The 144,179-nt window shown below is 42.6% G+C and overlaps 1 protein-coding gene across 1 annotated transcript; it reads left to right on the forward strand.

Annotated features, from left to right (window-relative positions):
• The first annotated feature begins 3,116 nt into the window (after positions 1 to 3,116).
• On the forward strand, positions 3,117 to 53,811 carry LOC126094967 (odorant receptor Or2-like). Its single transcript, XM_049909621.1, has 5 exons — positions 3,117 to 3,919; positions 19,595 to 19,694; positions 19,866 to 19,970; positions 46,257 to 46,412; positions 53,709 to 53,811. Exons 1-5 carry the CDS (start codon positions 3,117 to 3,119, stop codon positions 53,760 to 53,762), a joined length of 1,218 nt encoding a protein of 405 aa, XP_049765578.1. The 3' UTR covers positions 53,763 to 53,811.
• Positions 53,812 to 144,179: the final 90,368 nt, after the last annotated feature.

Raw genomic sequence — 144,179 nt, forward strand, 5'->3', positions numbered from 1 at the left:
ACTATGGCACTTAACATCTGAGGTCATCAGTCCCCTAGAAATTAGAACTACTCAAACCTAACTGACCTAACGACATCACACACATCCATGCCCGAGGCAAAATTCTAACCTGCGAACGTAGCGGTCGCGCGCTTCCAGGCTGAAGCGCCTAGAACAGTTCGGCCACTGCGCACGGCTTTTCATAACTGTGCAAGCGAATAGACGAACATCTACGCCGTTTCCGAGATTCCCGTTCCCAAGTGCCAGGCATAACATTCTGCCCTCTGCCAATGTTACTAACGCAGTGTATTTTCCAACCGCAGCACGTATCATCGCTAAAAGGACTCATCATTCGTTGTTGTTATTGTGGTCTTCAGTCCTCCGACGGATTTGATGAGCTCTCCAAGCTACTCTATCCTGTGCTAGCTTCTTCATCTCCCAGCACTTACTGCAACCTACATCCTCCTGAATCTGCTTTGTGTATTCATCTCTTGGTCTCCCTCTACGATTTTTACCCTCCACGCTGCCCTCCAATGCTAAATTTCTGATCCCTTGATGCTTCAGAACATGTCCTACCAACCGGTCCCTTCTTCTTGTGAAGTTATGCCACAAACTCCTCTTCTCCCCAATTCAATTCAGTACTTCCTCATTAGTTATGTAATCTACCCACCTAATCATTAGCATTCTTCTGTAGCACCACATTTGAAAAGCTTCTATTCTCTTCTTGTCCAAACTATTTATCGCCCATGTTTCACTTCCATACGTGGCTACCATCCATACAAATACTTTCAGAAAAGACTTCTTGATGCTTAAATCTATACTCGATGTTAACAAATTCTCTTCTTCAGAAACGCTTTCCTTGCCATTGCCAGTCTACATTTTATATACTCTCTACTTCGACCATCATCAGTTATTTTGCTCCCCAAACAGCAAAACTCCTTGACTGCTTTAAGTGCCTCATTTCCTAATCTAATTCCCTCAGCATCACCCGACTTAATTCGACTACATTCCATTAAACTCGTTTTGTTTTTTTTATGTTCATCTTATATCCTCCTTTCAAGACACTGTCCATTCCGTTCAACCGCTCTTCCAAGTCCTTTGCTGTCTCTGACAGAATTACAATGTCATCGGCGAACCTCAAAGTTTTTATTTCATCTCCATGGATTTTAATACCTACTCCGAATTTTTCTTTTGTTTCCTTTACTGCCTTTTCCATGGATTTTAATACCTACTCCGAATTTTTCTTTTGTTTCCTTTACTGCTTTCCTCCAAAAGTCTCTTTAATTTTCCTGTAGGCAGAATCTATCTTACGCTTAGTGAGATAAGCCTCTACATACTTACATTTGTCCTCTAGCCCTGCTTAGCCATTTTGCACTTCTTGTCGATCTCATTTTTGAGACGTTTGTATTCCTTTTTGCCTGCTTCATTTACTGCATTTTTATATTTTCTCCTTTCATCAATTAAATTCATTATTTCTTCTGTTACTCAAGGATTTCTACTAGCCCTCATCTTTTTACCTACTTGATCCTCTGCTGCCTTCACTACTTCATCCCTCAGAGCTACCCATTCTTCTTCTACTGTATTTCTTTCCCCAATTCCTGTCAATTGTTCCCTTATGCTCTTCCTGAAACTCTCTACAACCTCTGGTATAGTCAGTTTATCCAGGTCCCATCTCCTTAAATTCCCACCTTTTTGCAGTTTCCTCAGTTTTAATCTACAGTTCATAACCAATAGATTGTGGTCAGAGTGCACATCTGCCCCTGGAAATGTCTTACAATTTAAAACCTGGTTCCTAAATCTCTGTCTTACCATTATATAATCTATCTGATACCTTCTAGTATCTCCAGGATTCTTCCATGTATACAATCTTCTTTTATGATTCTTCAACCAAGTGTTAGCTACGATTAAGTTATGCTCTGTGCAAAATTCTACCAGACTGCTTCCTCATTCATTTCTTACCCCCAATCCATATTTACCTACTATGTTTCCTTGTCTCCCTTTTCCCACTGTCAAGTCTCAGTCACCCAATGACTATTAAATTTTCGTCTCCCTTCACTACCTGAATCATTTCTTTTATCTGATCATACATTTCATCAATTTCTTCATCATCTGCAGAGCTAGTTGGCATATAAACTTGTACTACTGTAGTAGGAATGGGCTTCGAGCCTATCTTGCCCACAATAATCCGTTCACAATGCTGTTTGTAGTAGTTTACCTGCACCCCTATTTTTTTATTCATTATTAAACCTACTCCTGCATTACCCCTATTTGATTTTGTATTTATAACCCCGTATTCACCTGATCAAACGTCTTGTTGCTCCTGCCACCGAACTTCACTAATTGCCACTATATCTAACTTTAACCTATCCATTTCCCTTTTTAAATTTTCTAACCTACATGCCCGATTAAGTGATCTGACATTCCACGCTCCGACCCGTAGAACGCCAGTTTTCTTTCTCCTGATAACGACATCCTCTTGAGTAGTCCCCGGCCGGAGATCCGAATGGGGGACTATTTTACCTCCGGAATATTTTACCCAAGAGGAAGCCATCATCATTCAACCATACAGTAAAGCTGCCTGCCCTCGGTAAAAATTACGGCTGTAGTTTCCCCTTGCTTACAGCCCTTCGCTGTACCAGCACAGCAAGGCCGTTTTGGTTAGTGTTACAAGACCAGGTGAGTCAATCATCCAGACTGTTGCCCCTGCAACTACTGAAAAGGCTGCTGCCCCTCTTCACGAACCACACGTTTGTCTGGCCTCTCAACAGATACCCCTCTGTTGTGGTTGCACCTATGGTACGGCAATCTGTATCGCTGAGGCACGCAAGCCTCCCCACCAACGGCAAGGTCCATGGTTCATGGGGGTACCATTCGTTGCTGCTCCACTTAGGTATTTTTCTTGCCGCTTCAGCTGTCATGCCACGAGGCACCAGCTAGTCTCGTGATGGCCAGTGGTTACAATGGCTGGGCTGAACAGCATTTACCTATAAATCCCGCCTGCCAGTTTTTGAGACAGAGTTGTGTTTAGTTCAGTTAACTTTGTAAGTGAGTAAAAAGAGGATTAGTACAATAGTTTTTTATAATCATTCGTGTAACCAAATATGAATGTCTTCTTTCCGCAGTTCGGGGTAACGAAAATGAAGGACGGGCGCATCCCCTGGTCAGAGACGGCTCTGTGGATGAACGCCCGCGTTCTGGCGCTCGGCGGCTCCTGGCGCCCTCCTGGAGTGCGCGGCTTCGCACTGTACCGGATCTGGGTGCTCTTCACGCAGTTCAGCTTCCTCATCGGGCAGCTGCAGGGGCTGTACTACTTCTGGGGAGACGCCAACAGGATCATCCAGGACGTGTGCCTCCTGGTCACCACTATACTGGGCCTCTTCAAGTTCTTCGTCTTCGTCATAAAGCAGGAGGACGTCTTCAAGATCGTGCAGACCATCGACGACCGCAGGCGGGAGCAGGGTAAACTGGAGAACCCGCGCATAACGTCGATCCTGGACGCGTCGTACAGCTCAGCCAAGACTATCACGGTGTGCATGGCCGGTGTGGGCGGCACCGCCCCCGCCGTCTGGGCCATCATGCCGCTGGTCATGCGGAGCTTGGGCGTCGGCCCGCCGGAGCGCGAGCTGCCCGCCATGGCGTGGTACACCAGCCGCGACACCGTCTCCCCGGTCTACGAGCTGCTGTACATACTGCAGTACTTCAGCATGCAGTACTCCTACTTCGCCGCCATGTGCCTCGACCTGTTTTTCGCGTGTCTCATCATCCACGTAGCTGCCCAGCTGGAGGTTCTCAACGTCAGGCTCAGCCAAATTCGAGAAGACCTGTACTGTAAAGACCGTACGAGTGAGCCGCTGGGAGATAATAAGGACGAGGATGTAGAGGAAGATTCAGCATGGAGGGACCTCTCTGAATGCGTGGAGCACCACAAAGACGCCATAAAGTGAGTCCATACCCAAATCATTGGGCATATCTTGGCCAACGTCTAACACGATAACTGTCCTACACTTACTGCCTGCTGCTATAAATTCATGTCACTCCCACCACTACTGCATGTCGGAGAAAAGCTAAATGATAATGCCACTGCAGGGTCCCGGCCAGAGTGGCCGTGAGGTTCTAGGCGCTACAGTCTGGCGCCGACCGCTACGGTCGCAGGTTCGAATCCTGCCTCGGGCATGGATGTGTGTGATGTCCTTAGGTTAGTTGGGTTTAATTAGTTCTAAGCTCTAGGCGACTGATGATCTCAGAAGTTGTTGCATAGTGCTCAGAGCCATTTGGACCACTGCAGGGCAGAGGATGTCGAACCAAGTAACATGTTTCCAAATAATTGTTATTGTTGTCGTTTTTGTTATTGCTGTTACGGGCTTCAGTCAGAACACTGGTTTGATATAGCCTCTTCAGCTTCATATCTACATCCATTTGTCCCTACTTACCGTAACCTTCGCTTCGTTTCACTCAAAAAATTTTAAAATAGTAGGAAATCCACGATTGCTTCAGTCGTTTATTAGATGACCGGTTTCAGCAGTCTGAAGGTGCCATCATCAGATCTGAAACGTGGAATAACATTTATAAAACCATATGGACATCATGGCATATGAGGCAGACCACCTGATAAAATCATTGTCACAATCAATGAAAAATAATAAAAAACTGCTCTCATGGTCGTTCTTTAAATAATATATAAAACTGAAGTCACCAGATGTTAATCCACGTTTCAGATCTGATGATGCCACCTTCAGCGTCCTGAAACCGGTCATCTAATAAACGATAGAAGCGATCGTGGATTTCAATTATTTTAAAAACAGAGTGATCACACTACGACATACCATGTGTTCACTCCAAAAATTTTACGCACCACGCTTCCTTTCATTATCAAGTTGACGATTTCATCATGCCCAGGGATAAACACTATCAGCCGGTCTGGTTAGCCGTGCGTTCTAACCCACTGTTTTCCGGGTGGGAAGGCGTGCCGGTACCCGGCACGAATCCGCCCTGTGGAGGCCAGTCTGTGGGTGGTTTTGAATGCGGTTTTCCACCTGCCTCGGCGAATGCAGGCTGGTTCCCCTTATTCTGCCTCAGTTACAGTATGTCAGCGATTGGTACGCAATAACTTTCTCTACGTTTGCTTACACCATAATTACTCGTCACACAAACATTGGGGTTGCAATCGTCTGGTGTGAGACGCTCCCAGGGGGGGGGGGGGTGTCCAATGGGGGTCGGACTGCACAATAACCCTGGGTCCGGTGAGAGGCGGCGGTGGGGTGAGTGGACTGCTGCTGTAGCCTGTTGTGGGGTTGTGAACCACTGAGGGCTACGGCGGAGACGAAGCCAAACAATACAATACAATACAAGCATTATCAACCAATCCTTTCGTTCAAGCAATTTCAAAAATAAATTTCGTTTTCCCCAACCCGATTTGTCAGTTATTCAATCTACCACTTTAATCCAGCATTATTCTGTTGCATTACATTTCACATGCTTCCAATCTCTTCTTGTCTGAACTGCTTATCGTCCGCGTTTCACATCCGTTCAAGCTTACATTCCAGACCTTTAGAAAAGACTTAAATATTAACAATTCCTCTTTTTTAAAAAGCTTTTTCTTTCCACAGCCACACTGCATTTACATCCTATCTGTTTCGACCAACTTCAGCTACTTTGCTGGCCAGGTGTAAAAGTATCTACTACATACAGTACCTCATTTTCTAATCTAACTCTCTCAGTACCACTTGATTCAATTCAGCTATATTTACATCATCTTTTCAAGACAGTTTCTATTCAGACTACCTGCTTTTCTCAACCACTGCTTGCCCTTCATACGCTTTGACTCTTACAACTGCTATCTCGTTTGTATATGAACTGTAGATAGACGTCAGTTCTTCGTATTTTATTTTTGCTACCTATGCATTTTACTCCAGTCAGCACTGTGAAACGTTATGTCTAAATTTTTGAATGCTGTGGACGTAGGCTTATCCTTCTTCAACGTGTCTTCTACGATAATTCGTAGGTTCAGTACTGCGTCGCTGGCTCCTTTATTCCTCTAGAATCCAAACCGAGGTCGGCTTCTACCAGATATTTCTATTCCTATCTAATTAACTCGTGTCATTATTTTGCAGCCATGTCTTACTAAACTAGTAGTTAGATAACATTACATCTGTAAGCAGACGTCTCCTGTGCTACTGAAATTATTATTTACTTCCTGAAGTCTGAGGATCTTTCCAAACAAATCTTTGTGCTGCTACGGACATAAAACGCCGGCCAATCAGCGACAGTCTTGCAGCGATGTGTACATTTCAGCTGTTTTACCCCAGGTAAATACCGGTTATGCCGAACAGCGACGTTATGAAGTAAACTTACAGCAGGTAAAAATCTCAGCTGAATTTGTGAAAGCGAGGCAAAGTTTAAATACCAAGCCGAGAGTGGTTTTCAAAGAGAATAATTTTCTATGAAGTGTACTGGGTAAAACTTTGCTATTAAATCAACTACGCTAAAAGTACCGTATTGACATTATTTGCGAAGATAATACCCTGTACTCCATAAATAGCACTGTTTTAAGGCAGTCGACAAGTTGTATTGCATGGTGCAGTATTATTAATAATGAGAGCAAAGGATATACGTTTTAATTTTTGGTAGTGTAGAGAACCCATGAGTGAATTTTCATTCCAAAACGTACAAAACAAACTTTTTGTATAAACTAGGACAATGGTGAAAAATAAAACAAGAATTAACTTTTAAACAATCTTTTCTTCTTAACTAATATTTCTAAAGCAAGTGCTCTAAATTATTTCCCTTAAAATGGATGTAGAGCAGACTTCGTCGAAGAAAAACAATGGAACTGTATGATTCAGCAGCACCTTAGTAGGACAAAACCGCACTGCCCAGTGAACACACCCACACATATTTGCTTGCGAACGAACCTACGCGTGTTCGTCGCTGGTTGGCTTTCTTTCTTTCTCCGCAACTGCGCTGTGGTGCGTTTGTGGCCAACAGTTACCTCGTGAATTTGGCTAGATTCCCCTATCCTGCTTTGACACTATCGGATTGCTTTTCTCTCCATATTTCCAACAAATTATCACAATGTACATGAGAAAGTTTTCAGATAACGACAGTAGGATAGTAAGATGATCGCAGATATCCCTTGATTAATTGTATGGTAACTTCCTCAAATGTACAAAATATAGGATAACCCCAGTAACAAAGAGAAACGACTCAATAGCGCCTGATTACAATGTTGACGGTTAACATCCAGAGTCTGTGATATTACTGATACTAAATACGATAATACCCTGAACGAAGTAGTTTTACTGGAAGGGTTGCAGGTAACCGTAATTGAGCCGTAAAGGAAATTCCTTAAAGAAGTTACTGAGACCTATTTTCGAAGACTGTTTCATAATTTGGAGTCGTTGTGTCTTAGGATTTGGGGGCGATATGGGATGAATTCTAATAGATGTTCGTATGGCCGCACCAAGTTGGTACAGCTCAGTGGAAATAGAAAAGAATCATTCTAAAATTTAGGACCTTGGCGTCGCGGAACCATTTTCTTCAGATTTAGTAAAGCAGTATTTGCTGATGGATCGGAACAGCTATAATGCCTCCGTAATTTGGTTGTTATAGGCATTAACGGAGAGCTTGCGGAGCATACTAAGGTGTATAAGTGCTCATTTTTTTCTTCGGCGGGTACTCGAAGGGTGTGTAGAGTCGTTAATACCAGTACGGCCTACGATTAACACTTGCGCAAAAGTGCCAGTTCTTTGTAACCTACCTAGAAACATTCGTTCTATTTGTATATACATACACCGATCTGACTTTAAAGAGGAAGTTACAACATCGCTCAAGTGTGCGATGTGCTAGTAGCTGTACATCGTTGCCGGGACTTGATTGTGTTCCATACTGCTTCCCTCCTTTTGCAGCGTTAATAATGTTTTCCAGCAGTCTGTTATTCACTGCTCGACTACAGTTGGGCTTCAGTCGCATAGATGGCCGGCACAAAGTCCTGGTACACATTTCTTTCACATTCTGAGAACAACGTATAGCATTCTGACTTCAATGATCGTAATTTAAGAACCTTCTCTTTGCTAACGATACACACTAATGTGATTGAACTGTTCGTAGTTTAGAAACGTTTATTCACAAATGTCCGATATTGCGAGATTGCCTAACAGTTTCTCCGTAATCACTTTGTTCCTCAACTTTTCTGTTATTCCCACGAGTAGAATGTTAGTACACCGATTAGAATAATGACTTTCCTAATCTTATAACATACGTTACAGTTTCATTAATGATGTCAATTAGCGTTTCTCTCGTAACCACTCACTACGCAGATGATGCTTAATACTTAGCTATAATACTTAGCTATAATACTTAGCTATAAAATGAGCAGCCATATTGTTTCTGATTTAATCCACGCTCATAGGTCTTAACTATTGCATAATTTTATTCCATTCCCAAAACCCCAATTTCGCGTCCTCCCAGTCTGCCGGTGTAAATCACTCTCTCCAAACAAATGCGGTTTCTCCAGGGGCTGTACTACCGATATAACAACGATTTCACAATAGATACACAGCAACCTCTGGTATGAACTGTAAATTGGTTTTCGGATTGTGTATTTGGATTTAGGTCACTCGTATCTATCCTTGTTCTTTATAGAACAAACACTCTCTCCAAACAAATGCGGTTTCTCCAGGGGCTGTACTACCGATATAACAACGATTTCACAATAGATACACAGCAACCTCTGGTATGAACTGTAAATTGGTTTTCGGATTGTGTATTTGGATTTAGGTCACTCGTATCTATCCTTGTTCTTTATAGAACAAACAAACCAACCTCGTCAACGATATCAAGTAGGACATGCTTTTGATATAGTACAGTCTTTGACTGAATGGTAAAACATTCCACTGAATTCTGATAGGTACAAGATGAATTTGAATTTAAGTTTTTTTAGAAAACATGGAAAATGTGTTTGTCGGTTTGTGCGCATGTGTGAGTACAGCGCAACAAGTAGACATCTACCTAAAAAGCAATATTCCTTTCTTTCTGTAGATGAGTGTTATCTTTATGACACGGACTCTGTAGGATTTCGTACAATAACCTAAAATTGTTTTCATAAGTGTTCGTATTCCTTTTACCATCGACGAGTCTTCGTTTCCATAACTCAAAACAGGGACAAAAGCCAAATACGCACTATTGTCTGCATAAAGTGAAACACTTAGAAACAATAGCATGTAACACGCCACGATAAGAGTAACTGTATAACTTCAGAAAAAGTTTTGCATCACCCCTGTTCCCAGAACTCCTGAAGATATACGTTGACTGCGGATGTTATCACAGGCACAGTCCCTTTGACTGTTCAGAGATGTCACTAAACCCACCCAAAGATGTAAACAACCATGCATAAGCAGCGCCTATTACACGGAGGGGGGCCGACAGCCGATCAGTTCCAGTCATTCCACGAGGAAGGAGGTCTGTAGTTCAACCATGCCTAGACGGACAATACCGCGGTTCGATCGCATCCGCATTGTTACTTTGAGCCAGGAAGGGCTCTGAACAAGGGAAGTGTCCAGGCGTCTCGGAGTGAACCAAAGCGATGTTGTTCGGACATGGAGGAGATACAGAGAGAGACAGGAACTGCCGATGACATGCCTCGCTTAGGCCGACCAAGGGCTACTATTGCAGTGGATGACCGCTACCTACGTAGGGACCCTGACAGCAAGGTCACCATGTTGAATAATGCTTTTGGTGCAGCCACAGGTCGTCGAATTACGACTCAAACTGTGAGCGATAGGCTGCATGATGTGTAACGTCAATCCCGACGTCCAATGCGAGTCCAACTTCGCAACCACGACCAGCGCGGTACAAATGAGGCTAACATGTCGAATGGACCGCTCAGGATTGGCATCACGTTCTCTTTACCGATGAGTGTCGCCTATGCCTTCAACCAGACAATCGTCAGAGACTGGTTTGGAGGCAACCCGGTCAGGCTGATTGCCTTAGACACACTGTCCAGCTAGTGCAGCAAGGTGGAGGTTCCCTGCTATTTTGGGGTGGCATTATGTGGGGCCGACGTACGCCGCTGGTGGTCATGCAAGGCGTCGTAACTGTTGTACGATATGTGAATACCATCCTCCGACCGACAGAGCAACCATATCGGCAGCATGTTGACGAGGCCTTCGTTTCCATGGACGACATTTCGTGCCACCATCGTGGACATCTTGTGAATGACTTCCTTCAGGATAACGACATCGCTCGACTAGAGTGCCAGCGTGTTCTCCAGACATGAACCATATCGAACATGTTCGGGACGCACTGAAATGGCAGTGACCAACCAACCGCTCTGAGGGATCTACGCCGAATCACCGTTGAGGACTGGGACAATCTGGACCAACAGTATATTGATGAACTTGTGGTTAGTATGCCACGACGAATACAGGCATCCATCAGTGCAAGAGGACGTGCTACTGGGTATTAGAGGTACCGGTGTGTACAGAAATCTGGACCACCACCTCTGAACGTCTCGCTGTATGGTGGTGCAACATGCAATGTGTGGTTCTCAAGAGCAATAAAAAGGGCAGAAATGATGTTTATCGTGATCTGTACTCCAATACGTATTCTGTACAGGTTCCGGAACTCTCGGAACCGAGGTGATACAAACCTTTTTTTGATGTATATATAATAATTGATTTAAATAGCAGAGATGTGGCGGGTACGGAGGCCCAAGAGTGCCCACTTTTGTGTGACCATACAGGTCAGTGTTCACGGTACACTAAATACGTGTGGAGCTGTCATAACAAATTTCACTGTGACTCGCACACATCACAGGGTGGAATACTGGAATGTGCTTTCAAAGAGAGCAGAATAACTGGTCTCCGGGAGGTGAATCTATCGTTCCATGACACTTCAGTTCGTAGAGGGCCAGCGGCTTCAACAGTGAGGCGTATATGGGACCAGTGGAGAGAAGAGGGACGTACGCAGCATCGGTAGGGTATTGGAAGACAAAATATGACGACAGCACGAGATGACCACCATCTTGTCGTAACGGACAGAACAACTTGTTCCACAGTGTTGGTGCGACTTTGAAGCACTTAAACGGGTGAAACGGGGGCGGATATGCCTGCGTCGACGGTTCGACGCCGCCTACTGTGTGCTGGAATGGCGGCACGTATGTCATTGCGTTGGCTGTCATCGGCCAAAAGGGTCTACGCCGCAGACTGCAATTGCTGTGTAAACGCGGGCAGTGGCGTGCTGAATGCCAAATGCAGTGTTTTCAGACGAGTCCCGCTTCAGTTTGTCCTGCAGTGATACGCGTTAGATGCCGAAGTGGCGAACGCAGTCTGGCAGATTGTTGAGTAGCATAACGCACAAATCCGAAGTGTGATGGTTTGGGTCGCCATTGGCTATTACACATGGTCTCGCCTCCTAAGTCTTGAGGGTAATCTGAACAGCTATCGCTACGTAACAGTGGTTTTACAGCCCAAGGAACTGCCCCTCCTGCGGCCGTTCCACTTGCCGTATTTCAGCAGGACAACGTCTGGCCGCAAGTGACGAGAAATGAGCAAGCTTCCTTGAGGGCCATTGCTGCCCTGTCACCCTCGATAGCTGAGTGGCAGGCGCGGCAGAATGCCATGCGAGGGGTCCGAGTTCGATTTCCGGCTGGGTCGGAGATTTCCACCCTTAGGGACTGGATGTTGTGTTGTGTACAGTCATGTCATTCTCATCATAGACACGAAAGTCGCCGAAGTGGCGTTAAATAAATAGACTTGCACCATTCGGCCGGTCTATCCGACGGAAGACCCTAGCCAATCAACATTTCATTTTGTCTCACTGCTTCCCTTGCCTGCCTATTCGCGTTTACATGTCGCCGATCGAACTTGTGCGGTATATGGTCGGTCGGCAGCTTATTCGTTCAGGTACTCCTGCAGCCTCAGGCGACGCTTTATGGACACGCCTGCAAAACGCGCCGTATAATATTCCCCAGCAACATGTTATCGTCTTTTAACTGTTTATGTATCGTAATTTCCGATGTGGAGATTCAGGAGCTGGCCAGTATTTGCGTAATAAAGTTAGAAAATTGCCTAATAGTCACTCACTGAATGGTCAGTTTACCAACCAAATGCTCGTTAAACGACTACTCACGTTCGATCTGAGCGTCGTTCACCTCCGAGTCTCGCAAGCTAGTGCACTGCACATTAAGCTATGCGAGCGGATACTCCGCATACCTCAAAACCTCTGTCGACGTTCACTCCCTCCGCAACGTACGAAGGGAAATCTGCTAGAATCTACAGACTACGTTTCAGGTGCATTTTTCTCGCACGTACAACAGCGTGTGTGATGTGCTATTCTTACACATAACCCTTCGTAATTTCGAAAAATATTTCAAGTTTTTATTTTAATTTTTATGTTTCATCGAGATATCACCTGTGATGCGGATGCTTTTGCTGTCGGTGTGAACAAGTCTCTCATTTCTGCGTCTTGTGTCGTGTTTTTAACTCCTACGTGCTATGTAGATTTACGTAATGCTACACACTCATTTTCTTTTTGATAAGGGCAGGTTAACTTTAAGACAACTAGACACTGTCGTGATTCATTAACTCTAAAGGATTTAATAACTTAAGATTTAAGGAAAGTTTAACTCAGCGCGCTTTGTAATTTTAATAAACACAGCACATACACATAAAAGAGATTTTACTCAAAAGTAATATGTTGTCTGTCGCCAACGCTGGGGTAATTTTCGATTCCGCGACTGTAGAAATGACGTGTTTTTGAGATGAAGAACTCGTCGAGCCATGTTTGAAACACATTTTTCCCCGAGATGGAAGTTCCTTGAAGGTTCTTCGATAGAGTTCGGTAAAGGTGAAAATCTGAGGGAGCAAGATCAAGCGAATTAGGTGGGTGCGGAATGACTTCCCAATCCCACTCCTAAATTATGTTTTTGTAAGGCTGGCAGAATGCGGGCGTGCATGATCTTTGAGTAGCGTCACTTTATGGAGTTTCCCGTTCCTTTTTCTTCGCTTACGTCTGAAAGATGTCTCAATTGCTGTCAGTAAATGTGAGCAGTGATGGTTACACGTTTGTGAAGCAATTCATAGTACACCACATCGTTGCTATTCTGTGAGCTGCATAACATTATCTTTTGTGGCGCCGCGCAGTTATTGTACGGGCAGTTTCTGCTTTATCTGGGCTCAGCCATTCGTCTCTTTTCTAAGGTTAGCATGAAGACTCGGTTTATCGTCACCAGTCACGGTACATGATAGGACTGCTCGGTGTTGTCCACGAACCAACTGATGACGAGCAGGCACAATTAGGAACATGGCCACCAGATGATTTTTTTGAATTTGGCTAAGAGAATACACTCGATTTTTGAACCTTTCCCATTGCTTGCAAATGTCGCACGATGGTGAAATGTTCAGAGTTCATCACATTTGCAAGTTTTGTAGAACAATGACGTGGAGCGTTACCGATTAATGCATGTAAATGATCTTCATCAAACTCCAAAGGTCTTCCTGAACGTGGAGAGTCACTAATGTCAAAATCATTGTCCTTAAAATCAGAAAACCATTTTATTTGCGTGCTATGTCAATGGCATTATCCCCACATATGCCTCAAATACTTCTGGCTGCCTCCGGTGCTGTCAACCCTCTACTGAACTCAAACAGAAGAATATGTCGGAAATGTGCGGCCTTCTCAACTTGGCACTCCATTTTCTGGTGTCCATAGCTCCACTCTCTACCTCCAAATGTCAAAATGACAATACGCAATGCAAATAGCAACAGTGAACTACAAATAGAAAGTGATAATCAATAACTACAAGTACACACATAGCAACCGGATTAGCAACATGAAAAATGAAAGCGCAACGAACTTGTGTCCCAAACTAATATTAGATTTCTTCAGTCCTTATCGTCTTAGGTGATAAACTTGCGTTTTTCTAATCATTTCTCACATAGGCTGCACTTCTTACCTTGGTCTGTAGTTTGAGTTTGTAACGTCCATGATAGTAAGAGTGCTTGTATTCTATATTGGGACGAAAGAGAACAGAGCTCTCCAATTTTTCCACCTCACAGTTTGTTGAGAAACATAGTCATCGCCCTGGAGTTGTGTCTCCATATTCGCTCAAACTCATAAACTGGAATTTTTCTTGAAATTTAACTTCTGCTCTTAACTTTAATGAAAAAATAAACCAAGCAAGTACAATCTTTATTTTCGTTAACTTTGCAAGATGCTGAAAGTCAAATTAACCAGGAACTATGGCAAATCGGCCATTCCAATAAATGAGTAAAAAGTTAGGTAATCACTTTTCTGTTTCTGCAACCATTTCATTCACATTTCTATTACGTCGCGTTATCAGAAATACATAATTATTTAATTTTCCTGTATATGTACTTCACGTAGTATTATGATTTTATAGTATGAGATGGAGGGAGGAAACGATAACTTTTCAAGCAATGGTAACACACATTACTATAAGTCATCTTAATACATTATCTAGAACTAATAAACATCAACTTAACGTAACTGGTCCTACGTTCCGTTATCTAAGTAGACAAATAAGTTTTTTTTTCTTTATATGTCGAGCATAGACGTCTAAGTTGAGAGTAGTTAACACAGGATGGAAACTCCACGCCTCTTATTGAGTATGTAACTCCTGATTTTGATACGTCATTCCTCGACCACCATGCTTGCAGAATTTGGTGTGCGACCAATTACGACCAATATTTTCCCTCGAAAAAGTCTTGCATCTGAGTCAATTACATAAATATAATATGACGACTTACCACTGTAAGTGCACGAAATTCATGTCTCCATTCACAACTGCGCTGTAAATTATACTCAAAATAAATCTGTTGTTGTACACGCTAGCGGACCGGTTTCATTAGGAAAGGTTGATGTTTTTTTAAAAAATGCTTCAAATGGCTCTGAGCACTATGGGACTTAACTTCGGAGGTAATCAGTGCCCTAGAACTTAAAACTACTTCAACCTAACTAACCTAAGGACATCACACACATCCATGCCCGAGGCAGGATTCGAACCTGCGACCGCAGCGCTCGTGCGGTTCCAGACTGTAGCGCCTAGAACCGCTCGGCCACCAGGGCCGGTGATGTTTTTTAGTTCAGGACAATATCTTAATATGGTTTGTAGTACTGTGTGTTATCATTACTTGAAAGCTTATTGATCGCTTCACCTATCTCATATTCTACAATCATATTGCTAACTGAGATGTATACTACGTAGACAATACACACACACACACGCACACACACACACATACACACACACACACACACACACACACACACACACACACACATATATATATATATATATATATATATATATATATATATATATATATATATATATATATATATATCAGACAATGAATAGTTAAATGCTGGGTTTATAGTCAGAGTGTACAAAATATAATCGACACCAAATTTTGAGGACACAAATCACGAGATAATGAACAACATGTAATGTTGTTACGATTCAAGGAATTACAGTATAGTGTCGAAGCATACGGTTTAGATCATTGCGGTAGTGACTGTCCAATGGAAAAAAATAAATACTATAATGTCTCGTCGACGTCGAGGTCATCAGCAACCCCACTTACGCTCGGATTGTGGAAGTCTGTTAGCTGTGGCGTCCTCAAGCGAACAGTCTAGAATTTTTCGGTAAAATATCTGAGGAAACTTCATGGAAACTGTATGACGATAGAGGACGATAATTTGAACCGCTGTCCTCCCGTTCCTTACCACCGCTCAACCTCACTCGGTACTACCAATCGCCCGAACTAGAAACTTCTAGCGCTCTGTGTCTATGCATATTCTATTCTTACACGTTCCATTGGGGCGCTCCTGTAAATTCTACGTTGTCACCCCTTGAAGAAAGGATCTATTCCAGAGGCAATGTTTCGTTGCAGAAATAAAAGACTGCAGTTTACTGCGTAACTAGAGAAGCCTTTATTATGGGCACTGATTTGAACGCGTCCTTTGCCTTTGTATGGAGATGGTCTACCAACGGAGGCTTCCGAATACGATTAGTAGCCAGAATTAGGACCTCAGTCGTGCAGTGTCACCAAAAGGGTTATGGCAACTGTTAAAGGACTGGCTATTAAATCATGGACGAGTGGTGTTGAAACCCTCGTCAGGTCACGAAGATTTACGTTTTACTTGGTTTCTCTAAACGGCTCAAAACAAGTTCCAAAGTGGTTCTTTTGCGAAGCAAAGGGTCTATTTCCATTCTTATTCAACTCTCATCTGCGCTTGTGCTCCGTGTCAAATTCCTTCGTCGCCAGCGGGGTCATAAACCATAATTTTACTTCCTTCCTTCCGTCTGGCAGTGGTGCTACCTCAGTTCGTGAAACTACACAGAGGTTCATCTGTGCGCAGTGACTGTTTGGTATGTAGGGTGATACAGATCCAGAAATCCACCGACAATCTATCACAGGTTGTTCAAGGATACCTTCTGAGTATCTCAATAAATAAATACATTGAACTTGTCTTTCGGAGTCCTTCTGCATCTGCTGGCTAATAGAGGAAGTGCTGTACCGATTTTGATCTGGTTTCCATTAATAGGTACACTGTTTCACGAGTAAGGCTTTTTGTATATAATTTATAAATATTTCGAACAAATTGTCTGAACTAACACTAATTGAAATTAAATTGTGAAAACGACGGCAGTGGCACCTAGGTAACAGCCACCATAACCACAGAAAGAAGAAGTGATTGAAACCGCGACGGAGAAGTTATGGAATTGAATCCCACCTGCGACAGAGTATTTTCTTTGCACTTTTTAACTTTGCGTTCACCTCTCAATGATGTGGAGATTCGTCAGAAACAAAACGTGGCTCGGTTTCACGTTACACAGTAGCTTGCCTTTCCCCTGGCGAGTAACTGGTTAGTCATGTGCAACTAGCGTAAGTCATATCCATCTATTTGCAGTCGTTTGAGAACAACTAAAGACCGAGATAACATGCGAATTCACAACCTGTGGTTTTCAATTCTTTAGGAATAAAATGAAACGTTTACCACAAGCTACTTCAACAAGGGATGCAGTTTTGCTTCGTTTAGATTAAGGAAGCAGCACTTCAGATGACTCAACTTTCAATTTTTGCTTTCCTTGACTGAAACGTAGATGCGAACTCAATTCTTTGCGCGGTGCGGCGATGTATATTGTTTGCATACTTGCAAGTTATGCAGAAGACTAGTAAACAAATCTCCACTGGCGAGAAAGAGATTTAGGCTTTTTAAATATCTTAGAGACATGGGCTAGATTTTATAGAATGGGATGCAGATATTTCTTGCGGATGCATTCACAATGTTTGGAAATGCTTCGATAGATTATTGAGGGGCGCATTTGGACAATTTCAACTGCCAATTTCTGGTTCCGTCAGATTAGTAACCGCAATTCGCAGTCTTAATTCACTGTAAATTCTTCGAACAACGGCAGTGAGCTACTCAAATTTGAAGTATCGTAATAAATATGACCAATAACGAAAATATAAACACTTTGTAATGTGAGATAATTTGAAATAATCAAATTTTTTAACCAATAGTTTTCCTGTAATCGTTTGAGAACAACTGTAAACAGAAATAACATGCAAATCCAAACTACATGGTGCTTCATATTTTATGCTAAAAGTAAAACGTTTTCCCAAAAACTGCTTCACGACTTTGTATCGTTTACATGCAGTATGTACTTTAAGTAGCAGGTCAGGTGGCTCAGATAACACTGCTTTTGTTGAATCAACCCGGATGTGAAAGTGATTCATTACGTAGCACGGCGAAGAAGTCTACCGTAACAAGACCATGACGAATTAGTCTCAACAACATATCACAGTGTATACTAAGCATTACAAGAAGAGTGCTTTAGCACCATATAAAAATATACCTCATTCAAGTTTTCTTCTTCTTTTTGCTTTACTTGTGTCCACTCAGCCAGGATCCCATACATATTGAATCATTAACACAAAAACACCCATGATTCCCAATCAGTACTTACTTTAGTTTTGGACTTTTTTTTAGACAACACAGTTGTGTGGAGATAACAGCGATTAATTTACTTATAATCAATTATTTAAAATGACAGTCACAATCGCATTATTTATTATGCCGCCAACCGGTTTCAACCCGCGATGGGGTCATCTTCAGGGCAATTTACACCATTTAGTCGCTCGCTGGAGTCGTCACCCTGCCTGCGCCTTGGCATAGTTACCAGCCGTGTGCAGTGACGACTCCAGCGAGCGACCAAATGGTGTAAACTGCCCTGAAGATGACCCCATCGTGGGTTGAAACCGGCTGGCGGCAAAATAAATAATGTTATTGTGACTGTCATTTTGAATAATTTTGGACATATTGCTTACGTCACAGTGTGTCACCATCATTGCCATGAAAAGCCACTCCAGACTCCAATTCAGTATGGGAGACATAACATTCACACCTCACGGCAAGTTTTTTGGCCTTTTCTGCTCACATCGTGTAAGCTGTATGAAAATAATGATGTTCATTTACTTTACATTGTTCTCTGAATTTTGTTCATAAGTCTATACGCTGGCCGGTAAACAAGTCGCCTGGAATAGACACGTGCGGAGTGGGGACGGATAGCTGCTTCTTGTATAAGGCATCCACGGTTTCCGGCGGTTCGTTACAGAGTTGTACAGAGTTACTGCATTACACCAAAATACTCAGAGGCTATCCCTGAGGGACTTCCGAAAGTTTGCCAGTGGAGTTGCTGCTGACTCTGTATACTGGTTGATTGAATTTCTTAGTTTAACGATCTTTTGCATGTCCTTACCGACCTGGTCATAAATTTTAATAGCTCTTACTTCTGTCTTCGTATGGTAATATTTATTTTTCTGTCAGCATATTTCCTACTTTATTTATATTACTCTTATTGATATGGAAACGATTTGGATGAGTATGTTCCACAAAGCCTGAAACTTAACTGTAGAGGATGATAGCCGTGGAAAATAAATGCAACTGTGTATTCTAATTAGGAGCTAAAGCATAATAACAGTACTGTAAAATTCGGAGGATAGCTGGAAAGAAAAAAAACCTTTGTGAACAGGTAGGCAAATTCAGACAGCACATGCATTTCACCAACATTGTTAGTAATTCTGCCCGAATAGAAACCTACTTCCAGGCCACAAAACGGTGCTGAGACACAGAAGAAACTGATGCGCTGGAGTTCATGTAGAAGCCTGATGCACCTTTTTTCCTCTTTTCTGAATTTTAATTTTATTGATTTACATTTATGTTTGTCTCATCTATGCATAGGAAACCGTACATTAATATTTAAAGATGATGATGAGGCCTATACTCTGAGGAGCGTAGGGAACGATGCGGGAGACCCGCACCGCCGACTAGGCGAGGTCCTAGCGGAGGTGGTTTGCCATTGACTTCCTCCGACCGTGATGGGGATGAATGATGATGATGAAGACAACACAACAAGATACATGAATTAATACGATACATACAGATATTTCTCAAATTTAATCATCTGTCGTCCTTATTGAAACTATAACACTTGGTTCATCCACACACTTCGTCAGGATACTGTTTCAAGTAGCTACTTCCAGTTTTGTGTGCTGTGGATTCTTTCCTTACTGTTTTTATTCTCTTTCAGGTTGGTAGACGACTTGGAGACTTTAGTGAATCCAATTATTCTTTCCCAATTCATGGGAGCCACAATTATAATATGCGTGACGTTATTCCTAATTACAACGGTAAGTCACTTCAATCTTTTTGCTAAAAAAATACATTAACTTACAGGAAAAATTCGTGTATGGATAAAGATATAACATTTCCCAACGTTCTTGATGCTCCTATTATAATGAAACATATAAGTTTAATCTGAGTGGCCGTAATTTATGGTGTGTAAATATATCTGTTTACAGAACAAACAACACTTCGTAGCACTCGTGAGACTACAGGCATATCTTGCAGTGGTCGTGTACGAAATATTTATGTACTGTTGGTTCGGTGACGACATTATGTACCAGGTACAGCTGCTTATTTTATTTCTCACGCACTTAAGTGCCTGTAGCTTAGGACGAGCGGTGACGACAGTAACGTAAGTAAGTGTCTAATAATGATTGCTCAAGTTATCTCAATTTTAATAGCTTCAAACACTTCTCGTACCATAAATCAGTCGAAACTCCAACTGCACGTTGCAAATTACATCAATAGCCTACTGTGACGTAACTGTTTTACTGATGGAATTGATTAGTTACTCTCTCATTCTGAATTCATTCCACTTCAGATCTTCAGGCTTTGTATCAAGCGATTATAGCCGAGAGCATATAACAAAATTTAGGAATTAGCGTACGATTACACTAAGCTTTATGAAATGGACGCTGAGGTGTACAGTACTCCATGTAGAAGTGCATCATCTTTCCTTTCTCTTAGAGAGGCCAAAAAAATGTTTCTTAAAATTTAATTCTGACAATAACTGGTGTTATCAGGTTTGTTTCCATGTGGAAGCAGATGGCCCAGTAAAGGATACAGCAATCAGGCGGAAATAATGTTTATTGCATATCCAGATTGCGGCCACTGTATATCCGTTTTCATTACTGAAAGACGTATAAAAACCAGTGACATGCATACCTTATTCTATATACAGTTGTATAAGCCTTAACTGTGAGTCAACAATAAAAAAAAACATAGGAGTAAATGGAAATCCTTAAAAGCACTTAGTCCCAACTGGTCTACTCATTTCAATGTCTGCGAGCACACTGAGGTCACCGCATTCGGGAGGACGGCGGTTCAATCCCGTCTCCGGCCATCCTGATTTAGATTTTCCGTGATTTCCCTAAATCGCTTCAGGCAAATGCCGGGATGGTTCCTTTGAAAGGGCACGGCCGATTTCCTTTCCCATCCTTCCCTCAACCGAGCTTACGCTCCGTCTCTAATGACCTCGTTGTCGACGGGAGGTTAAACACTAATCTCCTCCTCCTCCTCCTCCTGAGGTCACACTGAGACCATTGTTTATATATAATAAGTTAAAACATTTAAACACTTGTTTAAGTTTAAACACTTATATAGGTTAAGTTTACCGGTATTTGGTTTATCATTGACCCCCTTTAAAGATTATACAGTTGTACATATAATGAAGCACGTATGATACTTATTGTAACTCGTTCTTTGTATGAGTTTTAGCACTGAAGATGGCCACACAGTGACCTAAATCTCTATTTGCAATAAAAATTATTTCGAACTGATTACTGTACCCTTTACTACTTGAGACCCTATACTACTTCAAATAATTGGTCTAGTATGGATAGTAGGCACTCTACGATTGTAATGTGGCCTTATCATACAGCTTCCTTTGTATGATTATATAAGACATATGGTGACAATTTTCTGTTTACTGTAAGTGGGTAGTAATATGACCACACAATTCTTTTATATGCAAAACACATGAATATAATATATGGTTACATGTAACCTCTTCATAAATGAAATTAATGCATCACAGATTTATTGCAATACAGAAAGTATGTGGTGAAAAGAAATGGTGGGTATCGTGCAACGGAAAATGGTGGGATATTTTTCACTCAGTAACTTAAGAAATCACAGAATGTGGTATACATGCTCCATTTGTCACACAAGACAAACTGTTTGGCACAAAAGTTTATTCTCGAAAGTAACCATAAGTGCTAACATTGTTCGGCTTATTACTTTGACTGCCCGCAGCTCGTGGTCGTGCGGTAGCGTTCTCGCTTCCCACGCCCGGGTTCCCGGGTTCGATTCCCGGCGGGGTCAGGGATTCTCTCTGCCTCGTGATGGCTGGGTATTGTGTGCTGTCCTTAGGTTAGTTAGGTTTAAGTAGTTCTAAGTTCTAGAGGACTGATGACCATAGATGTTAAGTCCCATAGTGCTCAGAGCCATTTTATTACTTTGACTGTATCATATTTACATAACTTGGCTCGATTTAATCGAAAAACAGTTTGTACCTAGGTATGTGAATGGGTCATTTATGATTAAGTTGGTTTACGATTGCTTTAACCTAATAGTGGTCGTGCTCTAAAAAGTGGCCGCATGGATTAAGTAGATATGCTATTTTCTGAAATCAAGAAGCCGAAGAATATGAAGTTTGAAAATTTTTGATGCAGTGTTTAAAATGCTATCCGTAATAATGTTAATTAAAAATGCGAACACTATTTCCCCATATTTGCGGGAAACAGCAAAATTTAAGTAGTACATCACAATTTTAACTAAATAACGTCACTGGGTTTGAGTTAAAAAATACATTTCTGATAAATACTAATAGATTAATGTTTTTGGAAGAGAGCATACTGTCGATCTTGGAATGATCAGGGCAAATGAGTTTAATACAGACTTATCGAATATTTCTATTTCAGTTCTCCTGCAGTTTTAGCAGCAACCAACAGAACCCCTCTGTGCCGTTCACAAAGCTGATGGCTAACGTATCACTAGGAGAATATTAAGAAAGTATTTTATTTGAAAAACACGATTCGTGGCAACATTTTTGTAACCTTTTGTCGTCCAGAGGCTACAACCAAGCCACAGACAAGTGAAGAAAAAAAAATCCTAACTACTAACAGCAACGTAGTTTTGCTTCGCTATACAAAAGCAGCTAAGACTCAACAGATCGTAAGGTACAGCAAGGGCCATCTTCTTGAATTTCTAGACACGTCGTAAACCGGTCACGTCTTATCAACAGGATCCCCTCCACTCTTCGCACGGTTGTAAATGTTATTACCTCAGGTGTTTCATGGTCTTCTACTATGGTATGAATTTTAGCGTCATTGTCGACTTCTTAATAACCATTTTGTCAGGCTGAATGTTTCACATCTCTGTCTCTAGGGTATTTATTATTGACATGGTTATTTTTTACGTCTTTTATGTTTAGCTTTGAGATGAATGATTCTATCTTTCAAAAAAGAAACATGCTGTCTGCAAAAGCAGTTTTCATTCAGGCAGTTCATTTAGGCTGAGAAAACACGTATACAGTGTTATGGCTTCAAATTCTTGCTACCATCAGAGGAGAAGTCTTATCAGATAGTATCTATAGCAGTCTAGAAATCAACCTTCCTGCTTCTCCATGATAGTTCATAATACCCACATTCTGGACTGTTTACAACTGCCTCACCTCTTGTTCAAACTCAGGCTGATGGTCCCGCTCTTCCAGAACATTAGCTTCAGCACTTGAATTCGACTCACAAACAAGAATTCAGTCGCCTCCAGCTGCACCAGAACTCGAGCTTCTCGTCTCTCATCCACATTGTTTCTAAAATTAAAAAAGGTAGATGATTATTTCACATGTTTATATGTTTAAAAACAAAAGTTAATTAAGAATAATCGTTTCCTTATAATAAAAGTGGAAAGGAACATTAAATAAAAATAAATTACTTTTCGAAAGCACGTGTAAGCAGTTTGTCGCGCGGACTACAGTGGTAGATCGCTGAATTCGCGGAACGCCTGTGGCAAAACCAAACGTTAACGGCGCTCGTCAGTTATGCATTTCAAAATGCCCAAAGGCTCCAAACATTGTCGTTTCCCCTATTTCAAACTATTTTTAAAATTTTTGCAGGTGGGTTACGTATGTAAACCACGCGACCACTGTAGGGTTAATTTTTAAATGGGGTGGCCTAGCGGTTCTAGGCGCTACTCTGGAACCGCGCGACTGCTACGGTCGCAGGTTCGAATCCTGCCTCGGGAATGGATGTGTGTGATGTCCTGCGGTTAGTTAGGCTTAAGTAGTTTTAATTTCTAGGGGACTGATGACCTCAGAAGTTAAGTCCCATAGTGCTCAGAGCCATTTGAACTATTTTTTCACTTTCTTTGCACGGAAAATTGCATCTGTCCTATTAATTAGTAGTCATTAAAATTGTCATCATAGACCGACATTTGCAACCTGTTTCAAAATATTGTGGTCCATAACTCGGATCTTTAGCTTACGGCAAATAATGGAGAAGTGTTATGAGTGGAACAGGGAATTGTATCTATGCTTTATAGATCTAGAAAAGGCATATGAGCGGGTTCCTAGGAGGAAATTATTGTCTATTCTACAAGATTATGGAATAGGAGGCAAACTTTTGCAAGCAATTAAAGGTCTTTACCTGGATAGTCAGGCAGCAGTTAGAGTTGACGGTAAATTGAGTTCATGGTTCAGAGTAGTTTCAGGGGTAAGACAAGGCTGCAACCTGTCTCCACTGTTGTTCATATTATTTATGGATCATATGTTGAAAACAATAGACTGGCTGGGTGAGATTAAGATATGTGAACACAAAATAAGCAGTCTTGCATATGCGGATGACTTACTTCTGATGGCAGATTCGATTGAAAGTTTGCAAAGTAATATTTCAGAGCTAGATCAGAAATGTAAGGACTATGGTATGAAGATTAGCTTCTCCAAAACGAAAGTAATGTCAGTGGGAAAGAAATATAAACGGATTGAGTGCCAAATAGGAAGAACAAAGTTAGAACAGGTGTACGGTTTCAAGTACTTAGGATGCATATTCTCACAGGATGGCAACATAGTGAAAGAACTGGAAGCGAGGTGTAGCAAAGCTAATGCGCTCAACTACGATCTACTCTCTTCTGCAAGAAGGAAGTCAGTACCAACTCTAAGTTATCTGTGCACCGTTCAATCTTTCGACCAACTTTGTTGTATGGGAGTGAAAGCTGGGTGGATTCAGGTTACCTTATCAACAAGGTTGAGGTTACAGATATGAAAGTAGCTAGGATGATTGCAGGTACTAGTAGATGGGAACAATGGCAGGAGGGTGTCCACAATGAGGAAATCAAAGAAAAACTGGGAAAGAACTCTATAGATGTAGCAGTCAGGGCAAACAGGCTTAGATGGTGGGGTCATGTTACACACATGGGAGAAGCAAGGTTACTTAAGAGACTCATGGATTCAGCAGTAGAGGGTAGGAGGAGTCGGGGCAGACCGAGGAGAAGGTACCTGGATTCGGTTAAGAATGGTTTTGAAGTAATAGGTTTAACATCAGAAGAGGCACCAATGTTAGCACTGAATAGGGGATCATGGAGGAACTGTATAAGGGGGGCTATGCTCCAGACTGAACGCTGAAAGGCATAATCAGTCTTAAATGATGATTATGATGATGATGATGATGATGATGATGATGATAACTCGGATGAATACAAAAAAGATCAAAGCCCCAAAGGAAAGGATGGTTTAACTGACGGCCTTCATGTCACCCACTGAGACGTATCAGCGTCGATACTCAGTGTGTGTGAAATGTTTTATCGGCCACCTTAAGATAACAGCGTGATATCAAAGCTGGGAGTCGCAGTTTTGAACTCCATCGCAAAAGCGTCAAAAGAAGGGGTGAAAATGTATATACACTCCTGGAAATTGAAATAAGAACACCGTGAATTCATTGTCCCAGGAAGGGGAAACTTTATTGACACATACCTGGGGTCAGATACATCACATGATCACACTGACAGAACCACAGGCACACAGACACAGGCAACAGAGCATGCACAATGTCGGCACTAGTACAGTGTATATCCACCTTTCGCAGCAATGCAGGCTGCTATTCTCCCATGGAGACGATCGTAGTGATGCTGGATGTAGTCCTGTGGAACGGCTTGCCATGCCATTTCCACCTGGCGCCTCAGTTGGACCAGCGTTCGTGCTGGACGTGCAGACCGCGTGAGACGACGCTTCATCCAGTCCCAAACATGCTCCATGGGGGACAGATCCGGAGATCTTGCTGGCCAGGGTAGTTGACTTACACCTTCTAGAGCACGTTGGGTGGCACGGGATACATGCGGACGTGCATTGTCCTGTTGGAACAGCAAGTTCCCTTGCCGGTCTAGGAATGGTAGAACGATGGGTTCGATGACGGTTTGGATGTACCGTGCACTATTCAGTGTCCCCTCGACGATCACCAGTGGTGTACGGCCAGTGTAGGAGATCGCTCCCCACACCATGATACCGGGTGTTGGTCCTGTGTGCCTCGGTTGTATGCAGTCCTGATTGTGGAGCTCACCTGCACGGCGCCAAACACGCATACGACCATCATTGGCACCAAGGCAGAAGCGACTCTCATCGCTGAAGACGACACGTCTCCATTCGTCCCTCCATTCACGCCTGTCGCGACACCACTGGAGGCGGGCTGCACGATGTTGGGGCGTGAGCGGAAGACGGCCTAACGGTGTGCGGGACCGTAGCCCAGCTTCATGGAGACGGTTTCGAATGGTCCTCGCCGATACCCCAGGAGCAACAGTGTCCCTAATTTGCTGGGAAGTGGCGGTGCGGTCCCCTACGGCACTGCGTAGGATCCTACGGTCTTGGCGTGCATCCGTGCGTCGCTGCGGTCCGGTCCCAGGTCGACGGGCACGTGCACCTTCCGCCGACCACTGGCGACAACATCGATGTACTGTGGAGACCTCACGCCCCACGTGTTGAGCAATTCGGCGGTACGTCCACCCGGCCTCCCGCATGCCCACTATACGCCCTCGCTCAAAGTCCGTTAACTGCACATACGGTTCACGTCCACGCTGTCGCGGCATGCTACCAGTGTTAAAGACTGCGATGGAGCTCCGTATGCCACGGCAAACTGGCTGATACTGACGGCGGCGGTGCACAAATGCTGCGCAGCTAACGCCATTCGACGGCCAACACCGCGGTTCCTGGTGTGTCCGCTGTGCCGTGCGTGTGATCATTGCTTGTACAGCCCTCTCGCAGTGTCCGGAGCAAGTATGGTGGGTCTGACACACCGGTGTCAATGTGTTCTTTTTTCCATTTCCAGGTGTGTAGGAGAGGGTGTGACGACCTTTCCGTAAAGCGTCCACAACGACTTTGGCAGAACTGAGGTGAAATTTGATGCCAAAGCTGAGCTGTGGCCTTTCTTTCGCACGTGGCGACACCTTTCTGTTTGAAGCGTCGTCGACCTCGCGGGTGACGTCACAGGGTGACACCCTTTCGCACCGTGGCAGAAAATGTTTGTAGGCACATTTGAGCCAAATTTCAAACTTACGCATTCTAACGATAGAAAATTACGGGATTTAGAAAAAGTGATTCTTATTTTTTGTGGCGCACTGTAGTAACTTAGTCGGTCGCTCGTGTCTGATGTGCTGTTGTTTTTGGTAACACACTCGTACATTTGACGGTGGAACGGGCAGATTTCTGTCAGCGCGCCGCCTTCCTAGGTGGAGACTACGGTGCCGCTTGGTTTCGCTACCCGAGTCTTATGTTGTGGCTGAACTACTCTAAGGTCTCGCGTACCAAATCTAGTGGGTTCGCATATACCATAGCAACAAGTGGATTCGGATATACCTTACCATTAAGTGAGCCTGGTTTCCTGGAAACACTAATTGTCTCAGCACGACACGCAGTACAGACACAAATAGCGTCCTTTGTTTTTTTTATGCTACAGAATATTATCAACGATTTTGTTGAGCAGAATTGTAAAAGATGTTAAAAATTTCTTGCAAGACTAAGAGGTAAACATTTTGAAAGACAGTCTATTGCTGACAACACATATTTTTGATACAGTTACTGATTAAAGATAAAGAGCATAATATGAGTATTTACACAATGTTCCTTTACATAAAAAGGACCATATGACAGTTTTCGCTGCTGAACATATAAAATGTAGAGGCTGGCTTAATGTAGCCTAAAAGTAAAGCAATCCAATAGGTATGTCCGTTAAAATGTTGGCAGTGTCAATGGTGTGCTTCTGAGAAGTGGTTGGGATATTGTAAATGAAGTGCAGGCTTCGGAAGGATGATGCAGTATCCCCATTTCCATTCAATCAATTGCTGGAAGCGATCTAGAGACACGAAAATATCGACAGTGGAATTCAGTAGTAATGAAAGGTTGCCATAAGTGGTAATGCTATGGAAATGAAATGGTGCTGATACACACCAACGAAAAGAAGGTGAAAACTTCAGAAGTCAGCATCATTCAATAGGCTGCGAAAATGTGGTAGTAGAACAGTTAAGGGAAGATGATGTGCATGCTGATGTTTTCAATGCAACCAACTGTACGCAGGTTAAGTAAGATTCAAGTCAGTGTAAGAAAAAGGCTAAATGGGAGTATGATTCACAACAAGCAATGAGTGACGCCTCGACTAAAATGAGAAAATACATGGAGGAGTAGCAGGAAACGACAGCTTGCCTAGCACTGATCTAAGATCTTGGTTGCCCTACTAAGTGAGTTCGCATGTACCCTAGTAAAATAGTTAACTGAGCCAGTTATTCTGCAGACATTAATTCTACTCCCATCTCCCCATACAAACTACATCCAGAGCCCTCTTAAGCCAAAAAAAAAATTGTCCATTACCACAATTCTTCCAGAAGTAAGAAGTAACTTATATTCTCAAGAAGAAAGCATCTAGCAGTGTGAGTGAAGGTATCTACTCTGGAACGTGGGTGATTATGAGTAACTTTTTACCTCTTAATGATGTGGACATAATGAAAACAATAACTCATTATGTGGTTAATTCACGGACATAAGAATATTCACTAATTTGAAACGAAAATTATTCAAGTACACTGAAAAAAGTCAAATTTGTAGTGGTATGTCTTCATATAATGATTATCCTAAAATGTGAACAAATTGAAATTATGAATTCTTCCAAGTCTGTTCATATTAAGAAAAAAAAGAAACTGAAATAAATTGGTTAATGTTAGGTATACATGAGGCGTGTAAAAAGAAAGTACTTATTCCCAAAATTTGGAGCTATAAGCTTGAAACTGTGCAAATTAGTAAGGCATGGAAATTCGTTGAAGGCGCTATAGAACGGAAACGAAATGTAATCGCTTCAAAATACGAGACAAATTTTGAAATGTCGCCAAAGGAATGAAATACAAACGAGATTCTGCTATAGAAATTGTCCAAACGTTCCCTGAAGGTATTGCGAATTTGATATACCTTCAATTACGTAATGTATAAAATCTTCTGAAGAACGGACTAAAATATAATTTAAAAAGTCATCAGAATTTACTGATGAAAGAACGACAGGAGAATCGAAGGTAGAAAATGATGTTAATAGCAAGACACATGAAAAGATTTTAAGATCTCTAAAAAGTAAGCAAATATTATGAAAAATGCAAAAATCTTGGGTTCACAAACGTCATGAGGATGAAGGGATCAGTAACGTAATAAGAAATAGGACCACGAAGATATTGTTAAAAAAGCAGATAGAGCTAATACAGCCATTCAAAACTAAGGTAGCAAATATATACGCTAAAGAGAATTTTTTACATTCAATAACAGAAAAGGAGGATCCAATTAAGAATTTTCATAATCTTCTAACAAGAACATAGATTACCTGAACTTTCTCTTTTCACAAAAACACAAGGTACACAAAGCGGAGAAAGATATTGACCCACTGTAAACAGTAAATGTAGCCCTACACATTTGTTAATTGAGGGTTGAATAAGAACTGGAAGGATCATTTCGCTTTCGCAAAATCATGGGATATAAAAAATAGGTCAAGCTTTGCTCATGACATTAATGTTGTGAGTATACCATAAGATGCCATCTTGACATCCCTGGATACTCTAAGGCTATATATAAACATTCTAAAAGACCTAATCATAGCTGTTATACAGTAAAATCCACTGACTCATTAGATTACGCCATTCATTGAAATCATAGAACTGATGAAATGTTGCAGTTCATATTGTCATATAATTATTTTATGTTTAGTAGTAAATGTTATTAAAATGATGGTCTCGCATGGAGAACCCCTCAGCGAAGAGAAGTCTGAAATTTATGTGAAACATCTCGAAAAAAAAAAATTCTTCAGGGAAAATAGAGATCCAGATAGCAAGAGGTGCACCAGTGACTCCAATACGCTACGGAAAGGCGACACGTCACATGTATGAGAAATAAGATACACGTTAAGTGGAGTGCACATTTAAGTACAATTTACAATAGATCTCAATGTGGAATGGAAGATAGATTATGCAGGGCTATTTGTAGAGTTACCAGTAAATTTTACCTATGATCGAAAAACAACATGCACAGACATTATAAATCCACTTTCACATCATCTGTCTTCACATAGTTGTGCCTTTCTCTACATGATTATACCGAAAATTTGATTACTCGCTTCGAATGGTGCCTAAATCAGCAGATAGCACTTGCTAATAGTTAAGACACACCGGTTGTAATAACATGCACAGTGAAATCAGAAGTGGATTCACCAGTACTTTTGAACAATATAAAATAAATGTAAATAAATACAGATTATTTTCAATGACATACATCCGTTCTGTGTCATGTAAAATGGAACACCATACACAGAAAAATAATATAAGAATGACCTTCGAAATGACTTGTAGTCAGACATTAAAAGCACAACATAATGTTATAACACAAAGAGAAAAGTTCTCAGAAACTAAGGTGTGTAAAAGCGTATGTGAAGACTGAAAGACAAAATACGTATGGAAGACTGGTAGATCAGGCTTTCGTTTTTAGTGTAGAGGGTGTGATTGTGCTGTGGTGAATGATGGTGGGCAAGGTTAAGTCAAAAGCTTCTCAATTAGAGTAGAATCCCTTAATTTCTTACGATGAGTTCATATCAGTAGCTCAAGCCCACATTTTGTGTGCTTTGGATGGCAGGCATTGAGCCACAGACATCGACAGAGAGGTTTCGTCCTGAAAACGCCTGTAGCTGCGATGCCTAACACAACCCAGACGTTGTGCGATCTTGGATGGCAGACATACCCCGCCGGTGGCCACGCTACTGCAAAAACTGACGTGCCACGCTCGTACGGCTAGGCCAGGTGTGGGAGACGCTGGCAGCCAGTACCTACAGTGGCGGGTGACTGGAGTGTAGATGTACCAGAAGTGAACGACATTCTTATATCTAATAGTCAAACTCTGTCATTGACGGACGATCAGTGGCTCGCTTGCTGGGAGGGCTTCAGCCTATCATAGTTGGATCCGCATGGTGGGGAGACGTGTCGGAACGACTATGGGGTGGTAGCATTCCCACGGTTGAATCAGTCTCACTGTGACAGATGCCAGCTGGGTGACTCGCCAATTCGATAACCTGCCCTGCCGGACAGCAAAATACTTGTATCAGCCAAAGCAGGTGTTTCGTAGTGTCGCTGTGATAAATACCACGGACGCCACGCTGTGAAGTGTTCATGCTTACTGTAACTGGCTGGGCACTGATTGGCAAGTGGGCGGCACTACCTAGCGGGTTCTATGGCGTAATGCGGTGCCGGCGTATTGCAGCAAGCGTCCTTTACATGGGCATAGGCTCGCGTCGATAAGCAAGCAACATACGGACAACAGCAACAAATCGGTATTGAAGCTTTACCTTAGTCAAGGAAAACATAGTATGATGCAGTTTCGTCAGAGAAAGACAGGGCTGTGCACCGTGGCTGTTGTATGAAATAGACTGTTCATAGGTTACAGCAAACAGCCAAAAATTCACTTTAGGTTATTTCATTTAACAAGTACTGTAACCGGTTTCGATTTTCATTCAATTCATCATCAGACAGTTTTTTCATGCTTTCATCAGAACAAATTATACATCGGTTTCCTACGAGTTGCTCCAGGATGAGCATTAATTCACAATTATAAACGTGTAATCAAACACGTGCGCGAGATATTTGTGTTGGGATGCAACTCACATGAAATGTAAATTTACTAGGTACGTGAGTGTCAAAGATGTTCTAATGCAGTGATACAAAGTCGTGGTATTTTTTGCCATATCCTTGTATCATTGTTCTGCAGCATCTTTGATACTCATGTACAGCATCGCGGAGTGGCCGCGTGGTTTAAGGCGCCGTGTCACGGACTACGTGGCCTCTCCCTCCGGAGGTCAGAGTCCTTTCTCGGGCATGGTTGTGTGTATTGTCCTTAGCATAAGTTAGTTTAAGTTAGTTTAAGTATGTGTAAGTCTAGGGACCGATGACCTCAGCAGTTGGGTCCCTTAGGAATATACACACATTTGAACACTCATTTACCTTGCGCAGTGTGTATTTGTTTTCGTATATTGTGAATTAGAATATGTGATGCACACTGAAAATTTGTTTCGTGTCTGAACGAAAGTGGTTTACAATCCAGTGCAACGTGTGTGACTGTGAATATAAAAACGTCCTTGATAGCGCATTTCATTTGGTTACACGTTAATAATTTTGAATGGTTGTTTATCCAACTCACGTGAGATCAACGTATAATTTATTTTGAAGAAAGCATTAAAAAAACCGTCTGATGATGAAGTGTGAAAAATTCGAACCTGCTTACGAAACTTTTTAAATAATGTAACCTAAAACAAATTTGTGGGTGGTTGCTGTACGGCATCAGCAATTTGAAACAAAGTATTACTAGCAGGAACGAAAATTTAAAAATCCTGTTCACAGTACGTAAACTGGGCACATGATGCCATCAATAAACTATACACTTCCGTTTCCTAAAGGAAAAGACTCGCATATAGTGTTAAATGAACACGGTGGTTCGCACAAGTAGCTTATTTTTAATATTTTTGACGACATTTTATAAAACGTACTATCCCACCTGTCATCTACTGCTGCATGTAAACGCCATGTGTGCATGACCGGTCGAGTTCGCCTGGTGCCTGTGCATGCTATCTACACGAGATCGAAACAGAGTTGTACGCCAGGATCTCTATGACCCCTGATAATCAAAAGCAAATCATATACATCATAGAACTCCCTGAAAGTGTTCAATATTTCCTTTTATCAGTAATATTTCTGTGTAACGTACTTCTCTTTAAATACGTAAATTGTAAAACATGTTTAAAATTTGAATTTAAAATGTGTTGTCTTATGAGTGGACTGTGATATCATTTTACGTAATGTACCTGCTTGTGACAGATGCACCTCATCTGTGTCAGAACATAGGTTAATGTAGACTTTTTAATGCAGTTTTACATATACCAACTGAAATACGTATATAAAATATATATGCGATTTTAAACATTTATTGAAAAATGTTTCAGTTATGTATGTCGACAGAATGTGAATGGATAGTCAATAGCATAGTAAGAGTTTAACTTTTATGTACTTGACCCTCTTCATGTATATTAATTGAGAACATGGCTTCCGCATTGATTGGACGGAACCACAGCACTTATTTTACGGTGTAGCATCACTTTATTTTATGGTAACTTGATTTTAATGCAACCTCCGTAACTTCTCGGTTAATGTTTCAGCTTACATTCTAATGTTAATTGGAAAGGCATTTTCCAGTCTTCTGTAGAAGTGGAAGCACTGTAAACGAGCACCATTGGAAAGCCAACTCTGGGTTGCTATAGTGAACTGGGGAATCGATTATCGTCATTTGGGTGTTTCAATAGTGCTGGCCGGAGAGCAACATTAGGGCAGCAAGTGTGACCTATGAATTCTGCTTGATGAACAAGTAGATGCATTGTTGTCTCACATTGCCACAACATATCTCCCTCATCACTCCAAGTGTTCCGTATCAAATGTGACGAGATCTACAATTCTAGCAATGACTTACTCATTGACGAAATGTAGCAGTAAAGTAAAAATCCACACATCCATTTTCAGAGCGTCTTTTCGTATTTACTGTTTCAAAGTCACGTGTTTCGCTTAATCTACTTGCCATACCGGCAGGATCACTTCAACATCTGAATTAAATGTGACAAAAGTCCAGAAGTCAACAGTTTTATCTTAAAACTATTTGTTGCATAAAATTACATGCATTGATTTCGAAGGCAATTATGTTTCGATTTTTTTATTTCCAGGCTAAGAAATAACCTGAAGTTTTTAAAAATTTGTTGTTGGAGTTTCTTTTCTCAGGGTCCTTTCAGGTACTGCTGGAAGATTCTCTGGTCGATGTTCTGAATGTTGGCGTTCTGGAGAATTGGATTGGTGTAACAGCACTAGTATACATGGAGAAAGAACTCTATACCCATAAAATTAGCTATATCAGATTTCAAGTGACAAATTGAAGTTCTCCGTTATATTGTAAGATGCAACCAGAAGTAGCGCCTGTAACGTATCATCCGTTGGAAAGTTGACATAGGTTGAAGTGACGCATATTGTGCTGCGGAAGTCACGGTATGTAACCTGTTGTGGAAGTCACGGAATGAAACGTTCAGTTAAAGTAACTGCAAATCTATTCCTCATAAACCATGAACCTTTGTGGTGTGGCTTGCGTGCTTCGGCGATACAGATCGATTTATCGTAGGTGCAACCATAAACTGTTGAGAGGCCAGACAGACGTCTGGTTCCTGAAGAGGGGCCAGAGCCTTTTGATTAGTTGCAGTGAAACAAAGACTGATTGATTTGGTCTTGTAACATCAACCAAACATGCTTTGCTGTGCTGGTATTATAAACAGCTGAAAGCACGGGAAACTACAGCCGAATTTTTCCTTAGTGCATGCAGCTCTACTTTCTGGTTAAATAATGATGACATCCTATTGGATAAAATATTATGGAGGTAAAATAGTCTCTCATTCGGATCATCAGGAGGGAACCACTTAGGATGATGTCGTCATCAAGAGAAACAAAACTGGAGTTCTACAGGTAGGAGCGTGGAACGTTAGGTCGCTTATTCAGGCGGGTAGATTAGAAAATTTAAAAAAAAAGGAAACGGATGGATTTAAGTTTGATGTAGTGGGAATTAATGAAGTTATGTGGCAGGACTTTTAATCAGGTGAATACACAGTTTTAAATACAAAATACAATAGGACTAATACAGGAGTAGGTTCAATAAGGAATAACAAAATAGAAATGTGGGTAAGATACTATGAACAGCAAAGCGAACGCATTTTCAAAGCCAAGTTGGATACTAAGCCCGTAACCACCACTACAGTACAATTTTATATGCCATCTTATTTTGAAGGTGATGAAGAGATTAAAGAAATGTGTAATAAGACAAAGTAAATTATTCAGACAGTTAAGGGAGACGAAAACTTTATTATGAGTAGTGACTTGAACTAGACAGTAGGGAAAGGAAGGGTAGGAAAAATAGTAGGTGAACATGGTCTGGGAGATAAAAATGAAAGAGGAAGGCACCTGGTAGAATTCTGCACAGAGCATAATTTAATCATTGCTAACACTTAGTTTAAGAATCATGAAATACGATTGCATATGTAGAAAAGATCTGGAGACACCGGAAGTTTCAGACTGATTGTACAACGAAAACAGATAGATTTCGGAACCAGTTTTTAAATTTTAAAACATTTCCAAATGGAGATTTGGATCCTAACAACAATTTATTGCATGTAAGCATCCTACCTGATCACCTGCATCCATTCATATCCACTGTGCATTCCGATGGACTTGGGCAATTCCAGAAGGACAATGCGAAACCCCACACGTCCAGAATTGCTACAGAGTGGCTGCAGGGACACTATTCTACTTTAAACACTTCCGTTGGCATCAAACTCCCCAGGCATGAACATTATTAAGCGTATCTGGGATGCGACGTGCTGTTCAAAAGAGATCTCCGCCCTCGCATAGTCTTACGGATGTATGGACAGATCTGCAGGATTCGTGATGTCGGTGCCCTTCAGCACTACGTCAGACATTAGTCGAGGCCATGCCACGTCGTGTTGCAGCACTTCCGCGTGCTCTCGGGGGCCCTACACCAAGTTATGCAGGTGTAACAGTTTCTTTGGCTCTTCAGTGTATGTTCCTAAGTGGCCACCACGAGTTGAATTATGAATATGTTTAAACACTGGCGAAATTAACTCTACAGGTAAACGAATCTTGTCCTGGCATGTGCTGCAGCGCAAGAGTCCATTCCGGAGAGAATATCCTGTTACTTTGGCTCCTTCCTTAATCTGTTGTTTAATTTGAACTAACCTACAATCACTCTTCTGTTGCCTTGCTAAGCAACTTCCCCAAGGTCATCGACATCAATCCTTTGTGGTATTCGAACTTCCGAGTTTCTCTTGCAACATTCGACGAAGCAAATAGGCAATTCGGTTATAGGTGACCTTGATGTGTTTTACCTGGAATCTGAAGACCGAAATTCAAGTGGCCCATTGGGCTACCCTCTGGTTTTTCCACGACATACCAGCAATCATGTAAGTGCCTGCTTACCAGTTCCAAATTCGAACACTATATGCTCCAAATCGAAAAGGATCTTTATCCAGTCAAACAATATGACAAGAGCCTTCAACTCATACATGGAGTATTTCTTTCCAGGTATTGAGAAGGACCTCGGGCATAAGCTACAGTCCTCCTTTCTCTCTCAATTTCCTACAATAATATGGCGCCGACACTGAACTGGAAGTGGCTACTTCTAATACAAATTCCCGTTCAGTTTCAGGAACGACCAAGACTGTCACTTTAGTTAAAGCGTCTTTTAACCCGTCGAATGCGGCCTATTGCATGTCCGTACACTTAGGCGGTTCTCGCTTATGTCCTAATTGGTTTAAAGATTCAGCCAAGTGCGCAAAACTGTACACGTACTTTCGGAAAAAGTGCTTTTCCCTTTTTAAGAACTTGACGTAAGGACTGGTGAATCACTTGATATGTTTGGGGTCTATTCCCATTCCAATAGGGGAAACAATGTGCCAAGAAAAATATCTGTCTGCAGGCTAAAACTATTTTAACCGTCTTCACTGTTAGGGCTGCTAGCGACAATGACTTCTGAGTCACCCGATACGGAATCCAACGGTCTGGATAACACTGCGGCACCAGTTGCCAGACTGAATGGAGACCTATTTTGTGCAGACAAGTTCGAGCCGGTGTTAAATGCTGTCAGTGTTTCAGAGTACTCACCCAAAGGTACATGATGGTAGCCGTGGTTTAAATCAAAGAAGGTAAGAACTGCTATGCAGGTCTTGTAGGGGAACTGACCCATGACAACTTTTAGGTTTAACAGGTGATAATCAACAATAGGTCGATACCCCTTCCAATAAAGTTTAGAATGAATAAAACTGGGAAATCATGTGGGACATTCACGGCCTCGAAACCCTTTTGGCCAGTTTCTGATCAATTACTTTTCAGTTCCGCTTCTCATGGGTAGATAATGTGCAGCGTGATACCAGTAGAGAAACCTGATAGGATAACTGAGTTTCATACTTCTTTTATTCAGTACCTCAGGCTTAGCTGTTGGAACTTCCGGGAATTCAGTCAATAACTTTAGCAGCTAATACGCTTGCTCCTTTTCTAAATGACCTCCATTAAATTGTGATTTTTTGGCCTTAACGTTATACAGAGTGAGTCACTAACTATTCACCAAGAATAACTCCGAAAATATGATAGGAGCTGAAACATTTGTGGGACAAAAGTTGCGTGGAACAACGGGGGCCATATTTTGACGTTAGTTTTTTGTTGCTAGATAAGGTTGCTTCAGAGATATGAAGGTCAATTTTTTTTAATGGGATGCTATAATTTGGTACTTATTTTCTGACAGCGGCTATCGAGACAAATCCAATGAGGTGTAGCAGTAAGCTCTTTGAAGGTCAACGAAGACCACAAAGTTGGCATGAACGCCCATTTACAGAGGGTGTTCCAAGTGACGACCATTGGTATGAATGCAGTGCTGCAATCTTCTTATCATGGATTGAGTGGTATTGCTTATCACATCGGCACTTATCGAAGCACATGCTCTGACCACTCTCTCTCGCATGTCTTGCGGTACAGTTGGAACGTCTTTGTAACCAATGTCTTTTACGAATCCCCACAAGAAAAATTCCAGAGGCGTCAAGTCTGGCGAACGAGCCGGCCACGACACAACTCTCTGCGGCCAATGCAGCGATTTGGGAATTGTCTCTGCAACTCATTTCTGCCGCGCCGGATTAGCCGAGCGGTCTCGGGCGCTGCAGTCATGGACTGCGCGGCTGGTACCGGCGGAGGTTCGAGTCCTCCCTCGGGCATGGGTATATGTGTTTGCCCTTAGGATAATTTAGGTTAAGTAGTGTGTATGCTTAGGGACTGATGACCTTAGCAGTTAAGTACCATTAGATTTCACACACATTTGAACATTTTTATAACTCATTTCTAGCCATCATCGAAAAATGTGCCGGACACCCATCGTCTTGATACCACATTCTGTCGTTGTTACTAAAGGTATTTCTTCCAATAACAGTCCTAATGTTTCTTGTAGGAATGTGGCGTGGTTCCTACCATTAAGAATTTCTTCTATGAAATAGGTGCCTATAATTCTGTCCTCCAGAATCCCACACCCTACATTCACCGATCACGGTTTTTGGAGTGCAACTTTGCCGCAGCGTATACGGATTTTCACTTGCCGAAGAATGCACGTTATGCAGACTGACATTTCCATGGTTCGTGATAGTAGCCTCGTCACTAAATAAAATGAAATTAATAAATGTGTCATCCTTTTGAATCTGAAGTTGATCCCATCGGCAGAATTGCATGTGACGCATACAATCAATACTAGTCAATTCTTGGTGGAGACAACACTACTCTGGCTCATGTCAGATTCCCTTGCGATTTGACCACAGTGGCAAGAGTACCAATTTCAGTTTCCTCGTTGGTAGCTTTCCTTTGCCGGATATGTTTCCGACGCGTTAAAGATCCAGTTGTTCTCAATTTATCATACACATATTTATATATACTACGTGTAGGGTGAGTACGTGGAGGATATCTTTTAGCGTATAAGTCTCTAGATCTCACTGAATGTTGTTGGAATTCTCCGCAAATGAGAAGGGATACATCATTCACATTAGCTTGATTCAAGGATACTAGTCATACTAGTCTTAGCGTTCCTATTAGTGTTGTATTGCGAAAGCGTCAGTGGTGTTTACATGTCAATGGCACGTTAGATGGATACGCTGTATCGGCGAATATTTACTGTTTGCACGATATACGAGAGAGAATTGTCAGAGCATGTGCTTCGATAAGAGCCGCAGTGATAAGGAATACCACTCAGTCCATGGTAAGAAGATTGCAGCACTGTATTGATACCAATAGTCATCACTTCGAACACCTTCTGTAAATGGACGTTCATGTCATCTTTTTGCCCGTTTGCCTTCAAAGAACTTACTGTTACACATCATTGGATTCGTCTCGATAGCCGCTGTCAGAAAATAAGTTTCAAACTGTAGCATCCTATTAAAAACAAACAAAGTTGACCTTCATATCTCTGACGCGACCCCACCTAATAACAAAAAGCCAACATCATAATATGGCCTCTGTTTTTCCATGCAACAGTTATCTCACAAACTTTTCAGCTAGTATCATACTTTCAGAGTTATTCTAGGTGGCAATAGTTAGTGACTCACCGTGTATAGAATGTTATGGGTGTAGATGCAGATATTGTGACCTTTGGTACCTTAACGCGTACCCACTTAAGTGGTTTTTCTCTGCTTCTAACAGTCTTCCCGCAGACACGTCACATAGTTTACTACATGGTGTTCTCTGCACACCACTAAGTGCTCTATGCCTGACAGTATTGACTCCCCGTTTTGCGTCCATGAGTCCACAGTTCAACGCTTGACCTGCTGCTCAGGGTGAAGTCAGCAGTAATGGCTTGCTCTTGGTGTTTAGTACTCTTTCCTCAGCACCAATAAAGATACCTTCACTTATACCCCTAAATCCCTGTATGCATATCTCGGCGGGCCATGCTTCAGAATCTGAACATTCTTTCTGGCTGAAATCGAAGCACGGAAGTCTTATCTCGGTCGAGAACGCACTCTGTTATCTGTAAGAAATCACAACCTAACAGTCCCCCTGTTGACAATCCTAGTATGACAATGAAATCATTGGCCACGTGACATGATGAATGCCTAGTGTAATTGTCGCTGTTTTTAGAAGTATTGAATAACACACGGCTACTATGACAGCTGACGTGAGGTAATGCGGTGTGCCAGAGCTTCTAAAAAGGCACTTAATCAGAATATCGGCGAACTAAAAACGGAAGTAGAACTCGTAGATAGGGAAGTAGTAATGACAAAATGGTTGCAATCCGTAGATGATAGTGGTTGGGAAGCACGAGGGAAAGTAACAGAACTATAGGAGGCCATGCGGCAGGCTGTAAAGTGTCAGCTAGGGGTAAACTTGTCGGCGGTATTTAGAGGGTCTAAGGAAAGTACAGAAGAAATTTACGCTGGAGCTGGGCTTGGTTTTAGAACCCGAGCAAAAGAATTACCTTTTTAGCCACAGTATTAGTGAGAACTGATGGTGCGAAACTTTACATTTTCGTTTCTATGCCAGTAGCAGGGAAACAAGCACGTTACGAGTGCTACATAGTTCGTGGATATCCTGTCCAGTGGGTGACAGTGAAGACTTTTGTAAAAATAAAACGCAGCGACTATTATTAATTGCAGAAGACAAGGGAATATATGTAGAAATGGAGGAGTCAAAGTTTCAAAAATGCCGCCGGGGGGATATCACAGTCAATGGGGAAAAAGGAGGTACGAGAATACTATAAGAGACGGCAAGGCCGGAATAGTACTTTCAGTAGGTCGAATCGCATTGGTTATACTCTACTTTTGACAAATGGTAGTAGTGCCTAGTTGTTTCGATAAGGGGAAGCTTATGTCAGCAAAGGGGCTAGAATTGAAAGGGAGTGGTTTGTTATTAAATGGAACAGCGTGCGAGATAATAGGGCATACTTTCCATCTGCCCATCGTGATTTCAAGGATAACTCACCTGAATACTTCGCAGCCTCATTTGTATTGGCCAGAGGAGCCCATGGAAGTGCTACCTGCCACAGATCAGTTTCAGTCAAACTCTTGGGCCCGAATGAATGCAGTGTAGAAAAACTTTTCTGAACCAGAAGAAGGGACGAGTCAACCTGGGAAGCTTATTGCAGTATGTACATTTATATTGGGAAAATCAGCACCGGAAAGAGACAACACAGCACAGACTCAGTCAACATCTGATCTGCCCGATTTACGATCCTTTCTTAACTGCAGTAATTTATGAACAGGGAAGAACCGCTGATACAATTTAATATCTAACAAACAAACATTACTACCTGAATCCACCAACATGCACACTGGTTTATTATTCCGACCCGCACACACAAATGGGAAGAAAACTCATGACACTTCTGCAGCCTTATTCCAACCTATCAATAGGCGATGGAAATATTTTGTCTGAGCTGTCGTCCTCTGCCGTCATCTCCGTCTGGGGGACCTGAAATCTCATACTGGATGACTGACACGATTGCCCTTCCCACCCCTGAGGTTGAACTTCTATGTTCAATGATTCGGCTTTATTTTGCCCAACTACACGCTTCTCATCACAAAACCGAATATTCTCGATTAGGAATGCTATTTTATCGAGATCCTCTAAACTCTCTTCTTTAGTAACACAATTGAGGTGAGAGCAATTTTCTGGTCGCATTCCTTACAAGATGTGGCTAATCACTCCGTCCAATCTAGACACACCGCCATAACTACTCTCCTAACATTATTCTTGTAGTGCACATGGGTCTTATTCGTACCTTATACTCAGTAGCAATGTCTGATAGTCAAATCATTCCTCAATCTACTCGAAAGCTCTGCAACAAGTTTTTGCAGAATTCACCGAAAGAATCATATATGTCAAAATCTCACTAATTACCAATGTTAACCTTCCTTTGGCTGAAGGACAGACAAGTTGAGTGACTGTACGGTGATCAACATGCAATGCCCTACCTTAAACATCCAACCACACAGACAACCACAACACCTGCAGTATTTGTTCATTAGTATCTGTGGCCAGTCACGCAGTCTTAGACAAACAGGAAACAGATGTCTTGGCAATTCTCCAAACTTCTTTTCGTCTTTCACCATCACCTACCCCGAAGTGTTTCAAGGGTACCTCTTGACCGACTATTTCAAAAAGCAAACCAATACCTGGTCTAAAGTTACTTAAAAAAATGGCTCTTAGCACTATGAGACTCAACATCTGAGGTCATCAGTCCCCTAGAATTTAGAACTACTTAAACGTAACTAACCTAAGGACATCACACACATCCATGCCCGAGGCAGGATTCGAACCTGCGACTGTAGCGGTCGGGCGGTTCCAGACTGAAGCGCCTAGAACCGCTCGGCCACATCGGCCGGCAAAGTTACTTCCGCAACGAAGAACTGAATATTCTTCTCACTCAAATCATCAATATCTGGATTCAGTTAGGACTCCATATTCACCTTATACATATCCTGAGTTCTATTAACAAAATCAGACTGAATTCTAAAAATCTGAGTACGATTTGTGATCCTAACTTCTAACAGTTCTATATTCGCAAGCACGCTGAAGAACCAGCAATCACACGCGGAGATAAAAGCTGTTATTACGAGAAGGTGATGCACTATACCGCGTAAAAATCGGCCCAGATCAGCCACGCTGCTCTACATTGGCATGATTCGAATTGCTGACTCATACCGCAATTCTACTCAATACTCGTCTCTGATCCAGGACCCCATCTATTAAAAGTCTCGAAAATACAAACAGAGCAGTATCCACAAATATATACAATCCTGTGACTTTTCAGGCTTACCCGACAGATATGTTGCAAATACATTTCTCGGGTTTGCGCAGGATCGTATTGTGTAAATCGCACAATGTTTCATCGATGCAGCTGCTCGACATCTTCAGGTGGTGGTGCTAGTTACAGCTAACACTGCTGCAAGACGCGGCTAATTATAATCGCGCGGCGGAGTCGAAATTTATCAGCCCCAGAGCGTGCGCGGGAAGACGCTAGTAGTTGGAGGAAAGTGGCGATCCTACTCGAGTGCCCCCTGCTAGGAGCCGCAGAAACGCCATCCGTGCGTTCGCTATAGACGATGACTGTGCTCCCTGACGCTCCTGTGGTTGAAAGCTGAAGTCAATCTCAGAAGTGCGTTGCGTTGCGTCATGAATCGGAAGTTCTTGTTACATACAGTCCTCCCCACCTATACTGTTGTGGATTGGCAAGACAGCCAACCCACTATGAGGAAGCCGAAAGGCACGCGTTTAAGCTCACGCAGGCTGGCGTGAGGTCTGGAACAGGACAAGGCAATTATACTAGCAAAAAACGTACGTAGCTGCTGGAATACTTAACTTTAATCCATAATTGGTGAACATCGCTCTTGACGGTACATGTTTTACAGCATCAATAGTAACTGGTAATGGCGCCTTGCAAGGTCGTAGCAAATGACGTAGATGAAGGCTATGCTAACTATCGTCTCGGCAAATGAGAGCGTAATTTGTCAGTGAACCATCGCTAGCAAAGTCGGCTGTACAACTGGGACGAGTGCTAGGAAGACACTCTAGACCTGCCGTGTGGCGGCGCTTGGTCTGCAATCACTGATAGTGGCGACACGCTGGTCCGACGTATACTAACGGACCGTGGCCGATTTAAAGACTACCACCTAGCAAGTGTGGTGTCTGGCGGTGACACCACATATACACTCCATCAGAACCCGAACACTCGCACACTCAGAAATCACGCTCACTCCTTGGATGGTAGAGAGCTAGGTGTCACAGTGGTAACCCGATGAACTCTAATAAAACCCATAACACTTTATACAGCCGCATTAAAATATTCAATAAATCCTGGTTGTGGAAACAGCTTTAATCCCTTCTTTTACAGTACAAAATGTATAGAGTAGACGATAGGAAGTAATTTTGATCAAAATTAATTTAATTAGAAACAACTCCATATTAAAACGAATCATGAAACTCCGTTTAAAAACCTTAAAGTGTTTAAATCCTTCTTCAGCCAATGAAACTTGTAATATTCAATGTGATGCATGAATCTTACAACAATAACTTTCAAAGTTCAACAACGTTTACAATTGTAATTTCCTGAACCTATGACCATGCAAACTCTGCTATACAAAGTAAAGGCCCCAGCTGCTACAAAGTTGCCAGGAACCACCTCCGTTTAATAGAACATACGCCACGGCCTCCACATAACTGCTTCTAGTTTCAAGGCTTCCGCAAAACAATTAATAAGCCACCAGTAACGAAATACATACATTTAAGCACAAAAAATGAACAAAAAAGTACGATAAAAATATCAGTCCAAGCGTCAACAGCCGAACTCATTTAAAACTTGAAGACATTCTTCAAATCATGACACAACTCCCACAGCTAAATGTGCTACCGAACTTTAAAGTATTTTGCTTGACAAAGGTTTCTAACGTATCGGGAAACTTACAAGCGAGGAACAATGAAGTACCGATTAATTGTACTGTAACATAATCGCTACGTCAGTCACCCATCACTCGGGTAGGAATTACACAGCCATAGTTGGTAAAAGGCAACAGTTCCTTTCGCGCAGTGCAACGGAATGTATGTTTATTCTAAACACTGGTTAGATTGTGCAACGCTCTAAGTAACCTCTTAGTAAACTATAATACGACCGATTGCAAACCAGGATGAGATGCACTGATAGGCTACCTAGAACGAAATGGTTAACTTCTTAAAGAAATTTAGTAAAGGCGGATGCTTACACAGACGTAGTCTAATATAGAAGTAACCACATTATGAAGGAATGCAATTCTGAATATACAGCCAAAGTGTCGTGTCGTTCTCATCCTGCCAAGGCTCACAACTATACAGGTAAATTCGTCCACTATGCTGCTGGCTAGTGATCCCTCTCGAAGAATTCGCGCCCCGTGACGGGAGACTGAGCCCTGTTGTTTACTGCGAGCTATCAGCTGCACTCCACGCTACAATGGATTGTCGTGCACTAGACCAAACCAAGAAATGCAGTCGAGCGTTCTTCCCAAGAATACGACGCTCGCGTTGTTTGCACGCCCTAGGCGCTACCACCTGCTACCGCTCTCACAGCACTGTCCCTAGAGACAACTAGCCGAGCACGAGCGCCTTTGTATCCACACACTATCCGCCTGCCCATGGTGCCAATCACCAAAGATCCTACTTATCGACAGAGAGCAAAGATCGTAAGCGTGATGGATAAACCGCTCACCATGGCTTTTACAGATGTCTACAGCTAGTTTGAAACAACTGGTACCGAGATACAATGGCAACGTTATACATTAGTCTCTGCCGACTTATTTCGTCAACTGCACTCATATTTTGGAACCATATCGAAAATATACAGATATGAACCTATCGGTTACGATAGTAACAAGTTCAACTAACAGCAAATTTACATAGTATGACACATAATAAAAATTATTTTTTCATTGTGCGACATATCCCGTAAATTTGCTGATAGTAGGACGTGTTACTCTCGTAACCGATTGATTCATATGACACAACTGTTAATATCGAACCAAATCTGTTATTTAAAAAATTAATGCACTCAAGAAGTAAAATAAAACTATTTTATTTGATGATAAGCATGTAATATATTTATGGTATCGACTGCGTGAACGTCCTACATTTAGTAGGTTGTAAAATCTTTGTCTGGAACCGCAAGACCGCTACGGTCGCAGGTTCGAATCCTGCCTCGGGCATGGATGTTTGTGATGTCCTTAGGTTAGTTAAGTTTAACTAGTTCTAAGTTCTAGGGGACTAATGACCTCAGAAGTTGAGTCCCATAGTGCTCAGAGCCATTTGAACCATTTTTTTGTAAAATCTTTTCATTACTTTTTTGGGCTGTAAACGAAAGTTTAGAAAGCGTTGGAAATTTGTTGAAAGTAACTAAGTCCACTCTTTATCAGACACTGGATGAATAGTGCGTGGCTAATTTGCAATCCATTGTACGAAGAGCTGGCTTCTCAAGCTCTTTAACCTCATGACGTCATATCTTAGTATGTGTCGTATATCGACAAAATTTAGAACGTAGAATCAGACTTGATTTTTTGTTCATAATTTATTGTGACTAGAGTCAGTAGTAAAGAAACGATAAATGCTTGATGCTGACGTTCTATTACGTGAAAAGCAGAAATGTTGTAGACAACAAACTTACTTCCATTCGTTATTTTGTGAGGGATCTCAGTGAGAAGCAGCTATGTGTCCTCCCTTAGAAAAACTGAATGAGTATACTTTGGGCAAGTCTCACGTTACGCGTTTCACAGTGTCAAGATGTATACATATAGTCCCTAAATTTAATACTTGGTTTATAGTGTTAAACCCTTACTGTACGATTGTGTATCTCAATGTATAGATTATGAAAAGATTTCAAATTTTTTAAATTCAGTCAGTGGTTGTATCAAATACTGAAAATCAGATTTCTGTTGCCGCTGGAAGCTATCAAGTAGGCAACCTTCAACTGCTGCCTGCTTCAGCCGTTTAGTAATATACTGCAGATCAGTCGTGGTGAGACAACAGGCTTTGTCTATTCCTTCTGGCGTTTTATCTCAGTAGTGTGGCACACTGTGTATTCGCTTGTTATGAAACAGTAAGCATGAAGTTACAGGGAGCACTGTTATGGTCTGCTGCCGACGTACTTGTTTGTGAGCCAGTGGGAGTGTCTGCACTATTCCGCGGCGGAGCGCTTTCATCAGCAGACTTTCTGTTTGCAGAATTCCCGGCTGGTGAATTCTGTGTACACGTGCGGCTGGCCGGGCGCGCCGCAGAAGCTGCAGAAGGCTCTCATAATTATTCTACTGCGAGCCCAGAGGCCCCTCGGAGTCACGGCTGGCAAGTTCTATCGCGTTTCCCGAGAGACGTTTGTGAGCGTGAGTACCATTTCGTTGTTGTCATAAAAATAATGTTTCAAGGAATTCAGGAATTCTCGTCGAATTTCTGTGATGGAACCCTCTGCGATTATCAGCCGGGTCGTGGCGTCACGTTGTTGCAACGTTTCAACGAGTTTCTCATTCGTCATCTTCAATAAAAGAGGCAGATACATCTGCGGGCGATGTTGCAGAGCGGTTGTAGGCGCTTCAGTCTGGAACCCGCGACCGCTACGGTCGCAAGTTCTAATCCTTCCTCGGGCATGAATGTGTGTGATGTCCTTAGGTTACGTTTAAATACTTTTCAGTTCTAGGGGACTGATGACCTTAGACGTTAAGTCCCATAGTGCTAGGAGCCATTTGAGGAGGTACATTTCCGTGTTTGAGCAGAAAGAGGTGCTATTTTGCGCTAACTGTCTCTATGATTCTGTCATCACAGACGCGGTGGATGGTTCAATCGGCTCTAAGCACTATGGGACTTAACATCTGAGGTCATCAGTCCCCTACGCTTAGAACTACTTAAACGTAACTAACCTAAGGACATCACACACTTCCATGCCCGAGGCTGAATTTGAACCTAGTGGTCGCGTGGTTCCGGACTGAAGCGCCTAGAACCGCTCGGTCACAGTGGCCGGCAGACGCGGTGGAAATACGAGTACGTGATTGTGTTGTCAAGCGGGAGAGCGGTTTCCAGCTGAGCTCCGTTTGATATGTAACGTTAGCAAAAATACGTCGGGAACCCTTAGAAGTGGAAGCGGCGGAGGAATTGGGCGGAATAGACGGGCAGCAGCACGACTTGACGCTCGAGTCCCTCACCTCCAAAGCTGGGACCGACGTGTTTTCTAAAGCCATGCGACGGGCCTACCCGGGGTTCGAACGCGGGATCTCCTGCTTACTAGCCAGACCTTTCTTTTTTACGCCGCATGGTAGCTCAACGTGTTCGGTCAGAGAGCTGGCTGTTGTCTCTAATACAAAAGTGAGTGAAGGGATCAATAACGAACTTCCATGGGTGTCATGTGACGTCCGCTACGTCCAAATACAACGAACAATAGCGAACAAAATGCTAAAAAAGGAAGAAAAAGACCCTATGACACCGAAGACAAAGGGAATTAGCGTGGTTGCTCGGACTTTTCCCAAGCACGCCCCCCCCCCCCCCCCGCCCCCAGCAAAGACGCATTCTCAACTTACTCCACACACTACGAAAGTATTGCTTCCTCTCCATTTTGGTTCAAATGGCTCTGAGCACTATTGGACTTCATTTCTGAGATCATCAGTCCCCTAGAACTTAGAACTACTTAAACCTAACTAACCTAAGGACATCACACACATCCATGCCCGAGATAAGATTCGAACCTGCTACCGTAGCGGTCGCACGGCTCCACACTGCAGCGCCTAGAACCGCTCGGCCACCCGGCCCCTGCCCATTAACCTCAATGCTCGTGGTAAGGCATATTCCTGCATGAGTTCGAGCGTACGTGTGCATCTGCACAGAAATGATTCTAGGCTTCTGAAAAACGTAATTATATGTGTGTGGTGTCCGTTCTTTCGGACCTGTCCGACATAACAGGCACCATACACTTCAAATAACTGTGTTAACCAAGGTTCGCGATTCTAGTTCTTTTATGTCAAGTACCAGCTAAACAGAACGCCTAGTGTTAATAACGGAAACACTGTAAAAGTACTTCACTCGTGCGCTCTCAAGATTGAAACATCACACGAATTTAGAAAAAAGTTTGGAAAATTACAACACTGCCACCGTTCACTTGACTAAAGTTGCTGATACACAATCACCTGACAGTATAACCAAAAAATAGCGCGTAAAGAAGCAGTGTCGAAAGCTTCACTTCACGTACAAGAGTTAAAGTCCTGGAGTGAGTGTAGTGTTGATGCTCTGGTACGGCTGATGGCACGTCGAGAGCGTGCTTCGGTGTAAGAACTACTAATGTACTGGGCACCTGGGGCGCCGGCCGATGGTGGCCGAGCGGTTCTAGGCGCTTCAGTCTGGAACCGCGCGACCGCTACGGTCGCAGGTTCGATTCCTGCCTCGGGTATGGATGTGTGTGATGTCCTTAGGTTAGTTAGGTTTAAGTAGTTCGACGGGACTGATGACCTGAGATGTTAAGTCCTATAGTGCTCAGAGCCATTTGAACCATTTTTGGCACCTGGGCCAATCCGCTCTCTCCGACGAAACTATCGCACTGCGGGTACAGCGGATAGTGCGTCGGCCTAAACAGACCTTGGTTGGCAGGGTATATGCCGAATTATTTGTAGCACGTGATCTGGTTGGAAGGAAATAGTCCCGCGCTGTCGGTGGTGGCACGACCGCCGCCTGGTGACCTGGTGGTGGAGCACATCAGTCGTCGGACCTCTCTGTCAAAGTTCTGCCGGCAAAAGACGAACAGTAACTCGTGCTGTACGGCGACAGGGCTGGCACTTGACGGTGATGCAGTTTCTCAGCACCACAGCACTTGATAAATGTATGGTATAGGAGAAAGGAATCTTGTCTGTCCCTTCATGATCTGCCACTGCCGATTTATTCACGTAAACATTCTGGCATGCTGAGCTCATCTAAGTTTCTAATTGATAACTTAGTGTTTATAGCCTCTAATGATGTCTTTAGAATTTTGAGACGGAACTTTAGGTACAGACATATACCTTCAACCACGGCGTAGCGTCTGTAAAACCGAAATCAACAAGAATGTAAATACAGGTGTGATAGCATGCATTGTGTGAATAATGTCTCTTAATCCACGATTGTTGGAATAGAGTTCCCGCCGCGCGGCATTAGCTGAGCGGTCTGAGTTGCCGCAGTCCTGGACTGTGCGGCTGGTCCCGGCGGAGGTTCGAGTCCTCCCTCGGGCATGGGTGTGTGTGTTTGTCCTTAGGATAATTTAGGTTAAGTAGTGTGTAAGCTTAGGGACTGATAACCTTAGCAGTTAAGTCCGATAAGATTTCACACACATATGAACATTTTTTGAATAGAGTTCCTCATTGTATGTCATCCTCTACGTATTAATTGATTATAAAAACGATTTCCAAGACAACATAAGCTAAAAAAAAAGTCTGTTACCAAGGACGTTTGCTTGTAAAGTTCTAATTATCGCCTCAAAAGGCAACATTACGTAGCTATAATTTTTTTTGTTTACTCGTACATTTCAACAATCTTGGTACGCATTGAAATCACTGCACCACAGTATCGTGACATGCCGCTGGAGAGCCCAAAAGAGAATCCTGCACTCCGCTGGTAAACTGCAGAACCGCGCGATAGTAAGTCTTCTACATCCTAAGAGCAGAACGCTGCATCAGTTTATGCTGAGTTGCGTGAGAGAGCACAGTAAGTATGCACAAATACAAGAAAGTAAAAAAAGAAAACCAGTAAAAGTAATGTACGTCTCAAGCGAACGAATGAATACAGTTTCAGAAAATTTGGATGATTTATTCAAAAGAAAGAGCTTCGCAAATTTAAGATGTCAGTAACAAACTGTTTCATCTCTGGCCCTTATGCAAGCAATTTCATGCGTTGCATTTGTTGACACAGTTATTGGATACGCTTCTAAGGGCTGTCGTGCCAAATTCAGCCCAACTGCCGCGTTAGGTGGTCAAATCCCCACCTTGCTGGAGGGCCCTGCTCATAACGTTCCAAACATTATCAGGTCGGGAGAGATCCGACGATCTTAGTGGCCAATGTAGAGTTTGTTATGCACCAAGACAAGCAGTAGGAACCCTCACCCTGTATGGACGAGCGATATCTTGCCGAAATGTGAGCCCAGATGACTTGCCATGGAGGGCAACAAAAGGAGACGTAAAATGTTGCAGAAGAATCGCTGTATTGTAAGGGTGCCACGGATGACAACCATAGGGGTAATTTTATGAAATGAAACGTCACCCCAGATCATCACGCCTACTCATTGGACTGTAAGACCGGCGGCAGGTGGTATCCCACTGCTCTCTGTGGCGTGTACACACACTCCTTGCTAGCCACTTGTGCCCAGTTCGAAGCGACACTCGTCACTGAAATCAATTCAAGTTAATAAGACTCCAGGCCGTTGTGCCCAACACGACAACAAACGGCGACGTTGGTATAGAGAGGCCAATGATAGTCGCCAAAAGGTACGCCGTCACCAACCAGAAAGTATGTCGAGGTGTCCTCTTTCAACACAACCTGGAGCAGCCCAGTAGCGATTAGCTTTAGAGGGAAAGTAGCGGGATGAACAAAAATAAAGTGTCTTCATCTTCATTTCGTTTACGGGGGAAAATTCATTCACTCAGAATAAGTAGAAGCAATCTGCCCTGTGTGAGTAGGAATTCAAAGCCGGTTACAGACACAAACTGATCTTTGAGTTTTGGGTTGTATAAATGCAGGGGCGAATTGATTAAGGTCACAGCCCTTTATCTACGGCTTTATCATCGCGATTTCATAAGCGACACCAGTTTCTTGGAACGGTAGTGATCATGAAACAGGAAAACACATTCCAGTATTTTACCGATGATTTGAATGAAACAGACAATCAGAGTGTAGCCCTACAGCCTCCAGCTTGCCTGTATTAAAAAGTATCCGAACTGCCTGAATATTTTGGAATCTTCAAATGCATTCGACAATTAATTTTATATTAGTAACACCAGTCCATATGCAACCAGAATGATACTCCCTATTTGCATATGCAATTCTACGATCAATTCCTAACAAGTTAGGAGGTGTTATTGCACTATTCTTATCAATTAGAAACTTAATAATTTTACCATTCTATAACAAAACACCATTCCAGAAGTAACATATAGAATTTCCATGCCTAAAATTAATGACAATAAATAAATTAATTACGTGAATGAAGAGTCACATTGTTACCTTCATATTAAAATTGTTTTCAAAAGAAGTGTAGTATTTCCACATCTACATCGGTGCATACCTGTACAAAACACATTAATCTGTTAAAATATCATGCTAAGCAGGCATATGTCAGTTTGTCTTAGGCCTAAGAGAGACTAGTCACAAAAATATAAACTTAACCAAGAAGCATTTTGTGTGTAGGAGGGGGGAATGGGGGAAAGGAAACGTTTTCACGAGATCATGAAAGCGCTGTATCACATAAACTACATATTCTTTTAATAAGCAAGTAAAACTTGATAGTGTATGAAATATGAAAAGAAGAAAAAACCTATGGTCCACAAAAATAATAGAGAAGATCCTAAATCTGAGTAAAGTTCGGCCCATGTCTAAAATACCTGTAACACTTACCAAAATTCATGAAGACGCTGAAATTTCGTTCCTGGGTCTACTTCATGAGATGTAGTCACGGTACAAATATCAAACAGTGATCACATAACGTTTTTAGAAGTAATACTTCATTCCATCAGTCACTATTTTAGGGAGGAAGAAGATAATGCATCATGTTCTAAACTTTAATAACGTAATCCATGTTACTGACTAGCTAATAGAACTTTTTAACTATATTTCATCTCAGATGTTTCTGTAGTAGCTAGAATATCTGCAGGCATTACATTTTCCAGTACATTAGCACAATACACCATATTGAAAATTATGCATTTTGATGAGATCATTAACGCATTGTATCACTTAAACCACATATTTGCATTAAATGCAAGGAAAACTCCATAACACATGAAATAAGAATGTAAACTCACAACCTGCCAACACAACACCACAGGGCTACATGAAATGATGGAAAAGTTTTTGCACAGAGACAAGTGTTAGATATCTCGAAAATGCGATCTCCTCACCACACTAAGTTACTTTTATGAATTGTGTAACACTTTGAGACAAAACATAAGCAGGATTCTTATCATAATTTGCAAGTACTATTATACATTTCTGATTGCGTATGAAACTTGGACCCCTACACCAAAAGAGAATTGCCTGCATTATTTACAAATACACATGTTGCAGATTGTCGTAACTTAATTGTTCAATAAGATATAAAGAAATAAGTATTACATGGCACAAACAATTCACATAACTTACAGATTAAGTTTTAATTGTTGACTGGTACTACAATTTACAAGGTACAATGGGACATCAAATTAACTGCATCTACACCTAAATGGTCTATATATCTTAGCCATATGTGCACAGCTTACTTAGTGGCACTGCTGAAATAACTTGCAAGTTACTTGACTATTGTTTGATTATTGTATAACATTTTGGAAGATGCACTTAACCCTAAAATTAATTATTTGCATATCTTAATTACCACTACCACATGTTAAAAATACACACTGACTGCTGATATAACTTACAGATTAATTGATGAGCTTAGTTCGATCACTGTACTGTGCAACAAAGAAAACAAAAATTTATATTTATATAGTAATACACGTAAATCGATTAAATGTCATTACAAAACACTAATTTGCATTGCTGATGATCTAAAATACAGATTAAAGAGCACTTGTTGGTGAGAACAGGTCGATCTTCATACAAAAGTAAACACTGTAGTTTCCACTTACATCTTGTTTGTATTTTTTGCCTAAAACTCGTCTTATTTCAGCTAAAACCGATAGTGAAGTTAGCCCAACATTATAGTGACCTTCATTCTGAGGTAAAAAATTCACCTTGTGATAGATTGTCATCTTCTACTGATAAAGCTGGATTATGCAACGACACAGTGGAGACTACATGACACTTCACCAGCATATTTCACAATCTTATAGCAAAATTATAATGAATTGTCCATTAAATCATTATGTTGCAGAGAAATTGCAGTAGAAACTGCCATATACATCGATTTTTAACAGTAGAATAGTAACACATTGCCCCATATATTGTCATGTGACAACAATGTTGTTTTCATGGATGAATACTTAAATCTAATGGATTCAAAATCCATCAGAAAATAGCCCTATGCCAGCAGTTACTAAAAAGAAAGTTTGAAGTATACTGTCTTAGTGAATGTTTTTATAGTTTACTAATATTATAATTGTCAAGGGAAAATAATTGTTGACACAACATACATAAATTTAGTCATCAAATTGTTACACCACAATGTTCAAAAGCCAATATTAACAAGACAGCATGATACAGGAAGAAAGGAAGTTGTATACTGTAGGTTTTAGCACACTGTCAATAAAAACCTTAATCTATATTTTACAACAGTAGGAACTACCACCAAGTGCCATAACCAAAATTTGGTTGTTTTAGTATAGTATATGCTATATTCAATAATTCTCAATTAATTGACTTTAGTAACCGAATATTTCAGTCACTAACAAGGTTAGTGTAGTAAACTGCGATACCTTCTTATACTGTGTATATGCCACTGAATTTGAATCCTTATATTTCAGCTGATGAAGGCATCCTACTCCTATTACGCACTGCTCAACCAGATGAATGACTGAAGTGTGTGATGCTGCAAGTATACACATGCTACACATTTATTTGCTTAGATGCCTGACATGCTCAGTTTAAATATAATGGGTTTATTTAAGTAACAATAACCAAGACATAAATAAGCATAAGGAGTTTCAATGTAAAGCAGTTGTAGTTAGGCACATCAAAAGATGTTTTGTAGACATTGTTATTATGATGTAACTCACACAAATTGTTGACATATCTGAAAAACGATGTGTAGGAATTGCAGTGAATTTTGTGTGTAACAGTGCACAAATAAAACTGAAAAACTGCAATAATACTCATGTAACTTATTTTAAACATTCTCGTGTAGTCTGCTGTCACTTTGCTTCACAGTGTACTCTGCAATCTTAGTGGTATGAAATTGGAAAATGGTAGCTCATATTATTGTGTGATTCTTCTTAATAACGCCATGCATGCTCTTTGGTTTACCATATATGCCTGAAGTAAATTCAGTTTTCAAATACAATTCTGAATTTCACAAAGCTGGGAAAAACTTAGCAAAATAGGTGAGAGAAATTTGTACAGAATTGGATTACCGTGAATTTTATTATTTTACCAAATCTTGTCTGTCGGATTAAGCTTAATTCTACAGCTTTTATGGTCCCACTGTTCAGAATCCAGAATTGGGAATTTGACATGATAATCTCTACTTGCATGCAAAATATGATCATTATGTGTATGTAAATATAAAGCAAATATATTTAAGTCCATTAGTACCGACCTGTACTAAAAATACATCAGAATCTTCTAGAAAACCCTCTGCCAAGCAAGGAGGAGGTTCTATCAGAAGGTAAGTGTTGTACACAATCCCAGCAATGGTATTCTTGAATTATGTCACTCTAACTGCTAACCACCAACTATTTCTTACGTGGTGTGGGCATATATTTAGTGTTATTCTCGAACTATTCAAAATACAGCAGTTAACGAAGAGAAATTCAGCCAATTACTCCAATATAGCTCTCGAAGGGTACTTAGAGTAATATTACAAACCTTGATACTAAGATTCAGTTCTGTAAACTATTCTAGGTATAGATTTTAGCTCTATCCCAAGCAGAAGAGGAGAAAATAGAGAAAGTGTATGCGATAACAGAACCGAAAATTCGCCACATAGATAGAGGTAAACATACAATGATCCTGGCCAATAGTAAAGATGGAAAATGCGAGACTGTGACCTTGGTAGTCGGAATGAAATGGATAAAGATTCATTGTGCTCTGAAATAATTTCAGTTAATAGCAGCAAATAATCCATTCAAGAATTACGAGAGATATGGATATACTTAGAAAAGACCGGGACAGTGAGAACATGCAGCCTAAATACATCATGGTGAGAGAGAATTGTAGAATACCGTTATTCGATTGTATGGCGAACACGGAACGAGATATTGGCTAGGAACACAATTAGAAGTTTAATAGAATCGTTATACCAAGATATCCATCCAATGCTCAGATATATGCTACCACTTCAAGGTCTGCTTATTACGTGCTCTTGTGGTCTTTGTTTGTAGTCGATTCAGATCAAAATAATCTCACACTAACATGCTCTTTGCGCATTATTATTCTCGTAATGAATCATAATCTCGTTACATCATTTTCAGCTGATCTTTATATTATCTTACACTCAATGGACCTGAAATTTTTGTCTTCTTTTCGTTTCACTTCACTCATACCCACAATATTTTCATCGAAAACTTTCAGTAGCATTTTTGGGGACAGCGATCTCGTAATCTATTCTATATAAAATCAGTGAAAACACAATGTATATCGCATTTTGTTAAAATGGCCGGTTCCGGCCTAAGCTTAGATCATCTTCAGACACTATCACCAGCTGAAGCTGAAGATGTATAAAACAGTCAGTTGACGTCAGTCACTGCTAGATTGTTCTTTCGCTGATTTTATTTACATTGAGTCTTTGCATTTGTCTCTTCATATTATCTACCTTTCTTACTTGGCTCAATTTCTGAGTTTCTACTCTATGATTCGTAGAATAACCCATCATTTCCTAGCGATCGCCTCCCCTTTGACAGTTCATGACTAATGATTCAAATGGTATTTTTCCCTAAGGAGTGGTCTCAACAACACTTCAGTGGTAAGCCACCTTTATTGTAGAATCACAATAAGTGTCTTCAGTGCGTTCATTGCCATCGCCTTATAATACATGATTCCAGTTTTACAAATTGAACGGCGTTTAGGATCTAGAGGGTTCCCCCTAAACGTCTTATCTACACCACGCCCCTGCCCTCTCTGACAGTGTTTTGGAAGCATGAAATTTACTTGTTATGCCAGATGTCTTCAACTGTTAATGCTCATTATATATATTAGATCCGTAAAAGTTCAGGCATCTTACAAATATTTTGCAATCTCCAACATTATTAGGTACAGTATAATTTTTTCTAAATTTGGTTAATCTCAACTTTGAAGTTGAATAACTAGATACTTTTACGTTATCTGTAGGTCTTGCAGTACTTACTGTTCAGTGGTGCTTGTAGCTTTATGTGTTTTTGGGACATATTATCCTGAGGGACTTGGTATGTACCCTCTGCATTTGTCCTGTTTATATTTAGTTAATACCGCAACTGGCCTCACCGTAAGAGTGTTACTAGCGGTTCTGTTTAACATGACAAACATGGATTTCACAGCCACAGCCACAGTAATTACTGATAACCGTTATGTACCATGCAATAAGTACACAAAAAATACTGCAGTAGGCTCTCACCACACAAGCACAACGACACTCTTGGTGCCTCTCAGATTCATGCAGCAGCCTCCAGTTGGCTCTCATAAACACGGAGCTCTTCGCGCTTCTGCACTTCTGGAGTGTAGTACACGTTCAGCGAGAGAGTAGACAGACACCATTGAGAGAGCTGTTAGCTGCAGTCTACGTAGATTACTGGAAATCTTTCCACCGACAGGTACGAGAACACAACATTCCACGGACGCTGAAACTGTCAAGTATCAGCAGTTAGACAACTCTGAAAATTGTTTCGACTTAGCAATCGCTATTTATAGAGATAAAGAACCAGTAACAGAGTGTCTGCAAACATTATGATCAGTGGTAATTAAAATATCATAGAGTGGTAAGAAACAGTAAATTCATTTCGGTACCGTTGCATAAGGATTAGGACATCAAGTGCACACGCCACACTGTATCAACATGCTCATAATATATATTTTTGGCTATCAAACAAGTGTTAAATAGCAAACGTTCAATGGCTGCCTTAATGAACTACAGCAGTTTTTTGCTGTTGTGGATGTTTGGCCTCATTTAAGAATAGCATGCTGTTACTACATTCACAAGTATAATCTTGCGCAGTGTAAACCAGCTCATTAATTTCGCAGCGATGGAGAATGTGTTCTGCAAGTTTTTCGTTTTGGGTCATCGGTCTTCTGACTGGTTTGATGAAAGCTAACACATATTCTCCTCCTGTGCCATCCTCTCCAGCTCATGATCGTACTTGTATTCCAACTGAAGACATTATTTGTTGGATGTAATCAAATATCGGTTTCCTGCTACAGTTTTTACTCTCTACAGCTGCCTGTAGTACCATGGAAGTTACTCTTTCACGTTTCACGCATGTCCTATCATCTGTGCGTTCTTCTTGTAAATGTTTTCCACATGCTCCTCTCTTTGCCGATCTTCTCATTCTTCTCCTTGTTGATCTACCTAATTTTCAACGTCTTCCTATTGTACCACATCTCAAGTGTCTCCGTCTTCGAAAGAGTCCATGATTCACTTCCATAAAATGCTGTGCTCCACAAGTAAATTCACAGAAATTTCCTCCTTAAATTAATGCTGAAAAGACTTCTTTTTGGCAGAAATGTCCCCTTAGTCTATACTATTTTGCTCTGTCTGCCTTCCTTGCCTCTCCGTGAAGTGTTACTTTCCTTGCAAGGTAGTAGAATTCTTTAACTTCATCTAATTTGTCGTCCGCAGTTTTGATGAGAAGATTATCACTAATCTTACCTTTGCTCCTACTCATTACTTCCATGTTACGTGCTTCTTCGGTTTACTTTCGTTCCATATACTCTATTCCACTTATTAGGTCTTAACTTCCTCTGAAGATAGAAACGTCATCAATGAATCTTTTCACTGACGTCCATTCACGCTAAAATTTTAATCACACTCTTGAACCTTTTTTTTAATTTCTATCACTGCTTCTTTGATGTATAGATGAAACAGCAGGGGCGAAAGAGTAGATTCCTCTCTTATACTTCTTTTTAATCTGAGTACTTCGTCGTCGACCTTTCATTCTTTTTGTTCCCTCTTAGTTCTTGGACATGTTATATATCATCTATCTTTTCCTGTAGCTTACGTCAACTTTTCTCAGAATTTCACCTTGCACCTTTCATGCTGTCAAACGGTTTTTTAGATCGACAAATCCTATGCATTTTCCTTGTTTTTTCGTACCTCCATTGTCAAATGCTACATTAGAAATCTCTCTATGGTCCCTTTTCCTTTCCTAAAGCCTAACTGTTCGTCATATAACGGACCCTCAGCTTCTAGTTTCATTCTTTTTTTTTATTTTCTTGTCACCAACTTTGACGCTTCAACCATTCAGCTCAAGTTCTCGTACTTATCCGCCCTAGCTACTGTCAAAATGGTGTGGATGAAGTTCTTCTATAAGTCCAATGGTATGGCTCTAGACTCATAAATTCTACAAACTTCTCCCAATGTCTTTACAAACTAGAAAGGGCTGCTATGTGAACCTTTCAAATTATTTGATCACAAGTCTTTCCAGGCCTTGTAAAACATTGTAATACTGAAACATTATTTTTGGCCGTCAGTCTTCTGACTGTCTCTATGCGAGCTGTGACCAATTCCTCTCTTCTAACATCCTCTCACCTCATGTAAGCGCTTTTACGCTTTTACACTGATCGTCATGTGACCTTCAACCCGTAATCAAACATTTCTTCACCATCTTACAGGGGAATGTACTCATTCGACGTATCGCCTTTATCAACTGCATTTAATAGTGGAAATACTTTTAGGCTCTTAATCGGAAAGCCATTGCATTTAATTGTCCTGAAGGTATTTTTAGGCTTTCCACATCACAACCATGAATTTTTGAAGTCTCCCTCGGTTTTTCTTAAGCCATGTCGCCTTCGCTGCCCTGCCCTTCCTATTTCATTTATTGCTACGGAATGTACATTCTGTATTCCTATCCTCTCCTGAACGTTGTTGTACTTCCTTCATTCGTCGATCAGTAGAAGTATTTCTGCTGTAACCGATGTATCTGCGCAGTTAATTATATTCCTAGTGCCTCTACTTGGCTGTCAAACTCTTGTAATTGCCCATTTGACAGACGTCCATTTCTCTTCATATGATCTGCCTGTTTTGGAATACATTACCGCAGGAACTGTAGCCTAGAGAATCACGTCACTATTCCTCAGCACTTAACTTCCCATTTCTGTCCAGGTTGATTATTCTGGACGATTTTCTTCAACTTCAGTCTCCTCTTCAGAATTATTAAATTACGATCTCATAGGTACACATTAAAATTCATATGTGGTTTCGGTATATGCCTGACCATAAAGTAAACCAGGTAGAGTACTCCCGTATCTCTGTGCCTTTTCTGAACATTCCTCTTCTTGTTGCGTAGTTTAGCAGTGTGTCCTCTATTACTGGTGTAAAATGTACTGCTGAACGCAGTTAGTCTTCTTACTTAGTCGATCCTATTACCGAATCTATATTCCCCCCAGAAGTCAGTCTTCTATACCATAGACTATTCCGAACATCCATAGTTATTTAATTTTTATCTTTACACACTGAATTATAGTTCAATATCTAGAGGTTCTCTCACTACCACTTCATCTTCCACTTGTGACGTCTTCAAACATGCCTGAGCTGTTGTTGTTGACGCATCATCTTATGCTACGAATAATGTGTTCACTATTAAGAAACTGCCAGAGTATCTCACACAGTCAGAATCTCACACATGCGCAACATCTCACAGAAATTACAAAGTTAACACAATTAATGAATAACAGTTTAGTTACTGGTGTGGGTGATGGCATGCATTACAATTGTTTATGTGGTAATGCGTCACTTGTGCCTTCTCTTATTCCTTTTCGTCCCTTTATCATTTCAACCCAAGTATTAAAAAAATAAAAATAGAACAATTGTAGTTTAACTGCAGACAATTAATTTGTTCAAGGACATCCCTAAGCTGATATAGTGATCCCCCAGTTAGTGTTGTCTAACTCATAATTAGAAAGGAGGCAGGCAGTTGAATACATGGACACTGTCAACCACGAGGTTTGATTACTTACTTACAAAGATTACCTATTCTCTTAAAATTATGTAAACCTGGTAATTTGTTAAAAAAGAAGCAACTGGGCTTGCAATAATGTAGTTTACGTCTTACAGCAGTAGGAAATCGCGTAGAATGCTCGGATGTTACTGTCCCACCTCCCCCTATTATTATTATTATTATTATTATTATTATTATTATTATTTCCTTCTCACTGTACTCTCAAGACCTTTTAGAGTTGCGGCGCTGCTTTGTAGGCATTCAAAGAACCCAAGCAGCTGTGTCGGGTTGCATATTCCAAGATGATGTGGCTACTGCACGAATGCAAACATATTAGTCGCGTTTACTGACAATACGTTTCTCACATACGGCCACATCAGGAAGCCATTTCTACCTACACCTTAAGCTTAGTTTTCTCATCACTGCAGTCAAGTGCATAGCAGAGGAAACATAAATCTTACTGGCATTTAGTGAAACGTCTCTCTTGATTCGGAGAGGACTTCTATAACTGGTATTGTTCAAAAATGTTTATCCTCTTTGTAAGTATTTACACCATTGTTTTTGATTATGAGGGAATCAACAGAGCAGAAAATATTTTTTCTCCGAAGGATGTGATTCTGGAGATGTCAGTCTCCACTGCACAACATAGTGTTATTAGCTGCATCACCATCACAGTACTTACTCAGTAGATATGCCACTGGAGATCGCACTAAATAATTTCCATATGGCTATACCACTTGCACCGTTTGTGTGAAGAGATGGAGAACGTGAAATGAGTTAAAGACTTATTGCGGGAGTGGATAACATTGAGAATGAAGACCGTGCCTCAATTTCTCCACTAAGAATGGAAAGACATGTTGACCACTGACCAGTAAAGTAAAGTTTGTTGTTTAGTGGTGGGAAGATCGTCACTTGAAACATTTCACATTAGATACCAATGCGCATTATGATCTTTGTTCTTTAAAATGAGTGTCAACCATTGATATTTTATTAATATAGCCACATCCTCACGAGCTCTTGTTCTTGCTGATAATTCGCTAACCATTGTCATCATTGTAATCAACGTACAAGCTGAAATAGCTGAGGAATTCCAGCGCTCAGCATCCTCAATTTATTCCTGACGATTATTTATCACGAAAGGCTGTGTCCACCAGAACCATCTTTCGGTCGCTGATGTTATAAGTTATTTCAAATGAAATTATGGATTTAAATAATTATTAACATTTATGGATTCTTCATGAAAATAGACATGGGTTGTGACTGTAAGAACTAAAGCTTGTATAGATGTCATCGATACACCTACAATTCTTATACAGAAGAACAAGTCACATTATTAATATACTACAAACTGACTTCTTTCATCTATTATGATTTTACACATTTTATTTTGCAATTCTGTCGTAAGTATTTATTATGTGGTAATATATCTAGCATTTCTATCAATTTCAACTGGTATTTTTTCTGTATTATGGGGGTGTGTGATCCACCTTTAAGATAGACCGTGAACCAATATTATTATTTAGGAAAATACACTTGTCCGAACTCCCAGAATTGTACTTACTTGTTAAATGAAGTAAAAGAAAGGTTAAGAAGCTGCTATTATGGTTATAATGAGTTACGAATACTGATCCACAAACAAATAAATCAAGAGGCAGAGATTTTGCTACATTTAGCAAACAAGACAATTTTCTAAAATGTCCACTGAGATATTCGAAATTCGAGCAGATTAGATATTGTGGCCTGTAGCACATGACTTCTAGAATTTTTTGTAATAAGATTTATTCCACTTAATTTACGACCTCAGTTGCACACAAATACAGGCGACAAAATGCGGAACGTCTTGCTTGTTGCATCCTGCATGACTAACAGTTCCTTGGAAAGGAATTAAACCATGTGAGCATGTGTGGGCAGAGTATGCACACCTTTGGTATTCGGAGATCGTCTCCAGTCCACTCAGCTATTGTCATTGGGTAAAAATGACGTCATATGCAAAATTATTTTGCAACTTTTTTCAAATCGCAATCACTGTTTGAAGTTAATCGTATTGTATTATTAATCTACGGTACGTATTAGATTTGTCGGAAGTGACATCATCAATCGATTGATATTATCAAACGCGCCTTCACAAAGTCTCGAAACGAAGAATTCAAGAACTGAACGCAGGGCTGAGATGATGTCATGCTGCAATCAGCTTCACCGCCCGGGCCTGTCACATTGTTAATTTTTGACTGTAATTCACTATGCATTATAATTTCTAAACATATTATTAACAAATTTCATTAAAATGCTGTATCAGCAAGCGGCCGTAAGCAATGGAAGTGTTCTCCAACTCTCGGAGTCGTACCCAATTCCCTGGTTCGGTCTGGTCAGTGTTTAGAAATATTTTTTCCTTCACCTTTATCCATAGTAATATTTATGACTCATTCTCTTTACTCATTATCACTGGTACTTCTTTCCCTCTTTTAGAATTCAGCTAATGAGCGGAGAAAGTCCTTATCACTAAAAACTCTCCAACGTCGTTTAGATTTTATTTGTATCTGTGAAACGTACAACAATTTTCTGTCCTTTCCTGCTCGATAGTTATGTCAGAGACCATTGTGTAATATAGCAGACATGGTCTCACTGATTCTTGGTTTGTATACAGTTTGTTATTGGTTACAGACAATGCATGTTGTTTTGTAATTGCATTAAATTTTAATGAATAATCTTCGCAACAGCCGATGTATGCTTTTCCTTCGAGAGCTTCAGATTACTAATCGTAATTGTACATTAACTAACTGAAGAAAACTATCCAGACACCGCTATGTAGAGCGGAAGTGACCGCTAAATGTCACGAGTGGGGCCAGTGTAAAAGGGGGATGTGGGTTTCCGAATTATGTTGCCAGTTGAGAGGCAGTAACGGCAGAATGTGTCAGTCTGGAGCGTCCTATGACCTCTTACGTGGGCTGGTCATTCGTGTCAAAAAATGGTTCAAATGGCTCTGAGCACTATGGGACTTAACTTTTGAGGTCATCAGTCCTCTAGAACTTAGAACTACTTAAACCTAACTAACCTAAGGACATCACATACATACATGCCCGAAGCAGGATTCGAACCTGCGACCGTAGTGGTTGCTCGGTTCCAGACTGAAGCGCCTAGAACCGCTCGGCCACTCCGGCCGGCCATTGGTGTCACCTGGGTAACAAATCCATAAGGGCACTTCTGGCGTTTAGGCCACATCCCTTCCCATTTTTATTACATTTTGGTTGCTCTATTTTAATTCATAGAAAGATTTTGGTTGAGTGCTTGATTTTTTTGGGGGGGAGGGGGGAAGGGGGGAGGGGTGTTACGAAACAGCGTGGTCATCGCTCCCATCCTATTAGGTAAGGTTGGAGAAGAAAGCTGGCCGTGTCCATTCAAAGGAACCATCCCGGCATTCTCCTGGAGCGATTTAGGGAAATCACGGTAAACCTAAATCATGATGGCCGGACGCGGGTTTGAACCGTCGTCTTCCCGAATGCTGGTCCAGTGTGCTAAACACTGTTTCACCTCGCTTGGTGGAAGCTTTTGTCACGGAGGCTGGTGAGCAGGTAGGATCACAAGTCACACTCATCAAACGACGGGTCGGATGGTCACATAGCATGAGAACGGTCGGACGAGAACGACACGTACCAAACTGGCACAGGGAGAGACAGTGGGGATTCGCCTGCAACGTTTAGACACAAGAAGCGAATCTGTTGCTACTTATATTTACTGTATAAATATTAATATAAAGCTGCAACCATGCTGATGACGTTACTTGCACTGAGAAGTTGTTAATAATTTCAAAATAATCCATTTCATGAGGAAGTGATAATTACACGTTTTAATTGCTATTAGCGCTTGTTGATGGAAAGAATGGACCAACCACATGTTGCCAATTGAGTTGGCAGGCGCCAAACTCCTGAGAAAGCTCACAACTAGAATACGATTGTCTTCGGAGGAAGTTATATGTGAATCCGCATGCAAAATTTGATCTCACGTTAAGACGGAATAATTTGTTAGAGCTGCCTCCGGTGACGTCTTTGTGCCAGCTTGTGTTAATCTCTTGAGAATTCTAAAATCGAGTAGAGATTTTTGCTGAGTTTTTTTCGATGCTCTAGAAATGATTATCTTCCGAAAACTTTGCCACGAATAGTGACAGACTGGCTCTCACATTTTTTTTCTTGATCTGTTGCTTCTCTGAAGGGAAATAAAAGGTAGTGGCATTCCATTACTCCCTGTGGTGTCACCGCCGGACACCACACTTGCTAGGTGGTAGCTTTAAATCGGCCGCGGTCCATTAGTACATGTCGGACCCGCGTGTCGCCACTGTCAGTACTTGCAGACCTAGCGCCACCACATGGCAGGTCTAGAAAGACGGACTAGCACTCGCCCCAGTTGTACGACGACTTTGCTAGCGACTACACTGACGAAGCCTTTCTCTCATTTGCCGAGAGACAGTTAGAATAGACTTCAGCTAAGTCCATGGCTACGACCTAGCAAGGCGCCATTAACCCTATCTGGAGATAGTCTCACTTGTATCGTCAATAGCGATGTACCACAATGATGGAATTAAAAGTTAAGTATAACCTAAGCTGCATACTTTTCTCTATAGCTTTCCCAACTTATCCTGTTCCAGACTTCACGCCCGTCTGCGTTAGTTAGCGTGCATTTCAGCCTCCTCTATCTACAAGGTGTTGGCACATTTGCCAACACATCACTCCCTAATTTCAATTTTAATAGCATTGCATTCTTTCTCATTTCCGACTGCGTGATGCACTGTTTTCTGCGTGCCTTTCAGAGCCTGCAGCCAGTGAAAAAGGCACCAACTGGGACGACAGCCACATCTTTACAAGACGAGAGGTAAGCAAGTTGCCTCCAGTTATGCAAGGAAACAACCAAAGTGTTTGTTAATCCCGGCACAATTTATTTTGTGGGGAGCGTTACATTCAGGAACCAGCTGCGTAGTACTTGAGGGTAACAATTTCCACCTTTGGGTACCGATAAGTGACATACATTCATAAAAAATTTTCTTGTAAACCCTAACGCCGCGCAAGTTGACTGATGGTTATGAGCTTGTCAAATGCACACATGAAAACCAGCCACATCTAAACGTCGTGCATAGTGGCTGTTGGTTGTAAGAAACCGCATGAATTTAGCGGGAGGAGTCGCCCGTGGGCTCCGAAGTGCTGCCAGGAATCCAGCTAGCACAGTGAATGTGCATACGAATTTCCAAAGAGTGGGGTACAACGGTCGAATGGTTCAAATGGCTCGAGGCACTGCAATGGTCAAGCAGCTCCTCATGAGCCATACAGTTCTGTCGTCAGTGGTAGGCGACGCTTGAGGCAGTGTAAAGAGCGACGTCACTGGAGTAGAAACGAGTGATGGATCATGGTATACCATTTGAAAATGCGATGGAATGTTTTGGTTTTAGGGAATGCCTGGAGAACTTCATCTGCAATCATACGTCTTACCAAGTGTGAAGAACGGAGGCGGCGGTGTTAAGGTGGAGTGGTTCTCGTGGTTAGGGTGTGGTTCCCCTGTTGTGCTCAAGAGAAAGCTGAATTCGGAAGGATATGAACGCATTTTACAACATTCTGTAGTCTTTGGAGGAACAGTTGGGATACGATGACTCTTTATCAGCATTAAAGTGGACTCTGTTGTAAAGCACCATCTGTGAGGCAGTGGGTAGTGGAGAGAAACATTTCCGAAACTTACTGGTCTGCCAATAATCCCGACATGAACCAAATGTGACGCCTTCGGGACGAGTGAGAAGGTCGATTTCACTGCAGGCCCCAGAGTCCAAGATCACTACCTTCCACCACAAGCTGCCACATGGCCGCAGATCAGAACAGTTATCCAGGAAGTGGAGAACGAATTCCTTTTATTTCCCGCCAATAACCACAAAACTTTTGGTCCATGGAGCAACGACCATTTTCAGGTCTGTAGTGAATCATGGGAAGTGAAATACAAGTGAACAGACTACGCGTCTGAACAATAAAATATGCCATAACGAAAAATTGTAATTTACATAGTTAAGAAAGAATGCGCTTAAAATACGTCGAGGCATACCTCTTCTATTACCAGACCTAAAATAATAAAGCCGTGAGACGCCCGCTAAACCCGCTGGGCAGAACAGGTGATTAGGATTAAAGGGCCAAATAAGGTTGTAATTTAAGAACACCATTAAATCAAAACGGCATGTAGCCGAACTTTTCCAACTACTGGTTTCAAAATCCAATTCTTTCACAGCTGAAGGCCTCCAAGCAAGAAATCTTAAAAAGCAACAAGATAAATTTCAAGTCACTGAAGACATGCCGTCAAAATTGCAAATAATATATATGCCAAAGGCAAAAGTCGATAGAACAAACATATACAATGTCCAATACAAACGGCTGAAGGCCGCAATTAAATTTAAAAATTTTAAAATATATTACCGTAACCTTTTAAATGTTTTCGTTTAAGGGGAAATTTTGAGAATAAGTCTTTAAGGGGCTGAAGGCCCACAATTAATGTACATAAACTGATTTACATAAAAGACAATACATTTTCTTTCTTTTAAAGCATTTGCTATAATAGATTACCAACAGACCAGTAAACACCCACGAAAAGGACAGTATAGACAACGGCCCTTAGACGCCTCCAGTGTGGGGGGGCAGGCTGCCCTCGAAACGTTAACGTTCACTTAGGTAAGTCAGGTGGTGGGCCCAACTACACTTGATCCGTCGATAATCCAACCAAGAGACAGTCACAGACTGACTGACCAAACGACTTGCTAGCCACAATCGGTAAATAAAAACTTAGGGACCAAACTGTTACGGACGTGATTATCCACAATGAAATATGTATTAAGCTGTCAAAACTACACACCATGTTAGACAGCGACAACAGGTGAGGAAAGGACGCTGCCTGAAATTACGTTAGTGGCCAGGGCAGGTAACCGGAACACTAACGGCCACAACGAAGGAAATTCCGCTGGTACACTTAAATTTGAATTAAGGTAATATAGTTAAATTCAGCAAAAATGGACACTGCCTGAATTTACGTCGGTGGCCAGGGCAGGTAACCAGAACACTAACTGCAACAAGGCAGAAAATTCCGCTGGTGCACTTGAATTGTAGTGAACCAATGTGGTTAATTCCACCACACTGCAGCTCAATTAAAGCACTACAAACACTCGGTGTTGCTCACAGGAAAAGCTCCACAACAGCGAACCACAGAAACTAACGACACAACATCAACGTACGTGGCTGGGTACTTAACACACCACTCAACTTCGACGTCCTGTGTCGGTGAGCCACGAAGCTCGTAGCGTAGCGATCGGGCATCTCCAGACACGTTCCGACACTGCGCAGGGACCGCCAGCGGACCCAGCTGACTGCACCGCATGGAGATATCCTCCCTGGTCCGCACCAACCAACCGACTACCCTCAGAATGCCGACAACATCTAAAATAGTCGCCAGTGGAAATAACGCCAACTACACACACAACTTGCACGAAGACCTGAACGATACTCAACAGTAAGCACGCACGAAGACAAATCGGGAGTCGATGCATACACACACATACAGCCGGCTCATGAACGATCTGCGAGCCAAAACGCATCGTCCGGTAGGACGACTAACCGACGATCCACCAATACCGTGGCCCGGCTCAACATTGCGTGGCGGCAATGGTCGGGCGAGCCATGGCAACGCAGACCTCACTGCTCCAACCCTACTGCACTAGTTCCGCATTGCAACTCCCCGACTGGCAGGTCCGGACTGCGCTCCAGACGCTTTCCAACTGACTGGCAGCCCGAACTCGCGACCCGAACTGGCTTACAACAGTGAACGACCAGGAAGTAATAGAAGTCGAGCAAACATACTATGAGAGGGGATATATCGATAGGCGCTGCTAGCACCGCTCGTGGTCAGGCAAAGCGGAAACTTAGTGACAGTAGTAATTTAAATTAACGTAGTGAGGTGGAAGTACGTTAAAAACAAGGTGAACACGAGCCACGCACGGCTCAAGCCGCAGTGGCATCGTAACACTATCCACTGCTACTGGAACGGCGTGTCGCAGGGTACGTGAGGCGATCAGGCAATTAAGTTCCTTCAACTTCTCGCCTATTCTGCATTATTGCAGTTACGCCAACATATTTCGGTGATTACTGGCCTTAGTCTTTTGTTTTCATCCTTTTTCGATTCTTTCCTAAGTTATTCTATCAACTTTTGTTGTTTAATTAGCCCCACAGCTTTTTCTTGTGTATTTTATTTTTGTCTAAATTGAAGACAGCAACTTCTCAGAATCATATATTATCGCTTAACTATTCTATTTCTACAATTTTAAATTTTAAATTATTTGGGTTTTCAGTTGTTACAGTTTATTACTATAATGACTTATACATTTGACAAGTCCTCTACAGATTTTACTAATGTACTCTTCACTTATTGCATACTGTGCCATTTTCGTAATTGACGAATGTGTGTAGACTTTCGATAGCGGCGTTTAACGAGCTTACGGCACAAACATATGTTGTGGCTACTGGACCCCGGTTTCGATGACCACTAGCGATAGAGACAGTATGACTCAGACAGAACCGTGTCCTAGTTTACATCATATTTTAAAGATGTGCGACGATGCTATGATGATGTTTTGTGACGATGCCACTATAGCTGTAATATGCTATGAAACTGGTGTGCGTCCTTATATTTGAAGCTCATGTTTTCATCTCTATGATGGTAATAATTTTTCGTTGTGGCATATTTTATTGTTCTGGTGTGTAATCTGTTCACTAGACATATGTTTTGAGGCAGATCTGGAGATGGTCATTGCTGATCGAAACCGGTAGTCTATGTACCAAAAGCCTTGTGATCGTTGTAAGAAAGAAAAGAAATTCATTCTGCTACCTTTCCTGTATTCCACTCTTGAGCAAGAATGGGCAGCCTTTCCTCCACAGACATATAGACACCTCGTTGAAATATATTGCTCAGTGTCTCGTATACGCGTAGTGTTGAAACTGTAGAAATATGCGAGGTAGGAAGTGAAAGAGTACCAGTGAAAAAACTTATAACGTATCAGACGATTAAACTAAGTAATGAAATGACGAAAACCACAGTGTACACCTGTGTTCTACTGTCACACATTGCACTTCCTTACCTTTTATGTGGAGAAGAAAAGTTGTCGAGCACTCACTCACCTTTTTCTCACAATTCGTTGCCTTACATCTTCTCTCCAAAATTATATTGAAAGAAGTGGCGGTTGAGCTGAATGGTGGAAATTTGTGTTGAAGGGTGGGAGTGTACTCTGCTTGGAGGATGCGAGGATAGTTTGAGGGCGTAATGTCGTCCGTCAGGAGAGGCCCACCTGCCACAGCTTCCGATCGGGTCACGACGTTTTTCAGTTTGCATTTTGCGCAACTTTGACCCCACAGTGACTTGAAAAATTGCCAGGAATGATACGTGTTTCAGATTCCAAGTTGAACTGCAGGTCCCATTTCCACAGTAGAATAACATTTGTTAGGTAAGAACAGGCAAGTCGCGAAAGCGGCGTCCATTGAAAAACTTGTACAAGGCTACCTAACAATCTAAAATTGTTCTTATTACTTCCTGTATGTTCTAAAACGCGTACTTTACTTTTCCTTAGTTGGAAGGAACGTTTCGATTCATATTTAATTTCATATTTAAATTCTTGATTTTTGAATGTTTACCGTAGTTTAAAGATAAGTAAAATAATAGAGCTTAAAATGCTACAGACGGAGAGTGAAATTTCAATTGATTAAAAATGTGCTCATCATTTGTACAGAAATATCAATAGCTGAACGTAACATATAGAAAATAACTGGCGGCAGTTGATCAACGAGGGGCAAGGCACCAATTCGACGAAGACAAATATCGACGGCCGGATGGAATGGCTGTAAGAGAAAGACTCTTTATAGAGACAAAAGAAATTATATTTAAATCGGAGGGACTGATTCCACATGTAGGTGTATCTGTTATTATTTGGTAATTCTAGTCTCTGTGGCGTCATAACCAGCTCATGTGTGAAAAGACTCTGACGTTATATCCACATTTCGGTTCATATTTCCATGTTCCGTCTAAGACTGCCTGTCATTTATTCACTGAAGTTTTTACGATTATGGCGAATTAATATCGTTCCAGAAATTTATCATTGCTGATAACCCCCTTACAAAAAGCATTATAAATAAATAAATAAATGAAATAAAAAAGTGAATATTGCTTCAAGAAGTATTTGAATCACTCAAGAAATTTTGTTTTAAACGTCGTTAATTTAAGGTTTCTAATGTTAAATAATACTCAATTTTTCCTGCTTATATTACTTAGAATAATATGTATGAGCTTTAAAGTTGCTAAACTCTTCCATAGTTAAACTGGTTTCTCTACTCCATCCTGTATCGACCGTTCGACTTATTATCATTTTTTACTATTACATCTTCCATCTTCCCCCATGAACCATGGACCTTGCCGTTGGTGGGGAGGCTTGCGTGCCTCAGTGATACAGATGGCCGTACCGTAGGTGCAACCACAACGGAGGGGTATCTGTTGAGAGGCCAGACAAACATGTGGTTCCTGAAGAGGGGCAAAAGCCTTTTCAGTAGTTGTAGGGGCAACAGTCGGGATGATTGACTGATCTGGCCTTGTAACATTAACCAAAACGGCCTTGCTGTGCTGGTACTGCGAACGGCTGAAAGCAAGGGGAAACTACAGCCGTAATTTTTCCCGAGGACGTGCAGCTTTACTGTATGAATAAATGATGATGGCGTCCTCTTGGGTAAAATATTCCGGAGGTAAAATAGTCCCCCATTCGGATCTCCGGGCGGGGACTACTCAAGAGGACGTCGTTGTCAGGAGAAAGAAAACTGGCATTCTACGGATCGGAGCGTGGAATGTCAGATCCCTTAATCGGGCAGGTAGGTTAGAAAATTTAAAAAGGGAAATGGATAGGTTAAAGTTAGATATAGTGGGAATTAGTGAAGTTCGGTGGCAGGAGGAACAAGACTTTTGGTCAGGTGATTACAGGGTTATAAATACAAAATCAAATAGGGGTAATGCAGGAGTAGGTTTAATAATGAATAAAAAAATAGGAGTGCGGGTTAGCTACTACAAACAGCATAGTGAACGCATCATTGTGGCCAAGATAGACACAAAGCCCATGCCTACTACAGTAGTACAAGTTTATATGCCAACTAGCTCTGCAGATGATGAAGAAATTGATGAAATGTATGACGAGATAAAAGAAATTATTCAGGTAGTGAAGGGAGACGAAAATTTAATAGTCATGGGTGACTGGAATTCGTCAGTAGGAAAAGGGAGAGAAGGAAACATAGTAGGTGAATATGGATTGGGGGGAAGAAATGAAAGAGGAAGCCGCCTTGTAGAATTTTGCACAGAGCATAACTTAATCATAGCTAACACTTGGTTCAAGAATCATAATAGAAGGTTGTATACCTGGAAGAATCCTGAAGATACTAAAAGGTATCAGATAGATTATATAATGGTAAGACAGAGATTTAGGAACCAGGTTTTAAATTGTAAGACATTTCCAGAGGCAGATGTGGATTCTGACCACAATCTATTGGTTATGAACTGCAGATTGAAACTGAAGAAACTGCAAAAAGGTGGGAATTTAAGGAGATGGGACCTGGATAAACTGAAAGAACCAGAGGTTGTAGAGAGTTTCAGGGAGAGCATAAGGGAACAATTGACAGGAATGGGGGAAAGAAATACAGTAGAAGAAGAATGGGTAGCTCTGAGGGATGAAGTAGTGAAGGCAGCAGAGGATCAAGTAGGTAAAAAGACGAGGGCTAATAGAAATCCTTGGGTAACAGAAGAAATATTGAATTTAATTGACGAAAGGAGAAAATATAAAAATGCAGTAAATGAAGCAGGCAAAAGGGCATACAAACGTCTCAAAAATGAGATCGATAGGAAGTGCAAAATGGCTAAGCAGGGATGGCTAGAGGACAAATGTAAGGATGTAGAGGCTTGTCTCACTAGTGGTAAGATAGATACTGCCTACAGGAAAATTAAAGAGACCTTTGGAGAGAAGAGAACCACTTGTATGAATATCAAGAGCTCAGATGGCAACCCAGTTCTAAGCAAAGAAGGGAAGGCAGATTGGTGGAAGGAGTATATAGAGGGTTTATACAAGGGCGATGTACTTGAGGACAATATTATGGAAATGGAAGAGGATGTAGATGAAGATGAAATGGGAGATAAGATACTGCGTGAAGAGTTTGACAGAGCACTGGAAGACCTGAGTCGAAACAAGGCCCCGGGAGTAGACAACATTCCATTAGAATTACTGATGGCCTTGGGAGAGCCAGTCGTGACAAAACTCTACCATCTGGTGAGCAAGATGTATGAGACAGGCGAAATACCCACAGACTTCAAGAAGAATATAATAATTCCAATCCCAAAGAAAGCAGGTGTTGACAGATGTGAAAATTACCGAACAATCAGTTTAATAAGTCACAGCTGCAAAATACTAACGCGAATTCTTTACAGACGAATGGAAAAACTGGTAGAAGCGGACCTCGTGGAAGATCAGTTTGGATTCCGTAGAAATGTTGGAACACGGGAGGCAATACTGACCTTACGACTTATCTTAGAAGAAAGATTAAGAAAAGGCAAACCTACGTTTCTAGCATTTGTAGACTTAGAGAAAGCTTTTGACAACGTTAACTGGAATGCTCTCTTTCAAATTCTGAAGGTGGCAGTGGTAAAATACAAGGAGCGAAAGGCTATTTACAATTTGTATAGAAACCAGATGGCAGTTATAAGAGTCGAGGGACATGAAAGGGAAGCAGTGGTTGGGAAAAGAGTGAGACAGGGTTGTAGCCTCTCCCCGATGTTTTTCAGTTTGTATATTGAGCAAGCAGTAAAGGAAACAAAAGAAAAATTCGGAGTAGGTATTAAAATTCACGGAGAAGAAGTAAAAACTCTGAGGTTCGCCGATGACATTGTAATTCTGTCAGAGACAGCAAAGGACTTGGAAGAGCAGTTGAACGGAATGGACAGTGTCTTGAAAGGAGGGTATAAGTTGAACATCAACAAAAGCAAAACGAGGATAATGGAATGTAGTCAAATTAAATCGGGTGATGCTGAGGGGATTAGATTAGGAAATGAGACACTTAAAGTAGTAAAGGAGTTTTGCTATTTAGGGAGTAAAATAACTGACGATGGTCGAAGTAGAGAGGATATAAAATGTAGACTGGCAATGGCAAGGAAATCGTTTCTGAAGAAGAGAAATTTGTTAACATCGAGTATAGATTTAGGTGTCAGGAAGTCGTTTCTGAAAGTATTTGTATGAAGTGTAGCCATGTATGGAAGTGAAACATGGACGATAAATAGTTTGGACAAAAAGAGAATAGAATCTTTCGAAATGTGGTGCTACAGAAGAATGCTGAAGATAAGGTGGGTAGATCACGTAACTAATGAGGAGGTATTGAATAGGATTGGGGAGAAGAGAAGTTTGTGGCACAACTTCACTAGAAGAAGAGATCGGTTGGTAGGACATGTTCTGAGGCATCAAGGGATCACAAATTTAGCATTGCAGGGCAGCGTGGAGGGTAAAAATCGTAGAGGGAAACCAAGAGATCAATACACTAAGCAGATTCAGAAGGATGTAGGTTGCAGTAAGTACCGGGAGATGAAAAAGCTTGCACAGGATAGAGTAGCATGGAGAGCTGCATCAAACCGGTCTCAGGACTGAAGACGAAAACAACAACACAACATCTTCCATATACAGGTTTAGGTAGAAACAGTACAGTCTTCTACTAATAACTACATCGTTGGGAACACAGTATTTTGATTATAATCTTATTTCTGTTGGTTAGACTATTAGAGCTGTTTATTATATGAAAAATATCTACATCTCAATCTACATGGATACTGTCCAAATCACATTTAAGTGCCTGGCAGAGGGTTCATCGAATCACCTTGAGAATAATTCTCTATTATTCCAGTCTCGTACAACGCGCGGAAAAAACGATCACCTATATATTTCCGTGCGAGCTCTGATTTCCTTTATTATATTATGGTGATCGTTATTCCTGAAGTAAGTTGGCGTGAACAAAATATTGTCGCATTCTGAGGAGAAAGTTGGTAATTGAAATTTTGAGAGAATTTGCTGCAACGTAAAACGCCTTTGCTTTCGTGATGTCCACCCCAAATCCTGTATCATTTCAGTGACATTCTCTCCTGTTTCGCGATAACACAAAATGTGCTACCCTTCTTCGAACTTTCTCGATGGACTCCGTCAATCCTATCTGGTAAGGATCTCACACCGCGCAGCAGAATTCTAAAAGAGGCCGGACAAGCGTAATGTAGGCAGTCTCTTTAGTAGATATGTAACATTTTCTAAGTGTCCTGCCAATAAAACGCAGTCTTTGGTTAGCCTTCTCCACACCTTTTTCTCTGTGTTACTCTCAATTGAAGTTGTTCGTAATTGTAATTCCTAGATATTTTGTTGAATTTGCGGCCTTTAGATTTGACTAATTTATAGTGTAACCGAAGTTTAACCAACTCCGTTTAGCACTCATGTGGATAACCTGACATATTTCGTTATTAGGGTCGATTGCTAATTTTTGCACCATGCAGATAGCTTTTCTAGATCTTTTTGGAATTTGTTTCGATCTTCTGATTACTTTATTAGTCGATAAATTATAGCGTCATCGGCAAAAAACCTAAGGCAAATGCTCAGATTGTCTCCTAACTCGTTTATACAGATAAGGAACAGCAAAGGATCTCTAACACTTCCTTTGGGAGCTTTCCGTCAATTACTATGAACTGTGACATCTGTGACACATAAATTAGACTGTATTCCATAAGCAGCGTTTGTGGTACAGTGCCTAAAGCCTTCAAACTGAAATAGTCCGTGTGAGAATAGAGCTATATGTGTTTCACAAGAACGATGTTTTCTAAATCCTTGTTGACTGTGTTTCAATAGACCGTTTTCTTCGAGGTAGTTCATTATGTTCGAACACAATATATGTTCCAAAATTAAGCTGCATATCGACGTTAATGGTATGGGCCTGTAATTTAGTGGATTACTCCTGCTACATTTCTTGAACAATGGTGTGACCTGTGCAACTTTCAAGTCTTTGGTACGGATCTTTCGTCGAACGAGTGGTTCATATGATTGTTAAGTATGGAGCTATTGTATCAAATTCTGAAAGGAACCTAACTGGTTTACAATCTAGACCGGAAGACTTACTTTTGTTAAGTGACTGAACCTGCTTCACTACTCCGAGGATATCTACTTCTACGTTACTCTTGTTTCGAATGCTGGAATACTTACTTCGTCTTCTTTGGTGAAGGAATTTCGGCTGTTTAGTAACTTGCGCAGAGAAAATATTGACTGTGTCTTGGCGTTAGCATACTTCACATACGACCAGAATGTCTTAGAATTTTCTGCCAGGTTTCGAGACAAAGTTTCGTTGTGAAAACTGTTATAAGCATCTCGCACCGAAGTTCGTTTTAAATTTCGAGATTGCATGAAGGATCGCCAATTTTGGACATTTTGCTTCCGTTCAAATTTGGCATGTCTTTCACTTTGTTTCTGACCCGTTTTGTGTACCAAGGAGGGTCAGCTCCGTCGTTTCTTAATTTATTTGGCATAAATCTCTCGATTGCTGCCAACAGTATTTCTTTGAATTCGAGCCACATCTGGTCTACACTTTCATTGTTAATTTGGAAATAGTGGAGACTGTCTCTCAGGAAAGTGTAAATCGAATTTTTATCTGCTTTTTTGAAAAGGTATATTTTTCGTTTATTTTTGGAGGATTTGGGGGTTACAATATTCAATCTCGCTACGAAAAATTCTGTTTTTACTAATGCCTGTATCCGTTTTGATCCTTGTTGTTAGCTAAGATTATTTGTTGCTAGGAGGTCAGGTGTGTCTTCACATACTCATGAGTTTGACATACTGAAATTCCTTACTCTAACGAAAGCATTCATGTACTCCCAAATTATATTTTAGAATAGTTTCATTATTTGAAGCATACATAATTCAACCAGACATTAACTTCATAGTCTTTACACATTGCTCTTGTTCTAAAGATGTTTTTGTGTTTGGCTTTGACATCATCTCTTTGAGATAACAAATAAATGTTTTTTGAAGCATCGAATAGTTTCAAAGGCCTTCTGTTAGTAATGATCTCTATTAAACCTATGTTTTGTCGAAACAGAAGCCTCCTATTGCCACAAAAACACATTATTTCTCTGATCAATTATAAAAACATATGGCACGCACGTGCCATAATATGTTGGTTATCTTTGTAATAACTTTAGTTACTGTTCTATTCTGTTCGAGGATACTCCTTTTTTCCACTGTACGTCTATTCCCTCGTCTGAAAACAAGTAATCACAAATGCTACATATATTTTTTGCTGTCCCACTCGGATCTTTGCACTTTCAGTATTGCTTTTTGAAATTGCTGTTATTGCAGAGTCTTAGGGGCACCATGCTTTCCAGTGGCCGATAACTCTGCTTTCATATTTTTTTTTCTTGTAGCACCGATCGTGGCACCGCTATTCGTCCATCGTTTCGCCTTCTAGACGCCTGCTTTGCAGGCAGACACACCGCACACTGCAGCGCATTACTTGCGTTCGTGTTCCCGCCGTCGACGATGTCTGCGCGTGACACGACAACGGCCGCAGGTCCTGCCTTGTACACACGACCCATTGGCTTTGGGCCCCATATTTTACTCGCGATTCCACGAAGCATTTCCCAAATTTCTTGGCAGTTGTCCAAGGCGTATAAGAAAAATAGCTCAGACAAATGGAGATTGTATCGGAAACGGATGTCAGAAACGAAGTATGGACTAAACCCAAACTTCTTAACGGCAGTAAATTATAAGCACCTGGACAGTAAGAGAACGTCATTATAAAAAGTTATTAAAATTAAATATAGAACTATACTGAGAAACTGGAAAATATTAAGAAAGAAACCTGAGCTACGAAATGCAGATCACAGCAACAGCTCTGTTAATTCTAATATGAAATGGTGCATACACAAGGTGCAGAGGATGAATAGATTAAAACTTAATTACTGAGATGGTTACTAAAACACACTGAAGATGAGTGCTTCCCAGGTCAGGGCAAAATTAGGCCCAAACCATCAGTTCCAAACGCAGGATTACCGGAAAATGTGCGTGCAGCCCGCATCTCGTGGTCGTGCGGTAGCGTTCTCGCTTCCCACGCCAAGGTTCCCGGGTTCGATTCCCGGCGAGGTCAGAGATTTTCTCTGCCTCGTGATGGCTGGGTGTTGTGTGCTGTCCTTAGGTTAGTTAGGTTTAAGTAGTTCTAAGTTCTAGGGGACTGATGACCATAGATGTTAAGTCCCGTAGTGCTCAGAGCCATTTGAACCATTTTTTTTTTTTGTGCGTGCAGGCGACACTTGCAGTAAAAGCGCAAATAAGAGAAAAATGTACTTACTAAAATCCCACTTGAACACGTTTTGAAACTGTTTTTAGATCCAGTAGCAAACCAGAATTTAAGTACGAGGGCAGTTCAATAAGTAATGCAACACATTTTTTTCCTGAAACTGGGGCTGTTTTATTCAGCATTGAAATACACCAGGTTATTCCCCAATCTTTTAGCTACACAACACTATTTTTCAATGTAATCTCCATTCAATGGTACGGCCTTACGCCACCTTGAAATGAGGGCCTGTATGCCTGCACGGTACCATTCCACTGGTCGATGTCGGAGCCAACGTCGTACTGCATCAATAACTTCTTCATCATCCGCGTAGTGCCTCCCACGGATTGCGTCCTTCATTGGGCCAAACATATGGAAATCCGACGGTGCGATATCGGGGCTGTAGGGTGCATGAGGAAGAACAGTCCACTGAAGTTTTGTGAGCTCCTCTCGGGTGCGAAGACTTGTGTGAGGTCTTGCGTTGTCATGAAGAAGGAGAAGTTCGTTCAGATTTTTGTGCCTACGAACACGCTGAGGTCGTTTCTTCAATTTCTGAAGAGTAGCACAATACACTTCAGAGTTGATCATTTGACCATGGGGAAGGACATCGAACAGAATAACCCCTTCAGCGTCCCAGAAGACAGTAACCATGACTTTACCGGCTGAGGGTATGGCTTTAAACTTTTTCTTGGTAGGGGAGTGGGTGTGGCGCCACTCCATTGATTGCCGTTTTGTTTCAGGTTCGAAGTGATGAACCCATGTTTCATCGCCTGTAACAATCTTTGACAAGAAATTGTCAGCCTCAGCCACATGACGAGCAAGCAATTCCGCACAGATGGTTCTCCTTTGCTCTTTATGTTGTTCGGTTAGACAACAAGGGACCCAGCGGGAACAAACCTTTGAATATCCCAACTGGTGAACAATTGTGACAGCACTACCAACAGAGATGTCAAGTTGAGCACTGAGTTGTTTGATGGTGATCCGTCGATCATCTCGAACGAGTGTGTTCGCACGCTCCGCCATTGCAGGAGTCACAGCTGTGCACGGCCGGCCCGCACGCGTGAGATCAGACAGTCTTGCTTGACCTTGCGGCGATGATGACACACGCTTTGTCCAACGACTCACCGTGCTTTTGTCCACTGCCAGATCACCGTAGATATTCTGCAAGCGCCTATGAATATCTGAGATGCCCTGGTTTTCCGCCAAAAGAAATTCGATCAGTCCGCGTTGTTTGCAACGCACATCCGTTACAGGCGCCATTTTAACAGCTCCGTACAGCGCTGCCACCTGTCGGAAGTCAATGAAACTATACGAGACGAAGCGGGAATGTTTGAAAATATTCCACAAGAAATTTCCGGTTTTTTCAACCAAAAATGGCCGAGAAAAAAAATGTGTTGCAATACTTATTGAACTGCCCTCGTACCTTGACGGAGCCCGCCCGGTTGGTCGTGCTGTCTAAGGGCCCTGCCGCACTGGGATGCCACGGCATCTCTGCTGGCAGAGACGCCAGATACACTACTCTGGGCTCAATGGGGCCTCCACCTGACGCTGGCAGCGCTGCCAGCAGACCCGCCGCTCCAAGCCTCTGCTGGCGGCGCTGCCAATGAGACGGCTACGGGAGCTCACGCACCCGGACGCCAGCAGACCTGCCACGCGCTACCTGCCGCTCACCTGTGCTCACTTCTGTTGCAGTTTTGCATGTGTGCCACCTGAATGGCGTGCACATACATTGTTCTCAAAACCAATTACTTCAAGTGAGTCTTCATAGACGAATCCATCTCCTGCACGTACAAAATTATGCAAAGCACAACAAGCTTTAACTATATCTTGCGCAAAATCAATGCCCACATTTAGTGGACGATGAAAGATTCTCCACTTGTTGGTGACGATACCAAAGGCACATTCCACATAACGCCTAACCCTGGACAATCTGTAATTGAAGATCTTCTTCTCGTAACTAAGATTATTTCCACCGTATGAACGCATCAAATTTTCACTCATGCCAAAAGCCTCATCTCCTACCTGGTGATATGGCTTTCCTCAAAACAGTATCCTTTTTCTTCACATCATCTCGGCAGATCTCAACTAATTCGTTGAATGAACGTACTGAAATTCTCACGTAATTAAAAAATTTACCACTGTAATTTTTTAAATCATTGTATAGTGTATGAAATAATCCGTTTACATCACGATCAGCAATGAAGGGATGTACCCAGAAATTCTTCTTTCTCTGCATTCTCTTTCTCTGTCGACGACGCACACAAAGCACAGCTACGTCCATTTCGACACTGAGCGCAGACTGAAGGAGTCCCCCTGTGGCGTCCCTGCTGGCAGCCGCACCGGCAGACCGCGTGCTGCCAGCAGAGATGCCGTGGCATCCCAGTGCGGCATGGCCCTAAAGCACGGCTTTCCGGGTGGGAAGGAGTGCCTGGTCCCCGGCACGAATCCGCCCGGCGGATTTCTGTCGAGGTCCGGTGAACCGGCCAGTCCGTGGATGGTTTTCATGCGGTTTTTCATCTGCCTCGGCGAATGCGGGCTGGTTCCCCTTATTCCGCCTCATTTGCACTATGTCGGCGATTGCTGCGCAAACAAGCTGTCCACGTACGCGTACACCACCATCACTCAGCCACGCAAACATAGGGGTTACACTCGTCTGGTGTGAGACGTTCCCTGGGGGGTCCACCGGGGGCCGAACCGCACAAATACCCTGGGTTCGGTGTGGGGCGGCGGAGGGGTGAAGTGGACTGCGGTAGTCGTCGTGGGATTGTGGACCACTGCGGCTGCGGCGGGAACGCAGCCTCTCCGTCGTTTCTAGGTCCCTGGTTAACATACAATACAATGCAATACAATACCTTGACTTTGATTTTGATCCGATGAAGGGACACGCCACTTTGGGGAAAACAGATGTACTAGTAATGGTTTCCACGTCCTCCACAACAGATAGCGCAGTGGCATAGTTATCAGAGCGCCATCTGTGTCTACCTTATAAGAGGGGAATGCTCAGTGCGGTTCAAACGTTTGAAGCAAGGAGGCAACCACAGTACGGAGATGCATTCGTGCTACCTACAGACAACTCAGCGAGTCTGCAAGGGGTCTAATTGTGGCCTTTCGAGTGGAAAGTTGGTCCTTTCGGAGAACTGTCACACAACTTGGCCGCGATGCGCCAGTTGCACAACGTTGCTGGTATCAATGGTCACGTGAACTACGCCCGGGTTCCAGGGTTCGATCCCCGTCGGGGTCAGGGATTTTCTCTGCCTCGTGATGGCTGGGTGTTATGTGCTGTCCTTATGTTAGTTATGTTTAAGTAGTTCTAAGTTCTAGGGGACTGATGACCATAGATGTTAAGTACCATAGTGCTCAGAGGCATTTTTTCACGTGAACTTTCTCGCAACCGTGAACGAGGTTCTGATCGTCCACGCAGCACAGACTCTTCCCAAAATCGTCTTATTTTAAGGGCAGCAGTGGCAGATGGTACAGCTATCTCAGCACAGATAAGAGGGCTTGTGAACCCAGACTTGTCAACATGAACTGCTACGAACCGGTTATTAGCAAGTGGGACTATGGGCACACTTCCTGCCCGTCTTCCACTCAAGCAGCAGCATCGACGTGCACGGGACGACTGCAGTCGTCAGAGAATCACTTGGAATCTTCAGCGATGACAGATTCTGCCTGAACGCAAGTGGCTGTCGTTTGTGCATACGGCTTAGACCTGTTGAGCGCTGTGTCCTAGAGTGCATTCGTTGAACACACACTGGCACCACCCAAGGCCTTATGGTCTGGGGTGTGACAAGTTACAACTACCGTTCACCTTTGCTGTTTCTGGAGGGGACAATAACCAGCGCTCGGTACATGCAGAATGTTGTTAGAGCCATATTCAACACCGGACACTATTGTAGCCGTCTTTGTAGCTCACTGACTATACTGCTGGGACATCAAATTCACGTTCACTAAGGAGCTATGATTCGAATCCTTGTCAGGTTGCTTTTTTGATTTTTAGACCTACAGTCCCCAATTCTCGTCGTTTATAAGCAAAATACCATTTTTTCAGATAGCCTACCACATGACAGTGGACTCCATTAATCTGCGTGAATGTGTCTAATAATTGCGCAGTTCACAACCATAACTGATCCTATTAAATTCACGTATGGCGCCTTCCCGATGGTGTTGCGTACATTCGAATGTTTTTCGTCGCCTGGAGAAACGCCTTCGGGAAAACTTTGATCTTCGTCCACAGGTAATGGAGGGAAGTCGCCAAGGGCTATAATTACTCCACTAACGGAGAATGCGGTTCTTGAAACAGTTCACGAGTCAGCTCGGCAAAGTAACAGTTATATTGGAACGTAGCTTGAGATATCTCCAAGATTGGTTGTTCAAGTATCGCACGATTAAGAATCACAACCATATCATTACACGTTAACACCAACCGTCAGAAGACCGCATTCGATGAATACAGTTTTGTGAATGGCTTTTGCATCAAGTGTGAGGTAACGAAGATTCTATAAATAACGTAATCTGGACTGACGAATCTAGCTTCGCTAGTGAAGGTATTTTCCACCTCTACAACAGTCATTATTGGTCAGAACACAATACGCCTATTACCCGTGAACATAGCTTTAAGGCACGCTTTGGAACAATCCCGTGAGCTGTAAACGTGGAAGAAGTGCTTTTGGACCTTTACCTATTGCGGGACGAGTTGAATGCCCCCATGTACCGTACGTTCATTGCAATGCTTTGCGGGACACGTTAGAAAACATTCAAGTTGGTGTTCGGACGACAGCTATGGTTTAAGCATGACGGTGCAACGCTGCACTTTGGAATGACTGTGTGTAACTATTTAAATGAAGCGTTTCCAGGAAAATTAATTGGTCCTGGAGGTTCAACGCTTTGGCCTCCACGTTCCCCGGACCTTAATCCATTAGGTTTTTATTTATGAGCATCCTTAAAGGAACAAGTTTATAGTACTCCACACACGGCAATGGTGTGTATTGCTGGGCCAATAAAGTGTGATCCAACGGATGTTGAAATGTTTGAAAATGCAAGGTGGTCACCTTGAACATTCCCTCTAAAGTGAACTTAGCCGTACGTTCACTTACCGGCTCTGTGAAGACAGACCTGGACGTCAGACTTTCAGAATGTATACCATGTATGTTGTGCATACTATATGTGCAGTCTAGTGCAGCCTACGTATTGTGTTTTTTGAGCATGTTACTCTATCCTCTTTTATCTGATATTGCTTACATTTGAGTCATGGATGAAACAAAGTGGTCGTTTACGTCTGTATGAAGTCATATTATGTCTTCATAATCAAATAAATGTAACAGAAAGAAATTCACAAGATACCGTATTGCTGGTGTTTAAATGGGACATAGTTTGATGCTTTTACTGAGAAAAAAAGTTTCGCAGCAACACAACCCTAAATCGGTAAATCTGCATGTTCATTCCCCAGGACAGAGCCTATTCTCACTGAGATAATGGGACAGCTCCAGCAGAGTGCACAGTTAGAGCTACGTGTTCTTGGCCATGCTTCACACAACTACAGCGTTGCCAGAACCTCTATTTGAAATCGCGTTTTTCAGAGCCAAAGACCATGTCATACGGCTAACTATCATAGGTATATTTAATGTCCTGTCTAAAGTCATGTGGCGTAAAAGGGGGGAGGATCGAACAATTGCCAGCGGTAGTCGTCAGAATTCAGATGAGAGTGCAGGCGACATTCCCTAGAGATAGCGGAAATTGGAAATTTGTGGTAAGGTGTTATGGGGCCAAACTACTGAGGTCATCGCTCCCTAAGCCTACTCACTACTTAATCTAACTTATACTAACTTACGCTATGGACAACACACACATGCACACACCAATGCCCGAGGGAGGACTCGAACCTCCGACAACAAATATGTCTGAAATATGTTAAATGAATGTCGTCACGAAGCATCAGATATATCCTTTAGTCCGTAAAAAACAAAGCTTTTAACACAGTCACTATTCTGTGTCGCATACTCACTAGCGGGACAGTCGAAAATGTATCTGTTTAGGAGTAGAGGAAGAAAGATGTATATTACAAAGCACTTGAATAAAACCTCTTTCAAATTTATTTTAACGACTAAAATTGTCATTCATTTATTTTCTACATGTGACTGTGTCCGCTTCGCGTATGTACGCCTAAGTAGAAAGAAAGAGAGGTATTGCAACGCATGCCGGGTACCGATAGTGTAAAATAAATCTCGCTAATGCTTCAAGAACAGTGGCAGAAAGCATTATTGTAAGATATTTGTATTGCTAATTCAGTAATTTTAATGAAAAATACACATCCGGCTTCCATTGCTACTAATTACTTGATTAAAAACCAATTTCACGACCCACACCACACCCACATAGAAACGAGCGGAGGCATTGTAGCTCGTTGTGAAGTCGGTCACAAGACTGGTTTCATGCAACTTGCTGTGTTAGAATTCCAGGCAGTGTCGGGGGCTTGAGTAGACGTGAGACCCTTCCTTGCCTGTCGTAAGAGGCAACTACTAGAGTCCTGTTTATTGGGTCAATTTGTTTTGTTTACCTTGGTCTTGTGACTGTTAAGGCTTGACATCGACTTTCCAAATTTTACCGAAATACAGACCGTTTGGAGAATTATACATTACTGTGGTGCATTAATTCTCCACTGTGCGCTGTTATGTTTTGCACCTGCCAATCAAGTGGATCTATTTCTGCACCAGAAACACAGCACTGTAGCCAGACCATCGTGGTGGGGCTGTCGTGTGCCCTCTCGGTGGTGGCCCCCAGACAACGCAAGGATCGCACTGTCGATGCCTGGGCTGTGACCTCTCCGTGTCATCCAAGGAGTAGGTTCCTGTCAACTTCGGGATACCGGGACTCCGAGCAATGGCTACTGTGCCAGGTTGCCTTTGCCTTGGCGGGGTGGCGCCCACGTGGAAAGCCTCCTATCGGGGTCAGTGGCATTGAGGTGGATGATATGCAATGGAACGGATCAAACTTAATGGTGGCCGTGGCAACACGGTCGTCTTATCAGGCAGGAACAGTGATTTTAACTTATTAGCTTACAGCCCTACGGCATTTCCGTTATTGACCATACCTCAAGACGAGAGCCAGGCAGGGAGAAATGGAAGTGGACAGCGTGCCGAGTACTTTCTTTGTGCCCCCACTGTCGGCGGCTCTTTCGCCACAACTAATCCAATGTTTATCGTTGAAAATATTGAAGATCGGTTTGGGAAGGTTGCGGCAAGGGAGAAGATGAGAAATGGATCTTTTCTGACCAAAACATCGCACGCCAACCAATCACGGGCACTCCAGGCTTGTGTCAAGCTAAGAGATGTACCAGTCAGCATTTTTCCTCATAACAAGCTCAAGAGAACTAAGGTGCAGTCTTGAATCTAGACCTAACGCAACAAACTGATGAATATCAGCTTACTAATCTGGCACAGCGAAGGGAGACCATTTAGTTCGCCGCATCCGCAAGGGACGGAAAGTTAATAAAGTGGACACTTTTATCCTAGCCCTCGACAACAACCTTTTGCTGAGAAACTTAAAGTGGTGATTTGTGGGTGTGATGTCAGGCCTCACATTCCTCCTTCAACGAGATGTTTTAAGTGCCGAAGGTTCGGACACATGTCCTCCCGCTGTTCTAATGAGACTACCTGGAGGGCATATAGACGGGTGTCCTACCAGGGCAACCCTTGTGGTCAAGTCCCTCAATGTGTCAACTGTCCGGAACCACATCCTCCTCGTTCACTGCAATGGTCGGTGTTCAAGAGGGAGAAGAAAATTCAAGACCGTGTGTCTTGCCAAGACGCAAGCAGAATGTTAGAAAGACTTCATCCTACTAATATGGTCTCCGATTTTGCGACTGTCGTGTCACAGTCCGCCCTTTACACTATGACAATGTCTCTCACGACACCTACTGACCCTGGTCGTATTCCAGGGCCCCCTCGGCTCCCACATCCCCTCTACCCAAAGTACCGGTGGATTACACATCATCGTTGCGGCCAGACATGCCTAGTCATCCGCCAGTGTCAGGGGTGAGCTCTCCTGTCAAGGTGCCCCACTCTCAAGGCAAGGACCTGCAGCCGCAGGCTGCAGGCAAAAGAAAAGAACGGTCCTCTTGGCTCACGGAAGATAAAATGGGGAAATCTTTACAGAAATCGAAATTTAAGAAGGATAAGCACAGAGATAAATTACTTTCTGAGGCTTCGGATGTTCCGCTCCCCAGCCCTGCAGTTATCGAGTCAGTCATAAAGACGGTGCTCCACTGAATCAGGAGCACCACGACCTAGTAGCGAATTAATCACAGCCATTTTTTCCATTCGCCGCATTCTCAGACCTGACACCAACGTTCTTTCAGTGGAATTGTAACGGCTACTATCGCCATTAAATCGACCTCCGTCATTTAATTGCAACATACTCCGTAATTGGCATGCACTTCTAGAAGTACAGTTTACAGCAGTACCTCCCTGCTCTGAAAAACTACAAGCTCTACTGAACCAATCTCGTTAATGTCGAGAAAGCGTCTGGTGTTGTCTATACCCTCATGCGCACTTATATTTTCAGTGAGCAGATGCTCCTTACCACTGCACTAGAAGCCGTGGTCTATAGTGTTTACCAATCAGTACGGATGTCAGTACCCCCATATTGATCTTTACATTAAGACGAGCTGTTAGTGGAACAGCTGTCGCCCCCCTTTCTCTTACTGGGAGACTTGAATGCCCACAATTCTCCGTGGGGAGGTGGGACTATGTCTCACAGAAGTCGAGTACTAGAACACCTTCCAGAATTGGACGTCTGCCTACTCAACACTGGTGCTGCAGTCCATTTCGGTGTAGCCCACTGAAGGTTTTCCACTATTGATTTCGCAGTTTGCTGCCCGAGTATCTTATCCCTGATTCAGTGGCGCTTCCGTGGCGTTCTTTATGACAGTGACCATTTTCCTATTGTTCTCTTCCTCTCCACTGGAACACGATCCACGTTGGTCGATTCAGGAAGCTGATTGGCAGGCTTTGTCCTCTACAGCCACTTTTGCAGCAAGTTGTATGACAGATATCGACAAATTGGTAATGCAGCAGCAACGATACCATACTCCTACAGCTCATCCTGACAACCGCCGGTGCCATGGCTGTCTGGATATTAAGCCACGGCTGTCAGGGAACGCCACGGGACACTTCAACGGCACAAGCGGCATCAATGGATAATTTAATATCTTGTCTGGGCGAAAGCGCGTTTTTTAGAAAAGAAAAAGAAGTGATAGTGTTGGGGGCAATATGTTTCAATTTGCGATCCAACACCCCGTCGGTCCAAGTATGGACTAAACTCTGGCACATTAGCGGCCATGCACAACCCACGGCGGTTACTGCCATCTTTGGCAGTGATTGCATCTGCACTGATCTCGTGGTACTTGAAAATTTTTTGCGGCACTCTTGCAGTAATTACCATGCATTTTTTCTGACCCTGGAACACCTTATTCAGCATCGTCCGCTATCTGTCCATGCACACGGCTATCGTACAATGTCCCTTTTACTGAATGGAAGCTTCGCAGCCCTTTGGCAGAGTGACGAGATACGGCCCCTGGACCCCACAATATCCACAACCAAATGCTGAAACATCTTCCTGCCGAAAACATGAAATACACTCCTGGAAATTGAAATAAGAACACCATGAATTCATTGTCCCAGGAAGGGGAAACTTTATTTACACATTCCTGGGGTCAGATACATCATATGATCACACTGACAGAACCACAGGCACATAGACACAGGCAACAGAGCATGCACAATGTCGGCACTAGTACAGTGTATATCCACCTTTCGCAGCAATGCAGGCTGCTATTCTCCCATGGAGACGATCGTAGAGATGCTGGATGTAGTCCTGTGGAACGGCTTGCCATGCCATTTCCACCTGGCGCCTCAGTTGGACCAGCGTTCGTGCTGGACGTGCAGACCGCGTGAGACGACGCTTCATCCAGTCCCAAACATGCTCAATGGGGGACAGATCCGGAGATCTTGCTGGCCAGGGTAGTTGACTTACACCTTCTAGAGCACGTTGGGTGGCACGGGATACATGCGGACGTGCATTGTCCTGTTGGAACAGCAAGTACCCTTGCCGGTCTAGGAATGGTAGAACGATGGGTTCGATGACGGTTTGGATGTACCGTGCACTATTCAGTGTCCCCTCGACGATCACCAGTGGTGTACGGCCAGTGTAGGAGATCGCTCCCCCCACCATGATGCCGGGTGTTGGCCCTGTGTGCCTCGGTCGTATGCAGTCCTGATTGTGGCGCTCACCTGCACGGCGCCATACACGCATACGACCATCATTGGCACCAAGGCAGAAGCGACTCTCATCGCTGAAGACGACACGTCTCCATTCGTCCCTCCATTCACGCCTGTCGCGACACCACTGGAGGCGGGCTGCACGATGTTGGGGCGTGAGCGGAAGACGGCCTAACGGTGTGCGGGACCGTAGCCCAGCTTCATGGAGACGGTTGCGAATGGTCCTCGCCGATACCCCAGGAGCAACAGTGTCCCTAATTTGCTGGGAAGTGGCGGTGCGGTCCCCTACGGCACTGCGTAGGATCCTACGGTCTTGGCGTGCATCTGTGCGTCGCTGCAGTCCGGTCCCAGGTCGACGGGCACGTGCACCTTCCGCCGACCACTGGCGACATCATCGATGTACTGTGGAGACCTCACGCCCCACGTGTTGAGCAATTCGGCGGTACGTCCACCCGGCCTCCCGCATGCCCACTATACGCCCTCGCTCAAAGTCCGTCAACTGCACATACGGTTCACGTCCACGCTGTCGCGGCATGCTACCAGTGTTAAAGACTGCGATGGAGCTCCGTGTGCCACGGCAAACTGGCTGACACTGACGGCGGCGGTGCACAAATGCTGCGCAGCTAGCGCCATTCGACGGCCAACACCGCGGTTCCTGGTGTGTCCGCTGTGCCGTGCGTGTGATCATTGCTTGTACAGCGCTCTCGCAGTGTCCGGAGCAAGTATGGTGGGTCTGACACACCGGTATCAATGTGTTCTTTTTTCCATTTCCAGGAGTGTATATCCCGGGATTTTTTAATCGCATTTGGCGGAAAGGACTATTTCCCATTACAATGGCCGGAGGTATTATTATTCCTGTCCTGAAACCGCAAAAGACCCACTTATTTTAACTGGCCAATCTCTCTGACGAATTCGTTATGTAACCTATTCGTTTTTGTTGGCTCCTTGAAGCCGGAGGACATATATCTCGATTCCAAAGTGGTTTCTGGTCCACCACAAATCACTTGGTTCTTTGGAATCCACAGTGCGCAATGCACTCGTGCATCGCTAATATCTGATTAGTGTATTCCTTGACCTACAGAAGGGATATGTTACCTCCTGGCGAAATCAGATCCCATGTACACTGCATGAGTGGGATTTCCGGGTCGGTTATCATTTTTATCCAGAATTTCCTACCTTTCCGACAATTTTGGGTCTCGACAGGGTCGACACTCAGCAGCCAATATGAACAGGAAACTGGAGTTCGTCAGGGATCGGTTCTGAGAGTAACGTTGTTCGCTTTAGCCAACAATGGTATCGTAAATGCAGTGGGCCTTAGTTTTTCCGTCACTGTGCATGGCTAATCTTGGCCTGCAGTACGCCTCTGCATCTCTGCGCACCTCTGAGCACCAACTTCAAGGGGCTGTTTGGAGAGTCCACTAGTCCACGAGTTAAGGATTTTTGTTAACGCCAGACTGTGCACCCACACTCAGAAAATTTCTAGGTGACCTGTTACTTGAAGTCGTGGAAACTTTTCAGTTCTTAGGTATTTTATTTGGCAGCAAGCTAACTTGGCTGGCGCATGTCCACCGGCTCAAAGCAGCTTGCGTGAAGAGGATTAATGCTCCCCATTTTCTTAGTCAGCCTTCGTGGGTCGCGGACCGCGCAGATCTCCTGAGATTTTACAGAACGCTGATTTTATCCCGCTTGGCCTATTGATGTGTTGCCTATGGGTCAGCTACACCGTCTGTACTGATCTTGCTGGACCCTGTTCACCTCACTGGCGTCTGGTTGGCAATGGGGGCCTTGTGTATGAGCCCTGTTGCCAGCCTCCTGGTGGGAGCTGGTTTCCCACCGCTGCAGCGTAGACGACAGCAGCTTCTGGCAAGTTACGCAGTCACAGTCTGTGACATGCCTACCCATCAGTGTCAATCAACGCTGTTCCACAGCCAACAGATCAGACTGTTTGCACATTGCCCAAAACTGCGTAGGCCACCTGGGTTCCGACTCGACAATCTACTGAAAGACCTGCAACAGCCTACATTGGTCTGTGTTCCTCGAGCTCAGTCTCGACACCCCCTATTAGATGGATGGGGCCTTTTTGTGGCCCCAAGATGGACGCTGATCCTACCCCTCTCTGACACCTATTTCATTCGATCTTCTACGATTACTCTAATTCGGTATGCGTCTGTATGGACGGATCGAAAGTCAACTACATGATCGGTTACCCTTTCGCATATGCAAGGGGACATGAGAAGTACTTTCTGCCGGGTGCCTGCGGTGTATAAACTACAGAGACGGTTGTGATATCTCAGGCTTTGAAGTATGTCAAATCCCAGGCCACGACGAACTTTCTGATCTCTGGCGATTCCGTAAGTTTCTTGAAAGGCTTAACCCTGTGCTATCCCAAAAACATTTTGCTCGCTAACTTCCACGACCTGCTGGTGGACCTCTACAGCTCTGGAACGACAGTGACCTTCATCTGGACACCAAGCCACATTGGCATTCAACGAAATGAATTCGCCGACTGGGTATCTAAAGAGGCGACTACAGGAGATCAACTTGACGTAGTGGTATTGGACACAGACTGACGACGCAGTATTTTGAGGCTCTAAGAATTGTAATTGCAGGCTACTACTATCAAAGCAAATTGAGAGGAATTAAACGGTCTTCCACTAAGGTGTGGTATACATGTTTCCAAGCCTCTCGGAAAGGTGCCATTGTGCTGCGCCGACTACACATCGACATCAAGAGGCTCACCCACGAGTTCCTTCTGCGTCACGAGGATCCTCCTCAGTGCAGCTGCGGTAGTCTACTGACAATAGCTCGTATTCTTGTCGAGTGTGCCCTTCGGCCGATGCGCCACATGCTTAGTTAAAATAAGTGGGTCGTTTTGCGATTTCAGGACAGGAGTAATAATACCCTCTGACCATTGTGAGGGCGATACTCCTTGCCGGCAAATGCGATTAAAATGTCCCAGGATATGTTTCATGTTTTCGACACTAAGATGTTTCAGCATTTGGTTGTGGATGTTGTGGGGTCCAGGGACCGTATCTCGTCACTGCAAAGCGCTGCGAAGCTTACCTACCTCACTATCTCAGATTCTTGTGGATGACGAGACAGCCACTTCCAAAGTGTTGCATTTCCTGAGGGAGAGCGGAATTTACCCTAAATTATAATACTGCTCCATTTACAGCGTTAGGGGTGGTTGTAGGGAGTGGAGGGGGATAGGGAAGCCTTCCCCTGTGGCGGCTCCACCCCACCCGATCGCAAGTTACTTTCTGATTCCCCCCCCCCCCTCCCCTCACCTTGCTGTACCTCTAGACCTGCTTGTGCAAGATGCACCCTGGGTTATCTCTATCTTGCTTTATCTATCGTGTTTCAAATACTGTCACGCCCTTTCAAACTCTTTGACTTGCTAATATAGTTGGAGCAGCCAACTCCCCCATTTTTTTCGCTTTTTACGTTCTTGCGTTTTTCTCTCATGATAAGGACGGACTGATGTCCCAGTAGTTTAGTCCCTTTAAACACGTAATCATCGTCTCTCCGTGCTAGTCTATCCTGTATGAAACTCATCATCTCTGCGTAACAACTGCAACCTACATCCATTTTAATCTGTTCTCCTTAGTCAGGTCTTGGTCTTCCTCAGCAGCCTGCATTTCATATCCTCCATATTTCGTCCATAGCCAGTTATTTTGCTGCCCAAGTAGCAAATCTGTCTACTACATTTAGTATCTCATTTCCTAATTTAATTTTCTCACCACCTCCTGATTTGATTCGACTGTATTCAGTTCATAGGTATTTCACAATTGTTTTTATTCGTCCTTTGCAAGACACTATCCGCTCTATTTAACTGATTTTCAAATTTGGCGTCATCGTTGCAATTACATTATCGGTATATCTTTTATTTACTTTCCTTCAACGTTAATAGCGTTTCCGTATCTCCTTTGGATACTTTATACCTAGCACAATGTGTAGACTGAATATTGTTTGAGCTAGGATACAGTTTTCCATACATACGCATATAATTCATGTCATAGTTCTTCAACAATGGCTTATTAAACTGTTGGTTTGTTAATATTCGCACATCTCTTTCTTGGAAATGGAACTATGTCTTTGAAATCTGACGGTATTAGAGGCGCCTCATATATCTTGCATGTCATATGGAATAATTTTGTCATGGTATGTTTCCCAGTGTTATCAATAGTTTTGATAGAATTTAACCCCAGGAGCTTTCTTATGCTTCAGAGCTCTGTGAAACTCTTCTCCCTGTGTCAAATCTCCCAGCTCTTCATCATTTACATCTTCTCCACAATGTCTTCAAATTATTTTTATTTGTATAGCCCTGCATTTAGTTTTTCCACCTTTCAGCCTTTTATGCTTTGCTTATGACTCGTTTGGCATCGTGCATATGTGGGACATGCATGACAGACGAGTTCGTGGAATGTGTTGGTGGATGTCCTTTTTCGCCAAATACTCTCCAAGAACTCTGATGGGCTCTCATTGGAGAACGGGAACGAATGCTACAGGGTGACCGTCATAGACATATTCAAGGCCTGCCACATAGCCGTCAGGCAGTGATAAACGCTCACAAGGGGAATACACGTTATTCATGCTCTCAAAGTCCAATGTAAATTACCCACGGTGGCGAAATAAATGACTGTTTCTACATTGTTTTCGTCATCTGTCGGACATTTCAGATCGTTTTGCTTAAACAGTCAAAGATTTAATGATGTTTTGCTGTACACTCAATTTTTCAAAGATAAAATTATAATTTTGTATGATTCAAAGTCCTCCAATACTGCTCAAAGGAGCATGCCAAACTCCCAAGCCCACAGTATGATTGTTTCCACTTTGTATCCGACTTCTGTCGGACAATGTTTTCATGTAAACGATAGGGGATATAATGATATTTTGTTGTGCACATAATTTGTGAAGATGAAGCTAGAATTTAACATACAAAGACATCAAATATTGCTCAGGGGCTTCAGTCCGGAACCACGTTGCTGCTACGGTCGCAGGTCCGAATCCTGCCTCTGGCATGGATGTGTGTGATGTCCTTAGTTAGGTTCAAGTACTTCTAAGTCTAGGGGACTGATGACCTCAGATGTTAAGACCAATAGTGCTCAGAGCCATTCCTCAGGGGAGTACGGCAGACGCTCGAAGTCATGTTACTGTAATTATTTTTGTCAGTGTGTAATCGTTTGGAAGCTTCCAAAGTCTTTACGGCTCTTCCATGTGTACAGCGTTCGTAGTAGATTCTTAAGCCAGATGTCAGTAGTAATTACATTACACTCTGCTCAAAACTCTGCCAGGCGGCTTCCTCTTTATTCGATTTCATCAGTCCCTTTTCTTGTACAACAATATCTTCTGTAGTTTTTTATACTATCGAGTTCCATTTCCTAATCACAATGAAATTTACGCCTTTCTCTGAATAATTCATTTTATCTCTTTATATAGGCTTTCAATCGCTTCATCATCTACAGAGGTAGTTGGCATATAAACTTATTGTTGTGGTTGATGTTGACTTAATATATTTCTTGCGTATGATGATGTGTTCACTGTACTTGTATATTACGAAGAGGTAAAGGAACTAAAATGTACAATTTTGGGAATAAAAGGTCTTTTAAAAAAATCTGACACAAAAGCATTCATTTGTGTGAAAATATTACGCAACAAAAAATTTGCGGTCACCTGTCCTGAATACGTTATTCAACATACATTTAAGAACATAATTTATAGCAGAAAGCATAGTTTTACTTCAGCAAAGAATTTGGTCCATATGCTAAGCGATGTCGTTACGAAGGGATAAATGATGAAAAATTTACATTTTTGATGTAGAGCATGACGGGATGTTTCAAAGTATTAGAGACCTCAAATTATCCTTATTACTTCAGTAATACTATGTGACTGATCTGAAAATGGTATTTACTGTACATGTTTAAAGCAATTAAATGTTTTAATAAAAATTGGGAGGCATACTCAGGGTTTACGTGTTTTACTAACATACAGTATATTTGTTAATATGCAGGTACGCCAATCTCGCCAGTCAAACACTCCAACTGTAAAGACGTCACCATTGGCAGAAACATCCTTCGTGGGGTTCATATGACTTCCATATGACTTTCATAACTAATCGTACTACTTCGATAGTAATGGTGACTCATTCATTGAAACCGTGTATGGGTTCCGTGTTTTACGGTTTTTGGACGCTAGATTTAATAACCTCCTACCTGCCATGACCTTTGCAAATTATTAAATGTTTGTGCACAGGGGTTCTGGTAAAGTAATGAAACTACACGTACCACTGCTCGGGCCATCTTAGCGGCAGTAAGCCTCGCTACGTTCCGAGGCAACTCGAGGTGTTTCCTACCGAGCGCTGCTCGTGTAGGCCAGGCGGCACTGTGTCCTTATTAACAGCGTTGGCCACGCGGCGCACATACATCGCCCCTGCGCTCCTTGAGCGGAATACAAATGCGCGTTAACCCGGCGCTGGCGGTAACCCGGTCACCCCTCGTGGGATTCTCTCGGCGTAGCAGCAACGGCGATAAACTCGTGGCAACATTTCTACAGACTGCGCAGCAAACGACCGGCTTTCGCAGTATTTTATTTCATATCGACTTCGATCCACTCTCCTGAGCGTACCGAATTCAACGCTTCCGTGGTATCCTAGCCTCCACTGTTTTGTATCAGCATTTTGAATCCATATAGTGTGAAAATTCTGATCTCCCGAATTAGCTAATTTTATTATTGCTGTTTAAGGTGAAATGTTATTTGGGATTTTGTTTCCTCACTCACCTTGACATTTCGGCGAAATAAAAACTTTACTTAATCTACTGGCTCAAAAAGTTCGGAAAGCGTCAATCAGCGTAGAACTTTTTTCATTATTTTTTGTTACACGATGGTGTTGATATAGTGGAGAAACACAAAAATTCAGCAACAATGGGAAGGAAAGTAGGTATTATCCATTAGCCTTAATAGACCTACTGCGAAACTTACCCACACAACCAGCAAGGTTCACATTTCCGCGCCGGCAGGAGTGGCCTAGCGGTTCTAGGCGCTACAGTATGGAACCGCGCGAACACTACGGTCGCAGGTTCGAATCCTACCTCGGGCATGGATGTGTGTGATGTCCTTAGGTTAGTTAGGTTTAAGTAGTTCTAAGTTCTAGGGGATTGATGACCTCAGATTTTGAGTCCCATAGTGCTCAGAACCATATGAACCACCCAATGCCTATTGGCCTGTCGATTATTCATATGATTTTGAAACATATCGCTGTTGTCTTTGAACATTTCTGAACACATTCTAAATTGACTTCTGAACGAATCATAAGGTGATGTCTAAATGCGTGCACAGTGTAAGTGATGTCTCTGGCAGGGGAAGACGGAGCTATACGAGCTGCATCGGATAGACCGGAACGGATGAATGCGATTCGCTATTAGTTTACATGGTTGATTAGGGATCTGAACAATCAGTGTTGTTAAAAGTACTAGCGAAATCCATAGATTCAGACTGCCAGAGTGGACATAAAGCACTAACAGGAATAACAGGTAAGGAAGATTACATATTAACCATCTCGGTGTATCCAAGAAAATATACTATACTATACTATACTATTAACGGCCAGTTGTACAGTCCCCGCTTAGCAGCCACTTAAGTTCTATTCTAGGAATAGCGCGATTAACGAGTTGTACGACAACGTAATAACGCCTAACCGGAGAATAAACGCGGGATAACGAAGCTGGTGATTCTGGCAGTGTTTGTGAAGTTTACAGGAGAATAATTTTGGACAATGGCAGGAACAGGTACAGAATTAGTGATAACAATATTGCTTGTTAGAACCAGGAAGGAGAAGAAACTGGGACATCAGACAAATTAAATGGAAGAATATGATGACTCCAAATTGATATAAAAATTTCGTACTACTACTTTTCGATCTCCTGCTTGACAAACTGGAGCGTACGAATCAAATGTGAAACTATTTGCTTGTAGTAGCCCTAATAGGCACTTGATATCGGCACTTCGTGAATGACATTCTGTAATATTATTTATGTAAATGAGGTACATTGTGCCAAAACAGTCTCACTTATTTGGCGTGCGTTACAATTGCAGCAATATTAAAAAGGCATATTTAGTTTTATATAGACGTAATCAAATCGAGAAACCTCACCAGTCTTAGCTACTACCCGTATTAACGGATTTTTGAGTATGACACTTCGATTTTTCATGTAGCAAAACGTTTGACGAACTTTGATGAGGTAGGAGATTCTTTTGAAGAAAGGAAAGCATGTCGTGCAAAGCTGTAGCGAGATGCTGGGACGTAAGGATTGTAGAAATGTGTACTGCCGTGCTTGTCTCTTGCTTTTATTGGTTTATGTTTCCTATATTTAATTTTATGTCACACATAATACAAATTTTTTAGCTAATAACCAACAGAGGATGAAAATTTTCTGAATATTTCTTATTTTCACGATTACAAATAATCCCATCCATTATTCACTATGACTTTCATTTAAGGGGAGGTGGCATGTTAAATGGACCGACTGGGGGCAGGAGAGGCACCACTGTCCTGAATATACATTTGATGGCTTCCATTACAAAATATACATGTCTGAGTTTCACAGAGCGAAATACAGTGACGTGCTGTAGAAGAATGCTGTGTGAAGAGGCATAGCAGTGCACTTTGGCACATGTCTTATATGTCCTCGAACATATATGTTTTATATATCAAACTCGATGTGCGCTACAAAATGAACATATTTTTGAAAAACTGATTTTTGTTTTAAATTTTTGCCGCCCTATCTCATGTACCCCTGGGGGGTTGGGGCAGGAAGGAACTATCAAGTTTTCTCTCCAGTTCGGAAATATCTTAGATCCGGGGCTGACAGAAGGATAAACAAAAAGTTTTATTTGTCGTACTGCTTGTGAATAAGAACACAAATAAAGATTTTAACAATAAGAACTAAACCTAAATATTTTGAAAGTAAAACTCAATAAGACTAAAGTTTGTTGTTAATGACGAAATTTCTCAAATATATGTAGGACAGTAATTAGATCCCTGAAAAACAAAAAAAAAAATAAACAGTCAGCCATGAATGTTATTTTGCAAGACCATAGGTGCTCTCACACCACTGTATTAAAGTGAGTGATGGATGGCAATGCACAACGAGAGAGTGGAAATATTGCGTAGTGCAAGACGTCACCACACTCCTGCTCACCTATCATATCCATTGCAATAATGGTGTACAAAGCAGCCACCAAGTTCAAACGTTGGTAACGGCATATCCTGAAAGTGGACCAAATTTTTGAAAATGGTTTGTGTAGTGGTTTTAAAAATGACGAAAAGTATCTATTGTCAGAAGCCGACTTGTCTATTAAGCTTAAAACGACATCTACAAAAAGAAACAACTAGAAATTTACTCTGTAGGAATCAGCATAAGATTCGAAAAAGACGATCGTGTGAAACCTAGGTTGCACTATTCGTCCACGAGACTCAGAGGTCCATAAACACGGGTTCCAAGGTAGATGTCGTGTTTCTTTCGCAAGGCGTTTGATACCGTTCTCCAAAGTTGTTTAATGAACGAAGTAAGAGCATATGGACTATCAGACCAATTGTGTGATTGGATTGAAGAGTTCCTAGATAACAGAACGCAGCATGCCATTCTCAGTGGAGAGAAGTCTTCCGAAGTAAGAGTAATTTCAGGTGTGCCGCAGAGGAGTGTCGTAGGACCGTTGCTATTCACAATATATATATATATATATATATATATATATATATATATATATATATATATATATATATATATATAAAATAATGAACATGTGGATAACATCAGAAGCTCACTGAGGCTTTTTGCGGATGATGCTGTAGTATATCGAGAGGTTCTAACAATGGAAAATTGTACTGAAATGCAGAAGGATCTGCAACGAATTGACGCATGGTGTAGGAAATGGCAATTGAACCTCAATATAGGCAAGTGTAATATGCTGCGAATACATAGAACACGTGGTCTAGGGGTAGCGTCTTTGAGTCATAATCAAAAACGTCTTTGGTCCTGGGTTCGATCCCCGCCACTGCCTAAATTTTGATAAATAATCAGCATTGGCGGCCGAAGACTTCCGGCATAAGAAGTCAGCCTCATTCTGCCAACGGCCTTGTCAAAGAGGGCGGAGGAGCGGATAGAGATTCAGGGCACTCTCTTCTCCTACGGGTGAGAAATTGCCCCTAAAGGCGGAAGAATCAGCAATGATCCACGACATGAGGATGCAGAAGGCAATGGAAATCACTGCATTAAAGACACGTAACGTGTATCCACAGGACGTGTGGCCTTTATTTGAAGAAGTGTCATGATGATCTCTCCATTGGCAAAAGATTCCGGAATAGTCCCCCATTCGGATCTCCAGGAGGGGACTGACAAGGGGGAGGTTACCATGGGAAAAAGATCAACGAAAGGATAACGTTCTACGAGTCGGGGCCTGGAATGTCAGAAGCTTGAACGTGGTAGGGAAACTAGAAAATCTGAAAAGGGAAATGTAAAGGCTCAATCTAGATATAGTAGGGGTCAGTGAAATGAAGTGGAAGGAAGACAAGGATTTCTGGTCAGATGGGTATCGGGTAATATCAACAGCAGCAGAAAATGGTATAACAGGCGTAGGATTCGTTATGAATAGGAAGCTAGGGCAGAGGGTGTGTTACTGTGAATAGTTCAGTATCCGGGTTGTTCTAATCAGAATCGACAGCAGACCATCACCGACAACGATAGTTCAGGTATACATGCCGACGTCGCAAGCTGAAGATGAACAGATAGAGAAAGTGTATGAGGATATTGAAAGGGTAATGCAGTATGTAAAGGGGGACAAAAATCTAATAGTCACGGGCGACTGGAATGCAGTTGTAGGGGAAGCAGTAGAAGAAAAGGTTACAGGAGAATATGGGCTTGGGACAAGGAATGAAAAAGGAGAAAGACTAATTGAGTTCTGTAACAAGTTTCAGCTAGTAATAGCGAATACCCTGTTCAAGAATCACAAGAGAAGGAGGTATACTTGAAAAAGACCGGGAGATACGGGAAGATTTCAATTAAATTACATCATGGTCAGACAGAGATTCCGAAATCAGATACTGGATTGTAAGGCGTATCCAGGAGCAGATATAGACTCATATCACAATATAGTAGTGATGAAGAGTAGGCTGAAGTTCAAGACATTAGTCAGGAAGAATCAATACGCAAAGAAGTGGGATACGGAAGTACTAAGGAATGACGAGATACGTTTGAAGTTCTCTAACGCTATAGATACAGCAATAAGGAATAGCGCAGAAGGCAGTACAGTTGAAGAGGAATGGACATCTCTAAAAAGGGCCATCACAGAAGTTGGGAAGGAGAACATAGGTACAAAGAAGGTAGCTGCGAAGAAACCATGGGTAACAGAAGAAATGCTTCAGTTGATTGATGAAAGGAGGAAGTACAAACATGTTCCGGGAAAATCGGGAATACAGAAATACAAGTCGCTGAGGAATGAAATAAATAGGAAGTGCAGGGAAGCTAAGACGAAATGGCTGCAGGAAAAATGTGAAGACATCGAAAAAGATATGATTGTCGGAAGGACAGACTAAGCATACAGGAAAGTCAAAACAACCTTTGGTGACATTAAAAGCAACGGTGGTAACATTAAGAGTGCAACGGGAATTTCACTGCTAAATGCAGAGGAGAGAGCAGATAGGTGGAAAGAATACATTGAAAGACTCTGTGAGGGTGAAGATTTGTCTGATGTGATAGAAGAAGAAACAGGAGTCGATTTAGAAGAGACAAGGGATCCAGTATTAGAATAGGAATTTAAAAGAGCTTTGGAGGACTTACGGTCAAATAAGGCAGAAGGGATAGATAACATTCCATCAGAATTTCTAAAATCACTGGGGGAAGTGGCAACAAAACGACTATTCACGTTGGTGTGTAGAATATATGAGTCTGGCGATATACCATCTGACTTTCGGAAAAGCATCATCCACACAATTCCAAAGACGGCAAGAGCTGACAAGTGCGAGAATTATCGCACAATCAACTTAACAGATCATGCATCGATGCTGCTTACAAGAATAATATACAGAAGAATGGAAAAGAAAATTGAGAATGCGCTAGGTGACGATCACTTTGGCTTTAGGAAAAGTAAAGGGACGAGAGAGGCCATTCTGACCTTACGGCTAATAATGGAAGCAAGGCTAAAGAAAAATCAAGACAGTTTCACAGGATTTGTCGAACTGGAAAAAGCGTTCGACAGTATAAAATGGTGTAAGCTGTTCGAGATTCTGAAAAAAGTAGGGGTAAGCTATAGGGAGACACGGGTCATATACAATATGTACAACAACCAAGAGGGAATAATAAGAGTGGACGATCAAGAACGAAGTGCTCGTATTAAGAAGGGTGTAAGACAAGGCTGTAGCCTTTCGCCCATACTCTTCAATCTGTACATCGAGGAAGCAATGATGGAAATACAAGAAAGGTTCAGGAGTGGAATTAAAATACAAGGTGAAAGGATATCAATGATACGATTCGCTGATGACATTGCTATCCTGAGTGAAAGTGAAGAAGAATTAAATGATCTGCTGAACGGAATGAGCAGTCTAATGAGTACACAGTATGGTTTGAGAGTAAATCGGAGAAAGACGAAGGTAATGAGAAGTAATAGAAATGAGAACAGCGAGAAACTTAACATCAGGAATGATGGTCACAAAGTCAATGAAGTTAAGGAATTCTGCTAACTAGGCAGTAAAATAACCAATGACGGACGGAGCAAGGAGGACATCAAAAGCAGACTCGCTATGGCAAAAAAGGCATTTCTGGCCAAGAGAAGTCTACTAATATCAAATACCGGCCTTAATTTGAGGAAGAAATTTCTGAGGATGTACGTCTGGAGTACAGCATTGTATGGTAGTGAAACATGGATTGTGGGATAACCGGAACAGAAGAGAATCGAAACATTTGAGATGTGGTGATATAGACGAATGTTGAAAATTAGGTGGACTGATAAGGTAAGGAATGAGGAGGTTCTACGCAGAATCGGAGAGGAAGGGAATATGTGGAAAACACTGAGAAGGAGAAGGGACAGGATGATAGGACATCTGCTAAGACATGAGGGAATGACTTCCAGGGTACTAGAGGGATCTGTAGAGGGCAAAACCTGTAGAGGAAGACAGAGATTGGAATACGTGAAGCAAATAATTGAAGATGTAGGTTGCAGGTGCTACTCTGAGATGAAGAGGTTAGCACAGGAAAGGAATTCGTGGCGAGCCGCATCAAACCAGTCAGTAGACTGATGACAAAAAAAAAACATAGAAAGAAAGATCCTTTATCATTTAGCTACAATATAGCAGGTCAGCAACTGGAAGCAGTTAATTCCATAAATTATCTGGGAGTAGTCATTAGGAGTGATCTAAAATGAAATGACCATATAAAATTAATCGTCGGTAAAGCAGATGCCAGACTGAGATTCATTGGAAGAATCCTAAGGAAATTCAGTCCAAAAACAAAGGAAGTAGGTTACAGTACACTTGTTCGCCCACTGCCTGAATACTGACCACCAGTGGGAAATCCGTACCAGATAGGGTTGATAGAAGAGAGAGAAGATCCAACGGAGAGCAGCGCGATTCGTTACAGGAACATTTAGTAATCGCGAAAGCGTTACGGAGATGATAGACTGCAGTGAGAGACTCTGCAAGAGAGACGCTCAGTAGCTCGGTACGGGCTTTTGTTGAAGTTTCGAGAACATACCTTCACCGAGGAGTCAAGCAGTATATTGCTCCATCCTACGTATATCTCGCGAAGAGACCATGAGGATAAAATCAGAGAGATTAGAGCCCACACAGAGGCATACCGACAATCTTTCTGGAATAGAAGGTACTCTCCCCCACTCACCGTCAGGTGGCTTGTGGAGAATAGATGTAGATGTAGATGTAGAAGAGAAGCAAAGATAATCCTATGTGATTATACATGAACTTGAAGCTTCTGAACACCTCTTGCCTTAACAAATAGTTCTATGGTTTTTTTTTTTTTTTTTTTTTTTTTTGATATGTGTGCTGACTGTTGTTCTGGAAATAACCGAAAGAACAGGCACCATACTTACAAATATGTGCACCTTAACGACAATTAGCGATTTTGAGTGCATATGCACTCTACAACTTTTTGCGAAAATTAGCGTGATACTGTGGAGAGGGTGGGTAACGGACAGGGGACGCTACGTGTGTAGTGTGGATAAGTTGGGAATTTGCGTTGAAAGTACTTGGATAACCGAAGTGGTAAAGGTGACCACTAGCGTAAAGCGGGAAATCTTGGTTTCTGTACCCGTCCAGTATAAATTTTCATGTTGCTATTGAATTTTTTCAACGCTCTATTGCGACTGATGTCGGGATTACTTTTTCGTCAAACAATTCGGTGGTCTGTATCCGTTTGCAACACAAACTTCTTGCTCGCATTCGCAGCTCGCACCACTTGTCTTTGAAGAAAGTAATGACATGCCGACGCAACGATTGACTGGAGTAGTGTTTTTAGTATTTTGATCTGACTGGAGAAAATACCCAGCAGAAAATTAAGTCAGTAATTAAACATATGTTTTCCTAGTACCTAGATTTATCTGGTGGTTCCACCTGGAATCTCCGTGAACTGCAACGACATAAGAGAAACATCCTTGTTGAGATATGCGTTTCTCTTTCAGTGTTTTTTGATTATACATAACTTTTCTCATTAGCGATCTCAGATCCTCTGGTGTCGGAATATTAAATGAACCAGTCATGCACTTAACATAACATGAAACTGAGCTGTATGTGGCGAAGGGCACCATCTGCAATGATACTGAACTTATGCCATTCTTTGCGATTGTATAAAGCCTTATTTATACCAAACACATTTCCCTTTACTTAATAGAAGCATCTGTGGTCACTTTAGCGATTGTGATTTGGTTTAAACGTCGGTTGATCAAGATCACAAACATTTATAATGTTTAAAGTAAATTTTATAATCACGTTTTTGGCTTCTTTCATTATTTTCATGAGTTGTCCTGATCATGAGCAATCGATTTCCAACACACTGCTCTTCAATGGCTACAGCATTTTTTTCCGTCTACTTGGTGTGGCTTATATATGCATATCCAAGTCGTCATTAAATGTGTGGTGGCTAACAAAACACTTGTTCGACCTATACTTGAGTATTGCTCAACAGTGTGAGATCCGTACCAGGTCGGGTTGACAGAGGAGATAGAGAAGATCCAAAGGAGAGCGGCGCGTTTCGTCACAGGGTGATTTGGTAAGCGTGAGAGCCTTTTAGCAAACCCAAGTGGCAGGCTCTGCAAGAGAGGCGCTCTGCATCGCGGTGTAGCTTGCTGTCCAGGTTTCGAGAGGGTGCGTTTCTGGATGAGGTACCGAATCTATTGCTTCCCCCTACTTATACCTTCTGAGGAGATCACGAGTGTAGAATTAGAGTGATTCTAGCGCGCACGGAGGCTTTCCGGCAGTCGTTCTTCCCGCGAACCATACGCGACTGGAATGACAGTGGCACGTAAAGTGCCCTTCGCCACACACCGATGGGTGTGTATGTTCGATATTTTGTTGTCGACCGTATGCATAGCGAACGTGATTTGTATAGTTTTTATGTCTGTGGCAACGCGGCTGTCCTCAAGTCTTCTATTCGGACCTGTATTTCTATGGCACTGACCATTCCTGTGTATATGGATGTATGTATGGTTGTATGCATGTGTGTCATTTCCTGACTACGATTTTAACAACACAGGAAGTAAGAAGGAGGGATGAACCTGATATCTCGTAACTAGTTTGTGTGTGTGTGTGTGTGTTTGTGTGTGTGTGTGTGTGTGTGTGCACATGTTCGCTATTTGTTTTAACCTCATGTGGGAGTGGTGGATGGCAATGGGCGCTGTGGCAGAAGGGAAATGAAGGTAGATGATGTCCTAATTTAAGTGTATCTAAGTGTGTATATGTTTGAGAGTGATAAAATTGTAACTGCGCTATAGCTGTTTTTATTTGGGTAGGTGTTCATCAGTGGCTATGTCTATTGAGCTTTGGTGATAAAGCTTCTATGGTGGCGACGGGAGGATTACTTATCGGCTACATGTTTTATTTATTTAAACAACGTATGGTTACTATTAGGGTCTAATAGTCTGAGAAAGCCATTGTAATACGCCGCAGTATTGTTGCCAATATTCCGGAAAGGTGGAAGATCAACGTCACTATCCCTCTATCACTTGATCTGGGCCAATTGTGCGGTAAAAATGGAGAGAAATCCTAAAAGGTTTGTTCTTATTGGTTGTGGGAATGAGCCCAGGCTGCATCATTGCAGATCTATCCAAGATGGAGGAGCCAATATGGCCAACTCTCTAATATCATTATCAGAGAAATAGCACAACTGATGATCTGTCACATTCCTGCCATTATTTATTGCCCACTTCTAATGATTTATTACTAAAAAAAGTCTACAATTATTCTTTCTCAACTCATACCCATCCAAAAACAGTGAGACAAGTAGGTGTTTCAGAGTGATACCCCTAAATAAGACATGAATATTGTCACAGGCACTATGATTCGAATGTGTAATGTCATAGTGGTGATACCCTTCCTATTAAACTACGCTCTGAGGACTGTAAAAGATGATACAAATAAAACAATGTTTTGCTCATTACTACTCTTCTTGTCTCACTAATCATCAGATGGACGCGTCACTTGTGTTCTGTATACTGTAACGGAAGGAACAAGATGAAGCGCCAGTTATTGCCCCCCTTCCCTATACGCAAATGTGAGGTAACAGACTAGTTTTGAAAGAAGTGTCCACAATTACCATAGTCAGAGGAGAAACAAGGAGTTTATACAAACAAAACACCAAGCTAAATATCAAGTAGACTGTCGCCACAGATTATTTACACAATAGGTCACGAATGAGGCATCGTAGACAGTCCCTTATTACAATTAGTGTGCGTGTTTCTTATCCAATCGTGCTGGATGGCTGCATGTGGTAGGTAGGAAGGAATAGGCCAGTTATGATTTTTTTTTTAGGAAAAAGAAACAATTACAGATATCACTACAGCCACCGACCACGCTATGTCAGAGAGAGAACTGAATGAAACTCGCCATACTGCCCCAGTTGATGGCTGCCATCATTGAAAGTGTCCCATATTACAACACATTGCTCCTGTCATATATATGACGAGATTATGACCCACAATGAGATGAGTGCAGCCCTCTGCTCTGTATAGCTGACACATGCCTCTAATCCTGTTGCTAAATGTGATTTAAAATTTTATAAATATATTAAATCGCCATAGCTCAGTGAGTAAGGCAACTGAAGAGGAAGTCATTGGCATCCTCCCACTCATTTGATAAGTTGCAGTGAGCATGCAGTTATTAAAGAAAAGACATATACATGTGAAACATTGTTTTATTTGTATCATCTTTTACAGTCCTCAGAGCGTAGTTTAATAGGAGGGGTATCACCACTATGACATTACACATTCGAATCATAGTGCCTGTGACAATATACATGTCTTATTTAGGGGTATCACTCTGAAACACTTGTGGTAGCCAGTAAAAACAGTGTGAAATATCACAGAACAGTGGTATCAGTTGCTTGGGAAATAAATGACAGTCAACTGTGTTCAAAATTCGATGTCTTTGTGTAAGTACCAAATCAATTTCAAGAAGCAGCTCCACACATCTTTAGATGTAAGTCACTCAGACAAGTAATAAGCGTTAGTATTCTGGTCTTCCCTCTCATCGAATTCATAGTTTTCCAGTTGCAGCATTGTGATATATTCAGGAATAACCAGTTTCAGGAAGTTAAGGGCATCTGGAGTTAGTAAGTATATTTTTTTAATACTCAAGCATCGTGCAATAATCATTCTCGAAGTGTTTAAAGTACTGTCATGCTTCCATGTTCAGAACCGGCAGCACACTTAAATTGATAACTAGTACTATCACCCTGCATTCATTATGTTTAATGTCAAGTATCATAATCTTACTCATGTGACAGAACAATCGATAGCTATGAACTAACTTTAGAGAACATCATGTTTCTTCTTTTATATACCCGAAAGTAGAACTGAAGTTCAACCTCGCACAATGTTTCCTGTTTTAAAGTTTGATACACTCAACAAATGATATTTATTAACACAGGCTGAAAAAAAAATTCCAGAATTAATGCGATACAGTTCAAAGGGAGCAGCATCTCATCCTCAATGCAGCTGTCACATAATTGTTAGTGATGATGACTGTATTAGAAGATGTTAATAAAATTAAGTATGTAACTTATTTTGCTTCTTAACTCAAGGTATAGTCTAAACAGTAATCACAATAAATGTGTCAGTTTGGTTAAGATGTCGATTTGTGAGCTATACACAAGCTGGCTTTTGTGTAACTTCGATATATTGATACGGAGGTCATATTATTACTGGCCGAGTGGATTTGTGTATGTGAGGCATCAACACAAGTACCTGCTTCCGTGTTCAGCTGAAATGCTCCAACTCCCTCAGTGGTATTACAGTCCCTACAGCAGACTTACCTTGCACTGTTAACATTTTTAATCGAGAGTGGTACTCTCTCCAGAAAGGGCACATATTTCAAACTTTAATTTATGCGAGTTGCGAAATCCAGAGACTAAGCTGTATAGACTCTACAATAAAATACGGACCAGTCTTTGGGAGGTAGCAAGCGAAATTCAGAATCTGTCAGAACATATTATCAGTCAACTATACAATCAGAACACGCAAATATATCTTAATTAGCCACTCCTGGTATAGGTACAGAACTTAGTTCTTATTTATGCACATAAATATGCCCAACGATCTGTAAGAATATATAAATAAGAAAATTAAGAGGCATATGCTCATCTCCGATTTCTCTTTAAAAACGGAATTAAATTAGTGTTATCGTATTCTCGTCAGTATAGCTGAGCGGACGAAGCAGTCTGATCACAAGGACTTCGTAGGAACCAAGAGGTCTCGCGATACTACCACAGAAAAGTAGAAGGTTAAGGAAGAGGAGAGGAAAAACAATACATCACTCCTTCCAAACAACATACTAGCAACAATCGTTATCCCAGCCTATTGTGGTAATGTCAGGGTTAACACATCCAATTGAATCCATTATCAATAACACTACTTCAGCCTGAACACCTGCTATTAAAGGAGATATTTAACTGTATTGATGGTATAACATCCACAACACTCACAACATTCACCAAAAACAATGGTATCCCATCACCAGAGGGAGTAAATCTAAACCAACATCAAACAAAGTAATATTTCTGGTTTGGCTGTCATATGATGGTTACGTTATTTTTTCCTTTTTTTCGCATTGCACGTATTCTAGGACGTCAAAGTTGTTTGTAAGTTACAGGGTTAAACTACTTACCGCCTTGAAACAAGACAATATGAATTTAAAAGTAATTTATTAAATACATGTAGAAACTGATACGACATTCAATCAGGTTGTACTGACGTACAGAGGTTGCTGTAACTACGGATTTCTGGCTATTGATGAAACAAGCAATTCGACTGATGGGCGATAGAAGTGGAACTTCCAGGAGTTTCTTGTAACTCAATTTATATGATAAAGAGGGACATAGGAACACCAATATGAATTACATTTTAGAGAAATTACCACACGTGTCAAGTATCAGCCAGAATAGCAGGGATGTGCATAGCCAGAACAACCATCCATATATGGATGCAAAAAGTTGAGAATATCATCAAAAGTCTTAAATATCCTTCTACAGAAATGCAAAAAATCAATGAAAGTCAGTCTGGAAAAATTCCAACAATCGATAAAAAATTTAAACTTGGTAATACAGACATTCAAACGTTGTATAGAATTCTTAAAACCAACACTGGCTTCATTGAACTGGTCAAAGAAGGACTTCATGCTATAAGCATGCGAGTAGATGCTGTTGGTAGTGCTTCTGTGAACCATATGAATAAGGCAAGGAAAAAGGTTTGTGAAGTTGAAAAAAACGCTACAAGGGATAAATATTTTTGATCTTAGAGAACTTTTGAAGTTTTCATGTCAGTCCAAATATTAAATGTATAATTTATAGATACTGAAAAGAACTTTACATGTATGAGAAAAACTGCACAAGCTTCATATTATGTGGAAGACAGTTTAGTATGAAACAGCAGGTTGACAACATAAACAGTCATCGAAGTGCATAAGGCCCTTTCATGAAAATTGTAACTGCTATGGTTAGGGCACGTGGATCCAGAGAAACTGTCAGAGAGAAGTTTAAATCAGTTACTGAATCTCTCGAAAGGCTCTCGAAGGAGAAAAACAAGTAGAAGATGCCACTACCGATTTCATTAACTGTGCTGGGGTAAGCTGTCGCCAACACACTTGTCGGGAAAGATGTAGTGCGAAGATCGGTAGTAGGCATTGGGTCAAACGCGCCTATGGCGAGAGAGGCCAGAGACACAAAGACAAGCAACATACCGCCAACTCCCTCATGACGGCAAGTATTTAGGCAGGCGCCGCTGATCGGAGGGGGGGGGGGGGGGGGAACGACTCACTTTTCCAGTTGGCGTCCGTCAGTTTCCTTGCAGAATGGGACTAGTGGTGAGACTAAAGTTTGTAATAACAAGATTACCGATATTGTCTGCAAGAGAACTATTGCTGATGAGCTTGTACCACAACACATGGACCCTATTGAAGTTAAGTGCCCTGTACAAGTAAATAAAGAAACATTTTAATCCACGTGCGCACTTGTGTTCGGCAATGACGATCGAAGACTTCCGGCATAAGAAGTCATCCTCATTCATCCAACGGCCTTGTCAAAACAGTGTGGAGGAATGGACAGAGTTTCAGGGTACTGTCTTGTTCTTGGCGGTGGGAAACTGCTCCTAAAGGCTGAAAAATAAGCAATGATTAACGGCATGATGATGTCGAAGGCAATGGAAACTATTGCATTAAAGACACATAACGCGTATCCACAGGACATGTGGCCTGTATTTGAAAGTGTGATGATGATCTCTCCATTGGAAAAATATTCCAGAGTAGTCCCCCATTCGGAACTCTGGGAGGGAACTGGCAAGGGGGAGGGGACCATGAGAAAATGACAGAATAACCAGCAAAATGATAACTTTCAACGTGTAGCAGTGTGGAGTAACGGGAGTTTAAAAGTAGTAAGGAAACCAAAAAATCTGAAAATGGAAATGCAGTAGCTCAATCTAGATAGAGTGGATGCCAGAGAAGTAAAACAAAAGAGGGCAAAGATTTATGGTCGGTGAGTATAGGGTAATATCAACAGCAGCAGGAAATAGTATAAGGGAAATAGGATTCGTTATGAACACGAAGGTAGGGAGGACAGTGAGTTACTGTGAACAGTTCAATGATAGGGCTGTTCCCACCATGTAAGGTGTCAGGCAAATCCAACACCTTCCATGAAAACCCTGACATGATAAGCAAATCCAGTAGTATGTCACATAGCTCCGAATAAATCGTGACATTAAATTAACCAAAGTAATACGAGTAATGAGTGAGCAAATGGAATACCACAGACTAACACAAGAATACCTAAATGCATGTCATACCTTCCCACTGTGAGACAGACACAGTTCCGAGGGGAGAAACGAGAACAGAAGCCGAGAGCAGAACCGTGTTAAGCTAGAAGGCCCTACGATAAGGGACGGACTGGACACCCACGTCACCAGCTAACCACTAGGACCACCCCAGCTGCAAGTTTTAGTGTGAGACTTTTTCGCGTCTCTGTTACATCAGGACCACCCCACAGCCATATTAAAAGCTAGAGCCCTCCAGAAGAACAGTATAGATCTTGCGATAACACAAAAAGGGCCACCCCCCAGCCGCAAGTTTTAGGGTGAGACATTTAGCGTCTCTGTAACGTCAGGACCATCCCCCAGCCCATGTTAAAAGACAGAGCCCTCCAGAAGAACAGTATAGATCTACGATAACATTAAAAGGACCACACCAGCTGCAAGTTTTAGCGTGAGACTTTTTCGCGTCTCTGTTACGTTGCAAACTTTAAAAACATTGCCCCACCACGAAAAGTATAACGTTTCTCTTTGGATAGACAGAATTTTTGTAGGCAGAGCTTAAGGTTAACATTGAGACCCTGATTGGTCAGATGAAAACACAGCCAGATAGTTTTTTTAAACAAACTTCGGTAAATTGTAGTAAGGAGAAGTTAGGAAAGAGTTGCTTCCGAGACGGCGAAGTGAGCAGAGATGTGCTGCCCGCCGCCCCCTGACGAACACCGACAAGGTAATGAACGCACGCGATGCCGCATAACAGCGCATAAAGCTTCACTCAAAACTGCAGAAGTCTCATCTGTTACACGCCCTATTTGCGTAATACTAATGTCGATCGTCAATTAAAGCTCATGGTGTTAACATTTGCCACTTGAAGCAAAAATCTTAAACGCGATGATTTTTCTGTTATATAGTTATTGAGAAGCCACATCAGCCACTGTAATTTACGACAAGTTAGATAAGTAATTAAAAATAATTGAGGGTCACTGTAGACCATTTTGATAGTTTCCTCTCTTGTGAAACTTAATTTAAACCTAGATTATAGATGTGATATGGCATAGGTCATCCTTCGATCCATCGTAGAACTTAGAAACCCACTCAGGGAATATTCGTTCACATTTTTGTTGAATGCAGTTGGTTTTTATCATCCTGTATTAAAACATTTCCTTTTATCAATAGTGCAATTTATAAACAATGTTTTGTGAGTAGAATAAAATTTCCAATGGTAAACTTAACTGCTTTTTCGACGTTATTTTACCAGATAACTAAAAATAGGAAAGCCTTGAACCCCTTCCACTAAATTTAGTTAGTATTAAGATTCTTTTACAGGGAGTGCAGTGGAGCTGACGCTGAAATCATTAAGTATTTGGTTATATCATCGCTAGTCTCACTGAACTCTTCTGAATTCTACATGTCATGTGTGGTCTGGCGCCTCCTTACCAGCAACAGGTCCCAGGTTCAAACTAGTCAATTCCCTAAAAAACACGCTCAGAGCGTCGTTGCGCGAAAGTGGTAGGTAGACACGATATAGAACAGACAGACAACACGCAGAATGTTAGAACCAGAATCAACAAAAATAGTTCAGGAGTACATACCGACGTTGGAATCTGAACATGAAGAGATAGAAAAAGTATATGAGGATATTAAATAGGTAAACCAGTACGTAAAGCGAGATGGAAATCTAATAGATCTGACAGAGTGTAATGCGGTTTTTAAGGAAGGAGTGGAAGAAAGTGTTATGCGAGAATATGGGACTGGTAGCAGCAATGAGAGAAGAGGGAGACTAATTGAGTTCTGCAATAATTTTAGCTAATAACAGCCAATACTCTATTCAAGAATCAAAAGGAAGGGATATAAATGGAAAAGACCACGTAATACAGGAAGATTTCAGTTAGATTACATCGTGGGCAGAAGGAGACTCCGGAATCAGATACTGGATTGTAAAACGTCGACTCGGATCACAATTTAATAGTACTTAAGAGTAGACTAAAGTTTAAAAGGCTTCACAGGAAGAATCAACGAGCAAGGAAGTGGGATAAGGAAGTAATTGGGATCGAAGAGAGACGCTTCAAGTTCTCTGAGGCTATAGTTATTGCGATAAGAAATAGCACAGCAGGCAGTTGAAGAGGAATGAACGTCTCCAAAAAGAGAAATCACAGAAGCTGAAAAGAAAAAAGGTAGGTACAAAGAAAGTAACTATGAAGAAACAATGGGTAACAGAAGACGTACTTCAGTTGATCGACGAAAGAAGGAAGTACAAAAATGTTCAGGGAAATTCAGGAGTACAGAAATTCAAGTGACTTAGGAATTAAATAAATAGGAAGTGCAGGGAAGCTAACGTGAAATGGTCGCGTTCAAAAGTGAAGATATCCAAAAGATGTGATTGTCGGAAGGACTGACTGACCATATAGAAAAGTCAAAAAACTCATCAATGAAATTAGGAGCAAATGTGGTAACATTAAGAGTACAATGGTAGGTCTGCTGTTAAATTCAGACGGGAGAGCAGATAGGTGAAAGAGTATGCTGATGGCCTCTATGAAGGGGAGGACAGCAGAAGAAACAGGAATCGATACAGAAGAGGATGGGGATCCAGTATTATAATCAAAACTTAAAAGAGCTTCCCAAGACTTAGGATCAAGTAAGGCGGAAGGGACAGATAACATTCTATTCTAATTTCTAAAATCATTCCAGGAACAAAAGGCAACAAAAGAACTATTCACTTTGATTTGTAGAGTGTATGAATCTGGTGATTTACCATCTGACTTTCCGAGAAACGGCATTCACACAATTCCGAAGATTACAATGGCTGACGAGTGCAAGTATTAAATCTTAAAAGCTCATGCATCCTAGTTTCTGACAAGAGCAATATACAGAAGAATAGAAAGGAAAATTCAGGATGTGTTAGACGACGATTAGTTTGACCTTAGGAAAGGTAAAGGCACCAGAGAGGAATTTCTGACGTCGCGGTTGATAATGGAAGGAAGATTAAAGACATGTGTGTAAGGTATGTCGACCTGGAAAAAGCGTTCGACAATGTCAACGATGCAAGATGTTCAAAATTCTGAGAAAAACAGGGGTAAGTTACAAGGAAAGACGGGTCATATACAACATATACAAGCGAAGAAGGAACATTAAGAGTGGAGGCCAAGAACGAAGTGCTCCGATTAATAGGATTAATAATGGTGTAACAGAGGGATGTAGTCTTCCACCGTACTGTTCAATCTGTGCATCGCAGAAGCAATGTCAGAAAAGAAAGGTTCAAGAGTGGAATTTAAATTGAAGGTGAAAGGATATCAAAGATAAGATTCCATGATGACATTGCTGGTCATGAAGTAGATGAAGTTTAGGAATTCCGCTACCTGGGCAGCAATCTAACCCATGACGCATGGAGCACGGAGGACACAAAAAGCAGACTAGCACTGGCAAAAAGGTCACTCCTTGACAAGAGAAGTCTCTTAGTAAGTAACGTCATAGGTCTTAATTTGAGGAAGAAATTTATAAGTATGAACGCTTAGAGCACAGCGATGAATGGTCGTGGAACACGAACTGTGGGGAAAATGGAACAGAAGTGAACAGAAGCATCTGAGATGTGGTGCTGCACGAGAGTATTGAAGAGAAAGTGGACTGATAAGGTTAGGAATCAGGACTTTCTCCTGAAAACTGATTAGGAAAGGAGTATATGGAAAACACTGACAAGGAGAAGGGATGGGTTGGTAGAAAATCTGTTAAGACATCACAGAAGAACTTCAGTGGTACTAGAGGGAACTATAGATGGTGAAACTATAGAGGGAGACAGACATTGGAATACATACAGAAAATAATTGAGGACATACGTTGCAAGTGGTACTCTGATATGAGGAGGTTGTCACAGGAGAGGAATTCGTGGCGGACCGCATCAAACCAGGCAGGAGACTGAAAGAATACGTGATGTATGAAAATGCTGTGAAGGTATAAACATTGAGCATTGTGCAGTCGAACCATACACCATGCAATTAAAAATGAAACCAATTGAAGTGTGTGATAACGAGCATTTTTATGCAGTATATAATCACATCACGATGATACATCCATGTAAACAAAAGTTTTCATGGTTATGATTTAGTAAATAGCACAAGACTGCATTTTAGGAATATTATATACTGAGCTGGTCAACAGCGGTATTTATAGTCTCCACAGTGAACAGAAAAAATCCTAAAAATTACATGCGTTGCTTTCATAAACGAGAGAGCACATAGCCTGCTCTGTACATATATAAAGGTGTCTTTATGTAACCAACATAAACTTGTATGAGCAAAATCATAGTTTGATGTTAGTTAAGTTAAACAAACTTACATTATATGAGCTAAGGCAGGGTTTAATTAAACAATAATAAAATAAACTTCCATTATTTCACTCTATTGCCGTGCCCGGTGTTATCCCACAGTAACGACCAACTCGAAGCATTAAACAACACAGTTGCAACAGATCGTGTTATTTGATTACTAATTATCTCGTTGACAGCTGCGCCAGTACGGGTTATGCTGCTAGTTCGTAATCTGAGTCATCGTAACTACAGGGTTATTACAAATGATTGAAGCGATTTCACAGCTCTACAATAACTTTATTATTTGAGATATTTTCACAATGCTTTGCACACACATACAAAAACTCAAAAAGTTTTTTTAGGCATTCACAAATGTTCGATACGTGCCCCTTTAGTGATTCGGCAGACATCAAGCCGATAATAAAGTTCCTCCCACACTCGGCGCAGCATGTCCCCATCAATGAGTTCGAAAGCATCGTTGATGCGAGCTCGCAGTTCTGGCACGTTTCTTGGAAGAGGACGTTTAAACACTGAATCTTTCACATAACCCCACAGAAAGAAATCGCATAGGGTTAAGTCGGGAGAGCGTTGAGGCCATGACATGAATTGCTGATCATGATCTCCACCACGACCGATCCATCGGTTTTCCAATCTCCTGTTTAAGAAATGCCGAACATCATGATGGAAGTGCGGTGGAGCACCATCCTGTTGAAAGATGAAGTCGGCGCTGTCGGTCTCCAGTTCTGGCATGAGCCAATTTTCCGCGGGCTACGCGTGAAACTTGCCCGCACGCGTTCAACCGTTTCTTCGCTCACTGCAGGCCGACCCGTTGATTTCCCCTTACAGAGGCATCCAGAAGCTTTAAACTGCGCATACCATCGCCGAATGGAGTTAGCAGTTGGTGGATCTTTGTTGAACTTCGTCCTGAAGTGTCGTTGCACTGTTATGACTGACTGATGTGAGTGCATTTCAAGCACGACATACGCTTTCTCGGCTCCTGTCGCCATTTTGTCTCACTGCGCTCTCGAGCGCTCTGACAGCAGAAACCTGAAGTGCGGCTCCAGCCGAACAAAACTTGATGAGTTTTTCTACGTATCTGTAGTGTGTCGTGACCATATGTCAATGAATGGAGCTGCAGTGAATTTATGAAATCGCTTCAATCATTTGTAATAGCCCTGTATTTTCTCATCTTGCTTTCTGTTTGTTTTGGACGTATGGCAACACAAATATGACTTTCTTAGCTAAATTAATACTGAAGGAAAAGGCATGGACTCACAACTGTAAAACACCAATGGAACGGTAAAAGACAATGTTGTCTGTTATTGGCACACTTATAGTAAGGGGTGCCCGCTCAAATGTCAAAGGCCAGCGAATGTGAAGACATTGCTGGGAATTTTCACACTGAAGAATTAGAGAGAAACTCTATACAGGACATGTTTCTCATAAAGAATGTCATAAGAAGTGGAGGGAACAGGACATTAGTTAAATGGCTCAGGTTCCTATGATTACACAACAGTTAGGTAAACACCCACTATGACAGGTTGAGCAAACCTCAAACTGTGCGGTAGCGTAACATGAATGGTAGGAAGTGCATCACAGGTGGCGGCGGTATTCTCTATAAGCTGGAGGGGAATTCCACACTCCTACATATGGCTACTGAGGGCCTGGAAGCATATGGTTATTACGGTATTAATCTATTGGACGAGGTTTGTAATTAACGCGATGTCACACACGTAATAGTAAAAGACTTCCCAGGATCGAATTTTAGCTGCTGCAGAAATACGTTAGAGAGGAGACATTGGTACAGAAAAATTTACTGCAGCATTTGCCGTGGATAAAAATGAGCACCAAACTTAAATCGGGCTTGCCGATAAATTTCTGATAGGTAATGTACGTCACTCATCGTACAAAAGAAAAGACAAGAACTCTAGGATGTTTAAAAAGTTGCATCCAATTAGCGTCTTCAACAGCTGAAAGTGTACTGAAGTGGAAAAGAGTAAAAAAAGAAGACGATCGATTAAGGCTCTAGGTTTCCACCAATACCGAAGACATCTAACAGAATTGTTCCATTTCTAATTTCTGCATTGGAAAGTCTTTCAGCAATTTATTCTTTAGCCAGAGATGTGGTAGCCCATGCGAAAAGTGGTCAGGGACAGTCTGACAAGATGATAAGGAAAAACAGGCCAATGGAATCAGCGGCTAACAGCAGAGGACGTTTTGAAAACCGCACAAGAAAATGCTTGCACTATTGATAAAAAAACTGCTAGCAAGACTACCCAACACTCCTCTTGCAAATACTGATCTGCTTAAATTCGCCAAAATTGAAGGTGAAAGGATATCAATGATAAGATTCCATGATGACATTGCTGTCCTCAGTGAAGGTGAAGAAAAATTACAGGATCTGCTGAGCTGAATGGTCTAATTACAGATTCCAATTTCTCGAGGAGTGTGTATGTGGAATACATTACTGAAGACTAATAGAAATCAAAAAAATGTGGAATTGTAGATTCAGATGTTGCAGTAGGATCTAAAACTCACCGGGACGTATATGTTGAAAAGAGCTGAAATACAAGGTGCTGTTTCGAGTTGTCAGGTACTTGCAACCACTGCAAGAAATGCGCTGATACTTTTAACAACAGCCAGGTCCCTACAATTTTCGCCAATACCAAAACTTCGATTTATACGTGTGTGGACATTTTTGTCTCAGATTCCTCCTGACAAGTTGTAACCTCCCCACAAAATAATATTCACATTTAGTGTAACCTCAAAACAGAAAAATTCCTAAACCTCTCAACAGTAAAAAATTATAATTATGTCGTTCACATTCATTGTAACGTGCCAACAAAAAATAAATTCAGTAACCTGGTGATAATACAGTGTAACTAACCTCTCAATTAAATTGTCGCTCACTTATAACTTTTCGATAATTGACTGTGAATTTAACCTGGTAAATTTTGGACGTCAGCAGTGCTGCGTCATGACCCTGAAAGATTATTCTGAATAAAAAGAGAAAAATTCTTACCTCAATGAAGTCGCCGGATAACGCATATATAGGGTTATTACAAATGATTGAAGCGATTTCACAGCTCTACAATAACTTTATTATTTGAGATATTTTCACAATGCTTTGCACACACATACAAAAACTCAAAAAAATTTTTAGGCATTCACAAATGTTCGATATGTGCCCCTTTAGTGATTCGGCAGACATCAAGCCGATAATCAAGTTCCTCCCACACTCGGCGCAGCATGTCCCCATCAATGAGTTCGAAAGCATCGTTGATGCGAGCTCGCAGTTCTGGCACATTTTTTGGTAGAGGAGGTTTAAACACTGAATCTTTCACATATCCCCACAGAAAGAAATCGCATGGGGTTACGGTGGGAGAGCGTGGAGGCGATGACATGAATTGCTGATCATGATCTCCACCACGACCGATCCATCGGTTTTCCAATCTCCTGTTTAAGAAATGCCGAACATCATGATGGAAGTGCGGTGGAGCACCATCCTGTTCAAAGATGAAGTCGGCGCTACCGGTCTCCAGTTGTGGCATAAGCCAATTTTCCAGCATGTCCAGATACACGTGTCCTGTAACCTTTTTTTCGCAAAGAAAAAATGGGCCGTAAACTTTAAACCGCGAGATTGCACAAAACACGTTAACTTTTGGTGAATTGCGAATTTGTTGCACGAATGCGTGAGGATTCTCTACCGCCCAGATTCGCACATTGTGCTGTTCACTTCACCATTAAGAAAAAATGTTGCTTTATCACTGAAAACAAGTTTCGCACTGAACGCATCCTCTTCCATGAGATGTTGCAACCGCCCCGAAAATTCAAAGCATTTGACTTTGTCATCGGGTGTCAGGGCTTGTAGCAATTGTAAACGGTAAGGCTTCTGCTTTAGCCTTTTCCGTAAGATTTTCCAAACCGTCGGCTGTGGTACGTTTAGCTACCTGCTTGCTTTATTCGTCGACTTCCGCGGACTACGCGTGAAACTTGCCCGCACGCGTTCAACTGTTTCTTCGCTCACTGCAGGCCGACCCGTTGATTTCCCCTTACAGAGGCATCCAGAAGCTTTAAACTGCGCGTACCATCGCCGAATGGAGTTAGCAGTTGGTGGATCTTTGTTGAACTTCGTCCTGAAGTGTCGTTGCACTGTTATGACTGATGTGAGTGCATTTCAAGCACGACATACGCTTTCTCGGCTCCTGTCGCCATTTTGTCTCACTGCGCTCTCCAGCGCTCTGGCGGCAGAAACCTGAAGTGCGGCTTCAGCCGAACAAAACTTTATGAGTTTTTCTACGTATCTGTAGTGTGTCGTGACCATATGTCAATGAATGGAGCTACAGAGAATTTATGAAATCGCTTCAATCATTTGTAATAGCCCTGTATATCTGCTCTTACAATAAATTTTTCTGGCACAGTCCTGTGCAATGCTGGCCGATAGATTTGTCATTTATGAAAGGAAGCAACTGATTTTTCTTTTGCAACAACTGGGATGATCATGGATTAGAGAAATTAGTAAATTCTTTAAATTGAAATGAATGGTTGTTAAAAATTACTTTATATGAGAACGATTATTATTAAGATATTTTAAAACATTTACATGGGACTTGATATGACATTACTACATATGCGCGAGGCTCCTTTTTACCTTATACAATAATACTCAGGCTCCGGCATCGCTGCACCGCGACTGGCCCAGCCAACACGATACACCAGACCAGACCAGAGCAGACTGCAGACTAGCCACAACTTACTGCTACAGCTACACAGTTCCTACCTTCCTACCGCAGTCAACACTGCTCTCTGGTCAGCGATTCTCTTATACCTTGCATATCGCAGGCAGCGCATGAACAATACATCGAAATTACATCTGCTCGGACCTCTTACAAAGTGCACAAAAACAAGCATCATGCACATCACTGTACCAGCTGAGCTAATGTGATGTCATACATTCTGGCCTTGTACAAAAATACCATCTATTCTGTGGAGGGATTATGTTCCACCTTTCGATTGAAGCAGTTGTAACTGGAGTATTGCAGTGTTTGAAATTCCTGATGAGCTGTGGCGGGACTGGCGCCGGTAGTATCTCTGACATGAGTACAATCGATTTCCTACTGCAGAGGTTTGTCTTTCGGCTTAGGCCGTCTCCAGATATAAGGGAGTGCTGACCGCGAGTGAAAGAGAGGACAGAACGCATTGAGAACGGAACGCGGCAGTGCGCGAGTCGGCGTTTGGCTGGCGGACAGAAGCGAAGAAGGCGTGTCTGCGCCCGGGCGGCGGTTGTCACGTGGTTGTACTGGAGTCGGCGGGAGTCGGCCGGCGCTGTGCGTTCTCCGGCAACCTCGTGAGCTGTGGATGTGCCCGCTTCCTTGGAGGGACACGCTTTTGTGGTCTGGCGAAGTGATGGTTTGACATCTTAGCAAATCGCCCCAGCATCAAGACACCCATTTAAGTACGCTAATTACTAAGAGCGCTCAGTTAACTGTGATTGTGATCGCTCTTGGTACAGTAAGACGTTGCAAGACGTGTGATAATATGTTTGTTCGATTTCATTTGAGGTCTCTTACTGTGTGCTCTGCTTCCGTATGTTTGCAGATGTGTGTCATTAAGTTCTAGTGAGTGTCGGTTTGCGGGAGCCAGTTCATTTCCCACTCTTAGTGTTTGTTTATCAAGTACAGTTTTACTTCAAAGAAGCACTTGCGGGTGAAATTATTTGTTGTTTAGCTTTGATTTTATAGAGTTAATTTACTGGTCCATCTTAAATGTTAAGGAAAGTTTTTCTGCCTCCTGTTGTCGGGTGTGGTCTGTGTTTCAGTGAGCTCAGGCAGTGGGTAACCGAAGCACTGGGTTTCCCTTTAGATTACAAGTTCGGCTTACAGGAGGTTGAATTCGCCTGAGCTCGTGTGGTCCTCTTCGGTAGCGTTTGTTTGGTTCACATTTTGGTGGCCTACTCGACGTGGGGTTGCAAACGGAGCGGGGTCTTGGTTCAAAGTTAGGTATTACTTCTCTCAGTCGGTTCCACCGTTCGTGGTTGCACTTCGGCCTTACAAGCTTCGACCTTGCTTCTGTTGTTACACATTTATCATTGTACAAAGTTGTAACTTTTTCTACCCTAAATGTCCATCTTAGACGTCAATGGGCACTTGAATTATTTCGGGATCGCCCTGCAAGATTGCTCAGCTTACATTTAATAAATATGTTTTGAGTATTCATGTTAAAGCCGAGACTGTGTTTCCACTGTTATTTTGTACGTAACGTTAAAGTTGAAATTGAAAGGGCCTTAAATTTGTCTTAACTCAGTTCAGTAATTTTAGTAGGAGATGATTTATTAACTTGTTTATGATTTTATGTAGTGAAAGTTTCTTATGTATTTTGCCTGACTGGCTGTTCTCAATGTTTATTGGATTTGATTTATTAACGTGCTTATGATTTTATGTAATGTAACACTCTTAAGCAATCTTGCCCAAGTGGCGCCTGTCAAATTTTATGTGATTGGTTTTGGTAGCTAATAAACCCATTGGAATTGAAATGTTCACTTTATTGGGTCAGACTTTCTACCCCCTTAAGATTTAAAGGTTAAGCACACGGGTGCTAAGTGAAAACGCACCACCTGAATTCCTAATTTCAGCAAAGCAGCTAATAACTTACGTCGAAAAGCTGATGACAAAAAACAGCTCCTTTAAATATTACATCATGCATATGATACTTATGATACAAAAACTGTTTTAAGGCAGTCTGTAAAAGGGAATTTGCTACACGCAAATGTCAGTACCCGTAAGTGTGACATGAGGACAGCTGTGGCGGCAATAGACGTCAACCACGATCGTTCCCTGAGACCACTACTGGATCTCTCAAAAAGTCAAGTTGAGGAGAAGAATTCTGATAACTCTTGTGAGTCAACTCAGGCAGTAGACATTGAGTCAGTACAGTTCCCCTAGGGTGTAACATCGAAATGAACGTGTATCACGATGATCGTACAATCTACGGATTCTTCCCTTCAATTCACCCAAGGTATAAGATCGTAGAGATGCCCACAGACGCCCAATACCTCTCAGTGATCGTCCAGGAGCTAGACCATTTCGAACGCTTATTTTCGACCAAGAATGGAATTTAGTCAACTTTCAATGTGAGGAGACCACAATTCGTCCACACCTAACGTACGAAGCCAGCACACTCATATTGGGGACACAACATCATAAAATAGAAGAACTTCCAGTTCCTTAAATCACTGGCGTTGAAACCACGCAGTGACGCGACGTGATATAATAGACCCCGTAGTATCTGATGACTGAATTATATCTCAACTACAAATTTTGGACAAGCCTATATGTGGAGAGCTTTTGACAGAAATGATAAAATCAGACTCCTTATCGAGCATCAGGACACTGCAATCATTCCATGCAAGAGATTTCTACACTTCAGCGGGGATTTTCGGGAAAGGTGTGGTAACGCTACAATAGAATCGAAGCTTAAATGTTATGCTTTAGCATTCTTTTTTCAGGAAATAAGATATGGAAACCTGAGACTGCACACGCACTGTGAGCTTTACACAATCCGTGAGATGTATGTTTCCAGATCAGCTTCGGACTTGAACTTTTTAGGAAATACGGAATTGATCTAAGACATAAGGAACGCCTTGAAACTATGCGATAGATTATAATCAACACCAAGCAAGAATTTATTTCGGTAAGAAGTGCAACGGATATTAATTGATATGCATAAGGAGGTGCCCAAGACGACGAGAGTATCATTGACAAGGCAATACGCAAAATGTGTCACATCTTTGAAGAGACGAGGAATTCTTGAAACATCCAAAGGCGATTAGATGTTAATTTAAATTGTAAGTTAAATTGTAAGTTAAATTGTAAGTGGGATAATACTAAAACTACACCAACCATAACTAAAGAAAGAATATTTTTCGGTATGCAACGTATATGCAAACATTAATAAAGATTTAGTTCAAAAACATTCCTTTTCTTATTCGCGAACCTGGTAAATTTCTGAAAAGGTCTCCTATTTTCGATGACTTAGACGCGGATGTTGGATGGTGATCTTGAAAAGTATTTGAATCTGGATAGTCGGAAGCTCATCAACTGTAATTTCTTACCTAAATAAAAAGTTATCTTAGTAATCAATTTTGTCTGTTATATTTTCTAAAATGGTGTTCAGTGTAGTGAACCGTTACTGAATACGTGTTAAGAACGGCAGGTGGTAGTTCTTCGTTATTGTACCATCAGTTGAACATTCAAGTGGGCCTAATGTTGGAAGTGAAGTTACATTAGCCAGGTAGTAACATCGTTTATGTTTTTCTAGAGCAAGCTTTATTATCGTTTTCCCTCTAAATTGGAGTTTGGTGAAGTGAGCCATTACTTTAAAAGTTCTAAAAATATCAAGTGATGACAGTTCGTACGTTGTATCCTTCATTCACTGGATTTATTGGAATTAGACAACCTGTCATCAAAGCACAATGCATTTTACTTGATTTATTTTCCCTTAATACTATCAAATTGCAGTATATACCATTTTTGGACTCTGGTCCACGGAAAAGCACCCAACACTGGCAACCGCATGAATATATCCGAGCCATGCTTTCGATAAACACCATGCAATTTACAACTCAACTGAACTAGAATTGATGTTACACTCACGCCATCCTGCCGTAGAATGCTCTCTCACTGGCTTAGTTCCAAGAAAAGGGGTGGGTGTATAACCTACTATTCGTACAAAGTCACCTGGGTTCGGAAGTTGTGTCTCCTGACCAACCACCAAGAAAACCGTTCGCTCTGATGTGTCTTACTCGCATGAAAGTGGACGATGATTGATCTCGGAACATTCTGTGGACAGAAGGAGACTCTTCCCATGTCCAAGGACATGGTACTACGCTGAATTGCAGAATATTGGCAACGGAAAGTCCGCACACACATCAGTCTGTACCACTTAATTCTGCAAATGTGACTGTGTGGTGAGGGTTGATGGTATCACTTATCGTAGGACGGAATGTTTAGTAGGAGATACATCCTGTGGGTCCTGTTAGCTGTACCATCACTGGTAAACGCTATGAGAGTCTTTTCTGCATCAACGTCATTCCAACCATTCAACAGCGTGAATTTGTGGGTAAGATTTATCCAATTATACAATATGGCGCTCCTCCGCAGAATTATGAGCGGTCGTTTTCCTATAGCCAGGGCTTTCAGGTCACCTGATCTCAGTTGGTGTGACTTATGGCTGCTGGCTGTGGGGTTATGTGAAAGACGTCGTGTTCGGTGCTCCAGTTACGAACAGAGCTGAACTGAAGGCACACACTGCGAACGTGAACCGCGAAACACCTCGATGTGTTGAGGAGCAAGCAGATTCTCGATGTCAACTTGTGGCAGAAAACTGTGGACAGCATAACGAACAGGTTTTGCGCCAGCCTCCCGACAGCTAGAAAACGATGTTATTTTGGCCGAATGACTCTTAGAAACAGATGTCATTTTTAATGTTGAGCTCTATAAGGTTCCCTTTCTGTGCAGCGATCGTGGAATATAAAATTATAAGGAATGTAGCAGCCAGTCCCGGAATCAAAATTTATTTTTCTTGTTACAAATCGATTTCGACTGATATCAGTGATCATCGGTGCATTTTTCTAACCGATACATGCCATAAGTAGAAGTACTGTCCTTGGCAGATTTTTGTCATGATAGAGGACAGTAGTTCTACTCGATTTACAACAAGATAAATAAATTATGTTTCAGCTACTGGTTGCTACATTCTTTACAATTTTGGATGTCATTTTGCTTTTTACGCTGTTTGTGGCCAAACGACGATTAGAAACGGAGGTAATTTTGGTTTTTGTACGGTTCTTGGCCTCAGGGTAGTTAGAAACTAATTTTTTCCACCCGATGGGGTAACAGCTTGTCATAGTGAATGGGCTTACCTATCTAACAGTTCTTGGAGTCCGAACTTGCGCAATTGTGCAAAACGAACAGTACAACTCAAACCATACTCATCGTATTTCGATTGATCAGTCGTTTGTAGCCGGACGCATTTACGTTAAGACGTTTACAATGCCACGTATTGCTAATATTTAGGTTAATCTTTTCTTTGGTTCAATGAAGTTTCTCCCTGCGTAGGCAAGATGCTGTGGAAATTTGACGTCCTTCAGAGCAGCGGTTCTGTATTCTATTGTGGCAAGGTGTTATGGAACCAAACTGTTGAGGTCATCGATCCCTAAGCTTACACACTACTTAATTTAACTACCTTACGCTAAGGACGACACACACACATGCCCGAGGGAGGAACCGAACCACCGACGGGAGGAGCCGCGCGAACGGTGATAAGACGTCTCGGACCAAGCGGCTACCTCGCGCGGTGGTTCTCTCTCTACAGCGTTTACAAACTGTAACTTTAAGTGTGGACAACCTGTGTGATACAACACAATCCATCTCTCACAACAACAAAAATAGTATAACATGCCGGAAATTTCTTATGGAGGTCTCTTGTGTGAAGTCCTCCATGCGATTCTAAAATCGGTCGTTAGATCGAAACACCGACCTGGAAACATCATGTGTTCCTAGTAACACTATCTCCTACGTACAACACTTTATCCTACAAATTATTTTGCACATAAAATGAGAAAACAAATCCGTGACCGCAGAGTTTTGAACAAACGATGTGCAGCTCGACATATACACCGATGAGCGAAAACATTACGACCACCTGCTTAATAGCTGGCTTGTCCGTCTTTGGAACGAAATACTTCACTATTTCTGGGTATCAGGGATCCGACAGTTTGTTCTCAGGTTTGTGGAGATATGTGGAGTTCGATGTCTGCACAATGATCATGTAATTCGCTTAAACAACGGGCCGCTGATTCACGTACACTTGTATGGCGTCCGATAGCGATCATGCAAATTTGGTCGTTGGGGCATCAACATGAGTTCACTATAATGTTCCTAAACCACTGTGGCGTGGTTCTGGCTCCAGGACAAGGACAAATACACTGCTGAAAGATGACATTGTCGACAGGGAAGATATCTAGCATGAAAGAGACGCACGAGGTACACATCTGTCAGCATGTGTTTGAGTACGATCACAGGGCCCATACAGGCGCAGAAGAACATCTCCCACCGCATTTCTCTCATCAGTCTGCGTCCGTCATGCGCTGCACATTTTGATGACGGAGTTTGTGGAGTCCTAGTGCGGCGAAACTGTGACTGACCCGAAGAGCTGACACGCTTTCATTGATAGCAGGTCGAATTCCAGTGGGCCTGTGCCCAGTGCAATCGTAATTGACCATGTCGATGGGTCAACATGTGAACACATAGGGGTGGTTGCTGCGGATCTCCATAATCAACAATGTACGATGAAAGGTGTGCTCCGAAACAATTGCGCGTGCACCAGCATTGTGCTCTTTCAGCAGAGATGCCACAGATCGCCATCTATCCTACTTTACAAGGATGACAAAACTTGGAACCCCGTGTTCTGAGTAGATAAAAATGTTCAAATGTGTGTGAAATCTTAGTGGACTTAACTGCTAAAGTCATCAGTCCCTAAGCTTACACACTACTTTACCAAAATTATCCTAAGGTCGAACACACGCACCCATGCCCGAGGCAGGACTCGAACCTCCGCCGGGACCAGCCGCACAGTCCATGACTGCAGCGCTTGAGACCGCTCGGCTAATCACCCGCGGCTTCTGAGAAGAGCCTTGGACGTTAAACCATTTAGCGATTAGTGGTAGTTTCACTGTCCTACCTCAGTCTCGTCCGAACTGCCCCTGGGGCGCTAGCACCCGCGATCGCCCGAGACCAGCGCCCCAGGCGATTTCGTGTGTTGCTGCAGTGGCCGAGCTGTGTCGCCGAGCAAACCGTGCGATCCGCCCGCCGTGCCTCTCCATGCCGCTGTTCGCGTGCTTAGTACGAAGACGCCAGCAGCGGTCAAAAGCATTCACGCAGCACAAAGACGTTAATTGACAGACGTAAGGCTACAGTGGATCGAGATGGATGGTCAACAGCAGCAGACAAAACGAAGGAGGAGCGCCGCGTCCGCATTGTTTAAACCCGAGTGGGAAATTAATTTCTTTAGTACTGCTGTCGAAAATCACGCCAAATTTTTGGTATGTCATCGGAACCTCATGTATTTAAAAAAGAACTCGACGAACGGCACTTTAATTCGTGTCACTAGATCAGTGCGAAAATTTGTCGCAAGAGGAACGCCAGTCAAAGCTTGAAGAACTGAAAGAAATTTCAGATTGTCTGCAACAAGGTACATTTGTTTTCGGTTAATTTTTATATTTGGGTTGCATTATCCCGCGTCGCACAGAAAAAGAAGTTTCAGGTACGCTATTTTTTGTCACTTTCTGTAAAGCTGTCACAAACGCTCTCTCGGACAGCAAAGTGTCATTAAGACTCATTCTTAGTTTTTGTGTATTTGTGTTTTGATTGATAGGAAGACATATGTTGTAGTTTGACCCATGTTTTCAATGAATTAAAACGCAAATGTTCCAATAGATAAAAAATTATTTTGCGCCACATTTCCTTGCCCTTGCCAGCGTCTATGACCGCTTTTCAGGGAACTGGGGGAAAACGCGTCTAAAATCGATCTTTTTTCGTTAGCTTTTTATTTGCGTTTCAATGAATGAAGCAATTAATTGTGGAAATGATAAAAGTGTTTTAAAAACAGAACTTTACTGTGGTGTCACCGCCAGACACCACACTTGCTAGTTGGTAGCCTTTACATCGGCCGCGGTCCGTTAGTATACGTCGGACCCGCGTGTCGCCACCATCAGTGATTGCAGACCGAGCGCCGCCACGCTGCAGATCTAGAGAGACTTCCTAGCACTCGCCCCAGTTGTACAGCCGACTTTGGTAACGATGGTTCACTGACAAAATACGCTCTCATTTGTCGAGACGATAGTTAGCATAGCCTTCAGCTACTTCATGTGCTACGACCTAGCAAGGTGCCATTACCAGTTACTATTGATACTGAATCATGTACCGTCAAGAGCGACGTTCGCCATTAATGGATTAAAGTTAAGTATTCCACCAGCTATGTCCGTTTTTTCTAAATTCTAATTTCCTTGTCGTGTTCCAGACCTCACGCCAGCCTGCGTGAGCTAAAACGCGTGCCTTTCGGCTTCCTCTAGTAACACAGTGTTGGCTCTCCTGCCAACCACAACATTTACAAAACAAATTGTAGGATTTTTTTATTTCTATATATATATATATATATATATATATATATATATATATATATATATATATATATATACTTTTTTTTCTGTGCGCAAGTTACAAATGCTCGCTGAGTATTGCGAAAGAAGGTATACCCTTTGCGAGTGGGAATTTTATCAAGGAGTTCAAATGTGTGTGAAATCTCGAGGGATTTAACTGCAAAGGTCATCAGTCCCTAACATTACACACTACTTAACCTAAATTATCCTAAGGACAAACACACACACCCATACCGGAGGGAGGACTCGAATCTCCGCCGGGACCAGCCGCACAGTCCATGATAGTAGCGCCTTAGAACGCTCGGCTAATCCCGCGCGGCTTATCAAGGCGTGCCTCGTCGACACGGACGCTTGTATTTGTCCAGCAGACTACACGGAAAAATTTGAAAAAGTATCTTAAACTGTTGCTCGGCGAGTCGAAGATATGGCTGCAGATATGGAGCAGGAATTAATGAAGATAGCGGCAAACTTCGTTTCATTTTCTGTCGCTCATTACGAGTCAACGGACGTTGCGGAAATATCTCAACTCGTCATATTCATTCGGGGTGTCAACGACAAAATGCGTGTCACTGAATCATTTCTCAACCTTATAACATTAAGAACCCAACCGCGAGTTTGGATATTTTTCTAGCCGTTGAAAACGCGTTCGAGTTAATGGGAACTCCTGACCAGTGTAACAACGGATGCAGCCCCTGCGCTACGAGGGATACGCACTGGATTCGTGGGTTACGTCACGTCAAAACTGGCTGAAGCCGGCTGTTCCTTATTCATAGCAGTCCATTGTCTAATACACCAGGAGGCACTTTGGGCGATGATTGTCAACATAAAAGATGTTATGGACACAGTTGTTCGAACGGTTAATTATCTTCGCTCGCATGGAGTCACACATCGCCAATTTACAGAATTTCTGGCAACCACGTCGAAGTAAGATGGCTGAGCAGAGGGAAGATTCTTTATCGGTTTTTCTCCATGAGGGACGAAATCAGCACCTTTTTGGAAATGAAAAGACGTCCAGGAGAATTACTTAGTGATCTGTGTGGGTGGCGAGTTTGGCTTTATTGAGTGACCCAAATTGTCATTTAAATACTTTGAACATTTCACTCCAAGGCAAAAATCACTCCGTTGTTTATTTAGTGCAGAAGATTCAAGCATTTTTTTTAAAAAAACCTATACTGTGGGAAAAATAGTTGCCCCAGAAGAATTGTGGACACTTCCCTGTATTATACAGCGTTAAAGAAGATGTCGATTTTTGTGATTATGTTCAAATCATTTGCGAATTACAAGAAGAGTTTGAAACCAGATTTTTGGAGGTAAGTGAGATTCAAGCGGCCTTAGATATATTTTTTCGCCCGTCTTCCCTTCGGGCAGAGGACGTATCACGAGTGTTTCAACTACAGATGAATGACGTGCAGTGCGATTCCGCCTGAAGGAGCACTTTCTTACGTGTAAAACTTTGGATGACCTTTACAGCTGTTTTCCACGAGAGAAGTATACTCTTTTGCGCAGGCACGCTGCCGAAGTTCTATCAATGTTTGGTTCCACATATATTTGTGAGCGCTGTTTCTCCCTTTTAAAACTTGCTAAAACTAACAACCGTTCACTACTTACCGATAACAATTTGACTAATTCTTTGAGGTTAGCAGTCTCCCGGAATATTGTACCACTACAAGACAAAATCATTTCCTCGAAAAAACAAAAACGTGTAAAATGTTAATTGTCTTCTTTAACAATGTTGACTGTAACGGTTAAAGATCTTTATAACCCTAATTCTATTTTTTTAGTAATTTCTCAAACTTTGTCAATTAAAACATACAAAACAGAAGACTAAGGATCCGATGTCTAAACTCCGAAAGAGGATACGGAAACCTGTAGCACGAAATACAACGAAATATATTTACTTATCACTACTAACAATAAGAATGAGACTGTATGCCGCTTACGTAAGATTGTTTCTAGAATATTTGTGACACTAGTTCATTTAAGAAACTGATATATCATTCATAAGACGCCTATTGTACATATGACATGTGCAATCTTAGTAGAATCAACCTGCAGGTCAGAAAACAACTGATTTGTTCTTCGATTCTTGTTTTGGGTATTGTTTTCTAAAGCCTTGAGTAGCAATTCTGAAACACGAACACTAATTGTTACGTAAACAGTAAATGGTTTGCTTGTCTTACCGCTCATCGAGCACTTTTACAGAGCTGTGCTTCCCTGTCACTTTCCACTTGACTCGCATTCGGGAGGACGACGGTTCAATCCCGGGTCCTTCCATCCTGATTTAGGTTTTCCGTGATTTCCCTAAATCACTCCAGGCAAATGCCGGGATGGTTCCTCTGAAAGGGCACGGCCGACTTCCTTCCCCATCCTTCCCTAATCCGATGAGACCGGCGACCACGGTGTCCGGTCTCCTTCCCCAAACAACCAATCAACCAACCAACCCTGTTACTTTGTTTACGTTGGATCTGACCGCGGGACAGTCGAGCGCAGAGCAGTGCTGAACCGTCCCACTCGCAACGCAGCTGTCTTGCGCCTACGTAGCACGGCCGCGCCCGCCGGGCGCAATTCTTGCATGAGCCTGTTGTAGATGCTCATGACAGTAGCACGAGAACATTCGATCAAATTCGCCGTTTTCGAGATATTCATTCACAGACTCTGCGTAAAAATAATGCACCCTTCCTCAAAATCGCTTATCTCAATGGATTTCCGCATTTGCAGCCCGTATCTTCGCTAGGGTGATACCCTGTCCGTGTCTGCCCCTCTTACGTGCTTTTGTTTCCGTGTCACGTGCCCGCAATGCCATCAGGCAGCATCCGACATCGAAATGGGCAGTGGTCAAAATGTTTTGGCTGATCAGTATAGTCGCACTAATCGTTACGCCCACTCTCCATTTCATTTTAGCAAAGCACGCGAACTTCGAGATTATTTACTTCTTCGATAATTATTGTGTATTTACTTTAAGCCTGTATGGACACATTTAGAGGCGGATTCAACTTACTCGAAGGGGATGTCATTCAGTATATGCCGTCGCCCTAGCTGCCTGTGACGAAACTGGCAGTGCCGGCCGCGGTGGCCGAGCGGTTCTAGGCGCTTCAGTCTGGAACCGCGCGACTGCTACTGTCGCGGGTTAGAATTCTGCCTCGGGCATGGATGTGTGTGATGTCCTTAGGTTACTTAGGTTTCAGTGGTTCTAAGTTCTAGGGGACCGATGATCTCAGATGCTAAGTCCTATAGTGCTCAGAGCCATTGAAACTAGCAGCAAATAAATGGCTTACTACTCACCTTAAATACCCCCTTCTGCTCAGGACACAGAAGGTTGTTGAAAATGAAGGTCTCTGGATGCGATATTCTGTGTTAAGTAAACCTGACGCTTTGCCATTTTGATTTTCACAAGAATTTAATTAAGTATTGTAAACTGTTCGTTCAGCTAACTTTATATTTTCTGTTCACTGAAGAAATTAACGCAGCAGAAGAAAACATTATTGCCAGAAGCGTGTTTCATTGCGATTTCTGCTACCATGCAGGCGCTAATCAGTCTGTGGAATATATGTCTCGCTGCAGTAAATATACGTAAACATCACTCAGCTTTTAAGCTCATTCCGACTGGCCGACATCTGCCTACTATGCAGCACGACGAGCCATGTACGGTCGTGGTACATGCGATCAGCATTCCGCAAACACTCAAAAATGGTTCAAATGGCTCTGAGCACTATGGGACTTAACATCTATGGTCATCAGTCCCCTAGAACTTAGAACTACTTAAACCTAACTAACCTAAGGACATCACACAACACCCAGTCATCACGAGGGAGAGAAAATCCCTAACCCCGCCGGGAATCGAACCCGGGAACCCGGGCGCGGGAAGCGAGAACGCTGCCGCACGACCACGAGATGCGGACGCGCAAACACTCCAGCCAATATTTCCATTAAATGATCCCTGATGACGCCAGAGCTTTTTTATGGAGGAAGCCCCTCATCTGATCGCAAGAGACTGAATGGAGCGAATTTCAGATATCCCTACCTAAGAAAAATTCGACGTTGTAACGGGTATCGAGCTCGGGAACGGTATTTTTTGCGAGATTCACGTATTTCATGTTGTCATTCCGCTCTTTACCCCCCTCGAAACATCAACTATCTCTTCCACGTTTTAAATCATAGGTATAATATGGAGGAAATTTTATTGAGTGTTTCTAAAGATTGTGTGCTTGATGGTTATCGTCAGTATATCGTTACTCCCTCAATTACACTCGCTATCAAAAGCGTCCTCATGTTCATGGCGTGGTTGTGCAAGGTTAATTGAACTGTCAGCCACGGTAACTTTCTGTGCTGTCAGGTATGCTAACCGATCTGTCAACTGAAAAAAAACTGTGCTCTGTACTGTCTTACAATGCAGTATTAAAAGATTGTGAATATTGTATTTTAATTCATGCCGTTATGGGAATGATTATAGAGCTAAGAACATGGATAGTACTTCCGAAATACTGAGGAACTAGCATCTTTATGCTGAAATTATACTTTCCCAAAAACAAACTATGCAGGAGACGTCACGCTTTGGTAGCGGTTTACCAAATCATGTGAGTCACTTCAGTCTAGTCAGGTGCATTTGCAACTACACGATGATGTGCTTGTTTCAGTGTTCAAACAACCTTGATCTTAAAGGATAAACAAGTTCCTCTTTTACGACGGAGTAATTTACGATAGGCATACCATTCAGCGATTTGTGAGTGCAGTGAAAATGAAATACAAATGTTAGCCGTGAGAAATACACTCCGCTTTGCCTGTATGAAATTCTCACAACTCAATATACGTGGTCCGTGAGGAAACTGTTAATCCCATAAGCTGCCGTAGTAGTTTGAGAAGCGTGTGCAAATTTGCATACGGGTTTAGGTGTTGTGGTAAGGAAGCTTTGTGCAGGCCAATCAAGTGAAGTGCGGCGTGGAGCAGAGCTCCACACGTAAACAGCTGCAGCTATTCGTGTGTTTCGCACTAATGTAAAGTAGAAATGTCTGCACAGTGTTTCACAGTTTTTATTACTCTGCCCTCTGGTGATGAAGAACTAAAGAATAAGAACTAAAAACGCACAGGACACTTTAGCTGTTGTATTGTATTCTGTTTCGGGAACAGGGATGGGATCGCAATTTTTACTGGAAGTTTACTGGTAGTTTTACATAAACAAACACTTCGTCCGACCCTACACACACACACACACACACACACACACACACACACACACAACAGAAAGAGTGACTTGAGTTAGAACGAGTTGTTGGGTGTAAGCGTTTATAAGCTTATAGTATTAAAATATCCGGTCTTATTTTTTATTCCCATCTTAGTTTTAGCTTATCCCAAATTTATCAGAGAGATGAAAATAATTTTCACATGAATTCCATTTATTAAAGGATAATACGCTGGTAACAGATTACACGTGCTTGAGTGCTCCGAGTTAAATTCAGAAGAAGAAATATCGGTTTTGCGTAACAGAGGCAAACAGTTGCAACAAGATTTTACTTTAATCTGATTTTGACTGCGATTATGGGTGTCTTCAGCATAAAATCCAGAAAATCCCCTAAATATCCTACTATACCATTAACGTAGAGAAAAACCAAGAATAAATCGTTTTTGTACCGAACTGATATATGACGAGACTGTACTCACATTTAGTAACAGATGCTGGCCGGTGTGAACGAGCGGTTCTAGGCGCTACAGTCTGGAACCGCACGAATGCTACGGTCGCTGGTTCGAATCCTGCCTCGGGCATGGATGTGTGTGATGTCCTTAGGTTAGTTCGAACTAAGTAGTTGTAAGTTCTAGGGGACTGATGACCTCAGAAATTAAGTCCCATAGTGCTCAGAGCCATCTGAACCATTTTTAGTAACAGATAAACAGATTCATGAACAATATGCTGTCATCATATAAAATAGTACGTGATATTTAAAATAAATAATATTACCGATATTGGAACTGACACAAAGTTGTTAGTTGTCAGTAAAATTATAGCAGCAAACTACACGCCGCTAAGGACGACGGAAAGAAGCACAGGATGCGGCATGAGACCAAGACACTCACAGGCCGAAATTGCCACAACGTGGTCACGAAACAAGTCGCGCCATTTGGTAACACTCTAAGAGATCAGCTGCTTAAACCACAAAAATATTTTATTTAAATGTGTGTCGAACTCGGACTCAAGCCAGGATCGCTGCCTTTCGCGGGCAACGCTCCTATTGAATTATTCGTGCTTCACTAGCAACCTTCCCTCAGAGCTTAACTTGTATCAGTGTCGGTCCTTACGTTCCAAATATCACAGATCTTCCTATGCATACATGGTGTATAAGTACTCCAAAAGTCTGGGTTATTGCGCTCCCCGCTATCCTTTCCCGTAGTCTGTCCAGGTTCCCCCTCCCCATCTGCCCTATCATTTGTGTGATTTTTTATTTTATTTATTTTATTTTATTTTTTTTTATTTTTAGTGCAGTGCAGTGCAGTGTTCAACTGAATATTCAGTGTTTGTTCGTTTTCCAAAGTGTTGCGAACAGAAAACATGCTGCCGCTGGGTGTAAATTTTATATCTCTTGCGAACAGAAACCAGACTGTCGCCGTATTTTTTTAATTGTACGTCTATTCTTTTACCTGTCTGCTTCTTGTGTATTTTATTAGAATCATCAACCCTTTGTTTTACGATTTAAGTTCAACGATTTTCCGCCATTTTACCATTTAAGTCACCGATTTTATCGCCTGTTTTTATTGGTCTAAGGGGAAGCGTCTTTGATTCATAATCAAAATGTCTTCGGTCCCGGGTTCGATCCCCGCCACTGCCTAAATTTTGATAAATAATCAGCATTGGCGGCCGAAGACTTCCGGCGTAAGAAGTCAGCCTCATTCTGCCAACGGCCTTGTCAAAGAGGGCGGAGGAGCGGATAGAGGTTCAGGGCACTCTCTTGTTCTAAGGGTGGGAAATTGCCCCTAAAGGCGGAAGAATCAGCAATGATCAACGACATGAGGATGCAGAAGGCAATGGAAACCACTGCATTAAAGACACGTAACGTGTATCCACAGGACATGTGGCCTGTAATTGAAGAAGTGTCATGATGATCTCTCCATTGGCAAAAGATTCCGGAATAGTCCCCCAATCGGATCTCCGGGAGGGGTCTGCCAAGGGGGAGGTTACCATGAGAAAAAGATTGAATAATCAACGAAAGGATAGCGTTCTACGAGACGGGGCGTGGAATGTCAGAAGCTTGAACATGGTAGGGAAACTAGAAAATCTGAAAAGGGAAATGCAAAGGCTCAATCTAGATATATTAGGGGTCAGTGAAGTGAAGTGGAAGGAAGACAAGGATTTCTGGTCGGATGGGTATCGGGTAATATGAACAGCAGCAGAAAATGATATAACATGTGTGGGATTCGTTATGTATAGGAAGGTCGGGCAGAGGGTGTGTTACTTTGAACAGTTCAGTGACCGGGTTGTTCTAATCAGAATCGACAGCAGACCAACACCGACAACGATAGTTCAGGTATACATGCCGACGTCGCAAGCTGAAGATTAACAGATAGAGAAAGTGTATGAGGATATTGAAAGGGTAATGCAGTATGTAAAGGGGGACGAAAATCTAATAGTCATGGGCGACTGGAATGCAGTTGTAGGGGAAGGAGTAGAAGAAAAGGTTACAGGAGAATATGGGCTTGGGACAAGGAATGAAAGAGGAGAAAGACTAATTGAGCTCTGTAACAATTTTCAGCTAGTAATAGCGAATACCCTGTTCAAGAATCACAAGAGGAGCAGGTATACTTGGAAATGGCCGGGAGATGCGGGAAGACTTCAATTAGATTACATCATGGTCAGACTGAGATTCCGAAATCAGATACTGGATTGTAAGGCGTACCCAGGTGCAGATATAGACTCAGATCACAATATACAATCCTGGAAATGGAAAAAAGAACACATTGACACCGGTGTGTCAGACCCACCATACTTGCTCCGGACACTGCGAGAGGGCTGTACAAGCAATGATCACACGCACGGCACAGCGGACACACCAGGAACCGCGGTGTTGGCCGCCGAATGGCGCTAGCTGCGCAGCATTTGTGCACCGCCGCCGTCAGTGTCAGCCAGTTTGCCGTGGCATACGGAGCTCCATCGCAGTCTTTAACACTGGTAGCATGCCGCGACAGCGTTGACGTGAACCGTATGTGCAGTTGACGGACTTTGAGCGAGGGCGTATAGTGGGCATGCGGGAGGCCGGGTGGACGTACCGCCGAATTGCTCAACACGTGGGGCGTGAGGTCTCCACAGTACATCGATGTTGTCGCCAGTGGTCGGCGGAAGGTGCACGTGCCCGTCGACCTGGGACCGGACCGCAGCGACGCACGGATGCACGCCAAGACCGTAGGATCCTACGCAGTGCCGTAGGGGACCGCACCGCCACTTCCCAGCAAATTAGGGACACTGTTGCTCCTGGGGTATCGGCGAGGACCATTCGCAACCGTCTCCATGAAGCTGGGCTACGGTCCCGCACACCGTTAGGCCGTCTTCCGCTCACGCCCCAACATCGTGCAGCCCGCCTCCAGTGGTGTCGCGACAGGCGTGAATGGAGGGACGAATGGAGACGTGTCGTCTTCAGCGATGAGAGTCGCTTCTGCCTTGGTGCCAATGATGGTCGTATGCGTGTTTGGCGCCGTGCAGGTGAGCGCCACAATCAGGACTGCATACGACCGAGGCACACAGGGCCAACACCCGGCATCACGGTGTGGGGAGCGATCTCCTACACTGGCCGTACACCACTGGTGATCGTCGAGGGGACACTGAATAGTGCACGGTACATCCAAACCGTCATCGAACCCATCGTTCTACCATTCCTAGACCGGCAAGGGAACTTGCTGTTCCAACAGAACAATGCACGTCCGCATGTATCCCGTGCCACCCAACGTGCTCTAGAAGGTGTAAGTCAACTACCCTGGCCAGCAAGATCTCCGGATCTGTCCCCCATTGAGCATGTTTGGGACTGGATGAAGCGTCGTCTCACGCGGTCTGCACGTCCAGCACGAACGCAGGTCCAACTGAGGCGCCAGGTGGAAATGGCATGGCAAGCCGTTCCACAGGACTACATCCAGCATCTCTACGATCGTCTCCATGGGAGAATAGCAGCCTGCATTGGTGCGAAAGGTGGATATACACTGTACTAGTGCCGACATTGTGCATGCTCTGTTGCCTGTGTCTATGTGCCTGTGGTTCTGTCAGTGTGATCATGTGATGTTATTGACCCCAGGAATGTGTCAATAAAGTTTCCCCTTCCTGGGACAAAGAATTCACGGTGTTCTTATTTCAATTTCCAGGAGTGTAGTAGTGATGAAGAGTAGGCTGAAGTTCAAGACATTAGTCAGAAAGAATCAATACGCAAAGAAGTGGGATACGGAAGTACTAAGGAATGACGAGATACGTTGAAGTTCTCTAACGCTATAGATACAGCAATAAGGAATAGCGCAGTAGGCAGTACAGTTGAAGAGGAATGGACATCTCTAAAAAGGGTCATCACACAAGCTGGGAAAGAAAACATAGGTACAAAGAAGGTAGCTGCGAAGAAACCATGCGTAACAGAAGAAATACTTCAGTTGATTGATGAAAGGAGGAAGTACAAACATGTTCCGGGAAAATCAGGAATACAGATATACAAGTCGCTGAGGAATGAAATAAATAGGAAGTGCAGGGAAGCTAAGACGAAATGGCTGCAGGAAAAATGTTGAAGACATCGAAAAAGATATGATTGTCGGAAGGACAGACTCAGCATACAGGAAAGTCAAAACAACCTTTGGTGACATTAAAAGCAACGGTGGTAACATTAAGAGTGCAACGGGAATTCCACTGTTAAATGCAGAGGAGAGAGCAGATATGTGGAAAGAATACATTGAAAGCCTCTATGAGGGTGATGATTTGTCTGACGTAATAGAAGAAGAAACAGGAGTCGATTTAGAAGAGATAGAGGACCCAGTATTAGAATCGGAATTTAAAAGAGCTTTGCAGGACTTACGGTCAAATAAGGCAGAAGGGATGGATAACATTCCATCAGAATTTCTAAAATCATTGGGGGAAGTGGCAACAAAACGACTATTCACGTTGGTGTGTAGAATATATGAATTTGGCGATATATCATCTGACTTTCGGAAAAGCATCATCCACACATTTCCGAAGACGGCTAGAGCTGACAAGTGCGAGAATTATCGCACAATCAGCTTAACAGCTCATGCATCGAAGCTGCTTACAAGAATAATATACAGAAGAATGGAAAAGAAAATTGAGAATGCGCTAGGTGACGATCAGTTTGGCTTTAGGAAAAGTAAAGGGACGAGAGAGGCAATTCTGACATTACGGCTAATAATGGAAGCAAGGCTAAAGAGAAATCAAGACACTTTCATAGGATTTGTCGACCTGGAAAAAGCGTTCGGGAGAGACGGGTCATATACAATATGTACAACAACCAAGACGGAATAATAAGAGTGGACGATCAAGAACGAAGTGCTCGTATTGAGAAGGGTGTAAGACAAGGCTGTAGCCTTTCGCCCCTACTCTTCAATTTGTACATCGTGGAAGCAATGACGGAAATAAAAGAAAGGTTCAGGAGTGGAATTAAAATACAAGGTGAAAGGATATCAATGATACGATTCGCTGATGACATTGTTATCCTGAGTGAAAGTGAAGAAGAATTAAATGATCTGCTGAACGGAATGAACAGTCTAATGAGTACCCAGTATGGTTTGAGTGTAAATCGGAGAAAGACGGAGGTAATGAGAAGTAGTAGAAATGAGAACAGCGAGAAACTTAACATAAGGATTGATGGTCACGAAGTCAATGAAGTTAAGGAATTCTGCTACCTAGGCAGTAAAATAACCAATGACGGACGGAGCAAGGAGGGCATCAAAAGCAGACTCGCTATGGCAATAAAGGCATTTCTGGCCAAGAGATGTCTACTAATATCAAATACCGGCCTTGATTTGAGGACGAAATTTCTGAGGATGTACGCCTGGAGTACAGCATTGTATTGTAGTGAAACATGGACTGTGGGAAAACCGGAACAGAAGAGAATCGAAGCATTTGAGATGTGGTGCTGTAGACGAATGTTGAAAATTAGGTGGACTGATAAGGTAAGGAATGAGGAGGTTCTACGCAGAATCGGATAGGAAAGGAATATGTGGAAAACACTGATAAGGAGAAGGGACAGAATGATAGGACATCTGCTAAGACATGAGGGAATAACTTCCATGGTACTAGAGGGAGCTGTAGAGGGCAAAAACTGTAGAGGAAGACAGAGATTGGAATACGTCAAGCAAATAATTGAAGACGGAGATTGCAAGTGCTACTCTGAGATGAAGAGGTTAGCACAGGAAAGGAATTCGTGGCGGGCCGTATCAAACCAGTCAGTAGACTGATGACAAAAAAAAAAATCTCCATCTTTTTAAAACAAACTCTGTAGGCTGAAGAGCGGCATACCAAGCTGCTGCCAGCCCGCCCCCTTCAGGGGGAATCAAAACTCAATAAAGGAAAAAAAGGGGGTTATTGCGTAGGTGTTGTCCTAGCCATGGTATCAAGATCTGTTTTCAGAATTAATCTCTCACTCCGGAGCTGAGTGACGATATTTTGAAATCTCCTGACACATTCAAACTATGTGTCGCACTGGGATTTGAATCCATAACCCCGTCTTTCGTTATCGAGGCACGATTCGCAATTTTCTTTTTACGAACTTTCTTCTTTTCAGCTACTTACCGTTTTTCCTTCTTTTACTTTCTTTTTCTTTTCTTCATTTACTTGCCGCGGCTAGGACACTGTTGAAAGGACTTTCTGTAAGAATCAGCGCGAAGCACTTCTTTCGGCCGCTGTTGTTACGTTTTGCCCCTACACAAAGTGACCAAAAGACACTCTCGAGATGGCCACTTTGCCCGCATACTCACCATTACACAAAATCTGGATACACTGATTAGCCAGAACATTACCTACTATCGATATAAACCTGTCCAGGCCACAGCACTGTCACCTGGAGAAGAATGGCTGCTCGTCGGACAAACGCACGGTGCATGTAGTATTAGTGAATGTGCTGGCCGTGTGTACAAAGGGGAAGGCACACGATCTATCTGAGTTTGACGGACGGCAGACTGATGGTCCGGGAGCTCTGCACGAGCATTTCGGAAACTACACAACTTGGGTGTTCGAGGAGTGCTCTGGCTAATGTCTTCAACACGTGGAGAAATCAAGGTGACGCCACCTCCAGACGTGAGGTTGTCCGCCATCCCTCAATACGCGTGTCAGACACTGGACTCGCATTCGGGAGGACGACGGTTCAATCCCGCGTCCGGCCATCCCGATTTAGGTTTTCCATGATTTCCCTGAGTCACTCCAGGCAAATGCCGGGATGGTTTCTCTGAAAGGGCACGGCCGACTTCCTTCCCCATCCTTCCCTAATCCGATGAGACCGATGACCTCGCTGTCTGGTCTCCTTATCCAAAACAACCCCCAACCACCAATACGCGTGTCGAAAGTCGTAGGTTTGCTAGACTGGTAAAACACGACAGGCGTCGAACTGAGGCACAACTAATGGCAGACTTTAATGCTGGGAAGAGTACGAGGTGCATTCAAGTTCTAAGGCCTCCGATTCTTTTTCTAATTAACTACTCACCCGAAATCGATGAAACTGGCGTTACTTCTCGAAGTAATCGCCCTGCAGACGTACACATTTTTCACAACGCTGACGCCATGATTCCATGGCAGCGGCGAAGGCTTCTTTAGGAGTCTGTTTTGACCACTGGAAAATCGCTGAGGCAATAGCAGCACGGCTGGTGAATGTGCGGCCACCGAGAGTGTCTTTCATTGTTGGAAAAAGGCAAAAGTCACTAGGAGCCAGGTCAGGTGAGTAGGGAGCATGAGGAATCACTTCAAAGTTGTTATCACGAAGAAACTGTTGCATAACGTTAGCTCGATGTGCGGGTGCGTTGTCTCGGTGAAACAGCACACGCTCAGCCCTTCCCAGACGTTTTTGTTGCAGTGCAGGACGGAATTTGTTCTTCAAAACATTTTCGTAGGATGCACCTGTTACCGTAGTGCCCTTTGGAACGCAATGGGTAAGGATTACGCCCTCGCTGTCCCAGACATGGACACCATCATTTTTTCAGCACTGGCGGATACCCGAAATTTTTTTGGTGGCGGTGAATCTGTGTGCTTCCATTGAGCTGACTGGCGCTTTGTTTCTGGATTGAAAAATGGCATCCACGTCTCATCCATTGTCACAACCAACGAAAAGAAAGTCCCATTCATGCTGTCGTTGCGGGTCAACATTGCTTGGCAACATGCCACACGGGCAGCCGTGTGGTCGTCTGTCAGCATTCGTGGCACCCACCTGGATGACACTTTTCGCATTTTCAGGTCGTCATGTAGGTTTGTGTGCACAGAACCCACAGAAATGCCAACTCTGGAGGCGATCTGTTCGACAGTCATTCGGCTATCTCCCAAAACAATTCTCTCCACGTTCTCGATCATGTCGTCAGACCGGCTTGTGCGAGCCCGAGGTTGTTTCGGTTTGTTGTCACACGATGTTCTGCCTTCATTAAACTGTCGCACCAATGAACGCACTTTCGACACATCCATAACTCCATCACCACATGTCTCCTTCAACTGTCGATGAATTTCAATTGGTTTCCACCACGCAAATTCATAAAACGAATGATTGCACTCTGATCAAGTGAGGAAAACGTCGCCATTTTAAGTATTTAAAACAGTTCTCATTCTCGCCGCTGGCGGTAAAATTCCATCTGCCGTATGGTGCTGCCATCTCTGGGACGTATTGACAATGAAAGCGGCCTCATTTTAAAACTATGCGTATGTTTCTATCTCTTTCCAGTCCGGAGAAAAAAAAATCGGAGGCTTTAGAACTTGAATGCACCTCGTACAGTTGTGTCTGAACACAAAGCGCACTAAACACTTCTAATGACTGGCCTCCGCAGCCGACGACACGTGCATGTGCCAATGTAAACAACATGCCATTGGCAACTACCACTGAAATCGGAACTTGACCATTGGAACTGAGTGTTGAGGCAGTGGCAGAGCGTTGCGTGGTCTGATGAATCCCTATAGCTTCTTCATCATGCCAATGGGAGGGATCGAATCCGTCGCCTTCTAAAGGAACAGCTCCTTGACACCTGTACTGTGGGACGGAGGCAGGATGGCGGCGGCTCCATTATGCTTCACGGAACATTCACGTCTGAATCCATGGGTCCAGTGAAGCTCACGCAAGGCACCATGACGGCCAAGGGGCATCCTACACTAACCACACGTACACGCTTTCATGACGATCTTGTTTCCCGACGCCAGTAGCAATTTTGAGCAAGATCCATCTAGTGTGTGATTGAACGTGGCGTCCGAGCTCACGGTCCCCATCACCGCAATCTACGGGAATTAGATGACTTGTGCGTGCCGCTCCCTACAGCGGCCTACCAAGGACACGACGCGTCGCCGCTGTTGTCCGTGCCAAAGATGGACATACCGGCAAATAGGTAGGTGGTCATAATGTTGTGGCTGATCGGTGGACACTCTTAGAGCATGACTGCCATTTCAGTAACTAAACTACACTCCTGGAAATGGAAAAAAATACACATTGACACCGGTGTGTCAGACCCACCATACTTGCTCCGGACACTGCGAGAGGGCTGTACAAGCAATGATCACATGCACGGCACAGCGGACACACCAGGAACCGCGGTGTTGGCCGTCGAATGGCGCTAGCTGCGCAGCATTTGTGCACCGCCGCCGTCAGTGTCAGCCAGTTTGCCGTGGCATACGGAGCTCCATCGCAGTCTTTAACACTGGTAGCATGCCGCGACAGCGTGGACGTGAACCGTATGTGCAGTTGACGGACTTTGAGCGAGGGCGTATAGTGGGCATGCGGGAGTCCGGGTGGACGTACCGCCGAATTGCTCAACACGTGGGGCGTGAGGTCTCCACAGTACATCGATGTTGTCGCCAGTGGTCGGCGGAAGGTGCACGTGCCCGTCGACCTGGGACCGGACCGCAGCGACGCACGGATGCACGCCAAGACCGCAGGATCCTACGCAGTGCCGTAGGGGACCGCACCGCCACTTCCCAGCAAATTAGGGACACTGTTGCTCCTGGGGTATCGGCGAGGACCATTCGCAACCGTCTCCATGAAGCTGGGCTACGGTCCCGCACACCGTTAGGCCGTCTTCCGCTCACGCCCCAACATCGTGCAGCCCGCCTCCAGTGGTGTCGCGACAGGCGTGAATGGAAGGACGAATGGAGACGTGTCGTCTTCAGCGATGAGAGTCGCTTCTGCCTTGGTGCCAATGATGGTCGTATGCGTGTTTGGCGCCGTGCAGGTGAGCGCCACAATCAGGACTGCATACGACCGAGGCACACAGGGCCAACACCCGGCATCATGGTGTGGGGAGCGATCTCCTACACTGGCCGTACACCACTGGTGATCGTCGAGGGGACACTGAATAGTGCACGGTACATCCAAACCGTCATCGAACCCATCGTTCTACCATTCCTAGACCGGCAAGGGAACTTGCTGTTCCAACAGGGCAATGCACGTCCGCATGTATCCCGTGCCACCCAACGTGCTCTAGAAGGTGTAAGTCAACTACCCTGGCCAGCAAGATCTCCGGATCTGTCCCCCATTGAGCATGTTTGGGACTGGATGAAGCGTCGTCTCACGCGGTCTGCACGTCCAGCACGAACGCTGGTCCAACTGAGGCGCCAGGTGGAAATGGCATGGCAAGCCGTTCCACAGGACTACATCCAGCATCTCTACGATCGTCTCCATGGGAGAATAGCAGCCTGCATTGCTGCGAAAGGTGGATATACACTGTACTAGTGCCGACATTGTGCATGCTCTGTTGCCTGTGTCTATGTGCCTGTGGTTCTGTCAGTGTGATCATGTGATGTATCTGACCCCAGGAATGTGTCAATAAAGTTTCCCCTTCCTGGGACAATGAATTCACGGTGTTCTTATTTCAATTTCCAGGAGTGTAGGATTAGGAAGTAAGGATATGATACATCTAACAAAGTTTCATCAAGATGTCGTAAATTACAATCCCTCTTCTTCTTCTTCTTCTTCTGTTTCTTCTTATTTTTCTCCTTTCGACTGGCCCAGCTAAGGACCACGATATTATCATCTTTTCAGCCTGGAGAGGGACTTGATGTTTGCCCAGTAATCTCGCATTCGTTTCTCCTTTCTCTCCTTTGTCCAAAGGGCGCCGGTCTTGTTACGGGGTAGTCTTTCCTGAAACCTCTTTTCTTCTAATATCCTTCTGAGAAGTGCTTGGTTTCTAATGTCTCAGTTACGTCAGTTCCTGCATGTCTTTCTTCTATCAGCCATGGTGTCACGGTCTTCTTGCTCTTCCAGTAGTTGAGAAGTCTGTTGGTTAGTCTTGTTTGGTCCATCCTTGTGATATGTCCATAGAAAGCGAAACGTCTCTTCCTGGCTTCTTCTGTGATTTTGTCGGTATGATTGTATAGCTCCTGGTTTGTTTGTCTTCTGTACTCACCATCTGCTTTGACTGGCCCCAGAAATTTTCTCAGGATCTTCCTCTCCTGAATCTCTAGTTTATTTGTCAACCCTTTCCTGTTCAGATTGAAGGCTTTTAAGGCATATAGAGCTTCAGGGCGGATAACTGTTTGGTAGTATTTTAGTTTGAATTTGCGAATTAGTCATTTCTTATTATAGATGTTCTTGGTTAATCCATATGCTTATTCTAACTTATTAGTCCGAGTTGTCAGTGCTGTTAATTCTGACAGATAATATTCCAAACATTCTCCTAGATACTTTGTCAGCTTTCTCAATTTGACCTCGTTCCAACTGTAGTTCACTAGGATTATAGCTGATGTTGGTGAGGTATTTGGTCTTTTCTAGTGAAAATTGAAGTCCTACCTTGGCAGCCTGGATTTCAGCATAATGAGCAGCTTTACTGCTACTTCCACTGAGCTTGCTATAAGTGCCACATCATCTGCGAAAGCTAAACAGTCCACTACTACACCCTTCCGTTTGCGGTCCAGGTAAATACCGCTCGGTATATTTTGTACCTCCATTTCTTTTCGTCACTCTTTGATCACCCTGCCCAGTGCACAGTTGAAGAGAACAGGTGAACGTCCATCTCACTGTCTAACTCCTGCCTTTATCTCAAAGCTGTCTGAAAGTGTTCCCCTCAACTTTACTCCTGATCTAGTGTTACTCAGGGTCTTTTGGATAAGGCTGTGGGTTTTCTGGTGCAAGCTCATTTCCTGCATAATTCTCATAAGAGTATGTCAGTCGACAGAATCGTATGATTTTTGAAGTCAACTAAAGTAACTACGTACTTTTTTATTCGCTAGTTTCATTTGACTTAATATTGACATCAAGATAAGGATCTGTTCAGCACAAGAACATCCTTTTCTAA

The sequence above is a fragment of the Schistocerca cancellata genome, chromosome 8, assembly GCF_023864275.1.
Source record: "Schistocerca cancellata isolate TAMUIC-IGC-003103 chromosome 8, iqSchCanc2.1, whole genome shotgun sequence".
NCBI lineage: Eukaryota > Metazoa > Arthropoda > Insecta > Orthoptera > Acrididae > Schistocerca > Schistocerca cancellata.

Coding starts and splice junctions, on each gene's coding strand:
- LOC126094967 (XM_049909621.1), top strand. CDS start 3,117: ATGAAGGACGGGCGCATCCCCTGGTCAGAGACGGCTCTGTGGATGAAC. Junction 3,920..19,594: donor CACCACAAAGACGCCATAAA/GTGAGTCCATAC, acceptor ATTCTCTTTCAG/GTTGGTAGACGACTTGGAGA. Junction 19,971..46,256: donor GTGACGACATTATGTACCAG/GTACAGCTGCTT, acceptor TTCTGTTTGCAG/AATTCCCGGCTGGTGAATTC.